The sequence below is a fragment of the Amphiura filiformis genome, chromosome 9 (genome assembly GCF_039555335.1).
Source record: "Amphiura filiformis chromosome 9, Afil_fr2py, whole genome shotgun sequence".
Classification (NCBI taxonomy): Eukaryota; Metazoa; Echinodermata; class Ophiuroidea; order Amphilepidida; family Amphiuridae; genus Amphiura; species Amphiura filiformis.
Window position 1 is genome coordinate 31,273,359 of NC_092636.1, and position 117,319 is coordinate 31,390,677.

Genomic DNA, 117,319 nt, shown 5'->3' on the forward strand with positions numbered 1-117,319 from the left:
CAGTAAAAGCGTGAAATTACAAAAATTGTCAACCTTTTGCGGTAATTTTACGCAAAATTTGTTGTTTCCCCGAAATTCACTTTTCCCCTCAATCCCCACCCGAAAAAATTCCTGGCGCCAACACTGCTGAACTGACAAGTGGCGAGCTCGTCGCCAGTTGAAAATCCCTGATTTAGAGCTGTTTAGATGATGAAATATCTAATCTCAAAAATTATGCATAATTTAAACTAGGCAGGCCCATCATAGCCAGGATTTATTTCGGAGGGGTGCGAGGGCCTTTTTTTGAATTTCCCTTACAAAAAAGGATTGATTTCAAAGTTTTTACAGACAAAAGCGGACCTTTTGTGAATATTTCCTCTCCATCTTTTTTGTCGCACAGTATGAGAATCAGACTTGATTCAATATTATTTTGATTCTCACTCGATCTTTGCTGTATAATTAAACATAAAAAGTGTATGAATTAAATTCACCTAAATTTATATACAAGAATCTTGATGAGAATTGATGTGGATTCTTGCCCTGATCACTCTTTTGGCTTTTCCACAGATATTAAAGCCATTGTAACATTTCTATAAAATAGATTAGTATTTCTTTTCCATAAAATTTTAGCGTTGTGATATGTCCCCTTTTAATTTTGAGCCGAACAACTGAGGTAAAGCAAAAAAAAATTGGAATTTACTACCAGCACCGATGACGCCAATGTGTGTCACTCTGTCGGTTGTGCTATACAGTACGGACCTTTGATGTGCGTATGACCCTCCCACTCGCCATTTACGTACTGTGTTATGAACATTGTGTATGTGCGTTTGACTAATATTTCCATCATAATAATAAACTAGTCAAACTCTTTAGATTTTGACAAAACTGCAGCACCAAAAATCTGCATTTTTGCTGGGTATATTGGTTTACTATTTATAAAGTAGGCCCTATACCGTATATTACAATGGTGTAAAACGCAGAATTTTTACAAATATTGAGAAAATCATTAGAAATATGGCAAAATGTAAAATTATGTTCTTATTCAAGGGCATTAAAAATGTGTTTTTCTTCAATTTTATATATTTGCAATTAAGAATGTGGACAACTTGGCAAGCCTACAACAGTAGGAGTGAGAGGATAAGAAACAAATTAAGTTTTATTCATGTACCGGTATTCAAGGTGTATTTTTAAGCTTCAAGCTTCAAAAATCAAATATTATCAGTGGGTACCTTTGGAGAATAAATACCAAAGGCCTGCCAAAAATATGTGAGTTTGGAGGCAAAATACAGAAAAATTGTAATTTCTACTAAAACAATGCAATAATTATGAGCTCTGGGGAGGGTAAAATTTGAGAGCAAAGATATTTTGGCAGGCCGAAGGGGGGGAAGCATTTTTGGCAGGCTTAAGGGGTACTACACCCTGGCCAATTTTGTGCCTATATATGCATTTTTCTCAAAAGTTATAGCACACGGGTGACAAGTAAGATATGTATATTATAGGGGCAAGGACTACAACTACTGTACTGAAAATTCAGCAACTCAAAGCAAGTAGTTATTGATTTATTGATCAAATATTGGTTTTCCCTCATTTTTGACTCTAACTCCACAACTGTTGTCTGTTTTGAAATAAAATTTCCAGTGCAGTAGTTGTAATCCCACTTGTCCCCAATGCACTATAATTTTTGAGAAAAATGCAAAAATAGGCACAAAATTGGGCAGGGGTGTAGTACCCCTTAAGTGACAGAGGCATAGCATGGGTCATCATTGGGGGCACCGACCATGATTGGGAAGCCACTGGGTCTGATTGGGGGGGCCTAAATTTTCCCTTACTAGGGTGCATTTCCTCAGACTGTTTGCACCCCCTGACTGACTGACAAAAGTGCAAGGTGCCCCCCCCCCCCTCCTTTGCATACACCACTGTGGATATTTTCAAAATAGTGGGAAATGATGCTCTCTTTTGGGGAAATAATTGTTCAAATACAGGATGAAATCAAAACTTGCATCAGCGTTTCCGTCCATGTTTCCAATTCCATTGTTTAGAAAATAATAGAAACCATACGGAACAGGTTTGATTTCATCTTAACCCATTGCCCATGCTTGTATTCAACTATTTATGTTTGAAATTAAGCATAATGTGTTTGGAGTGTGATTGGTAAAGGGTTGTTCTAATGAATGTGACAATTCCCTCAAAAGATTGGCCTCTAAAGAAGCACTACAGGTTCAATTGACATAACTGGAATTTTAGGCACAAACCTAAAAGTGCTCTCCCATAAAAATCCCACCGGCAAATAAGTGCACAGACCCTTAATTCTTGTTGGGATTGTCAGGGAAGGGAGCTCTCTATTTGTACATGAAATTTACCCCAAGGCAAAGGAGCCCATGTGCGCCACTAGGCAAATCTTTACGGTATGTATATTTTGTAAATGTGTGGCAATTCAGTTTTTACTGCAAGTGTGCGTAATTTAAATAAACCATTTATCTATCGAACTATCTATCTATCTCTCTACAAAACTCACCATGCATATACATCCCATTATTACCAAACTCCTTAATTTAAGTGCAATCCCATATTTAAGGGAAACATTTAATTTTATGCCAACAAGTGCATGCTCCATCAGCAGAGATTACCCTGGCCTCTGAACTCATTATCATTATTCTATACACAACACCATTACTTTTTCTTCAAATGTGCTCATTATTCACACGTTGTTGTGCACGCCCATTGCACCCTGCGTAAAGGGTCTATAAAAACATGCTTCTGTTGGTTAGCTTTTGAATAAGAATGCAGTGTCTGGTCTGCGGGCTAGTGGCTTGGCTCTGAGTACGGTATCCCCAACAAATATGCTTTGTTTGGTGGGTTGTCTAGATTGTGTGTTCACTGTGGTGTGTGTGAAGGTTTTCAAAGTGTGTGTGTTTTTTTAAATCAATAAAAAGATTATTAAATTTCAGTGATCATTTTTTCAATTTTAAAATCGATTAAAAAACATAAATTTTTGCACAATCATTTGAAAATGTAACAAACTTATGAAAAAATCTTGTTGACATACATGTGCAGGAAACACCATTGTACCATAATGATGATAAAATAGCAATCTCCACTGTTGTGACAGCTATAGATAGCAAACGTAACTGAATTTAATAATGGCCACTAAGCAGATATTTTCAATAATGACGTCGCGTTCTAAGAGTAGGCAAGTGAGTCACTCTTCGCTAAGTGTCATTTCTACCGAATATATAGTGGCCGATGTCTTGCAGTGTGCGACACACATGTTATAGAAGGGAGTTCCCACTACCTCTGTGTATTGCATTTGGTTTATCGGTGGAATATTATTTATCTGATCGGACCATTACAGTCTGGTGTATTCGTAAGTAGATGGGTACAAGGGAGGGATATATTATATGTATGTATTTGGGAAATGAGGTTTGAAGAAGAAATAGCAATTTTATTAGTTTTTGTGCGAATTTTTATATATTTTTTTCTTGTAGCTTGGGCTTACAGCTGCTTGCATGGAAGTAGAGAGTAGCATGTGTCATGATAGTAAACAATGGTGAGCATTTATTGTGATATCACAGTAGCCCTAAATCATGCCCTAATTGATAAAATTTTCTTGTATTTATAGTATGAAACAGATTGTATCCGGGATTGTATCTTGACTGTTTGATCAAAAAGCGTGTCACAGATCACAAAGTTCAGTAGTGTGTTCATATTTCATTAAATTACTTATAAAAGCCAAATATGGAAATCCTAATAAAGTTGATTCTCTTACTTGATTCTCTTGTTTTGATAGCATAAACCAGCAATCAGTGTGTGAGGCTTTCTATTTAGAGTTCAGATGATATGCCATGACTGCCTTGTGCTGATGATATTGAAGAAATATCACAAAATATCACCCATATAAAAATGAATATACACAAAGTTAATTAATTAAAATAAAATATCCCTGCAAAAAAAACCCAATCTGTTCAGGGTTTTTTTTTCACCAAAAAAGAACTAGTGCACAAAAATATTCATATCAAAAGAAATTAGTTGCAATATTTGTTACAGAACTAACATGTAGCAGCCATTGGATATCACTTTTGCTTCTTCAATTATTTACTCCTCAGACAAAGTATCTCTATGCTGACCATGAGTGAAATAATCATGAATGATAACCATAATTTATAAACCCTTAATAATTCCCTTCTCATAAGAAACAGGGATTGGTTATTTGTATTCAGTGCATATTTATTAACTTTTCCTGATCCATCATTGTTATTAATAATAAAGCAATGTGAATAAATAATGAAGCTTTGATACCGAATTGAAATAACCTTGCTTATGATGTGTTGGGATTGTCAGCCTCATCCCCACCTAAAATAACCTTGTAGGGTATGTTTTGTGTGTACAAAACATGCTAGTAGTGTGTCATTTTGTTTCTTGTGTATGGGGTATAGCGGTCATTTTTAAAGGTATTGAGAAAGGCACACAAGAAAAAAAAAGATATACAAGATGTCTGTCATATTGTCCATCATACTTAAAAGACACACAAGAAAAGTCACACAAGTCTCACAGACACACAAGTAGGGGTGCGCCTGAAAACGCTTACTTCCGGGGGCAGTTGTGTGCTTTTAATAGGTTGGAGAAACTCTACCCCGGCCCCTGCATCCCCTAGGCTTTAAAGGCTTAAAAATTCAGTAAAAAACCGAGGACATATATACACATGGGTAGGGTCATGTCCAGGCCCGTACGCAGGGGGTGCACCCCTCCCCCAATTTGGAAGAGTTACAAAAAGTCCCAAAATTTCAGAATTTGCTAGCGTATCGAGAAAAAAAATCAGGTTTTTACGCTTTTTTGGACAAAAAATGTCCAAATTTTCACAAAAGGTCCACTTTTCACAAAATCCCCCCAGGAAAAAAGTCCACTTTTTCCAAATTGGCACCCCCCAAATGAAAGACAGGTGACATTCAGTGGTGGATCTAGAGCAGTCAGGGGGCCCAATTTTTGAAAAAAAATATTAAAGTATAGTAAGATATGGCCATGGAGCCTGAGGGGAATGTGCCCCTGAGAAGAAGTAAGAAACTTTTGCAAAATGAAGACCTAATTGAAGCGATTTGGTGGACCATTTTCAGCACTATCAGTGTGTAAAATTTTAGTTTGAAAAAGCTGAAAATTTTGTGAAATGAGCGGTCCAGGAAGCCTTTCGTGGACAAGTTATTAAATGTATATTTAGCACATATTTTTCAATTTAGCTTTCAACATGAGTAGTATGTCATTGGTGGTATTTACCAATAAATACCAATATTTCCCACCCAGTTAGTTGTGCCACACACACACAAAATTACTAGCATAAAATCCTAGTACTTTAATATGAACCATGATCTTCATCCATGGCATTGTCTTTTTTAAAGACAGTTCTTGTTTCAAATGATCAGACTTTAGTACCAAAGTGTATTTGTTATGATGAGGCATTGAAATGATAATGCATTGAATATCACCTAGCTCTCATGGTGCCATGGAGCCAAGTGGTAATTTCACACTCTGTCCGCCATTGTGTGACTTGAGGTGGCTCTGTGATCATATTGTGTGTGCTTGTCAAGTACAATGTGTCAAACACACATGCAAGCGATACAGGTACTAAAAGACTGTCCCAATATTCAGATTGATTTGAAAAATTAGAAAATCCCCAAAGGAAAATTGCCAAAAATTGCTTGTGTCCCCCTCCCCAGTGAGGCCCGGTGCTCCCCAATCATGGTCTGTGCCCCTCCCCCAGTGAGGCCCGTGCTCCCCAATCATGGTCTGTGTCACCCCCCAGTGAGGCCCTGTGCTCCCCACTTACAGGGATTGAGTTTTAAAGGCGTGCGAGTCACGATTCACACGCCACGCACGCCTGAAAATACTTCGAGGTGCGATTTTCGCACACCTAAAAAAAATATAAAAAAATAATAATAATTTTTTTTTTTCAATTTTTATTTAGAATGTCCCTGGAACTTAAAAATGTCCCTGGAAATATTTTTAATTTTTTTTAAACTTGAAAAAAAATTACAAAAGATTTAAAAATTATAAATTCATGTTCAAAATAGGCAAATTTATAATTGATGTTCACATTACAACCTATTTATGAAGTAAAGAAGCATACAAAACAAATGCATTTTAAAATCATTCATAGATTATTATGTGAACATAATTTACAAATTTGCCTATTTTAAACAAGAATTTATAATTTTTAAATCTTTTGTAATTTTTTTTTTAAATTAAAAAATATTCCAGGGACATTCTAAAGTTCCAGGGACATTCTAGGGACATTCTAAATCCAAAAAAAAACTAATTAAAAAAAAAAAATTACAAATGACACTAGCAATAAGTCCAAAGTCCAGGGACATCTATGCAGTATACACCATTCATTACCCCAGAGCTTTTACCATGGCCATTTAAAAAAAGTACATGTATGTTGTCACAATTGCTAAGTTTTAGCTGAAAATGAAATCATAGTCATACACCAGTTTTGAAAAAAGCACACCTTGGTTTATTTAGGTGTGCGATTTGCAGCACACCTCGGGTTATCCAGGCGTGCGATTTACAGCACACCTGTCACATTGCAAAACTCAATGCCTGCACTTATGCCCCCTCCCCCAGTGAGGCCCGGTGCTCCCCATCATGGTCTGTGCCCCTCCCCCAGTGAGGCCCGGTGCTCCCCAATCATGGTCGGTGCCCCTTCCCCAGTGAGGCCCGGTGCTCCCCAATCATGGTCTGTGCCCACTCCCCCAGGGAGGCCCCGTGCTCCCCAATCATGGTCTGTGCCCACTCCCCAGTGAGGCCCGGTGCTCCCCAATCATGGTCTGTGCCCCCTCCCAGTGAGGCCCAGTGCTCCCCAATCATGGTCTTGGCCCCTCCCCCAGTGAGGTCCGGTGCTCCCCAATCATGGTCGGTGCCCCCTCCCCCATTGAGGCCCGGTGCTCCCCAATCATGGTCTGTGCCCCCTCCCCAGTGAGGCCCAGTGCTCCCCAATCATGGTCTTGGCCCCCTCCCCCAGTGAGGTCCGGTGCTCCCCAATCATGGTCGGTGCCCCCTCCCCCAGTGAGGCCCGGTGCTCCCCAATCATGGTCTGTGCCCACTCCCCCAGTGAGGCCCGGTGCTCCCCAATCATGGTCTGTGCCCCCTCCCCAGTGAGGCCCAGTGCTCCCCAATCATGGTCTTGGCCCCCTCCCCCAGTGAGGTCCGGTGCTCCCCAATCATGGTCGGTGCCCCTCCCCCACTGAGGCCCGGTGCTCCCCCATCATGGTCGGTGCCCCCTCCCCCAGTGAGGCCCGGTGCTCCCCAATCATGGTCGGTGCCCCTCCCCATTGAGGCCCGGTGCTCCCCAATCATGGTTGGTGCCCCCTCCCCCAGTGAGGCCTGGTGCTCCCCAATCATGGTCGGTAGGATGATTCACACTACACCACTGTTTTTACAGTCATCAAGCACTATAAGGTAACAGTTAGCTCTTTTGTTTTATGGCATGTTTTGTGATTCTCCCATGCATGAGTGCAACAGTAAGTGTCCCCTTCATGTCAGAGGGTGTGAGATGGAGAACCAAATCCAGGCAAAAACAACCAATGCGACAAATGTCATGCTGACTGACTAAATACAAAAGTTTTTTTCTTTCTTTTTCACTTCTTACACTTTACAGACACCAACTACTAGTTAATTATAGTGCAAAACACATTGCAAAACTCAATGCCTGCACTTATGCCCCCTCCCCCAGTGAGGCCCGGTGCTCCCCATCATGGTCTGTGCCCCCTCCCCAGTGAGGCCTGGTGCTCCCCAATCATGGTCGGTGCCCCTTCCCCAGTGAGGCCCGTGCTCCCCAATCATGGTCTGTGCCCACTCCCTCAGTGAGGCCCGGTGCTCCCCAGTCATGGTCGGTGCCCCCTCCCCCAGTGAGGCCCGGTGCTCCCCAATCATGGTCTGTGCCCCCTCCCAGTGAGGCCCAGTGCTCCCCAATCATGGTCTTGGCCCCCTCCCCCAGTGAGGTCCGGTGCTCCCCCAATCATGGTCGGTGCCCCTCCCCCATTGAGGCCTGGTGCTCCCCAATCATGGTCTGTGCCCCCCCCAGTGAGGCCCAGTGCTCCCCAATCATGGTTTTGGCCCCCTCCCCAGTGAGGTCCGGTGCTCCCCAATCATGGTCGGTGCCCCTCCCCCAGTGAGGCCGGGTGCTCCCCAATCATGGTCTGTGCCCCCTCCCCCAGTGAGGCCCGGTGCTCCCCAATCATGGTCTGTGCCCCCTCCCAGTGAGGCCCAGTGCTCCCCAATCATGGTCTTGGCCCCTCCCCAGTGAGGTCCGTGCTCCCCAATCATGGTCGGTGCCCCTCCCCATTGAGGCCCGTGCTCCCCAATCATGGTCGGTGCCCCTCCCCAGTGAGGCCCGGTGCTCCCCAATCATGGTCGGTGCCCCTCCCCCATTGAGGCCCGGTGCTCCCCAATCATGGTCGGTGCCCCGTCCCCCAGTGAGGCCTGGTGCTCCCCAATCATGGTCGGTAGGATGATTCACACTACACCACTGTTTTTACAGTCATCAAGCACTATACATGTAAGGTAACAGTTAGCTCTTTTGTTTTATGGCATGTTTTGTGATTCTCCCATGCATGAGTGCAACAGTAAGTGTCCCCTTCATGTCAGAGGGTGTGAGATGGAGAACCAAATCCAGGCAAAAACAACCAATGCGACAAATGTCATGCTGACTGACTAAATACAAAAGTTTTTTTCTTTCTTTTTCACTTCTTACACTTTACAGACACCAACTACTAGTTAATTATAGTGATACCAAAGAAAGGCTAGAAAACAGCCTTTGACATGTCCGACCTGGCTTTATCATTGGCGAACTGGAACATTTCCTCCCGCCAGAAGACCGTCGGAGATATTTACGCAATGGCATCCCAAGCCCTGCTCATAGTGCTCATGGCATTCTCATCCGCACATCGTTACAGAGGCGTACATAGAGCAGAGGAGCACAAAAGAGTACGATTTTATCGAAATGGTGATCGTTTCTTCAATGGAATCGCTCGCAGTGTCTGCAGAACGATTTCGCGACGCTTGAAGCTCTCCTTGCAGATCTGACTAGAACTCTTACGGATAAATCGCATCTTCCACAGGGCGTGCGTCAGATCTTGTCAATAGATGGTGCACGTAAAATTACAGGTTTAGACCAATTAGAAGCGGGAGAGAGCTATGTCTGTGCCTCCATAGAAGTATTCAAAAGAATCAACTACACACAAAATTCAGATCCTGCCTGGAAATGCGGTTCTGTCAAACGAGGGAAAGATGGGAGAGGGAGCGCCACCCGATCAAGGACCGGGATTTTGCTGATGGCATGATGGAGGAGAATAGAGACTATATTAAGCCTAGATTGGTAACTGTTATCAAAAGTGGAGCTAAACCTCGTAAGGCTGTGCGCATTCTACTCAACAAGAAAACAGCGCACTCGTTTGACCAGGTGCTGACGGATATTACTGATGCAATTAAGTTAGACTCCGGTGCAGTCAGGAGGTTATATACATTAGATGGCAGACAGGTAAGAGAAGACTCATTTTTCACGCTTCACTAATTTTGAACTTCTTTACTTTATTTCTTAATTTGTAAGTGCAGATTCTCTATTTTGATTTAGCAAAATTTGTAAAAATTAACAAATTTACCAGAATTTTGAACAGAAATTTGGTGTATTTTTTTGGGTATGTTTTCTATAAAATTAGTATTTTCTGGAAACTTAACATTTCCTAAAAAATTAGCATTTCCCAGGCCTGCTAAACCCAGATAGTTTGACAACATTGAATGCAAATACACTATCATATGCATCGTGTCTGCACCATGATCACAAAGTTTCATACCATGGTTTTATGGCCGATGTATAGATATTATTGCTAGCAACAAAGAAACCGGTGTCAAGATGGAAAGGCAATGCAAACAAACCAGGCAAATAAAGCATGTTATCTATCTATTCACAAGCAGTACAAACTCAACTCAACATAGGTTTAAACAAGGTTCAGATTTCATGACACATACCTATCTTAATTAAAACACCACATTTACCTGGTACCATCTTCATATTGTTTAATATTTACCTATAAACTGCGGGCTGAGAGTATTTAGCAAACCTAGTCCTGGCTCTGGGTGAGAGTTTACATTTCTTGTGGATTCAGGCATCTCATTTAATCATATCAACAGAAAATGGCTAAATTATGACTTGTACAATTTATTTTGGAAGCAACTTCAGAAGAGTGGTAACAGCCCCTATCTATAATCCTAAGCCTATAGCCATAATATCTTAACCCTCACCTAATACCCCTAACCTAACCCTGTTCTAAACCCTCACCCTAATCCTAATATCTTGGGCTGGGGGCAGAATAAATCTTGCAAAGTTGGTACGGTATGAGATGTAGATTCTCCTTCACCTGATAACCCCCCCTTTGAAAGATCACAGTCAAATCAGGTAATGTGTATAGGCTATAGCCTCATCCACCACTTTTCTCAAAAAAGATTGAGATTTATACCAGTGGAAACCTCTACCTACATAATGTTTGGGTGGGCAAAAAATGCCTTGCAGATTCATTAGAGTGGCAAAAATATCAGAATCAACTCAAATTTTGGGAATGAATTTTTTTCATGGCTACTCAAACATACTATAAAAAGAGGATGCTAGAATCACAAAACACTCCTTTCACTAGCATAATAAAAAGAAGCTTTTTGCAGAGTTTCTCAGGAAACGTTCAGTACACAAATGTATGTCATAATTCTCAATAAAAAATTGTATTCTGTTGTACATCAGGAAAACTTATTTTCAGATTTTCAAAATTAGGGTTGTTTGGGCAAGGTTAAGCAAACATGTTTTGTATTTAAATGAAGAGATTTCATACTTCTAGTCCAATAAAATAGTACTCACTGTGGACGTTTCGAAGTCTTGCAGACTTCTTTTTCAACACTGATGTTGTTGTGATGATCTTCTGTTTACCGCTGATGATACAGGTTGCTTAGCAACGCTGTTGCCAGTTGGTTTTCCAAAAAGGTCGTCAAATGCGTAAGAAAGATTGTATTGCCCCTCGTCCCTGTTCATGATGTTGTCTTGCTTCCTGAAACGTCCACAGTGAGTACTGTTTTATTGGACTAGAAGTATGAAATCTCTTCATTTATTTATCAACAACAGTCCTGAGGAAAATGTTCAGTAATGTTTTGTATTGTTGTCATAATTAGGCAAAGTAAAATATATAAATTGTCCCTGCCCTCACCGATTTTTGGAGATTTTCAAATATTTTTGTAATTTTTCCAATTTGCTTCCTTGGGGTCTTTTTATCTTTTCAGTTTCCGTAAGTCTTTTGTTCAGATACGAAAACGCAAGGGATTCAGTAAGTTACTGTAATCTGATTTCATTGTTAACTCTGAAGTACCAATCAGCTTATTTCAATAGAGGTGATTGCTTATGTCAATAAAATCGGGAGAGAAAAAATTATGTTAACACCAGTGTTTTAATGGCCTAGCGCCTCTTGGTAAATTGATCTACATTGATTTGACAAAATGCATGCCAATCCGAATGACAAAGTCCACTTTTTTCTGTAAAAACGTTGCAAATAAGCCCTAAAATCACAAAAGGCCCGCTTATGAGCATATCGCACCCCAATGCACTTGTGCAGGGCCACCGTGTCGCCCTTCCCTCGTATCAATGTCTATCTCCCTATTTTGCTTCCTCCTGCCCCCCCCACCCCCCCGATGTTCAGTCTCCCCACTTCCTTCGTCCCCCGGTCCCTACTCTCTCCTCTCGAGTTCTTCTCTTTCTAGTATTTCCGCCTCTCCCTCTCCTCTCTTTCTTCCTCACCCCTCCCACTCTCGCTTGTTCAGTCTCAACTTAAGTATCTCCTCCCTCCCTCCCTCCCCTCATGAAATTTATCAGTATGATCCATGACTGAAAATAAGCTCTGCAAAAATAAACATTTAAAATAAACCCGAGTCTTGCATATAGGCCCAACCAATTATCAGATTAGCTTGCCATGAATAGAATGCATTATCTTTGCTCCAATGCAAATTCTTTTGTATTGCATTTCAATATAAAACATGATTACCAAATCACCACTTGTACGCGCCTCATTGGGATATTTTAGACGCGCGTTTCATCGCCAATGTGAAAGACTTTTGCTTATAACTTGGCAACATGGTTAGTATATATTTCAATTCAAGACTTTTTTTACGAGGCACTTACGCCTAGGCGTAAGTACATATACACCAAACACAAGTCACTTGAAGCCGTACAATTTACCGCGAATTTAGGACCGTAAAATTTAGACTCTTCTTTTGTCTAGATTGGCACCCAACCGCACATCTCAAGGTTTTATGTAAAAAATCAATATAACTTACCAAAACGAAAACTGAAATTCACGAGCTTCAAATTTTCAGTAACTAACAAAAGGCTAGAATAAAAGATTGGTCATACCTGGGAGACTACCACTTCAGAATAACAATGACTTACAAAAACTATTACGGATACGGAAACAGAAACTGAAAAGATAAAACGACGGTTACTTTATTTCTAAAATTGTTGTGATGAAAAGACATGTTTTTAAAGAAGTTCTTGGTTATCATTTATAAACACATTGCAAACACTTTTTTCAAGCTAGGGGTAGGGCTTTGGGGAAATAACAAAAATATCAGGGGGCGTCCCAAATTTTATGATGTGTTGACAAACACTTTGCAATTACAATTTTACACAGAAATGAATGGTAAAATAACACAATAACAAATGATAAGGACCTCCCTCACTGATTTTTGAAAAGGTCTGGCCAGACGATATATACATGTTATTTTAGTTACTTCAATTTTTTAATTTTTTTAAATAAAAATAGTAAAATTCAATTTTTTTTCAGATTTGGAGTATCTCTGGACCTAGCTAGAGCTAAATACTAAGATCTTCCATGGTTGAAAATTAAAAAAGCCCCCCAAAAACATTTTGTGTCTTCAATATGCAAAGTTGAAACTTGTGTTCATGTCATAGGCTATTATTTTTAGTGACTTCAAAATACATTGGATTTGAAATCATTAAAAGACTATGACATGAACACTAATTATAACTTGAACTGCATATTAAAGAAACAAAATGTTGGTTTTTTAAGTCACCATGAATGATTGTAGCATTTAGCTCTAGCTAGGTCCAGGAATGCGCCAAATCCGAAAAAAAATAAATAAATAAAAAAAAAAAATCCGCCCGCCCGCACATCCTCTTTCAAAGCTGTGGAGGACAAACAAACAATTATTTTTTTTGGGCCTTATTGAACATTTATACCCAAAATAATACAGGAGGAATGTTTCATTTCAAATGTTGTGCATCCTTTTGAGATTCTTGCTGCTAGTATACTGCAGCTTTGTGAGATCATGAACTTTAGACTATTTCTTAAGTTTAAAAATGTCAGGTTTCCTTTCCTGATTCACATACGGCTACGCCCACATTGAATGTATGTTTTTGATATCCTGTTAACATAGCAATAAGGGAACAACCCAAAAGTTTGATGAAGCCCTATAAACAAAAGTCCTTTCGTTAGGGAGGGAGGGGTCGAATTTAAAACATCGGTCAAAGTTGATCTTTTTTTAAGGATTTAATATATCATTTTCAAATTTTAGTATTTTCCGAAGAAGTACGATATTGACATGTTACAATGTACAATTGTACATTTCAAATCAATATAGAGTGCAGTACTCGCAACCTGCAACTTCATGTAAGTTCATTTTTAAAGCACACTTTGATTCTTTTTTATTTGAAAATCCTGCAAGTCCTAATTATTTTTGTGCAAAAAAAGGTATGAAGAAAAATATTTTAAAATAAAATACAATATTTATTTCTTCCATAAACATGATCAATATCCTAGCATTGTTGCACCCCTTCCACAACCCCATAGCGACGGCCCCTGTATCCAATGAATGCGGGTTGGAATTTTCGATATTGTCACTTACGTTAGAGGGAGGGGAATGGGGTTAGCCTTCTAACGAAAGGACTTTCATTTATAGGACTTCATCGATCTTTTGGGTTGTTCCCTAAAATGATTAGTCTACATGTACATACAAATATGTACGTATGCATACCGTTAGTGTTGATTTTCAATAGCTTAATTTTGCCATCCAAGAATATGACAAATGGAAATACATATTCATGAAATTGTAATCTTTAGGAGAAGGCTTATTGGTTGATTCTTGGAAGCATTTTGTAGTTCTTTTAGGGGCTGTGCAATAATTATGAGCTCCGGGGTAAAATTTTCGAATGGCCTCTTTCCCCCCTCTCGGCCTGCCTAAAATCACTTGCCCTCCCTCTCGGCCTGCCAAAACATCTTTGCCCCCCCTACACATGCCAAATTGTTAGGATCCCAATTTGCAAACCTTAAATGGTATAGATATATGTTGCAAGTACAGCGAGCAGGAAAATTTGCACATTAAAGTGTTTCTGTACTGTTTTCCTAAGCCTCTTTAGAGCGTTTTATTTAAAATGCGCCCCATGGTCTGGTCAAATCACTGAAAAGTCACCCAATTTTTCTTTTCTAACCATTGGGTTCTATCTGACACTAATATAATCTTAGGTTTCTATGATACAGGAAGCAACCAATAAACAGGGTAGTCACTGTCAAATAGTCACCCATTTTTCCCTAATCACTATGTAAATCTGCCAAAAGTTGCAGTGAAAGCTTCAAAGGTCACCCAGTTGGGCTAATAAAGCAAGATTTGGCAACAATGAATACAGTTTTAGTTGTAGTTGTTCCTCATGGCCCGGCCTAATGGGCCAACTACTGAGAAAATAGAATGGTCATTGATTATGCCAAGCCCCATGGGTGCTTCAATTTGTCAATAAAATCAAGTACAGTGTCTACCCTATGTTGCTGTCAGGTTTACAGTTATATCTTGTTTCTGTTTTATATTTGCACATCTTTTTAGAATACTGTCTCCTGTATGCTGAGTGATAGTATATGTACACATGCATGACTAATTTTGTAATTCCCTTAAAATAAGAAACAAATTCGCAAACTTTTGCTTCCTAAGTAAGGTTTTGCCCAAAAACTGTACACTTTTGTACTCAGTGTTCAAAATATTTCAAACAGTATAATTACATATATCTCTTTGTAACCCCTTTTAACACTTTCAGGATCTGTGACTAAATACATGACCAGCATTTGCCTGGTCACTTTACCCTAGTACATAGTGTAACCCTTACTCTTGAGGTGGTAGCAGTTATTCTGAAGTCTTGCCACTTGCCACACATAGACATTGATTTACATCACTTTCTGGAATTATTTCTCCCAATTTCAGAATTTAATCATCAAGAACCATATGTTCTTTTGTACTTTTTTGAGTATTTCTCGTAATGAAAATTGTGATTATTTTTCCTATTTGTAAGTTCTTGGGTAAGGTGAAAGTGTAGACAATGATGTTTTAGGTCTTTTTAAAATGCAGTGGATAACAATTTTGATTTTTGTCAATATTCAAGTTCAGGTTTATAATTTTAGGAAGTTCCAGATGAAACCATAGTCTTTGACATTTTCACTTGTGACAGCAGCATCCTGAAGTATGGTCTGTTTTGCTTACGTGGAGTCTTGAGGCCTACCATTATAACAAATGTATCATGGGCGTAAATTTAATGGAGGTTTAAATGAGAATAATATGAGCTTTCTGGTGATACAAAATCTCAGTTTTAAAAAGAATATAGGGGATGAGGCTGTTTATCGGGCTGTTAATTAAACGTCATCAGGAAACTTGTACAATTTGAAAATCAGAAATTATTATTTGTATTGAAAAAAGAAAGAAATGAAATGCAGTCATACTCTCTTGTGGTGATCAAGTTAAGTTATCAATTTTTGCTGTTAAAAGTGAATAATTATTTGTGCATTATGATATGTAGCAAGTTTGATTTTGTATTTGGAAAAGCTTGTTTTTATAAATATATAAAACAGCCAGATTTTGTTCACAAATTTAATCATCTCCCCACTTTTTGTTACAATAAATTTACTTTCACAAACTAAAAACCTAGTGAAATTCACACACAGAAAAAAATAATGCCTGTAATATTAAAATTTTCCTGCAATAACCCCAAGGTCTTAAGCAGTATGCAGACTTTTAATTAGATGTACAATATTGTATGTAACATATCTACGTTATTTAATCTATTGCCATTCTATTTCCAGTAATGTTTAAGTTCTAACAAATGTTTTTGACGTAAAATCGATAATATATTTCTACCAGATATTATACGTAACATATTATCGATTTTACGTCATCAAACATTAGTTAGAACTTAAACATTACTGGAAATAGAATGGCATTAGATTAAATAACATAGATATGTTACATACAATATTGTACGTCTAATACTCGGAGTCTGCATACTGCTTTAGAGTGCAAACAAAGGCTTAGCATGGATAGCTTGCCATGACTGAGGGTAAACGTGTGGAAATTGCTGTCAAACACAGTGAATAGAGACCCACATTGTTATTCTAATTGCATGCTTTAGGGTTTGGGTGCCCAAATTGATGCAGGGTTCCTGTAGAAATGACAATTTTAGTTACCATATATGGTAGTGATCAGGAAATCTGAGATGTTTTAGTTGGTATGGAAGGATGGAAGCCTGATGAATTATGCACCCATAGATATAAGCAGTATTTTTGATAATAAGCATGATCCCACCTCGGGCAAAGAAGAAGAAAAAACGCTTCAGATGCATATGAAGTTGTGTGATTATTATTTACAACTTAGTGATTTTGTTTGTTTGTGATTTGTAAATAATATTATAGATTTTGTTTGATATCTGTATAGAATGTTTTTTAATTATACTGTAACACAGATGAATAAATTTGGTATTATGGTATACTTGGGATTTTTAAACACAATTTGACAATATATAATTTCATGACTGTCATGGAAATTGAGTAAATACATAGACTGAAGAAATTGCATTTGACAATATATAATTTCATGACTGTCATGGAAATTGAGTAAATACATAGACTGAAGAAATTGCATTTTAAAAATGCAGTCATGTTTTATTTAGAAATTAATATGTAGTATAAATCGTAATGCACCCTTTCTAAGTTACACAAAACTCTCATTCAATTCTATTATCATTATTTGGGTCACAAGTTATAAATTTCGTCTTCATAAAATTAGTTTTGCTAAAAAGAATACGCTTGCAATGGTTAAACAGAATATGAATTATTATAAGTCTAATTTAATTTGTTTTACATTTGTTTTTGAGTTTTGTAAAATTGGTTTGTTTTTTTGCCTAGATATATTTATAAAGAGTCTTAAATTCTGTGAGCATCTATAATTGGGGTAATCTATTTGAAGTCCACACTCCCCCTGTGGAAGATTTAGGAAATTTCTTCCACATGGGGAGGGGAGTATGAATTTCAAATGGAATTAGCACATTAACCAACTCTATTTGCAACACACCCTCTGAGGAAGATTCAAGTTCAATCTTTCACAGAGGGTATACAATTCAAGTTCTAATGATATGGCTAATCATTCATTATTCATTGCATTCAACATCCTGATTTGATATTTGTTAACGTTGTTTTGCATTATTCAATTCAATAAATTTAATTTCATAAAAATTTAACCATTCTACATTAGTTCATGTAATATTCATTTGAAATGTATGACACATAGGTTAAAATGAACGCATATTACTTGTTGGGAGAGAAATTAGACAAAATAATGCATGCGCGCGGATGTTGATGCGTCTAATGCACGAGCCCCGAGCCTCGAGCAACAAGTAATATGCGTTCATCTATTTCATACTCGAGAAGAAAAACAAACACATGATTTTTCTATTTTTATAACAAATTATCACTAAAAATGTTGGAAAATAGCAACAAATGTAAATACATCAACCTGCCCGAAAAATGATTCAATCCTACGCGACGCGAACACATGCGAAACACTGCGCATAGTACGCGGATTGCACGATACACACAATCAATGCATGTTTTGGATTTTTCTAACGCTTGCTCTGATTGGTACTTGCTATCAAAGAGTGTATGAATGTTCTATACTCGCATATGATAATGTAGAACTATTTTTGGCCTGGATTTCGGACTATCATTTTAGATGTCATAACCTGTTGAATAGAATATGTTTTACCATTTTCAATGCTATTAACAAGCAATTAAGACCCTGGCAAATAAAGGCATAGCAATCTAAAAACAGTTCATAATATCATAGGTCCGTATGCACAAAAGAGTTAGACAGGGTCTAAAGTTAGACCTGGTCTAATTAGAATTAAGTTCCATCAGGAATGGTCCTTTACTCTTATTTCCTTCCTAGAGTATAGCTAGCACATTCTATTTTAAAAGTGCATTTCGTGATCCACAGCATCATCCCCCCACTTTTCTCAAAAAAAGTTGAGATTTTTATATCACTGGAAACCTCTGGTTACATAATATTTATGTCCAAAAAATATCTTGCAGATTAATTCGTTTAGCAAAGATATCGTGACATTTGAATTTCGTTCTGGTGCACCAGAACGAAATTACCACACATTGTCTATGGAGCAGTCTAATGCACATAATCATGCGTAACTCGCAAACGCAAAATCGGAATCAACTGAAATTTTGGGAATAAGCTTTTTTCGTGGATATCTATACTGAAAAATGTCATAAAAAGAGGATGCTAGGATCACGAAATACTCCTTTAATGCAACGTTCAAAAATAATACAAAATAACTTAAGCAAATGTAAAGGAAAATGTCCTTTCTCCTGGTACTAAATTCCACTTAGACCAGGTCTAACTTTAGACCCTGTCTAACTCTTTTGTGCATACGGACCTTAGAGTTTACAACAGGGTTCAGTAAAATTGGGTCAAGTTTGTGAGTGGGAGCATGGTCCTTGCAATAAAAAATGGGGCCAATTTTCTGAAGCACTCATCATTGCCCAAACCAAACTGCAAGTTTGGGACATTCCCATCCAGAGAATGTCCATTTAGAGAACTGCTTTAATTCCAGATTCAGTCAAAGCCACACCACCCTTCTCAATTCTGTTAAATTTGAGTCAACTCAAAAGCCTGGTCATAACACAAATTACCTAATAACTTGATGACAGGGCAAATGCCCAATATTTACAATATAAATATGACACAACAGGTTCTGTCACCAGGGTTCATCAAAGAGCAACGGTGCATGACTGGCTGCATGTATATCTTGCATCAAACTGGTTTCCCATGAGACATGGCTTTCTGTTTTCAAAATTGATATTATTTTAAAATGTTATGAAATGCTAATGAGTGGTGCAACATTATGTGTATCCTTTAGAGAAGACATTGTTGGATCTTGACATTTTGATCGATATCAATTTGGATACATTTTCGCTATCGCATAAAACCCAAAACATGGCTTCTTCCTCTACATCACTGAGCATGTTATGGTTGTAAGATTGGATAAATACAGCAAGATCTGTGAGACAGGAAAATCGATGTGAATTATTGATTTTGTGGTTATTTTGCAGCTCTCTGCTATTTTGATTTTATGAAAAGGTCACTGAACTTAAAGTTTCATATAATTTTCAATTTGTAGGCTAAATATTAAACATTACCAGATTTTGATGGGTTTCAGTTCAGAATCAAATCTCTCATGACCTATTTATGAAACATGTTATATTTTGAAGACAGTGGATTTAAGCAGGGATATGAGATTTAAGCAGTTCCAATTTATCAAAATCTTTAAGCCATATACAGATGCATTACCGGTACCTACATGTATGACCACAACATGCTCATCTAAATACACAGTTCTTAAACCCCAATATATTTATGCACTCATAGAATGACCTTTGCATATTTTGGGTACAAAACCTCATCCTCCACCACATGAGGTTAAACTTAGAGCTGTTACATTGAAAGGAGGTTATTGAACTTGTCATTGACAGTGAGAGTATCATGTGACTCATAAGGCATCCTCATCTTCCTTGGTGACTATTTGGCTCAGGCATTGTGTCATCTTCATCATACTAGCTATATTATTTATGTACAGGCAAGTGGTTTTCATTAGGTTGTGAAGTCAGGCATCTTGCAAGGTTTATTGGAAGCGTCTGACCAGTGGTGTCCGTTTACACTGCACATTGTTTATTTATTATAGCCTATATAGTGGGAGTCCAGTCAATTGGAAAACAGATTTTAACAGTTTGTAAGTCAACCAAGCAAACAGGAGTGTATTGACTTGGGATATTTTCTCCTGCATATAGATTTCATTGTTATGAATTTGACTCATACATATTACTGGTGACATTACAATGAATTGGGAAAAACATTAATATTATCTAAAAAATATATTTTTCCTCAAAAATATTTAAATTTCAAATTTGCTATCTACTGAAGATAGCTGAGGTACTAAACTATTTGTGCATGGATTTTGACATGGACTTTGACATCTATATAGGACATCTAGGTGTAGATTTCTTTGGTGGATATCATTTTACTATTTTTTAGTAAATAGCATTTTGTTACCTCCAGTAGTCCCTAGATGCATTTTGCTATCTCCAGTAGATAGCAAAATTCTATAAGTATCTTCAGTGGATATCACTTTGTTGAATAGCATTTTGTTAGTCTACAGCAGACAGCAGTTTTCTATAACACACAATTCAGGTGGAGGTTTAGGTTTCAGTATTACCTATACACATCTCTCTGATAGCCATAGCATTTAACTTTAAAAGTTTTGAGATATTTTCTCAAAATATCAAGAGCTAATTCAAGAACCACTGAACCAATACTTTGTACTAATTTTTATTCAATTTTCATGCGGTTTCCAAATATGGTCTTGAAAACATACTATTCTGAAATTTAAAAAAAAAACTGGAACTTCTCATCTACATGTACTGTCAACACCCGTGAGGAGAGGGTTAAGGTAGGTAAACAACCAGGCAAATCATTGGCCAAAAATAGTATCAACAATGACACATGGTATATTTGTCATTAATTATGAATCATGTAATTAATTAATTAATATGGGTCATCAGACAAGGGTGATAAGTTGTTATGCATAATAGGCCTACACTTGTGAGTCAGCATAGTGACTCATACATATACATAATCTATCAAATCCTATTTGTTCAATCTAGAGCATTCAACATAAAATAGCACATTGAATTTTTAGTAATCCCATACCAGTAAGAGGAGTATGTTGTGGATCGATATGATATAGAGTCACAATGCATTACTTTGAATTGCTAAAGATACAATTTCAAACTTTTTTTTCATTGTCTTTCTGAATCTACAGTAGATATCACAAATCTACAGCACATTCTGATTTATTTAGTAGAAAGCAGCTTGCCATCTTCATTAGCAAGCATTTTGCTCTCTTCAGGGGAAGCCATTTTGCTATCTTCAGTAGACAGCATTTGCTATCTCCAGTAGATAACATTTTGTTGTATTCAATAGAGAGCATTTTGTTATCTTCAGTAGACAACACTGACTGTTTTATCTTTAGTAGACAGTATTTTGTCTTTCTTTATTGGATACAATTAAAGTATGATTTGTCTTGCAGTGCAACACTTGTCAAATACTTGTTAATGCAGATATATGATTTATAGGTAATTCAAGAATAAATTAAACATTTAATATTTGATGTGTGAGTTCAAGTGACTTTGTCTTGAATAAAATATGCTTTGATCTGAAAATGGGACTGTCCATGAAATGTTAATGCTTACATGTGGGTTTCTAGTTTTAAAGCTTAAAAATATTATATCTGATAATATTAACTATTTAAGAAAAGGTCAATATTGAATTTTGATTAGTTGTATTCTTTTTTGTTTCTTTCAATTGTTACAAGCATGCAATATTAGACATATTTCTATTTGCTTTGTAATTTATTGGAAATTCTGTGAGGGAAATGACAGATGTTATCATAAAGCTAAAATCACAGGATGTTAATACTACCAACAGCATGTAGTTTCAGTTACATAGTTTCAGTTACATAGTTTCAGTTTATAAATGGAAGATATCAAAAATTATTAAAAGTAAAATTTATTGGAGACGACTTACCGTAATTGTTATCCACTGAAAATAGCTGGAATTCTATCTACTACATATAGCTAAAATGCTATCTAATGAAGATAGCTGAAATGATATCTACTGCAGATAGCTAAATTACTATCTACTGAAGATAAATGGAAATACCACATATAGGTAAAATGCTATCTACTGAAGATTGCTGGAAATTATGGCACTGAATATAGCTGGAGTGCTATCTACTGGAGATAGCTAAATTGTTATCTACTGAAGAAAGCTGGAATTCTACCTACTGGAGATAGCTAAATTGCTATCTGCTGAGGATAGCTAGAAATGTGGCACTGAATATAGCTGTAATCAGGCCTCGAAATAAGAACAAAAATCCAAGGGTCCTCCGGACCCTTGCCTTTGAAATTTCAAGGGTCCTCACCAATTTTCAAGGGTCCGACCCGGACCCTTGCCTTTAATTTCAAGAATGAGAATTAGCTACGGCGATCCGGGTTGAAAACTAAAATGAAAGTCTACTCAGGGAGCTGTACGTATTATGTGAATCGGAATTTTCAGTGGAACAACAAAACTAGGATTTTGTGCTCTCTGCTTGGTTTAATTTTTACGGGTCACGCGGACCCGTACCGTCGGAAATTTGTGGGGCCGCGCTACTTTCACGGGTATTTGACGCAAGGACGCGCCTTATTTCGAGCGCTGGCTGTAATGCTATCTAGTGAAGATGCAGAACAACTTCTGAGTCTTTGATTTCCAGGACATGGATGAACCCCGGGGATGAACTGTTATATTTCTAAATTGTTTTTCATTAAGCTTATTTGCCGATTAAAAGCATACAGTATGAAATAGCACTTTTACCAATAGAAAGAAATCTAGTACCGTACCAATTTAGCAACACAACTTAGTCACTGACTTGACAGTTGCCTAGAGATGCAAATGTCTCATTTGGAGATTGCTTAGTTAATTTGTACATCACATTACAGCATCAGTGTCATTGACCTCCATTCAGACCAAGCCTGTGTACATTGTCGTATAGTACAAGATGAATGGGGGAATTAAAAATTGACAAGATCCTTATCATGATTGAAATCTGGGTACATCAATTCACTAAGGGGATATCGTATGCATATCAGGTGGTTTAAGTGATTTTTAAAGCTTGCTAATAATTCTTGAAGTAATTGGTTTAAGGCTCAATACTAAGTGCTACTTAAGTATTATAACACTCTGATATAAATTAAGTGTACTATTAGGTTCAATAGTTTAATGTTGCATCACAAATTAGTACTTTTGATTCCAGAAAAATACAGCACTATCTTTGTTATTAAAATTTTAACCTGTTTTACCAATTAAAAAACACTAATCCTAAGTAGTTATACTTGGCACAAAATTTCATACAATCACAGTCCCAAATTCAAGACACAAGCAAATGTGTTTACAGCTTTCCAACATATTATGTAGAAATTGTGAGATTTTAAGAAGCTCCCGGTACCCCATATTATGATAATCACCTTGATCCCAGTACAGCTGCTTTAACATACAATATGCAGGCTGTTGGGATGTACCTAAAGCGATAGTCTTAATTGTCACCATACATATCTAGAACCCACCGCATATGCAATAACATATTCTGACACCTTCCTATAAGCCATAAAAATCTGCTCTCTTTTCCCTTTGAATGGAAACTCTACCTGCTTGTAGGCATCACCATGCACTATGAGGTATCACACATTACATGCACCAGATAATGTCAGTAGCAAGCCAGGGAGCTTGTTGGCAGTTATTGGCATGTCGGATGTTAATGGATTGGTGGCAGTGTCAATTGCATTGATCTCATGAATGATTGAAGAAATGCAAACTTCAGAAATTGGAACGAAAATACAGAGATCAAATCTAATACGGCATTACTTTCAATGATGGTTGGAATTGCTGATAAGCTTCTCAGAATTGGTTTTTATGATTCTGATAATTTGGGAATTTGATTCAGATTTATTTTGATTTTTCTTTGTACTTAGTTGCCCACTTTTACCACTTTTAAGAAATCAGCTCAGAATCAAAGTGTTATTTCCTTAAACTCTCAAAGACTACACTTGCCAATATTTGTACTCAAATATTTATTGTCACTTAATGGGTTTGATTGCATTTAATGCTAATATTCTTAATTTGTAGTCATAGTATTGAGTGGTGATTCAATATTGCTTGTGTTAACAAATTATCAACCATCTGCTATTATTTGAAGAGTTCACATGCTGCCTTGAGCTCAGGGGGACCACTCATATATACATAGGTTGTAAGCATTCTAGTGTTTATAAGGATATCAAATCTTTTTTTACTTGAATTCGTAAGGGTAGTTAAAAATTATTAGCCTAAAGAAGCAAAAATAACTACGATAAATGAATAAATATCACATTTATCCTAGGGTACAGTAAGCATGGTAAGTGTAGCCACCACCTTCTGTCTTGGAAATTTACCTGACTGGCGCCCTCTATTTTGGATTACCAGCTGGAGATGCACTATTAAAATCATAAGATAAAAGTCACAGAATTGTTTGACCATCTCGGAGTAGATTTACCTTTTCTACCGTAAAGATTACGTAAAGATTACGTATTATTGCATAAGTGGATGGATATTATGTTGTGCCAGGAAATAAATCACTTGTAGTCTGAGATCCAACAAGAACGGATAAGTACTATTGTGTTTCCTAGCTGTTATATTATATGCAAATCTTGCGTGTATTGGGAAAATGGTCATTCGAGTCATGTCAGACCAAATTTGTGATGTCAAGAATAGAACAAAAAGGGTTCGCTAAAGAACAGCGATAGACTCAAGAACGAGTCAGAAATTAGACCCTACATTAGTAGAAAAGGTGTATTTGATCGTTATCTCATACATAAGAGGAACTTCGATAAAGAATACGAAGTTCACAAAAGTTTATTGTGCATGTACGTACATTATGTATTGCATTGCTATGCACACGTACACACAGTGTGTGGAATATTGTATAAATCTGTGCTTGTCTCAGCGCTGAGAAAAGTCCAGCGCACATGTTTACAAACCACGTTGGGCGCTAGACTTGATCAAGACTTGCGTTCATGCTGATAGTGGACCTAAATAGGCTAGGTCTAACTTGCATGGGTTTGGACTTAGATAAGTCTAATCTTTGTTATGACTGGATTTCATCCTTGCCCTTGACAAAAGTTGAAATAAGTTTCTGAATTTAATTCAGGGACCATCTCAGATTTAGTGAGATAGTAAACAAGCCAGTTTATTGTAAAATAGACTCAATATGGCTGCAAAATATCCAGGTGATATTGAACAGATTGAAAATGCTAGTATTGCTAAAAGCAAAGTTAGCAGAAGATCAAAGAGTAGTATTAGCAGTGCTATTGCCAAGGCTGCTCTGAATAAAGCAAAATTAATGAGAAAAAAACAATAGTGCAAAAAAAAAAAAGAATTGAGAAAAAAAGAGCTTGAATTGCAACAGCAAAAGGAGTCTTTAGAGATAGATGCAGAATTGGAATTAGAAAAACCAAATTAGAAATTTATGAAAATCTCAGTACATCTGAAGGTAGTCAGGAAGGTTCGCCTCTACCATCTACAATAGACAGCCGAAAAAAAGCGTACAAAGTTGGCTTGATAATCAAAATGATAGTCCTGGAAAGGTTGAAATTCAGGAACCAGTTGTGCAAAAATCTGATGTCAGAATGCAAAGGCCTACATCAGATGTACATGTGAACAGGTCTATGGCAGCTGGTCAAGACATATCTCCTGAACCACAGGGAGAAACTGTACATGTTGAATTGGCTTCTAATATAAAGCAGTGTGATGATAGGAATATAGTACCTCATCATCAGGAGTCAGACCAGAAAGTACAGGTGAACTTGGAAGTACCAGTGCTACCAAATATACTTCCTGCTTCGTTGAAACCTAGAAATATAGACCCAGTAGTCAGGCGAAAGTTAGACAGCCAAAGTTCAAGACCACAGATCTGAGCGTGATGTGAACCGCCACGGCTTGATTACAATAGTTATCCAGAGGAATATACATTCCGACCAAGACATGTGCATGATGATGCACCTCCTATGAAACCATATAGACACATGCAGGGACCAGCACCTGCAGATCAGTATGATCAGTTTATGCCATATTACATGGACTATAGACCACAGCAACAGCCATATTTTGGCCCACCATATAGTGTACCCACACAGCCTGTTGGACCCCCACATGTTCCAATAGCTAGTGTACCCACACAGCCTGTTGGCCCCCCACATGTTCCAACAACTAGTGTACCAACAGAGCCTCAACAGCAAAGACAGGCAGATCATTCTGCAGACCAAGCTGAACAGCTTAGTGAATTAACCAGATTGCTGATAAAACAGCAGTTCGCGAGCTTTATTGCCAGAGGCGAAGATCCAGACTTTCGATGGAGATCCGTTAAAGTATACATCATTTATGAGAGCCTTCGCATTTGGTGTCGAGGACAAGACAGATGATGAGAAAGAAAGACTGGAGTTCTTATGTCAGCATACAGATGGAGATGCCAAGAAATATGTAGAGAGCTATCTTCATTACGAGGATCCAAAGGAAGGCTTCGAGAAAGCTAAAGAAACTTTAGCCAAGAAGTTTGGAAGTGGCCATAAAATTGCACAAGCAATGCTGAAGAAGGCCAAATCCTGGCAAGAAGTTAAAGATGAAGATAAAAGCTTAAATGCCTTTTAAGCTATTTCTTACGGAGTGTAAGAACATGATGCAGACAGTGGATGCCTTAAGTGAGTTAGATCATTCTAACACCCTGAAGATTCTTGTTGCGAAACTGCCATACCGACACAGGAATCTATGGAGAAATAAAGTGTATGCTATTGAAGAAGAACAAGGAAATACAGTAAAGTTCAGCGATCTTGTTCAGTTTGTCGACAGACAGGCGAGAATAATTGCGAATCCAGTGTTTGGTAGAATAGGGAACTCAGAATCCTTCAGTAGCAACAAGAAGAAAGCCTTCACTACAACTGCTCAAGAGGTAACAGAGAAGAAAGCTTCAAACAAGTCATGCACCTACTGTGGAGATGGCACCAAGCACAAGATCATGGAATGCAGAAAATTCTCCAAGTTGCAACCTAAGGAGAAATCAGCCTTCTGTTTTGACAAAAATTGTGCTTTGGTTGTTTGGAAGCAGGACATCCTAAGAAGCAGTGTAAGGATCTGTTGAAGTGCAGTAAATGTCAGAAAACACATCCAACTGCGATGCACAGAGACAAACGAGAGCAAGAATCTCAATCACCTAAACAAAACAAGTCTCAAGAAGACTCGGCAACTGCTCGTGGCAGTAATGTAGTGACTGGTTGCACCAAGACTCTAGCTTCAGCAGCTACAAGTAGTGATACCTCACCATTAATGACCATAATACCAGTATTGGTGAAGCATGAACTTAGCGATAGTTTCATAGCCACATATGCTTTCTTGGACAACGGTTGTGATGCGGTTTTCGCCTCTTCACTACTACAACAGCGAATGAACCTGAGGACTCAAAAAAGAAAACTGCTAATAGGAACTTTGACTTCGAAGAAAACCGTGAACTCAAAGGTGGTGTTGGATAAGTTGCTAGTGGGTGATTTAAATCAGAAGAATTTCATCCCGTTACCACAGGTGTATATCGAAGACAAGATTCCAGTCTCCGCAAAGGGCGCCCGACTCAAGAAGATCTGAGAAGATGGGCACACCTTTGCGATATACAGTTACCAGTAATACCAGCGAGTACCCATGTATTCCAGAGGTAACAATGATGATTGGAAGCAACACTCCGGCAGCCAGCATGCCGCTGGAATTAGCCACAGGAGAAATTGGTGAGCCATACGCTATACTCACACCCCTGGGATGGGCAGTGTCCGGTCTTCCAGGAAGATCCAGCCAGCAAGTTCAAACCTACTTCTGCAGTGTAACAGAAGGTAGCCTGGAAACCATGGAGACCCAGTTCCAGTCTTATGTGACCCCTGAGTTCAACAAGCGTATGAGTGATAGAGGCCTGCCAGTCAAGCAGCTGGTAGAAAGACCAGACTGGATACAGGGGCGGCGTTCTTGTTAGAACCAGAGGAAGAGTGGCCGGGTGTAGAACCGGCAGTATCAGAAGAATCTCCAGAGTCCACAGGCGTGGAAGTCCACGCTGTTACAGCTGAAGACCAGAGTCAAGATAATGCTATAGACCAGCTGATAGAGCACTACTCCAGCTGGACAAGGCTCAGAAGAGCAGCGGCCTGGTGGCTGAGACTTAAGAAGATTCTTAGAATCAAACAGAGACAGAGTCACAACTTCACAGACGCACTTACTGTGCAGGAGTTGGAAGAGGCAGAGTGTGCAATCATAAAACATGCACAGAAATCTCTGCAAGTAGACTCAAAGCTTACCAATTTGGACCCACAGGTGATGGATGGGATGGTAAGAGTAGGCGGTAGACTGAAAAAGCGCCAAGATACCGCAGAATCACGAAGCATCAACTTATCATTCGAAAGATCATCACATAGCGACTCTCATAGTCCGTCATATTCATGGAGAGATTCATCACCAGGGTAGTAACCACGTTCTCGCCGTATTACGACAGAAATACTGGATTGTGAAGGCTCGAGCTAAGGTGAAGTCAGTCTTAGGGAAGTGCATAATCTGCAGAAAACACAGAATGCCAGTTAGCAAACAGAAGATGGCTGATCTTCCCGCCTCCCGAGTAAAGAGTGATGATCCAGCCTTTACAGTCACTGGATTAGATTACTTCGGTCCCTTCCATATAAAGCAGGGCAGAGTAACTAGGAAGAGATACGGTATGCTGTTCACGTGCATGAATAGCAGAGCAGTCCACATTGAAGTCGCTCACACCCTGGACACTAGTTCCTGTATTGATGGGATTAGGCGATTTATAGCAAGGCGTGGACCAGTCAAAGTAATTCACTCTGACAACGGAACCAACTTGGTCGGTCGCGGACAATGAGTTACAGCGCTCTGCAAGAACTAGACCAAGACCAAATACAGAACTTCTCAACATCCCACACATTTGAATGGCGATACAATCCACCAGCAGCCTCCCACCACGGTGGAGTATGGGAAAGGCAAATTCGTACTGTAAGGAAGTTAATGTGTGCCATCCTCAATGAACAACACCTGAAGACATGCAGGTCGGATGAGCAACTTCATACCTTCATATGTGAGATAGAATCGACATTGAACAGCAGGCCACTCACAAGAGTGTCGGATGATCCGGATGACTTGGATGTCATCGCGCCCGGGACCTCTTGTTGCTGAGACCGAGGCGGACATGCCACCAGGGTGCTTTGTCGAGAAGGACATCTACGCCCGTAGACGTTGGCGTCAGATCCAATACTTGGCCGATCTGTTTTGGCAAAGATGGCTGAAGGAATATTTACCTGAACTTCAGCGTAGACAGCGCTGGCTGCAGCCACAGAGGAATCTGAAGACAGGAGACGTTGTTCTCATAGTAGATGAGTCAGCTCCTAGGAATTCCTGGTTGATGGGAAAGATCGTCACAACTCTGCCAGACAAGAATGGTCGAGTCGACAGGTTGATGTCGAACCAAGTCATCCACCCTACGGAGGCCCATCAGCAAGCTGTGCCTGTTGTTGGAGGCAGAAGAATAAGCTGTCTGTTTCCATGGTTTCTGGAGACTTGAAGTCCAGAGCCTATGTCTTTTATGTTTGTTAGATTGACTTTGTCTTGATGTATCCGGTAGGGAATGTCTCAGGTGTCTTGTTGTTAAAAATCAAAATTATGGCCTATTGATAACAGTAGATTTCACTAGGTGACACTTGCGCGAGTGCGTGGGTCTTGATGCAAAAGACATCTCGCGCAGGCAATACAAATTTATTCATTAGGAGACACTTGCGCAGTGCGTAGGTACGCGATGCAGCACTCGCGCAGAATGCGAACACGGTAACACAAATCAAAGGGGTTTATCGGAATAAGATCCTTTAGGATTTGGTGAAGAGCTTTATGGAACGTTTTGAATTTGTCTAATTTCAATGGTGCACAACCTTGTCTGTGTATTCTGGCCAGGACATGGACAATTGTTGTGCAATTTGTTTGTGGAATGTTTTGAAAGGCATTGGATTGATAAGAGAGGATATGTTTTGTAATGGAAATGTATGATTCAAAGGTTTGATTCTTTGATGGAAGTCATCTGTGAGCATTTGATTGCCTAACTTGGAAATAGAGCATTCCTTGTATTTGTACTGACTTGTAATTGGCAACCATGTTGTTTTCGAGTTGCCATGTCGTTGTTCGGTTTGATTCAAGAAAAGAAAAATCATACTGACACGAAACACCCATAAACACCAACAAAAAAACAAATATTATTGTATGAAAGAAAAATTGAATAAAAAGAAATCAAAAATATATAAATATTTTTGAGTATAGTAATAAGCGTCGGTGTCGTTTGTGCCACCTATGGCTGTATGGAGCCATTTGCTTGAACTACCGACCATAATTTGAGGATCAGCAAGCGTTTGTACCACTCATGTTGGAGCATGAGCTTGAATTGCTGATCAATGGATCCAGCGAGTTTGTAATTCATCAAGTTCATCATGGACCGTCGGATTCCAGGGAACCCCGCAGTAAGGAGCAGCGTTGGAGCAGTAAGCCAGCAGCGCATGATCTTCTTCCAATGTTTCATCTGGAGTGCCGAACCGATGTGAATTATGTTATTTGGACAATGGACATTTGTGATTAGGACACGAACACTATTGATTAGGATTCAAGATAACTCATGGAACCAGTGATTCTTAGTGAAATTTGCTAAATTGTTTGATACCACAGTCAAAGAACTATAAAGCATCATTTGAACAATATTATGACTGTGAAATGTGACTATAAGCGCTGCTACAGTGTGAACTCTTACATTATACTTAGTTATATTAGTGGAGAAATCATTATAGACAGTATATAATCTCCATAAAGCGCCATTGTTGAATCAATAAGTGTTATGTTCAGCTTTCAACAGGATCAGTAAAGTTGGAGATAAAAGATTATTGTTAAATTTTGGCAATGTTTTGGCCCAAATTTAGTTTGCCATTTTTGGATCAAAATTTATTGTTTGTTAATTAAAAAGAAGTGCTTAGTAATTGCATGTTTGTCACATGGCAATTAAGGGGCCGGTATGTAGCCACCACCTTCTGTCTTGGAAATTTACCTGACTGGCGCCCTCTATTTTGGATTACCAGCTGGAGATGCACTATTAAAATCATAAGATAAAAGTCACAGAATTGTTTGACCATCTCGGAGTAGATTTACCTTTTCTACCGTAAAGATTACGTAAAGATTACGTATTATTGCATAAGTGGATGGATATTATGTTGTGCCAGGAAATAAATCACTTGTAGTCTGAGATCCAACAAGAACGGATAAGTACTATTGTGTTTCCTAGCTGTTATATTATATGCAAATCTTGCGTGTATTGGGAAAATGGTCATTCGAGTCATGTCAGACCAAATTTGTGATGTCAAGAATAGAACAAAAAGGGTTCGCTAAAGAACAGCGATAGACTCAAGAACGAGTCAGAAATTAGACCCTACAGTAAGGGTGTTTATTTTCAAGAATTCCTTGTAAAGGTCTGATTTACCAAACAAAATCCTTGTTAAGGGTCACATTTTCATCCTTTTGGAAATCCTAGCTATGGGTTGTTCTTGTGAGTGCATTCACAAGCATGCTTACAACCTTTGTATTGGAGTGGTTTGTCAGTGCCTTGAGTTAATTCAATTATAAATATTGCAATTAATTTCTTTTTGTGTTAATAATTTAGTATGCTACTGTGCTTTAGTTTCTTTTTAAAGGGGTAATTGTGATTTTAGAGTAGATGGATAAAGCCATGCCAAAACCATATTTCCAAAATATCAGTTGATTCGGGACATTGAATTTGGGAGGAACGTATATATAATTACAGCCCATAGCCAACTGTGTTGTACTTTCAAATTGGAAAACATCTTTGTCAAACAACTGAATCAGCAAGAAAGCTTAAGCACACAGTCAAGATGTAGCCCCAGCTTTCAGACAGTATATCAAATATTTTTGGAGTAAGTTGGGGGTTAGGTTGTGGATCACAAAGTGGCCCTTTTATGGATGTTAATTCTGTTTGAATGAATAAACTATTTCTGTTTATTTGGGAAGTCTTTTATTATAAATATTATGATATTTCTTTGTAAATGTATTAAATTATAATATTAATAAAAACAACATAAGGCAGCTTAGGCACAAAAAAAAAACATGTTTGTTTCCTGTAGCAGGTCAAAAAAGGCAAATGCGAAATGTGTTTTATTATTTTTATTTGTTTTTTAAATCCATGTCTTCAAATGAAAAAAAAAACACCTTTTTTGCTGCAAATTGGAATGGGAATTTACAGTGGGACTCTCTGACACACACACACACACACACAAAATCATATTTCTTCATATTCAAGTATATTTATGATCCCCTTTCAACCTGCAGATTTAAAAAGTATTAAAAAAAATGTATGATAGTTTTTCACTACGCTCGTTTGTTGTGTAATGTGTAAATGTTTACTCCAGTAGTGTTTTATAGTATTTTTTCGAGATTTTTCCGTTTTTTTTGTGTGTTTTTTCTTAGTATAAGTGAAAAAAAAAATCTTAATGCGCAAAATAAGCCATCAAAAATGTAATGCGAGCGCGTTACAGGAAACAAACTTGGTTTTTTTTGCCTTATTGCGTCTAAACTCTTCATACCTAAATAAATAAATGTCATCATAGATGGACTTATGATTCAATAAATAGAATGAAATAAGATTTTTCTTTGTACTATTCTAGTATCAATTAGAAATTACCATACCACACTAAAAGCTTTCTAAGTACCACATATAATATGATTTAGTAATCTGAGCTTCTGGCTAGTGGTGTGCGACCCACGGGTTAATTAATATGCGTGGTCTATTGTTCTGGATGCGTCAGAGTCGCTTTGTTGCAAGAAAAATTGACCGGTTTGTGTCTGGAAGCTATATATAAATTTGGCTGCTTTAGTTATTGACCATTGGTGCATGATTTGAATTATTCAGAATTTTATGTTAAATATTTCCTGTTGTTTTAGGGATATTGGATTACATAAAACAGGGTTTTTTGGGGTGTTTTTTTTCACAGTGTAATAATGCTGTACATTGTAACACAAAGGATTACAATTTTTTTTTTCAAATATAGTCAATGATAGTTTTAATTTTTTAGTTTGTCATATCAAGTGTATAAATTAAGGATGCAAGATATACTTATGTCAACAACAGGACAAATTTATATGATAGGCCTATGCACATTTATGGATGAACACAAGCCCAAATTATGAGAAGTACATCATGTCATAAGTATTTGATCTTTTGAGTGTGTATGAGTACTGGTAACTCCAAAGGTTTGTAACTACTATATGCAGTCATTTAAATAGACACATACGAGGGAGTATCAAAATGTTTTAGAAATCACCCAGAAGTGAAGGAGCTATATCAATGAAATTTTGTGTAATCACTGGTCCTTATGTACATTATGGTGCAAAAATGGTCTCATAAGTATATTTACTTTATTACAGTGGCGCTAAATGTCAGTACCTGCCTCGGTGACCGATGAGACCATTTTTGCACTGTGGCCACATCGTCCGTAAGTGATGGACGTCCACTTCGTGGCTGAGCCACAGATGGGAGCCACGGTGGCTCATCTGTGAGGGACATGTGCCCAGTTTGGAAATTCCTTTTCCAAAAAGCAACAGTGCCATATGACAATCACCACCATAGACAGCTTTCATTTCATTTTCTGGGCACTGTAACCCTTCAAAAGCAGAATCTTAAACACGTTACTGGCATCTACGTGCCACCTGTAAAGAAAGTAAACATACTTATGAGCAGTGTCCGAAATAAGGAAAATATGGAGGTTGTCCTGAGGACAACTAAAGCAAACAGCGCGTGTTTATACTGAGCGTACGGCTTTTTGACCCGCTATTTTCCGGGCACAAAATACCGATCATAATCCGGCCACCGTTACCCAGCTTGTTTCTACTGAGACCAGAAAGCCGTGTCTCGCATACGATGCACGGCATTTTTTCCTGTAAACCGAATACGGAAAACAGATTTGACGGTTGTATCCTAAATTTAAATGCCCACGCATGGCAGCTCATGGCATATAACCTATCACAATAGTGTTTTCGTAAAATCCAAATTGCATTAATTTACCAGTGGATCTAGTAATTGGCTATTATGATAATTAATTTACAGCCAGAATATAACCAACTCATTAACTATAAAGAAGTAGGCCTAGACTATATCCACGGCACGGCATGGCACGGAATTTGGCCCTCAGTAGAAACACGCAGATAAATTCTGCTTGTCCTCAAAACATTTTGGTTGTCCCCAAAATGTGTCATAATATTTGTGAGTGCAAATAATATAAATCATGCTTTTAGAGGTAAAATATAGTGGTTGTCCAGGGGATAAGTACATAGCTCAATATGGTTGTCCCCAGTGATTTTTGGACAAGAGGATAAGTGCTTATTTCGAACACTGCTTATGAGCCCATTTTTGCACCATAATGTACATAAGGACCAGTGATTACACTGACAAAATTTCATTGATGTAGTGTCTTTCTGGGTGATTTCAAAAACTTTTGGATACCCCATCGTATATTTATTTCATAATGATGCCTTTGCATCCAAGAATTGACTCAATCATCAAAGCTGCAGCCAGGGGGTTGCAGGGGGTGTAACATATCCTCCTCCACCTCCCCCCCCCCCCAAAAAAAAATACCAATCTGAATAAAAAGGTCCATATTTTTCTGTAAAATTTTGAAAATCATCCTTTTTTTGAAGGAAAAATTCACAATAGGCAACTTTTTCAGAGAAAAAATTTGAAATTTGTGTACATGCCTGGCCTGCTCACTCATTATGTTGTAGAAATTGGAGTGATTGATGCAACATAGTGATATACTAGTCATCATGTGGATTCTTAATGGTGCATTCTGGCTATAGTTGATTGAAGACATTCTGCAATTAACATGTTTTAAGTCCAATCTTACTTCATGTTCATTATGTTTGTTGAGTGAGTGACCCAGTTTTGTGTGTTAAAAAGAACATGGTCAGCCCATACCATACATTTTCACAACTAGAGCTTCAGTGCCAGTAATAAGTTGTTGGAAGATGAATAGCCCAGTTGATTATTTTCCCTGCTTTCTTGTTACAAACAAGTCTATTTGATTTATTTCTTATATTTTTATTATTGGAACAAATGTTTTATCGTAAAATGTTTTATCTCTAATTTGAGTAGCTCAAGAAATGATATTGAATTTCCCTATACCTCAGGGGTATGTTGATAGTGAAGTATCTTGATTGCATTTTATCACTCTGTTTACTTCAGTCATTTTGTGGGCATTGGCATGGCCTGCATATATTTTGCGATTAGATCTCAAATCTCAAATCTAGTTACAAACAATGAGTGTTTAGTTATATTGTATATGTGACACGATCTGGTCCATGGGGGCCAAAGGCGGCAAACATGAAATTGAGATAAAGGCAAACATATGGAGTAAAAAACAATAAAACACATAAGAAAATGTACATCACAATACCTCATAACTTTAGAACCAAGTATGCTAGACCTTTGGTGTTTTCGGTATATGACAGCATAATGTTACTACAAGGTAATATATAATTATAGTAACTCAATTTTCAAAAATGCCTCCTTTGGCCCCCATGGAGCAGATTGTGTCACATATAAGGAGTGCACCATCTGTAATAGCTGCTCTTCAGACATTTGGCACCTGGCAGCTATAACCCTCAATGCAGTTTCTGATCAAGAACAGGGTTGCCAAACCCATGATCTGGTAGCCGACTGACTGGTAGTGACTTTTAAAGATTTCCACGCAAGTATTTTACAATTTTTTGTCACATAGGAATCAGTGGTTCAGAAAACAATTGGGCGACTTATCAACATTGGCACAAAGTAACATCTGGTCGTATCCTGTCCAATAGAAGCCAGTGGTTATTTGACCCATGATTCAGGCTGGTATTATTTGGCAACACTGATCAAGAGCACTGAATCCTTGTTTACCCGCAGTAACAGACAGCATCATGCCGCCTGAGGCTCATCATGTAAAGCCATATGACTTTCAATTTGCCGTTCCTTCGTCTGTCTACTTTGATAAATACATATTTATGATGAGGCTCGAGATAGGAAAAGTACAGTTCCTGTAAACACATATAAACTCACCCTGGAAAACTTGCCCCCATATAACATGTGGGACTTGGAGGAAACATTTTGTTTTGAAGTAGTACTGGAAAATTGTATGTCAAATTTACTTTAAAGCACCAAAAATATGAGTTAAAACCTACATTGAAGGTGTCAAGAATCACAAATGTATGGAATCATGGCAGCATTTACCATATTTTAGCCATACCACTTTTCAAACCCTTTTACTACATGTAGCACTGAAAAATACATTCCAAGTAGGGGTAGGTTAAACAGCCTTTTAAAAAGGGTGATGTTTCACATTTCTTAGGGACCCAGCTTATTTGATGCGGCATGATCTCCTGAGCAATTTGACACCTTTTTCATCCAAATCGGCCAAAAAATGAGAAGGTGCCGGTCAAAACGAGTTTTGGCCGGCACCTTCTCATTTTTTGGCCGATTTGGATGCAAAAGGTGTCAAAATGCTCAGGAGATCATACTGCATCAAATAAGCTGGTTCCCTAAGAAATTTGAAGCATCCTCATTCTATAACCCACCACTATTCCAAGTATCACCCCCCCCCCTCCCCCATCCATCCTGCAGTACATTTCAAATTTCACACTGCATAGCTCAGGAAGTGTGTGAGAAAGCTTGAGAAGTGCACAGAATGAATAATAAATGTAGCATGGAAATACCACTTGTGCTGTATATTGCAGGAATTTGGTATGCATAATATTGCCAAGATATATGCCTTGACTTGATATGTCTGGATTGTATTGTATGGTTTTATTTCTGTGGTCTTTTTGCCAATGATGTTGAGTGCAATTCATTTGATATTTGTGTTGACAAAAGTTAGAATTCTTATATTAGTTCAAGTAAGCTGTGCAGATTAGTTGTTGTTTTTTAAGGTGGCTTTTTGGATTTTTGTTATGTAAAATTTCCAATATTTTTGACTGATTAGGCCAAAAAAAAAAAGGTTTTTCTCAAAACTCACGAGAAAAACAAATGCGAAATGCGATTTTTTATTTTTTATTCCCGACTTTTTCATGGTATTTTGAGAAAAAGTCTGATTTTCGCCGATTTTTTGAAATAAAAAAGATTTCCGCATTTCTTTTTTGTCAAATCGTGCGATTTTACAAACGCGCGCGCAAGGGTACTTATAGCATCAACTCTATTATTTTTTGTTCGAAAGTGATTATTTCTTGTATAGTTTGACCCGTTTACACAGAGCCTGAAATATCATGAAAATATAGTTCTGCTTATTCCTGGATGGATTTAAATCTATGATGACTTTATTTTAATTTGCCAATGTATGTAACAGTTGAAAATAAGTTCATTAGGCCCTTGAAAATTGATTTCCTGCTGTTTGCACACATCACTTTAAAAAAAAAAGTTGAAGCCATATAGAAGAATATTAATTAAATGAATCAACTGGCTGGAGCTTGCAAGAGGTTCCCAAGTATCCCTGTAGAGGAGGTCCCTAAAGATAAGTTGTCTATATTCAAAAGATATTAAGTATAAAGAATCAATACAATTATGTAGAAAATAAAACATTTTTAATTTACTAGTTTTTCATCTTATATTACATATTATTATACAGCTATTTTTAATATAAATTTATACATCATGTAACCCTCCAAACGAGATCTTTCATGTAATTCTTCGACTCCATCAAGTAGACCATATTTACATTTCTTTTGTTTCTTGCCACTGCTTGGAGCTTGTGAGAGATTCCCAAGCATCCTCGTAGGTGACGTATACCTAAAGATAAAGCCTACTATAAAATATTCTGTTAAATTTGAAAAAAGATTAAACCTTTTATGGTCTTGATGCCAAGTGATATTTAACATACAATAATGTAAAATTTTACAAACATGTGCCTCCTTTAGAGGCTACATGTATTTGAATATAATTCCTTACTCTATACTGTTTCACAATGTATGCAAAATTTCTTCAAACAAAAACAACCACCGTTGACACTTTTGCTCCCGACTTTCAAAAATTGAAAACTCAAGACCAGAGCTTAAACTTGCCCCAAATTTTTTTGGAGTGGCGGGTGGGAAAATAAAAATATTCTGATCCGTCTTGGATGAAGGCTGAATGCGTTGTGATATGAATGTGATAACAAAAGCCAACCTTTCTTAAAAGGCCTGCCCGATTGGTCCATGCAAACACTCGATCAAACCTGTTCCGCTATTAGACCAAATCACTCATTGCCACACCAAATCACTCGTTGAAATCTTATTCTTACATGTAAATGGGGCATGCCGAAGAGATTAGACCCCAATGAGTACTGACTCTGCTATGTTTGTGTGTCGCTCATAGAGGCTAAAATAGTGTACCTCACGTTATGTCATCATGCACCTGGCAAGCTTCAGTTTAAAGTACATGCTTGTTCTGTGTGCGGTGTCAATAGCATGCACAAAGTGGTACCATGCAAACCTTTGTAATGCTTATCAAGCAAAAAGACATAAATTGTTGTTTGATTCAGGAGGTAGACTATTTTGGTCTCCATGCATATGCCACACCAATGTGACAGATTTACCACAGCATTACACATGGAGTAATTTTCAGTTTGGACTCTTTGAGTCTTAATTTCTTTGTGCAAATAATTACATTCAGTTCAAAATATGGACCATCTCAATACACACCTAAAAAGGCCAATTCATTTGGATGGCATTATTGGGAGAGTGCATGAGGGGAGGGGATATACATTCACTGTCTCTCCTGATTACATCACAGGATTGAAAGGTGTTTTTTCTCATCTTTATTTTCATGCATTAGCTGCCTTTCTAAATGCCATGCTCACTGACATCCATCTATATAAAGACACAGAAATAGCCTATTTCCCCTTGACACTGATACAATACAAAACTCAAGGCTTATTGCACAAAGCACCTCTGTAACTGCTGTCAAGCCTAGCCAAGTCCTCACCATTCCTAAATAGCTACAATTACATCATGCAACTACTGAATGTAATGCTGAGTGTTTGCCATAGGGTATTCGGATGAGTTCATTTGCATAATGAAGAAACTATGTATGACAGATGTGATGTGAGCTCACAGTGAGCATGCATAAATTATCCAACAGTGTAAGGATGTCATTTGTCAGGTAAAACGCTAAAGTGCATCTTTATTTATCTTTACACCTAAAAGGTGATTTTCTGTGATATTTTGATACCACAGATATTTGATATTTTACAAATGGGCATTGATTTTTTGTGTTTAAAATTAGAAATATATGACATTAACACAAGGCAGGTAAAACTATCCCATAGAGAAATTTGCACTGTTGGTGAAATTGTTATGCATTCTTTTTTTAATGTAAGCTTGAATTATATTAGCTTTGCAAGACTTGTGGGCAAGATGTCACATCACATACAGTGTAATTGAATGACCAATTGCAGCCAATTTCAAATTGTCTCAAATGTCAATGGAAAGCATGGCGCTAGTTCTCTTGTTCGCGAACACTTTGTGTACAAATCAATAGGGCATGCAATGGAGCAAGCTGCAATTTTTGAATTGGCATCTTCCTTGAATTTTTGGATTGTCCTGTCTTTATTTCTTGAACGATTTCAACAAATGAGGTCTTGAATTCAAGCTAAATGATGCAGCTACTGGCTGCTCAGGTTCCAATTATGACATATCTGTTTTTGTTCAGGATGTACAGGGGTGAACATAACTGATACCTTAATTCTTTTGCACACTGTATGATAAGGGTGTGGAAGCAAATTGGTGATGAAGCAATTTAAATTTTAAAAGGATTATTTTGATGATAATTGATAGATGCATAGACGCAGGATGTTGCAATAATTGCCTGCAAATAATAATACTGGTAACTGCAGAAACCCTTCAGGGTTCAACCCACAATGTTAATGTCTTTCAATTGCATATTTTGGTTTTAAATAATATAGGAATTTGTATTGACTTGTATTAACAAAAGTTTGTTTCCCATCATTTTAAAGAACAGTGATCTTAAGGTGGTATTGGATGCATTTTCTAGAAATTAGGAAATGCTTTGAGCATGTTTTAAACAGATTAATTGAGTGGGTAAAGTACACGATCAATATGCCTTTTGTTTGAGACAAATCGGACATACGGTTTTCATAATACATCAATTTATATGTTCTTTGTATCCTATTGTTTTTGTCAATAATCAATATAGTTAATGAGCTAAAAGGACTGCAAAGGCTCATTAATATGTAATTTTTGCCAATATTTTGCTAAAAATCAATGCATAAATGTTCAGGGTACTTTTATTTTGCATACTTTTGCCCCGAAACTTGGTCAAAGTGTTTCTAATATGTTCTAATGTATTATATAGTGAAGCCGCCCTCTAATTTGCATATTTGCATAATTAATGAGCTAATTTGCATAAATGCTAATTAATTATGCAAATATGCAACTTAGGGGGCCGCTTCATTATATAATACATTAGAACACATTAGGAACACTTTGACCAAGTTTCAAGGCAAAAGTATGCAAAATAAAAGTACCCTGAACATTTATGCATGGATTTTTAGCAAAATATTGGCAAAAATTATATGTTAATGAGTGAGCTTCTCCAGTCATTTTAGCTCATTAACTATATTGATTATAGATAAAAACAATAAGATATAAAGAAAATATAAATTGATATATTTGGAAAACCGTATGTCCGATCTGTTTCAAACAAAAGGCATATGGATACATGTGCTTTGCTCTACTCAATTAATCTGTTTAAAACATGTTTAGAGCACTTTTATAATGCCTCCAATACCACCTTAAGTGAAATTTGCCTTGTTTGTTTTTTCATTTTCTTCCAAAACTGAAAACATGGAGCTATGCAGATTTTGCATTTGCAGAGTATATAATTTAAAGAGTCTTGTTTTACATACACTGTATGTCAAGCCAATAGATATGTTGTGTCATTTCGAAAAATAAACTTTGTAATATTGTAATTTAAAGCATTGCTTTATATTTTTTTATTTCAGGTATCTGTGCTGCAAGATTTCTTCAAAGAAGATGATGTTTTTATTGCATATGGCCAAGAACGATACTCCCATGATGACTTTGATTTAGCTGAAGAAGGTAAGATCAATCAATCAATCAAGCAATCAATCAACCAATCAAGCAATCAATTAATCAAGCAATTATTCAATTAATCAAGATCAGTAAATAAATCAATCAAACAAACAAACAAACAAACAAACAAACAATCAATCAATCAATCAATCAATCCAGTCAATCCAGTCAGTCAATCAATCAATTGAGCAGATCAATTATTCTTGCAAGATGGCAGGTAATCATTTTAGACTTTGTGATAACTTGATTTTGAAGAGAACCCAAGATCAATCAATCAGCTAAGTAATAAGTCTTATGATAACAAATTGTTATCTATCATTGCCCTTACCCAATAACCATCTATGCACATGGGCAGCGTTCAAAATTTTGGTTGTCCGGTTGCCCGGGACAACTAAAAAAGTCGCCGGACAACCAAAAATACTGATTCGGTTGTCCGCCGGACAACCATAAATCTAGCCAAAAGTCACATTTGTAGGCCTACGGACAACCAAAAACTTAGACGGACAACCAGAAATTGTAATCTGGTTGTCCGTGGGACAACCATTTATTTTTCCTAAATTCGAACACTGCACATGGGTGTCATCTGCAGACGACAAGTTTCAAATTTTCTTTCCAAAATTTCAGAATTGAAAATATTTAGAATCAGAATGAAAAAATGCATTCATCAATGTATGTAGAACACAGGAAACAAATTATGCACCCCATAATGCATTGCTGTGTATTTAGAACAGAGGAAGAAGAACATTGTAATTCCATGGTGCATTGTTCTGTATGTAGACTATAGGAAATTGAATGCAATCACATCATCCTGTTGTTCTGTATGTAGAAAACATGACAAATTATTTTGGATTTTGCTGCATTAGAATCATATTGTATATGCCTGTAAATGCGCAAATGTCCTAGTTAAATCCATCTTATAGTAGGCCCTCTATTTGTAAACCAAAACTTGGCCATTTGAGTGCACATTCCTTCCTAACGGTGAGTTTGGAACCTCTAAATTTTGGTCTGGCCCAGGGGCCCCAAAAGGTAAATCCGGCTCTGCCTGGCAGATATTTGTAACTGTACAATTTGTATTGATATCATCATTTCATTATGATGATATCAATACACAATTCTGCAAGCCAGTACAACTGCACTTTGGTGTATGTTGCACATCTGAAAGAAGGAAGTCAGTCACATGTATTTGTGTGCTTTCTCTCAGTATGCTGCATGATAGCATTTGAATGAGTATTGCTATCTTCAGTGGACATATACATGTATTTGCCATTTATAATAGGTCATGTAGATGATACTAATAATATGCACTCTCTTTTATAGATTTTTTTTTTAAATATGCAATTTTGGCTATAAAACAAAATAGTTTGGTAAATATAATAAATGATTCCTTGACAAGAGTATCATAGAATCATAGACCATAGGTCTATGCATATGGAAAACTTTGGCCCTGATTTGTGCATTAGCTATTTGTAAACTTGCAACACTCAGTGCGTGTGTGACCTTTAGATAAGTGGACCATTCCATTTTACCAAATGGGTAAACATTCGCGTAACATAGAGAAGAACACACACAGTTGTACATAGGGGTCGAATAAAAATATTACAAGTAATCGTACTGACCTGCATTAATAATGCATTGTAGACTACATGTTGAAAGAAACTGCTACAAAACACAAGCTATGCTATCCGACTATACGTGCAGGACACATAGCAACGACAAGCACACCCCTGTGTCGTAAAGTTTTCTGACCTCTCGCTTCCGGGAAACTGGTTGGAAAAATACACGGTCCTCGTGATTGGACGAGTTTTGCCCACCTCTTCCCATGAACCAATCACGAAGTGTGTTATATCATTGGCAAGACAATATTCTGTAGATTTTGATTCCGTCCGACGACGTGACATTTAACAGACAGTTTAATTTTCCTGTTGAATTTAGCGCTGGCAACCCGGTGAAAATCGCCAAAAACAGGCACTGTCCTCATTGAAGCTTGATGAAAATGTCCAAACGAAATCAAAATTGCCCACCGGTTCCCCGGGCATTGGATATCATCGAATTTAGGCTTATTTGAAAGAGGAAGTGTTATATTTTATGAAACCGTCCGACGATTAAAAGAAAGTTTTAAAAGCCACCAACAGCAAAAGCTTTGTCAAAAACGAAAAATACGCCGACGGAATCCTGTGCTTAAAGGCCCGGTCACACTATGACGGACGATAACCAACGAAAGGTGACGAACATGAAAATCACAAAATGTTGACGGCAAAGCGACGACAAAAAGAAGAAAAACAAGATTCGCTGACGAGTGGGAACGACCTTCAGCGACAACACGACGGCAAGGGACGAAAGGCTACTGCAGGAAACGGAGACTAGCGACCAAAACCGGACGTTGTCTGGGCGGCGAGTGACGATCGATGTCTCGACGAGCCTGACAACAAGCAAGGAGGTCAGACGGCTGGCAGCAGATTTGCTTGCAGCAAGGAACGGCAGCTGACAGTGGATTGCGGCGATGATGCGGGCACGGTGGCGAAGCGGTACATGCTCTACCTCGCAATCGGAGTGTTGCGAGTATGAGCCCTGGCGGTGCCATCGTGTTATGCACTTGGGCAAGGCACTTAACCTCACTTGCCTCTCTCTACCCAGGGTGAAATGGGGAGCTGTTAGGAATATTGTCCATTAAGCGCCGCCCAAAGGTATGAGCATGCCTTAGGCATTGTATGGCAGCTGACATGTTCTAATGACAATGAATAAATGTAAAGCGCTTTGATACATGTGAAAGGTGCTGTATAAATATCAACATTTATTTATTTTATTTTATGACGTGACTCAGCGGCCGACATCAAAACATGCGGGTGTATAGTCCACTTTGGTGTTCCCACTCTTCACAACGTTCTGGTCATCCACTCAAAAATATTAATATCAATAATAATCAAAAAAATTAATGTTAACATCAATATCAACAATAATCAAAAATATTAAAATCAATAACAATCCAAACTATTAATATCTATATCAATAATAATCAAAAATATTAACATCAATATCAATAATAATCAAAAATATTACACATATCAATAATGATTTAAAAAAATTAACATAAATATCAGTAATAGATCCCGTGTCATATACTAGGGTACCCAAAAAGGTGGTTTTGTTACATTTTGATGTGCAGCTTGGATTTCAAAACACTGTCTCTTGACTATTCCTTCACTTAGAAGATTCAATCAGGTCGTAAATAGTTAAATTGAGGCTAATTTATTCTATATTACTAATGTTTTTAACCCGTTTTAAAATAATTTTTAATATTTTCTTATGATGTTTGGCATGAAATGTGCCAAGGGTGGTTGAGGATTAGGAGGAGGATTAGGAGGAGGGATTCGTATCGTAAATTTGATCTAAAACCCCCGTTAAAAATTTGAATCTAGTAAAAAAATGTCTAAATGAACTCCCAGACATCTATACCAAGTAAATAAATACAGAAGGTCATTTAGAAGACTAATACTTGCTCAGAATGATTGTAAATGTGGAAAAAAGAGGTGGGGTTAAATCCCATCTACTTTGTGATTGTTTTTGCCCGCACTCTCTCATTTTTTAACCAATTTCCATAAAAACGGTGTGAAAATGCTCAGGAGGATGACCCACTTCAAATGAGACGTGTAGGTAAAATGTTTGAAACATTTCATTTTTTTACTATGTAACCAATAATCAAAAATAGTAAAATCAATCAAAAATATCAAAAATATTACACATATCAATAATAATCAAAAAATTAGTATAAATATCAATAATAATCAAAATAATAATCCAAACTATTATATCAATATCAATAATAATCAAATATATTAACATCAATATATCAATAATGATCAAAATATTATCATCAATATCAATAATAATCAAAATATTAATATCAGTATCAATAATAATCAAAAATATTAACATCAATATCAATAATAATAACATATCAATATCAATAATAATCAAAAATATTATATTTTTGATTAATATTGATATTTCTTTCTACATGAACTTCAAAATTGCATTGTGCCGGACAGTCTTTTGAAATCGAACTGACGTCAAAAAATGTCAAAAATCGCACAAAAAGTTTAAAATCGTGGACCATCATTTAAAAATCGTAACCCATCGCAGACCACCGTTTCCATGGCGCAGGTACTCGCAAACGACCCGCCATCAACAGTCAACATCCGTCACCCTCCGCACAAAATTCGCAAGTCACTGTCGCACCAAGATCGTTAAAATTTCGTCATTTGCCGCAATGTGTCGTCAGGGTTCGAGATGTGACGTCACTTGCCGTTGTTTTTTCGTCAATGGTCGTTGACAACGACTACCAACGAACTTGTGACGACCTCAAAACGACTAAAGACGGCTTCACACGGTATGGAAACGTCAAAGAAATGAGGGTTGCGGTCTCCAACGAAATCTGAACGGAATCACTACTTATTTTGCTGTCACAAAATTTTCAACATGTTGAAAATTTGCCGACGAACGCGACGAATAATTTCGGCCGTCTGCGGTCGCTAACGAATTCGTCAGCGACAGCTAACGCAATTCGCAGCTTAATGTCGCTTGCCATTCACCCCTATTCGTCACAGTGTGACCGGGCCTTAATGAACCAATTAGGCCTTTGTCGAGCAGATGTGCGCAAGTTTTGCATATGATAGAATACACCACCATTGGTCTTCTTCAGTTAGCTGCAGCCATCAAAACACAAACCTATATACCAGCATATTAATTTGCAGGTGTATATGTGACCTTTGTAACCATTTAAAGCAAATCTTACAACTACCATTCACTTCATGGTACTGTCACCATTTATAATGTCTAAATTATTAATAATTTACAGAGGTTAACAGTACTGCTTAATTCACAAGTACATTTTTGTATTGTAACCATTTTAAAATTCTGAGTATACCGTATGTCTCCATTATTTGTTACAATCAAAATATCCTCAAAGATTCAAATGCCTGATTTAAAAAGAAATTGTTAAAACTGAGTGGCATGCCTGTTGTAACACATGGGGTTCTCTACCTCACATTGAGGCCTAACACCCAAAATGGCCATATCTCTGTAACCATAAGTTTAATTATAATGGGGTTTTCAACAAAGTAAAGCTCTGAGAATGGTGCATGTAGTGCGATTGAAAACTGAATTTTGATTTTATCAACATCAAACTCGCTTAGCTTGATTGCGTCACTAATGCTCCTTGATTAATTGCTTTTATTTAAAAAATCAAGGCAAACATCTGCACTAACACCTGCAGAGGGAATATGTGGACAAATCCAATATGGTCAGTTTACTAAAATCGTAAGTCCCGTAATGTGTGACATACTAAAGGGCTAATCTCTTTGTTCACAGTGCCATATGTGACCATCCACCACGAAGTGGTAGTAAAGTCGGCTCTAGATCATTTTCTGTTTATTGCAGATTTTGAAAGAATTCACTTTCAGCTTCAAAATGACACCTCAACCAGCTTCATCGGACATCTGGAAGTGAAGTTGTAGTTCATCAAAGGTTAAATTCCTAGTATATTTAACATTGAAATCGAATTACTGTTTTTGATTGTATCTCAAAATGGAAAATGCCGACTTTACGACCAGTTTGTGGTGGACCGGATGGGCACATATATTCAAGATTCAGTAGCAAATCACTGATAGAGCTTGGAAGGCAAGTGTCAGGTGGCAGGAGCCATGTTATTCCAGTTTAGCCATTTAACTCATACATGCATTGATCTTTTAGGAAATGAGTCGAGGAGGCCAATAATCGCATTTATATTTTCATACATCTTGCGGTTCTTAAGATGAGGCCAATATTAAATATATCAAAACAAAAGCTGTGAGCGTTTTCCATCTCCCGATAAAAATAATTGCGGAGATGACACCCCTTATTTATATCAAACCTTATTTATATCAAGTCTTTTATAGAACTCATACCATTCCTCTTGTGTGTTAGCTTTATTTGTCTCAATATTTGAGTGCAAATCTCCCAATTCACCAGCTATGGGACCGCAACCCAGTGAGCAGCTACCACCTGGAGCTGATTCCATGTGGCCTGAGTGGCGGTGTCTCAACAGACTAAGATCAGGGGTAGGAAGGTGCAAGGTCGCTTTGCAGAAATGGGGCTACCTACCAGAAGGACAAAATACTACCTGTGAGTGTGGAACGGTTCCACAGACTATGGAACACCTGCTGGTCTGTCCACAGATGGGGCAACACTGCACATATGAGGACTTAGCTGAATTCATCGATTCTGCTCGTCACTGCGTCAGTTATTGGCTCTGGCGCATTTGACTCTGCGCTTGGACATGCTAATAAGAAGAAGTGCAAACACTGCTAAGTCATGCCCCCCTCTGACCCACCTTTACATATGTGCACTATGATTACAATAAGGGAACCAAGGCGCATATTTTAGTATTTTTGCTTTGAAATGTTTATGCGACTAAGATTTACTATTAAGATTTCAATGCTAATTTCACAAAGATTGAGTTTCAATAGTACTGCATGGTAGAACTAGCCCCGTTCCACAAACCGCGACGCCTCTCGAATAGCGACCGAAGGGAGCACCGAGCGTAGCGAACTATCAGCTACTATCCTACAGTTGGAAAATCATCATACAGGTCAGAGTACAGCACAGAAGCCAGTGCTACTGCATGGTACTTGTATGAAACTGGTCATGTATGTACATTAGGAAATATAAGAGAGTGAAATTTGAGCATTTGTGATGGAACCTGAAATTGTGATTTTGGGGGGTTCATGGGAGTTTTGGTCAGCTGGCAATTGCACAGCCGCCATCGGCGCTGTGCATTCTTTTTACCGCGTTCTTCTTCTTTCTTCTTTCTTCTGTCAACATCATGTTAATCAGCCATCGAGCTACATGCGTCAGCCATGTTGATCAAAGTTGGTCACTAGGACCATTGAGTGGTGCCACAACTGTCACATGATCATTTCCGGTCAAAGGTTATTCACTTCGGTCAGTGGCCAAAACGTGATTTTCACTAAAATGCTTCTTCTTCCACATTTTACATAGCACCATGACGTCACTTGCACACATGCATCGCCTATCACCAGTGTCTAAAAGTCCTTCACAGAATTGGGATCAAAGGTCATTAAGGGGTCACTTCCGGTAAAAGTATGAAAAATTTGTAAAAAATATTCAAAAAATCACTGTCTTTACAAATTACATAGCAGAGAGTCGCCATTAGCACATATGCATCGCTACTAGCCAGGGTCTTTAGGATGCCTACAGTTTTGGGCTCAAATGTCATTAAGGGGTTACTTCCGGTCAAAAACCAAAATTATCAAAAAAGTTTTAAAAAATTTTTATCTCAAAATGTAAACAGACCAGAGTAATATAATCATCATACATGAATCAGTTTTACCTGATGTGTGCATGGTATTTTTATTTTTGGGGTCAAAGGTCATTAAGGGGTCACTTCCTGTTTTTAGTTAAATATTTTCAAGAATTTTTATCTCAACAACTAAACATAGTAGAATTTTTTAATTAAAATTGGAACAATGCATTTTGTCAGTGTACATAAGGTTTTTTTTCATTGAAAAGGTCATTAAGGGGGTCAAAAGGTCAATCATAAATTTAAAAAAAATCAAAATCCATGTATAAGTTCCGATTAAGCTGAAATTTGCCAGGAATATTCCTTATGACATCCTAAGCACTATGTAATATTTTATGGGGTCAAAGGTAATTAAGGGATCACTTCCGGTTCTCACAGATTCGGGGTCGTAACTCATTTGTCACTGCTGGCTGTGCATCCTCGCGGTCGCAGGCGAACGCAATCAGATCTCGTTTTTATTTCTTTTCGCCGCTGATTTTTTTTTCAATTTTAATGTATACCTCTGTACAGAGTTGGGTGGGGGAAATTTTGTACTCATCAGTGAGGCAAAATTTTGTTTTTTTGTCTCACTAGTGGGCAAAGTTTTTATTTTTTCAAAAAACTCCCATGCCCCTCCCCTTCCGGTAAATCAAATGGTGCACCCCTTCATATTCATATGAGCTTAGAAGGAGAAGTAGCTTTAAATTTTAATCAAAAGGTATTTGACAAAAATATGTAAATGTACTTGAAATCACTCATTCATATCAGTTTTGTAGCTCACAAAATTGAGGGTGAGGACCAAAAGGTGACATGACCCTTCACCCTATCTATTTCTACTGGGGCCATTATTGCCTTGCATCATCTCGCATTACATCACATCACCCATCACCCCTTTGCTTAGAAAAACATACTGTATGTGGACAAAAACATTGTTGTTTCATTCTGAAACCTTCAGATTGCAGAACATCACCATGATGAGCCTTTCCATGGATATATGTGGAAGAGTTTCTGCCTGTAAGCTTCCTATCACACTGCACCCCTTCATATCCCAGCTACGTGCCTGGTGCTACTTCTACTTCTCCCTGTTGGCCATTTCAGTCAATATTTCACCATACAAAAAGACTATATTTAGTCTTGACCTAGCTAACAAGTATGTACTTTAACAACCTTGATACGCATTGCATATTAACTCTGAATTAGAAAGATTGAGGTACGGTAGTTCTGACTGATTTACTTTATCCCCCCAAAAAAAAAAAAATCAAATATTAGCTTGCTGCTTTATCAGAATTCACTGTTAAATTTACATTACTTCCAACTTCAAATAATTATGTTGAGAATTCTATGAATATTATTGTTCTACCTATTACAAAATTTGATTGAGAATATTGTAAAAAGACACAGAAATGCGGGCAATGAATTACAATTGTACCATATGGAAGCTAAAGCTGTATGAAAAGTACAGTCAGTAAAGTGTCATTTTGATTTGTTTCATTCTACAAGGCACCAACAAAAAGCCAGCAGACCATATATTGTATATTGACTCAATATAACCTAAGTTGTAGTTATTGAAGTGACATCTTTATTTTCCAGGGTAGCATAATATCATCTTAGATCGCAGGTAGATGTATGTAATTAGTTGTATGGCGTAGTCCATTTAGCATCAATATATTACAGACCCGGTGCAAGGAAAACAGATAAAGTCTAACAGATATACAATTACTGACAGGAAAATTGTAACTTAATCAAAGGCAAAACAATACCCTGTAAATGTTAATTTTAAAGTTTTAATTTTTTGAAGTATTCTTGACTTTTTATGATGACATTTCAATATGTAGATGTCTCTGAATTCAAGCTAGCAATATTCTGTTCAAAATTGGTGTGATGAATTTGAGATTAACAGTTGAAAGACCTCAAGAAACAAGAAAATGCTGTCAGCACTTGCATGAACATCCCTACTGCTTAGTTATGAGTGGGAGAGAGATGAGACATGGGCTATGTGAATATAATGAGACATCTACTAAACACTAACTCATCACCTGGCTTGGGAAAAAACCCATCTTGTATCATTAATGCACCTTAAAAAGATAGAATATTAGGCTAAAAATAACAGGTTTAGGTGTTCAAATAATAAAAATTTGAGATGTTATGAATTTGATCTTTCTAGCATTAGCTCTCATAGATTATAATTATAACAATTCTAGCTTGCTATCTTCAGTAGATAGTAATTTTGTGTGTGTATATATGGGGAGGGAATGTTAGGTGGGATGTACATGTGGTGTTGGTTACTGTTGTTTTGAATAACACTGACATTTGAGAATGTGTAGAAACATTGTTTGGAGAAAAACTTTATATTTTAGCTTTTCTTAGCTAATTGCTAAGTGTTTCACTCAGAGATTAAAATATGTCGCATCTCAAGTTGAGAGTAACGCTATGTTGGATTTTGCAGTGGCAGATTCAAATCTGTGCATTTACACATGCGTTGCCAGTGTAGGGACAAACTGTCCTTCTCCATGTGTGTATGCCCCATGTTAGTGAGCGTGATTCGAATATGTCACTGCAAAATCCAACATGGCATTACTCTCAACTCAACCTGAAAGAGAACTGACTCTGCCACATTTGCATGTCGCTGGGTCATGGGCGGCAAAATAGTGTACCTCCAGCGTGTTTCACTATGCACCCACATTCATTTATGAGTGTGGGATATTTGCACAATCCTTTGTAATTATCATTCAATAAATGTTCACTATTTTATATAACAACCCAATATGGAGGATTACCCATAGTATTTAATACGCACATGCAATTCTGAGCCACTACTCTTCTGTTAATCTCTATATCATTTCAATGTGTTATACTAACTCTACAGAATGGATGTAACTTAACTGGATATTCACCATATAATGATATAAATCAGTTGCAACTTTCAGTAGTAAATTCACTTACAAATTCCTTTGATACATTTTGCAAGTAGCAACATGAATGGGTGAATTTCAATATTTGGAAGTTCAGAATTGAGAATTGATTTCAAGTCTCTGTTGAAATGCCATAGCGTCTTTTAGTCTCAGCTCTACTTGGCACATAAATATGTATGTGTCAAGCACAAGGATTGAGTCCTACTTTAAATGTCTGAAAGGTTTATGGAACTGCTGCTTTCCCCCCCTTTTTTTGGGGGGGCTTTTTTATGAAGCATTTGCAAAACATTGATTTTATGGATTTCTGCATTAACAAAGATTGACTCATGTTTGGATTTTTGTTCACTTAGGCACTGAATAGAGTGTATGCAATAAACCAACCGGAATGGTATAACAATTGAAATGGCAGCCATGCTGGAGGACAGTTCTAAGATAACTTAAGATGACAGAGGGACAGGTCTCTAGATCGATTCCACAACCATTCATACCTAGCACATGTTTTATTGTATTATCATGTGAATTTCTCAGTGGTACCTTATGGAGGACAAAATTTTATTTAAATGAGGATGATTCTGTTATGAGTGATTCCGTATTGCATACCCTATATTCCCAGTGTTTGGCACCTTTCTATGATTAAAATGATGTGTAGTCAAATACAGAGTCAGTATAGAGTTTAAATGCAGAACCTGTGACAAAAAAATTATATGTTGACAAGTCTAAGTTTGTGCCACAACTATTTATGATGTGTCTCATGGCTTTTTGTAATATAATGGGTGACAACACACTGGAGCGAGAACCGCATACATCAATGTGCACTCCCAGAATCAGCATCAATACTGTCTACATGCAACTCACATCTTCATCTGATGTGTGTTTCTTGTATTGGGGTGCGTACGTGTTTGCCGACAAACGAGGACACACACAAGATTTTTCACCCTAAACTGTGGACCTACTGTGGACCCTGGGCCTCAAGGAAGAACAGATGATTAATTGTGTTTTCAACTGATTGAGTGTCCCAGGTTAAAGAAGAAATAAAACAAAACAAAACAAAACCTACTTCCAACCGAGGACTGTCCTCGGTCTCAAACTGCTGCAAAAGACCTCAAATGCATGCTAGATGCTTTAAACGCTATTTGCCTGAAACCGAGGACCACACGTGTAAAAAACTACCATCCGCAGGGTGATGGCTAAAATTCCGCTTTCAGATTATACACAAAAAAACACAGGTTAGGCGATGAAAACATCATACACACGCCCTCGGTTAGATAGCAAAACACAATGTCCACGTTTGGAGGCAAACACAGACAGGGGTGTGTGTGTTTAAGCATAGTGCCCACGTCGATGCGCATCAATGTACATCTAGGAGTTCACTGGGATCTCGCCTCCCATGTGTGGTCCCCCAATATGATGGGTTTGTTTATGAATGATGGATACAGGGGAAATCCCTTTAATAAACAAAACGGCATGTACATTTTTTGTAAAGTGTTGATGCATGTTTACAAATATTCCAACATAATTATTTGATGCTTAGTTTTAACCTTTAACATGTGGAAGTGTGATTTGTGGTTCACAACTAGAATTCCACAGGTTTATTAGTGATTTTTTTAAATTTCAGCATTCCAGATTATAATATACTTATTTAGAATTTAGTCAATTTATACAGGAAAATTATTTTTGAATTGACTTCTTCTTAGAGCTTGTTTAAAAGGGCATTTTGTGATCCACAGCATCATCCCCCCACACTTTTCTCATGGCTACATAATGTTTATGTACAAAAAAATTTCTTGCAGATTAATTCATTTAGCAAAGATATCGTGAAATTTGAATTTTGTTCTGGTATACCAGAACGACATTACAACACATTGTCTATGGAGCATCCGTGTATACACATAATCATGCATAACTCGCAAATGCAAAATTGGAATCAAGTGAAATTTTGGGATAAGCCTTTTTCGTGGATATCTATTAAAAAATAGAAAGAGGATGCTAGGATCACGAAATGCTCCTTTAAGTTGATGTTGATACAGACTTACAGAATGTCAAATTTGGCACCCTATACATACATGGTTGTAGGGTAGTGTGTGCATATGCTTTTGCCCATATAAAAGTCTTGTTTCTTCACTCACTAGATTCACAGCAATTGCTTTGGGCTAAAAAGTGTTCTATTTCATACAGCCATCCTTATCATGCTTATGTGTATTTGCTGTGCATGTGTAAATTTCACATGTTTGAAGGAAATTTCTCAATTTCCTTTAGGTTCTTAACCATCTATATGCTGATATTGAATACATTCTCACATTTTCAGTTTATATAAGTTGAATATACCATATTTGGTGTGCATGGGAATTGATTTCAAAACAGATGAACATCCAACACAATTAACATTCAGAAGTAAGCTTATTTCAACGGTGAGAGTGTTTGTTTGAAATTGCCCATGTGACAATACACATATAAGAAATAAAATTCAATCTTTTAATATTTTTCAGTAGATGATGTCTTAATTCATGAAGGTCTGTCTCATGAAATTACCAAACCAATTTTAAGCATTTGAATATGGACCCAATACTATAGTTTGATCACCTCGTAACCGGCAGGCCTTATATCATTGCGGATTAATATCATTTTATTTTGAGATCTGTCTTGTGACATAACGCCAGAAACATTACACAATTTTAATTTAAGTCCTACACTTTCGTCTACTTTATTTAACACGCATAGACCAGAGAGATCAACTATATCACTCTTAATGTGGGTCTACTTTTTGGCGTAGTGGTAAAAAGCCTAACAATTCCACACCGATTACAACTCGCTGTCAAAGTATAGACATATTTGTACTCTTTTAAATGTACTGTTTGATTAGATTCAAACATGGACATTCAATTTCCATATTTTAATCTACTTGATAATTTTCTTAAAATTGTTCCTGCCATTAACAGAACATGTGGCACTAAGATGTAGTGCATGTAACCTGAGAAGAGAGGCAGTTAATTGGCATGGCTGCAGGCCATAGTGTGATCAATCATTCCTATCTTGCATGTATATAATGTGCATCGTACAGGTGATAATATAGGGTCAGTCCATGTCAAAACAGATTGAGTGTACACCCATCCTCTTGGATTTTGCTCTCCTTTGGCTCAGGGGTACCTTTCATGGATCCCTAGGTGAGGTCACAAGAAAAAATTCAAATTCCATTTCGTTTGCGAATGGCGGGCAATCAAAGTTTGGCGACCTCGACCAAAATTGGGAATTTAAGGGTCCAAATGACAAAGTGCTCTCTTTGAGGGGCACTTTCTTCTTAATTGAATCAGTTGTGATCCTCTTTTTGAATGTGGTCACTCACTGGCTGTGTCTGAAATACCTAATGCCAAAAAGATAGATTTCGAATTTCGTTGGGATTTCAGAGGGGGTCAAAATCAGCACTGCGTACTGTTCAATCAAATTATCTTGATTTTGAAGGACCCATGATAATGTCACAGTGCACTTATAGGTCCTAATTATGTTCAGAATGGATTAACCATATGCCAATGTCTATGAGCAATTCAAAAAAGAGAAATTTCTAGACCCCTACAGAATTTTAGGCCACCCCTAAAGTGGTTCAGCCACAAATGGCGCTTAAAATCGGCAAATTTTGACCCCTAATAACTTTAGGTGTACACCAGATATGAATTTCTAGTCTTTTGCATCTGAAAGAATGTAGTTTAATGTTACTAGGAACATAAGATTTGTTTTGTATTTTTTGTGTTTTAGTATTAAGTTGACGCTTTCAAAAATAGTCATTTAGCTATGCATACAGGATACGGTACAAAATGCCAATTTTAGTATGATATTTTTTTATATTTTTGATCACTTTATAGCCATTTGTATTATTTATCCTGATATTTCAAGTTGCTCTTGAGTCAAGTAATAAGAAAAAACTACTTACTAATCCTCTGTATGGATTTTTAAGGGGGATTTGGCAACGATGCACATGCAAAGTACAGGTTATGGGGGTCACATTTTCAGAGTGCTCCCAATTATGTCAAGTAATATATCAAATTACTCGTATGGTCATGAGGATTCCAAAAATGTATAGTTTGTTATGTGTCAGACCTTTCAGGAGGGCGCTATGACGAAAAATGTTCATAGGTCAATGTCAACCTTTTTGAATTCTGACCATAGTTAACAACGTCTGATTTTGGTAATTTTGGTGTCTAATTATATATTTTTTCTTGCATGAGAAATACAACTAAGCAAATTAAAAAAACTATACAAGGAACCGATGACCCTCTTTTGCAACATGGCTGCCAAAAGCATCCATATTGTAATAAGGAGGTCATTGGTTCCTTGTACAGTTTTTTAAGTTGAGTAGTTGTATTTCTCATGCAAGAAAACATAATTTAGACACCAAAATTACCAAAATCAGACGTTGTTAACTATGTAATAACAGGATAAATAAGACAATTTGCTATAAAGTGATCAAAAATAGAAAAAAGGGTATGTTGAAATTGACATTTTGTACCCATAACCTGTACATTATTAGTCAAAAATTGGGATTTTTGGGACCATCAACTTACAAATCTCTTATGTTCCTAGTAACATTAGACTACATTCTTTCAGATGCAAAAGACTAGAAATTCATATCTGGTGTACACCTAAAGTTATTAGGTGTCAAAATTTGCCGATTTTAAGCGCCATTTGTGGCTGAACCACTTTAGGGGGGCCTAAAATTCTGTAGGGGGTCTAGAAATTTCTCTTTTTTGAATTGCTCATAGACATTGGCACATGGTTAATCCATTCTGAACATAATTAGGACCTATAAATGCACTGTGACATTATCATGGGTCCTTCAAAATCAAAGATAATTTGATTGAACAGTACGAAGTGCTGATTTTGACCCCCCCTGAAATCCCAACGAAATTCCGAAATCAATCTTTTTTGGCATTAGGCATTTCAGACACAGCCAGTGAGTGACCACATTCAAAAAGAGGGTCACAACTGATTTAATTAGGAAGAAAATGCCTCTCAAAGAGGGCGCTTTGTCATTTGGACACCTTAAATTCCCAATTTTGGTCAAGGTTGCCAAACTTAAATGGCCCGCCATTCGAAACGAAATTGAATTTGAATTTTTTCTTGTGACCTCACCTAGGGGTCCATGAAAGGTACCCCTGAGCCAAAGGAGAGCAAAATCCAAGAGGGTGGGTGTACACTCAGTCTGTTTTGACATGGACTGACCCTATATGAATAATATTACCTGGCAGTATCTTAAAGGTACATTTAGGGATTCAATCATGTTTCACTGTTATTTATTACCGATTAACAACAATACGTCCGTGTCGTCCGAGTGGTTTACGTCGCGAGCGCAGTAGCTGCTCGAGCAAAGTAAACCACTCAGACGATGCGGACGCATCGTTGTCAATCGTGATGAGCAACAGTGAACATGATTGAATCCCTTTCAACAACGAAACAAGCTAAAGATGTCTAATTCACACAATAGAGGTTATCCACTTTACTCATGCGTGACTTCTAACAAAAGGCACTGGTTCCCGTAGTATTCCTCATTCAAACTAATTCAATGCACGACCTCGGAGTTACCTGCATGACTTTGGCGGGCTATTTTGAAATAGTCATGGTTGCACATGCAGGTACTTCTTTTGAAAGTCCTAAACAAGGTATAGGAGTCGCTGGTAGGATATGCAGCTTATAGAACACGGATAACCTCTATTCTTTAATTTGGAATGTCTGTTTGTCATTGATAAATTTGAATTACTTCGGATTATAAAATGTACTTTTTTATATTATGTATAATCATGATTTTATGATGAAGGTGCAAATGATGAAGTACTTTCCAGGGTGAGAACTCACACAGATCCGGTCTAACCCCATAATATGTGCCCCGATCAGTAAATTTTGACATTTTTTCAATCTGATCTGCTTTCGGTCGGAGTCGCTACAGATCGGTCTGGGGTATTTCTGATTTTCTGGTTGCCTCGCAGGGTGTTACTTTCAATCTGTTTCATCTCATTCCGATTTTGCATTTTTCCAAATTTAATATTTTCTACTTCACCCAACAAAAGGTAACACCTGCACCTTTAAGACTACCTATAGGTTCAATATTCTTTCTCTTTTTCCATTCAGTGTATCACATAAGAATCCAATTTCAAAATGAATCCAGGCAGGCTGTTTGTGTAACATCATTAATGCTCTGCGTGCTAGCCATGCGCTTCAATGGAAAAAGTTCCAAGTTTTGAATTATTTTCTCAAAATATAAAGAGCTCTCTTAAAAACTACTGAAATAATACTAGGCTTGTTTGTACTCATTTTAATGCATTTTTCATGCTGATTCCAAATATGGTCATGAAAATTTACATTTCTGAAATTTTTGAATTTTGAATTTTTTTTTTCAAACTTGTCGTCTGCAGTCGACACCCGCGTGAAGAGAGTTAATATACAGGTATATGTTGGGAACATACACCTTCAAGTATGCACATAGAAGTTAATCATGTGTCTGCATGTCACATTTATATATTAAAAGAGTTGTGTGTTCATGGTGTGAGTTTTAATTATGGAGGAGTTAAAAAATACATCAAAACCCAAATACTCTTAACTGCAACAGATAGCTGAAACTTGCTCTTTATTATGACAAATAAAACTATTATGTGGGAAAACGATGCTTTAACTCACATTTCCCCTGAGGCATTTATCTTCAATTCACAATGTTTGGCCTCACTTTTAAATTAATGATTGCTGTCACAAAAATATAAAATTGTATGAACTGAAAAAGTACTGAATTTCTTAACAGCAGCAAGGGGTTACCATGTAATTGGAAATAGTTCACTTTTTGAAGTGGTTCAAATGTTTGCAAAACCATATGACATTGCACAAATGAATAAGCATAATGATTCTATTTCAGTTCATGTCGTTAATAACGTTGCCCAACTTTAATATGATAATGTTTACAGTGAGTATTTATAGGAATATTGATATAGTCTTCTGTTCCTCAACATCAATTTCAAAGTGGACATTTTTTTAGTGTTGTCTTCACTATAGTGTGTCGCGACTCAAGTCATATTTGTGCATTTTGAAATTGACTTGAATTCAGCAAAATATCCAAAGGTGAACACAGTTGGATGGCAGTGTCAATGGAATATGAGAGATGGGTCAAGTGGAGTGAGTGTTTATTCAGCCTCAGAGTAGCATCACTTCAGTCAGCAATAAACAACTTTAAAATAACGCTTTGCCAGGTATAGGTATAGGAGTCGCTGGTAGGATATGCAGCTTATAGAACACGGATAACCTCTATTCTTTAATTTGGAATGTCTGTTTGTCATTGATAAATTTGAATTACTTGGATTATAAAATGTACTTTTTTATATTATGTATAATCATGATTTTATGATGAAGGTGCAAATGATGAAGTACTTTCCAGGGTGAGAACTCACACAGATCCGGTCTAACCCCATAATATGTGCCCCGATCAGTAAATTTTGACATTTTTCAATCTGATCTGCTTTCGGTCGGAGTCGCTACAGATCGGTCTGGGGTATTTCTGATTTTCTGGTTGCCTCAGGGTGTTACTTTCAATCTGTTTCATCTCATTCCGATTTTGCATTTTTCCAAATTTAATATTTTCTACTTCACCCAACAAAAGGTAACACCTGCACCTTTAAGACTACCTATAGGTTCAATATTCTTTCTCTTTTTCCATTCAGTGTATCACATAAGAATCCAATTTCAAAATGAATCCAGGCAGGCTGTTTGTGTAACATCATTAATGCTCTGCGTGCTAGCTATGCAATTAAAAAAAAAAAGTTCCAAGTTTTGAATTATTTTCTCAAAATATAAAGAGCTCTCTTAAAAACTACTGAAATAATACTAGGCTTGTTTGTACTCATTTTAATGCATTTTTCATGCTGATTCCAAATATGGTCATGAAAATTTACATTTCTGAAATTTTTGAATTTTGAATTTTTTTTTCAAACTTGTCGCTGCAGTCGACACCAAGTGAAGAGAGTTAATATACAGGTATATGTTGGGAACATACACCTTCAAGTATGCACATAGAAGTTAATCATGTGTCTGCATGTCACATTTATATATTAAAAGAATTGTGTGTTCATGGTGTGAGTTTTAATTATGGAGGAGTTAAAAAATACATCAAAACCCAAATACTCTTAACTGCAACAGATAGCTGAAACTTGCTCTTTATTATGACAAATAAAACTATTATGTGGGAAAACGATGCTTTAACTCACATTTCCCCTGAGGCATTTATCTTCAATTCACAATGTTTGGCCTCACTTTTAAATTAATGATTGCTGTCACAAAAATATAAAATTGTATGAACTGAAAAAGTACTGAATTTCTTAACAGCAGCAAGGGGTTACCATGTAATTGGAAATAGTTCACTTTTTGAAGTGGTTCAAATGTTTGCAAAACCATATGACATTGCACAAATGAATAAGCATAATGATTCTATTTCAGTTCATGTCGTTAATAATGTTGCCCAACTTTAATATGATAATGTTTACAGTGAGTATTTATAGGAATATTAATATAGTCTTCTGTTCCTCAACATCAATTTCAAAGTGGACATTTTTTAGTGTTGTCTTCACTATAGTGTGTCGCGACTCAAGTCATATTTGTGCATTTTGAAATTGACTTGAATTCAGCAAAATATCCAAAGGTGAACACAGTTGGATGGCAGTGTCAATGGAATATGAGAGATGGGTCAAGTGGAGTGAGTGTTTATTCAGCCTCAGAGTAGCATCACTTCAGTCAGCAATAAACAACTTTAAAATAACGCTTTGCCAGATTAGCTTCTTTCCCTCTTGTAACAGGATAGTGTTTTATTTACTTGGTGAAACAAAATTAAGACATGCGCCTCAAATGAGACAACTTAAACAATAATTTAGTATTGCAAATTAAGCTTATTGCAATAGCTACAGAATTTATTAGCAGCCAAATGGTGTGATATATGGTAGTGCAGTGGAATAAATGTTAAGTGATTTGATATATATAAATGCTTATATAATCCAGTGTACCATCTATTGAAACTAACCAAATTCTTTCTACTATCTACTCAAAATTACCAAATGGATTGCTGTACTTTACCGCTGTGTGATCTACTGACGATAGCAATATGTCTTGATTGTTAATAAACAAATCTACTGAAGATAGTAATATGTCTTGATTGTTAACAAACATGCCATCTACTGCATTGTTCATGGCTTCATATATCTTGGTACTGAAGATAGTCAATGTGTACTATATCCATATTATAAACACATACTGAAGATAGCATTGTTCATGGGTCTATACATTTCTTCATCTACTGAAGATCACAACATTCATGCTAGTCTGCTATCTACTGAATATGGCAACATTCATGCAAGTTTGCTATCTACTGAAGATAGCAACATTCATGTAAGTGTGCTGTCTACTGAAGATAGCAACATTCATGCAAGTGTGCTATCTACTGAAGATGGCAATATTCATACAAGTGTGCTATGCAAATGTGGTATCTACTGACGGTATGGACATACATGCAAGAGTGGTATCTACTGAAGATAGCAACATTCATGCAAGTGTGCTATCTACTGAAGATAGTAACAGTCTACTGAAGATAGCAACATACATGAAAGTGTGCTGTCTACTGAAGATAGCAACATGCATGTAAGTGTGCTATCTACTGAAGATAGCAACATGCATGTAAGTGTGCTGTCTACTGAAGATAGCAACATACATGTAAGAGTGCTGTCTACTGAAGATAGCAACATACATGTAAGTGTGCTGTCTACTGAAGATAGCAACATACATGTAAGTGTGCTGACTACTGAAGATAGCAACATACATGCAAGTGTGCTATCTACTAAAGATGGTTACATGCATGCAAGTGTGCTGTCTACTGAAGATAGCAACATTCATGCAAGTGTGCTATCTACTAAAGATGCAACATGCTTGTAAGTGTGCTCTCTACTGAAGATAGAAATATTCATGTAAGTGTACTATCTACTGAAAATAGCAACATGCATGTAAGTGTGCTATCTACTGAAGATAGCAACATACATACAAGTGTGCAATCTACTGAAGATAGCAATATGCATGTAAGTGTGCTGTCTACTGAAGATAGCAATATACATGTAAGTGTGCTGTCTACTGAAGATAGCAGGATACATGTAAGTGTGCTGTCTACTGAAGATAGCAACATACATACAAGCGTGCTACTGATAGCAATATGGACATAGAGGAATTTTACTGGAATAAGAAAATATATAATAACTGTTGACTAATTATTGAAAGCTTGATTATGCATGTGCTTGTTGTGAATTAATCTGGTCATACTTAAATTCCATCATCTTACCAAGAATCTCTTTTATGTTTTTATTTCAGAATGCAAGATGGTTCCGCCATATCGACAAACACCTCCTAGGAACAGAGTGATGCTACAGAGTCCCCACTCAAGGAGAAGAGGCTCTTCTGGATCTAGAAGTAAGACTCAATATGTGATATGATCAAGAGGAATGAGTCACCTGTCCACCCTGGTCAAAAATCAGTTTTACATGTTTTTAAAGAGGACATTTAGAGCTTTCAGAAACTGAAAACCCCATGTTTCTTTGCGAAGTTATGTCAATTTATTAATCGTTGAAAACAATATAAAACAAAAGAATTTGAACACTTCTTTGCCAATATAGCGCCATCATTTCCTTTGATCATGTCACATAACCACTGTTACCTTGACCCTCTCCACATGGGTGACGACTGACGACAAGCCCAAAATTTTATTTAAATTTCAAAAATGTCATAAATCTTCATTTTCATGACTACATCTAGAAAAATGCACTCAGATGAGTGCGATATTGGTTCATTGTTTCTTGGCATAGCTCTTATTATTTTGAGAAAATATCTCCAAACTTGACTTCTTATGTTGAACCCTTTGCATGCGCGTATTTTGGGGGGGGCTTTGGGGCGCCAGCCCTCGGGTCAAAGCAGGCGGCCAAAATGAAGGGCGGCGGGAAGAAGAAGGGCGGCAAAAAAGGGGCGGCGGAAGAAGAAGGGCGGCAAAAAAGAATTAGTAAAGGAAAAAGGGGAAATGCCTATAAATCCTTTTTTTTTTTTTTTTTTTTTTTGCTCTTCACTTTTTCAAACGACCGTAAAAAAAAAAAATTGGGGCAACCTTTTCGGGCTGTTGAGGAAGGGGTGGCAAAATTGGATTTTCTTAAGCCCCCCGGGGAAGGGGCGGCAACGGTACGCAACTGCTTTGGCCAGCATGCATAGCATTAACAGTGAAAACGAGGAAAGCCATAATGTAGGATCTTTTAAAATAAATTTTGTTAATTTTTATTTTTGCATATTTGTAACATGCTCCAACTTACACCCAAATGGAATCAACCAAATTTGTTGCCTTTGTAGGAAAATGTGGAATTTTGAATACTATCGCAATATAATACAATTTATTACACCTCATACTTATTCATGAGAGAATTACCCCAATTCAGTGGTCAATCGCAACTTGACACAACCCAAGTAGACTGACCTATCCACAGTATGACCTTTCTTACCGGTTGATAGTTTTTCCCTGTATCACGATATCATCATCCCTGGAGACAAAAGTTTGTACTCCCTTTTATAAGCAAGTTTTTGATCTGCTAAGGTAGGACTTAGCATTAAGATTGTATCATGGTTCTCTGTATGAGAAAACAGGAATTCAAAATTTATTATACAGTGGAAACTCAATATAACGAAGTTGTCAGGGGCAGAGAAATTAGTTCTTTATATCCAAATTTCGTTATATCAGGGTTGTAAAAACAATAAATAACAAAAAATTTTGTATCTTGGTTCTGGAAAAATACTTCTTTATAACAGGGTTTTTCTTGTATCAGATTTCGTTATAATGAGGTTTTACTGTAGCAACAACAAAAATGGCAGCGTCCACAAACAGAAGCAGATATTCCAGAAAAGGACAAAACTCCCAATTTATGATTTGTAAAGCTGTGAAGTTGTTCAAGATGAATTAGGAGAAGGAAATCGTGTGTGCAGAGCATAAACTTCCTGTCAGTGGATCTAGTATTTGTATACTGCCATATAGCCTATTAAACGGTCCAAGATAGTAATTGTTTATTCTCTTTTGGGGGGACTACCAAATCACAGGTTTGATAATCCTGGATTTCAGATGTGTAGTTCCTACAAGAATGGCTAACTTACTTTTAACTTTCCCTGTTACTATTTTTTGCTTCCATAGGTGGTTCTCCTGTCCAATCGCCACGTCTGCAAAGACATAAGCCCCCACCATTACCACCGCCAAGGAGAGACGCCCCTACCCCTAGGACCAATGGTGTTCATGGTGGTTTACCCCCTCTCCCAACCAGTCAGCCCCCACCAATAGCTATCAAGCCACACAGGAATCCACCACCAATCGCAGCTAAACCAAAGGTAAGCTTACTATACAGCTATAATGTACAATCTTATTATATGAAATTTATTTTATTTTTCAAACCTGATTTTTTGGCATATTAGTAATGTTTACACATGTCTTGACTTACATCTAAATGGAATCAGCCCAATTATTTGTGTTTATCAAGTAAACAGAGCAATTTTGACATAATGTCATAATTCAAACATTAGCTCCCCTATAGAACTCCATGTTAAATGGCCAAAATAGCTAATGGGTTGTTTTTTCACTTTACCTTGTTATTTTGGCTAAAAATGGACAAAAGCCTTTGATGACAGTTACTACTAATATTATTTCAGCATTTTGAGTACAGAATAACAGAATTAGAATTTCTTGGAAATCAACATTGTAGCTTGAACAAATATTGCATTTTTTTAAGAGGAAGGCATTTGTTCTTAAATGGTTTGGTATTACTTTTCTAAGCATGTTGTGTCTTCATCTGTGATAAGAATGTGAAATATCTGAATACATTTGAAAGACAATGATGTGAACAATTAAACAAAATTGAGGGCATCATCAATAAAAAGTCAAATATGAGATTTTGAATGAATCTGAAATGATTAAAATGCAACATAACGATTCATTATAAGATATTGTTGACTTAATTAATTATACAGTAAGAAGTAAAATGATTTAAAGTAAATCTGCCAATAACTTGCAAACAAACATTGACATCAAAGTCCATTGTTCCTTGACATTGTACCCAAATTATAATATGTGACGTGATCAAGGGGAATGAGTCACATGTCGACCCTGGTCGAAAATGAGTTGTACATGCATTTCTAAAGAGGACGTTTAGAGCTTTCAGAAATTGAAAACCCCATGTTGATACGAGTTTTGTTTGCGAAGTTACATCAATTTATCAATCACTGAAAACAATATAAAACAAAAGAATTTTAACACTTTCTTTGCCAATATCTCAAACTTTAACATTTGGAATATTGTGAGCATATGTGATGCGATCAAGCAAAATCAGTCGGAACTCGGCCATAATAATTTTCAGTTTCCTATAGGATAGTAAAAGCATTTACAAAGCTGGATTTTGCAGAAAACCCCATTGAAATTGAACAAGCAGTTCCAAAGATATGAGCAATTTAAGAGTTTCAAAAACAGTAGGAAACAAAAGGAAAACCTTTCTTTGTTTGGCTATATCTCAAAATCAATATTGCCGAGTTCCGACTGATTTGGCTTGATCGCATCACATATTGAAATAGACACAAAATTTAATGAAAATTGCATTAAAATTGTAAATACGCAAAATAAAGTTAAATTTAAGTGACTTAATGTAAGTGATTCAGTGATTACACATCATTAAATGAGAAACTGTTTTTCTTTACTCTAGCCTACATTGATTCTAGGAAAGTGAGCGTACTGTGAGTCATGTTGTCAACCTGTATATAGTCACCATATCTTCCTATGCTTAATGCTATAAGGCATTACTGTAGCATATTACATTAGTATGACTAGTTGTGTAATACTAGCTATGCTTAACCAACTCCTAAACTTCCCACACAGTGTACAGCTTAAGGATACAGAAAAAGATATTATATAGTAATAAATTCATTGTTTGCATTTCAAGGGCTGACTTTTTCAGACAATGTTCTGATTGTCAGTGCTATCTACTGGAGATAGCACATCTTGGGTATGTATGGCTAAAGATAAAAGACTAGTTTTTTAACAGTTTGACCATTTTGAGTGCTATCTACTGAAGATAGCACATGATATTATTTCAAATGAATGTGATTTGAATCATTTCATTCTGGCATAAGTCTACTTACTCTGCTAATTGTCTACTTTAATAGAAGGGATGTGTTCTCAACCATAGTAGGTAATTTGATGTGAATCATTTGAATATCCCCCTGGCCCCTATGGAAGACATGAGCTTAATCTCTGACATGGGGGGCTTCATATACAAAGGTTGCAAGCATTCTTATGAATGCACTCTCAACAACTACCCTTAGCTAGGATTTTCAAAGGGATGAAAAAGTGACCCTTAACAGGGATTTTGTTTGGTAAATCACACCCTTTACACCCCTTAAAATATGTACCCTTAGCAAGGACAGAGTTTGATATGTACATGTACCCTTGACAAGGACACAATAATGCAAATGGTGGAAAAGGGTGTTAATTCATCCTTCCTGTAAGTTTCTGATTTTGTTGGATAAATGCAATATTTATTCATTTATCGTAGTTATTTTTTTTGCCTTTTTAGCTAAGAATTTGAAACTGCCCTTAGCACAGATTCAAGTAGATAAAGATACACTTATTTAGCAAAATCTGTCACAAAAACAACCATTATTGTGTTTTTATTTGCCTTTGTATACAATGTATGCTGACACAAGGGGTGTAGATTTCAAATGGAGTCACCCATTCAGGTATTCTCATTTCAAATTAACACTTCCTGATGTGTAGGAGATATAAGGTCACATCTTCCAAAGGGGGTGTATGGATTTTAACTGTAACAGCATATTTCATCCTGGCATAAGTTCCATCTCCTCACTCTGCTAATTGCCAGTAGACCAGAAAGAGAGGGATGTGTCCCATCATTTTATGATGCTGTTTTGTAACATGCAATGAACCATCCATTCATTTACTAAACTTCCTGATGCTGCGCCTGTTAACATCTTTTGTTGTATAATATGTTGTAAACAGGTAAATTTGACACTATGAAAGTTTAAGTATACCTACTGATGAATTACTTCTACAAGCTATTATACACCCATTAACACGTTCTATGTGCAATTTGCATAAAAATACACTCCCAGTGCAAGTCGCAATATTGCAAGTTGCACGTAGGATTATGGATGCCATCTTGTATATGCAAGTAAGGAAAACATGCTACATTTATTTCACAAACATTTCAGTATGATTATTTCTGATGAGCAGTTGTGAAATCACCTCCCTGCACATCCAATATGGCCGCCATTGTGTGCATTGAATGGGATTCGCAAAAATATGACTTGTCTGTTGGAAGGGTTAATATGTTTTGCACAAAACCAATACTTATAAGCAGAATGGTCATACATAACTTATTGATCATATAAAGCTGAAGAGGACACCCACAATGCTTTTCAAAAATCTGATTTTTACTCAACTGTAATTTATGTACTTTAATAAACTAACATAGCCGTCAAATTGAAGGCTTTAGGTACTAAATTTGTGTGTCAAATACCAAGATTTTGAATAAAATGACAGAGTATGTTGTTTCATGATCAAAATATTAGTCGCACACAAACATAATGTTTATAACACTGTACGTACATCAGTCAACATTAATGTGTATATTTTCAAGGGAAAATTTTCTGGACATGTGACCAATGGGTATCAATGTAAGTGTGACCTCGAGCCTGATCTCTGACCCCCGGTGGTGACCTTGCTATTCAAGTCTTAGTAAATTTGAATTGGAATAGTATTCTTGGCTGCAATTTCGATAGAAATTTGTGTCTTGCAAATTTATTAAATATCATGCAATCTTAATTTCTTCACAATATCATTCAAACGTAATTTCAAAAATATCTACCTACGGAAAAAAATATTTATCTGCGGAAACTCTTACCATAATATTATTAACTTGCGACAAGTTACTTATTTTGCAAAAAGGCAGGAATTCTTCCTATTCAAATACATTGGTAGACCACACGCTGTGCTCGGGGTCACATTCCATAATGCTAATATGTCTGCGCCATGGATGTCACGTGTCCAGAAAAATTTCCCGTGAAAATTTACCTATTAATTCTGACTGTACATGGCATACGGGATGGTCATACGGGATGGTCATACCACATCAACCTTAACATGTGTAGCATTGGCGACAACAGTGCAGCTCAAATTAAATAACAATTTGCATTGCTTTACCTGATTTATGAAAAGGGCACATATCTGACAATGAATTTGTGGAAAAAAAATAATACAAAATTTATTTTTGATGGAAATGTAACGATATTGCTTTAAGCAACTGCATGATAATTGTGAACTATTTTCATTAGACATCAAGCACCGGATTTAGCAGTACATGAATTACTATGAGAAAGAGACAAGTCATGCTAAGTCCCAGGGTTCAGTCAAGAGATATCTGTCTCCATGCATATCCCCAAATCAACTATCTGTCCCTCCCCAAATTCTACGTTAATTTCCATCTACTCATGAGAGAGCAGCTGTATTCAGGATGTCTCAAGAAGAATTTGCTGAAAATGTAATGACAAATCAAGAAAAACTATTAAGATATGGTGTGTTGTCATTAGTGTGTACATGAAGAGTTTATGCAAAATTATGAGTTATTTTGGTAATTATTAAATATGGATGGATGCTATACATTGGTAATTCATTTCAAGTTCGGCAGTAAAGTCAATGCATTTTCGCAACAAACTGCACTTGTAAAATATGCATGTACATCACTTAAATGTGAGGTGAACCAAATAATAACTAGAGTGAATGTGGTACCACAAGCTCATGTTTGTTGAAAAAAGATATTTATATAAAAATATACAATAACACTATCAATACAAAATATTGGCAAAAGAAATATATGGCAGCACATGGTTTATATCCTATTTTGCATCTGAACTTTTCTGAAAATTGAGAGGAGAAACAGCTTTCACCTAAAAGCATTTAAAAATCTGGTAGAAACCTTATTGTGTTTCAATAAAAGCTTTTAAAACCCTTGTCTATATCTTGACCTTGGTTGGCTATAATGGGCTATGTGTATATTGCACCCAAAGAGGCAGTGACATAGATTTCTTTTTGACATGGGGGGGGGGTGGTTGGAAATAAGTTTATGGTACAAATGCGCGAACATTTTTGCCATTTTAAAGCTAAACTGTTGAAATATGGTGCAAAAGTGGAATAAATTTGTGCAAAGCGCACACAAATTTGCACTTTTGGATCTAAAATGGCCAAATATGAGGTAAATTTTATTAGAAACCCACATAGAGGAGCCGTAAACATTTGGGGGTGGTGTGATTGTATGGACCATCACCCCCTGGCAAAATATTGGGGGGATTTATTTTTTTGTAGTTTTTAATTTGGGAAAGGCTTTGAGATGAACTCTTAAATTAAGATTTTGATTTTAAATTTGATTTTCTTGACTTGAAAAAACCCTGCATGTGAACATATGGAGATTTTCCTAATATGCCCCATTTTGATGCTAGCACTTAAGCTTTAATAGAACCAACTTCAAAACATTGTTGAAGTGGATTTTATATTCCCTAATGGTTCCAACAGTGGATCTAGGACATCACCATCTCTTACACAGACAAGGATACAACACTCCGTTATAATATAATTTACTTTAAGGTTTATTTTGTATCAGAATTCAAGATTGTAGACATGCTGGATAACCTTGCCATTAAAGAAATAATAAAATAAGTCTATCTTGATTAATGTGGGTATCCTTTCATATTTTATATAATACACAAGATTCCTATTGGTGCTGTCTACATCGCCAAGGTACTTGGCATGTATCGTGCAATACCAGGGGAGTATCACTGCTGGTGGGTCCTGTATAGCAGCATTGGTACTATGACGTAGGTACTTTGTGTGCATCAGATACCTTGGCGACGGTATACCTGTGCCACAATAAGAATCTTGTAGTGTATGTGTCTTTTGTTTAATATGCTGCTCTCTTGTGCCTTCAGTTCCAGATAAATGGGTGCCGGATCCTCGGGCAGGGTGCATCCTCGGGCAGGGTGCTTGACCTTACTCCTCCACCTTACCTTACACCATCGCACACAATTTATTTTCAGTGTGTATTTTCATGATTTATTTGATGTCTGTTTTGAGCTTATTGAAGATATTTTTGTCTTATTTTGTGTTCAATTTTTTCTTTACAGATGAATCTTGATGGTTCCCCTCGAAAGTCAGCATCATCAAGAAATGGATCTGGTAGGTATATATTATCATCAAAAAACTTCATAACTTTTGAACCAAGTATATACCATTGGTATTTTCAGTAAATGATAGCCTATTGTAATTGTCTCTCTTCTCACTGTCTGTCTCACCACCAACAAATGAGGACCTTTAGCTTGAACCTATCCAACAAATGAGGACCTTTAGCTTGAACCTATCCAACAAATGAGGACCTTTAGCTTGAACCTATCCAACAAATGAGGACCTTTAGCTTAAACCTATCCAACAAATGAGGACCTTTAGCTTGAACCTATCCAACAAATGAGGACCTTTAGCTTGAACCTATCCAACAAATGAGGACCTTTAGCTTGAATCTATCCAACAAATGAGGACCTTTAGCTTGAATCTATCCAACAAATGAGGACCTTTAGCTTGAACCTATCCAACAAATGAGGACCTTTAGCTTGAACCTATCCAACAAATGAGGACCTTTAGCTTGAACCTATCCAACAAATGAGGACCTTTAGCTTGAACCTATCCAACAAATGAGGACCTTTAGCTTGAATCTCTCCAACAAATGAGGACCTTTAGCTTGAACCTATCCAACAAATGAGGACCTTTAGCTTGAACCTATCCAACAAATGAGGACCTTTAGCTTGAACCTATCCAACAAATGAGGACCTTTTATAGCTTGAACCTATCCAACAAATGAGGACCTTTAGCTTGAACCTATCCAACAAATAAGGACCTTTAGCTTGAACCTATCCAACAAATGAGGACCTTTAGCTTGAACCTATCCAACAAATGAGGACCTTTAGCCTGAACCTATCCAACAAATGAGGACCTTTAGCCTGAACCTATCCAACAAATGAGGACCTTTAGCTTGAATCTATCCAACAAATGAGGACCTTTAGCTTGAACCTATCCAACAAATGAGGACCTTTAGCTTGAACCTATCTGGAATCTCCGGTTTCCTCCTGCTTTCTAAAAAAATAATCGGTGATTAGTTGTTTTGTTATCAAAAACTTCCTTCACCCAATGGAATTTGGGGTGCTGCACAGATAATTGGTAGATGTTACAATCTAAGTGCGGATAGGTCTGGGCCAGGTTCTGATGATTCACCATGGCAGGGAAATTACAGTGTTTTGAATCCTTCAAGATCTTGAAAAAGGTACTATATAAATTCGAAATTTAATTATTTATTTATTCTTAGTTCCCAAAAATTGATGCTCTACGCCGCACACCTCTACCAAAATTTCAGTTGAGTGTTCTCCCAGGCCCTAATGTACTTGGTTGAGCAGCCTGTATGTGTGTACAGTCACACTTGAATGGAAGATATCTTAGTTTGCATAATATGTTTTAACAACCAAGAGTACAGGGTATAAGAAAAGGATACAGTCATGTTGCAATTTGCAAACTTGATTGAGGAAATATTGCAGTAGGATCGATATGAGGTTAGGGTGCCCCTAATAATAGATAAATCAAGCCAGCAGTGGCTTAGAGAAAATACAGGTTTCTAAAATAATGCATAAATATTTTAACTTCCATTCCCCAAGATAATCACCCAAGACACTCATCTTATTCCAAAACAAACCCGCGCAACACAAGTAGATGTCATGTCAAAGGTTACATGTATATGACATCATCACATATGACATCCGCCCAAAAGGGGGCGCTAGTCTGTGGTAACTACTTTCTCTATACAAACCATGCAATGTTAGGTGATCTACTTGTTGGAATTTATTCAGGGTGTTGATCATTTGACATATGTTCACACACCCCACCCTCCCCACTCTCTCTCTCTCTCTCACACACACCCGACCCACCCCTACCCACCCCTACACACCCCCACTCTGTCTGTCTGTCGGGGTGTCTGTATGTGTGTAGGGGTGTCTGTCTCATCCCTCCCAAGATACTCACATACTAGTATCTACCGCATTACTCATGCAGAGATAGATGAGGGACTGACATCAGCTCTAGTTAATCATATAGGTTAAAGTTCCTTTGAATTTCAAGCACAGTATAGCCTAAGTTAAGATGTGCTCAGAATCAAAGACGTGCTTGTGCATTTTAAGACTTGAAATCTGACATATGGCTCATTCAACCTGCTCAAAATCTTTTTAAGGAAAGTGTGATGCAGTTTTCTGCCATTTATAGAATATGCATGATGTGACAGTCTTATCGATAAATAATCTTTGTATTTGGTAACTGAATAAGTTCCAAGACCAGAGACTGGGGCTGTTAGTGCATACATCATAACAATTGCAATGGGCTATTCCATTTAAAGTCCATACACTCCCTTCAAATGGAGTTGGCCATTCAGGTAACCCCATTTGAAATCTACCCCTCCTGTGTGGGAGATTAAGGCCATGTTTTCCATAGGGGTGTATGGATTTTAACTGGAATATCCCAGTGGTGCCACCATGGATATCAGATGTGCCCTTTATCCAGTAAACAATATCAGAATAATAAGTAGTTCCTTTCTTACAAGTCCCTAGCTAGTTCTAGCAGGGCATCACATCCCTGGTTCTAGTTAGAACAATTTCCCATCAATTTAATGTATTTGGCTTTCTGCTGGCTCATGTGCCAAAAGCATGATTCTTTTTAAAGGGCTATACTTTTTTCTTTTTCATTTTTTGTTGATGTTGATGTGCACATTCAATATTATACAGGTGTGTAAGTGTAATATTATACAGGTGTGCAATATTGTTGTAAATGTAATTGGCATTTATTAAATGTGACACAATCTGGTCCATGGGGGGCCAAAGGAGGTGTTTTTGAAAATTAAGTTACTATAATTAAGTTACTATAATTATATACCGTATTTCGTCAAATAAACGCCCCGGGGCGTTACATTTTCCCAAGGGGGTGCGTTTATTAGAGGTCATTTTTAGCACGACAATTCCCGTTAAAATCATTAGGTAAGCTTAAAAGTCACGCTAAAATGACGAACTATGAACTTTTGACACTGACTTTTGGTTCACTTCCGGGTTGCCGATGCAGATTTTCGCCATTTATTGCTGCTATTATCAACCATTTGAGCAACTTGGTAAGCTTACCCTACAAGACGCTCTTCCAATGTGTACCGTATTTCGTCAAATAAACATTTTCCAAAAAAGTGGTGTGGGCGTTTATTTGAGGGGGGGGCGACTATTTGACGAAATACGGTACCTTATTTTATAAGTTATACAAACATTAGACTATCATATAGTCCTACTGAAAACACCAAAGGTCTAGCATACTTGGTTCTAAAGTTATGTGATGTCTATTTTCTTATGTGTTTCATTGTTTTTTACTCCATATTTTTGCCTTTATCTCAATTTCACATTTGCTGCTTTTGGCGCCCATAGACCAGATTGTGTCACAAATGTTGATATTTAATACACCATCAAGCAAAGCTTGTTTGCTGGACCTTAATTAATTAATCCCAGAACCTCACTGGGTCTATGCTAAAATATGTGGTTTATAAAATGTCTGAAATTATTCAGTTCTTGACTTAATTCTGAAAAGGTAACATGATCACTGATCAGACAGTACAATTTTTTTTAACAAACACCCAAAGACCATGTCAGTGTAATGACTGTTCCACACATGGGATACAGTGGCTCCTGAAGGACGGCAATAATTTTGATGGCCATAGGCAAGTACCATAGGGCCCCACAGGGTTACCTCGGGGTCACTCACTCCCTGTACACCATCCGCCATAATCAACTTTTGAAAAGCACCATAAACAAGGATTTAACCCTTGGCTAAAACGATACCCTAAACAGGTAACACGCACCTGTTTTGACACCCTAAAAAGGGATTTCATTTCCGCGTATTATCAATTGCAATTTTGCTACCCTTTTTTCCAATTTTTCATGTTTTGACACCCTAAACACGATACACGCGAAAAATACCCTTTTTCCGCGTTTTTATTATCGCGGATGGTGTACAGGCTACAATGGGAGTGAACCCCCCGGGGGCTCCCTATAACTTAGAATAGGTCCTATTTGTCCCCAATATTTTAAATAGCCTTTAAATCTTCCAGAGCCTATATGGGATATTGACACTATATTAAACAGTGAGTTTATTTTTGGTTTTGTTTCAATGAAATCTTCTATAATATAATATATTAAACCCTTTTAAAAATGTATGACATTTATTGAAGAAGTTTCATCACACACAGTTTCCATAATGTTATTTCCAGCACATCCACCAGACCATATGAATGGAATGCCAGATGACCTGTATAACACATATGAGATTGGCCGTGTCATCGGAGATGGCAACTTTGCAGTCGTCAAAGAATGCACCAACAGGTGAATAGACTAACAACAATTGTCTTTAAAAGGGGCATGCAGAGGGCATGCCTGGCATAGAATTGTTCATTATGATGAAGTGAATCAAATGTACATGTCTTGGTTTTGACCATTAACCACTCATCAATTCTACCTTTTCTATCATTTTGAGGTGGCATCTACACAGTCTCGCAAGCCAACTTCCAACTGTGAAGAGACTAGCCAAAATTGTGTAGGCCTATAGTGCAGGCAGGAGAAAGCCTTTATATGACTCTATTAAGCATGACTTTTGGTCTTCAATTCATTCAGTATTTGATTTGTGGGTAAATATTTCTTCAGATTAACTTCTTCAAAATGCATGGATGCTTTCCATATCATGAGTGAAATGTATCAGAAAACTGCCCTCCTCATGCCCTGAATTAATTGTAGTAGTTGCTAGAGAAGTTATTTCAAATGCTATAAGATTCCAAAAGCTAGGAGCTGCAAATATTGTGTTCATTACAACAAAGATTGATTTGACAGACAGAAATTTCATATAAAAATGTTGTTGTAAATTGAACTTTTTGATAACTATTATAAAAAGTATCATTTTGTGCAAGAAAAAGGGGGGAAATTGTTTATGCATAAATGAAAAGATATGCCTCAGAGAAAGTTAGTTACAGATACAAAATGTCAATTTTCTGCAAATGTGCATTATGATGTGCAAATGTAATAATAACAACCAAATAATCATGCTAACATAATAATATTTTGTGCTGTAGTTAAATACATAAGTTAAAAAATGCATCATGTTATAATGCCTTATTAATTCCATACAGTAAAAGTGCAATTCCCACTTACATTCATACATTTTTGAAGTGTTTACACCAGTCTCTTTCAAAACCTTTACATCCATACATATTTTTAAGGCGTGTCTACATTTTTGTCTGAAAATTTGCCATTTATTTATTTTTCCTACAGTATATTTATTTTCTACTTATTTATTTTTTGATGTGTTTATATACCATGATATCACCAAGAGTTACAAAAGTTTTGAATTTATTCATGTTATTTTATACACTGCTATTAGAGTAGCTTTATTTTTTGACTTCTTTGACACACCATAGATTTACACTAGATGTTTAGTTGATCACAAGTAGCACATCCAGCTTTAGGGTTGCCTACACCTTACACTACTGGATACCAATATCCTTATAACAAACATTAAACAACAGAATTGGTGACAGAGGCATGGTCAAGTACACTGATTCCAGTCATGCTAAATCATAGCTGGTAAAAATAAAATCGCAAAAAAAGGTTCATATTATACTGAAGCAACCATACAAACTGATTTGGCTCTTGCTAGCGATTGTGGTGTTTGAGAAATAAAAAATTGATTTGCCCATGTGCATTACACTACAAATTCTAGAACCTCTAAAGGGGATATGAATAATTGGATACTTGGATACTTTAAGTCATATAGCATTTGGTTTTCTGAATATCCCATGAATGAAGTAACAAGAAAAGTGTGATTGACCGTATAGTGTTGATTGTGTATACTCAGATCACATGCCAATTTATCTTCCTTTTCTGTGTTACCCTGTGTGCATGGCTTCTTGTATCAATTTAGTCATTATGGACCTCTGAAAAGTTACTGACTATGCTGCTGATATATCAAGCATATTCATATTGGCATGCTAATTGGAATATTTAGTATCAAATGCGGATGTTCCCTTTGCATGCACACCCGTTTGTTTTCACATCAAACCCAATCAATGTTTTGCATGCATGTGCTTCATCATCATTCTGCTTTTCTCTTTTTGTTCATTTTGCAAGTCTTTGATTATCAGACAATATATTGAGGGTATCCTTTGAGGTAAGCTTTGCCGTGACAGGATTTCTTTTTTTGCTCAGCAACTCTTACCTGTTTGACATCTCTTAATAAACAAAGGCATTTATTGTTAGTAGATGAGATGTAGAGGGAACTTCATGATATTGTGGTTGAGGTGGCTGTACACCATGGGCATATTGTCATTGAATGAAGTATGACAATGGCTGCCATTTACAACATAAATATTTAATCATATTTTCAATAGTTTGTGTGTTTGTTTGTTTGTTCATTGGTGGTTCAGTGTGAGGATCAACATGAAATGACTCATGAAATCACAACATTGACAACATTTTTTGGATATGTTATGTAGGCTACTCTATGTGAAATATTTTAATGGCAGCCATTGTTGGTACTTGTTCCATTCAGTATATTTGTACATGATAAGTTGAGATACAAAACATGATATCCACTGGCTGCCTTGTGTATGTTTCATAGTGTTGTCTTATGAGAGAGAAGGGACAAATGCAGTGAACGTAACATTGAAAGCTAATGCAAGTATGTCCATTCAAACAGAACAGATTATACACTCAAATCTGAAATAAAACATCAATAACAAATGACACAAAGCAGCACATTGGTGTATCATGCGCATATTTTTTTTTGGGTGGGGGGGGCTTTGGTGGCGCTGAGCCCCGGGGTCAAAGTAGGGCTCGGCCAAAACAAAGGGGCGGAGGAAGAAGAAGGGGCGGCAAAAAGAAGGGTGGTGGAAGAAGAAGGGGCGGTAAAAAGAATTCGTAAAGAAAAGAGGGCGGAAAAATAAAAAGTATAAAAAACTGAAAAATGGTACTATACATTGCTTTTAGGGCGCTAGCGCCTAAAACCTTTTTTTTTTTTGCTCTTCACTTTTTCAAACCAAAAAAATTGGGTCAACCTTTTCGGGCTGTTGAGGAAGGGACTGCAAAATTTAATTTTCTTCAGCCCCCCCCCCCGGGTAGGAGCGGTCACGGTACGCCACTGTGTATATTATACATGTATGAACTCTTCACATCATTGGGCTATTCCTGTTGAAATCCATACACCCCCTATGGAAGATATGACCTTAATCTCCCCTAACTGTGTGACTCCATTGAAATCTACACCACCAGTGTGAAAGGTCATGTCTTCCATAGGGTGTATGGATTATAACTGAGATAGCTCAGTATACCTGATAGGATATCTATGTTGAAAGTCAACTTCATAAAATATGAATGAAAAGTATTGTAATCAGGAAGATGTCATTTGTTGTTAAGATTCAAGGGGGAACATTTGATTTCTGAAAAGGATAATTCTGCTTTTTCAAGATTATGAATTTGATTAAAGAGAACAATGGATGATTGCAAATGGCATTGACATATCTGGAGTGTGAGATGTCTTCTTGAAGTAGATATCCTCCCTAGTATGTCTCACAATTGTTGGTGGTTACCAAGCTCATACATAAAGGTGCTCAGTGGTGTAATGGTGTAACTAAACTAAGGTTGGTAGCGCCCGGGACAAATAAAAAAATTGGCATCCCTACCCCCACCCGAGAATATCTTAGATGCAGGGGTGTGGGAATGGCATCGGTTCAATATTTTTGAAGTGAGGCCGATTTGGCGCCCCCTAATGGTAGCGCACGGGACACGTCCCCTAGTTACGCCACTGAAGGTGCTGGTCACTCTAAGTGTATTAAAATGTTACAAATGTTATCAAATTTGCTACTTTTTGTAATGATAGTCGCAGAAAGGGTATAAAACAAATTAAAATTCTTGCAATCGGACTAGGAGCATATAGTAAAGTATAGAACTACTACAACTACTGCTACTGGTACAGCCCAAATCAGAAGATGTAAATATAGTGTGTGTATGACCAGGTATTTATTTGTTAGGAAATAGGCCTATAAGAATGAATTTGTTCCTGTTAAAACAATCAACTCACTTAAAATATACCTTCAACTTATCAATGAAATGAGGTGGCACTGATAAATTTATATTATTCTTTTTATTTCATGAGCTCTCATAGTTCTTGGGCAATCAACCCAGATGTATCAATTAGCGCTAACATATATTTGAGAAGTTCTTTTGTATTTTTACAAACACCAAGAATTTGTGGTACAAAAGGGCTTATTTAGCTTGATGACTTTAGGTCATGCCAACATTTGAAATAGTATTGTTTTTTGGTGACAGAACCCATAAATGCTTTAAAACAATTCTTGCTTCCTTGAAGAATCCAATGTAACTTCCAGTATTCATTCAAATATTATTGTTTTTGACGACAAAGGGCTGAACTAGGCATTGCCACCTCGTGTAATATTGATATAAAATTGGATCGGTTGAGCCCATATTTATTGAATCGAAGCTATGAGTTTTAAAATATTGGGCGAGACGTGAGTCGAGTCCAATATTTTACAACTCATAGCGAGACCAATAAATATTGGGCGTAAAGCATCCAATTTTATCATTATTATGTTTTGGATCCAATATTATCACAACTTGGATCCTTCAAAACATAATAATGTGTAATATAGGTTCAGGAGTATAATTATGTTGTTATGTAAATATGTCAGAAAATTGCACATTAAATTATGTATATTTGTCAAATTTTGGTTTTACCATAGCTTGCCGTACTACACATATTGTTCATAGCTGTGCAAAATAATATATTCCCAATATTTATTAAGTTTGAATCTTGCCGTGCTGCATTAATACTACATTTGTATATTACTGTGCAAAATAAAATAACATTCCTTGTATGGTGTGTTTTTGTGTGCAATAATTGTCACACTTGTTGTATTGTAGATAGCGACAGGCCAGAAAATTAGCAACAAGTTTAATATGACTAACATCCATTGTTTTGAGTAACATGTTGGAGTGCATATGAGCATAATCTAAGGATTTCTAAAATTATGGAATTGGATCAAAGTGAGGAAAGCCAATACTTTCTTGCCTGGCTTTTCAAGTCTTGCCCTAGAATTGCTTGTCCACATCACTCCTTCCAGCTTGAGGTATTTAAAAGCTTTTAAAAACAATGGCTTATTCCAGTTGAAATCCATACACCCCTATTGAAGACATGACATTAATCTTTCACACAGGTGGTGTATAGATTTCAAAAGGAGTTACCCATTCAGGTAACTCTCTTTGAAATTCATACTCCCTGTGTGAGAAATTAAGGCCATGTCTTCCATAGGGGGAGTATGGATTTCAACTGGAATAGTCCTGGGAGACAAAAGTCACATTAAAGTGTATGACATGCCTTCTCACATGCTAAAAATTGGGGGTTTTCATCAAAGGAAACAGACATTTTCCTGTCTTTGCTTGTCAGGCATTTGTATAAAATTCTATTCTTCATAGTTTCCCAAGAGCACTCAATATTTCACGTACACATTGTACACTGCACCATATGATGTAATAAAGACTTGATCACTGCGATGGATTACTTCAAATCGGTTGTTCAGGAATGCAACTAAAGTCAAAACACTGCCCAATATCTAAGGGCCATTTTTACTCAAAAACACTGGTAAAATGTTTTGCTCATTTAGGGCAGATTTTCTAAAAATAGACTAATGTCTTTTTGGTAAAAACCTACCTAATTGTTGCCATCTGTGGATGATTGGGGCTACAGGTCCCCTCTGCTTCCCAAGATGTTGTAGCCTGTGAATATTACCCAACAGTCACAAGGGTCTACAGATTATAAAGAGCTTGTCTTATTTGCATTTCTGACAATGTAGAGTTACAATAATATGTAACAATATGTATGTTTGTATTTATCCTTACAACTTTCATTGTCATTATACAGTAATGAAGTTATTTAATTGTGTAATATGTAATTAGTGAATCTGATGAAGGCCCTGTACATATTAAAACAATGTATATCAAGGGGGTTGATTCAGGGGGGTACTCAAGCTTGGTTTCGGTAGGGGTGCGTGTGCTACTGAGAGCTTGAAAGCGCACCCATCAATATACCAAAATTCCTGCCAAATTTAACACAAATTGTCTTAATTTTTACAACATTTCCCCAAAAGTTTTGGGGAAACTTCAACAATTTTGGCTACAGTATAAGGCAAAATTTGGCTATTTTCTAAAAAAATTTGAAAAAAGGACCAATCCAAAATTGGCCTAGTAAAAAGGGGTCATTGATATACCAAAAAGCTGAAAATGCTACGCATGTTTGCAGCACATCCCGTATGGTCATACATTGTATGTACCGAGTCCCCCCATGGTTGATTCTGACCTGAAACTTATCATAATTGTCCTTTGGTTTTTGACTTATCTTCGCAGCTGGTAAGCGACTTTAAACCAGTGCAGACCTTGTTAGGACACTATTATGTGCACTCGTCCCGGCAGTATACCCAGAAACCTTAGACCATGTGGTGTGCAGCAAAAAGAATAATTTTAGAATATAGCCCCAAAATGCTTCCAAATAAGCTGATTTCACATTATAAACCCGGGTTTGCACACACACACTCTCAACCCCCCTGGATACAGCCCGGCTTCTTTTTGAAAGGTTCAAAAATGTGTGATGTTTGACAGGAAATGTACAGTGCAGCTGTTGATTGTAACCAATATTATGTAATATCCTAAATGTAAAACAAGGATTTATAAATCTGTTTTGAAAAATATTATATTTTCTTGCTATTTATACAGTGCAATTGTATGAACCTTACCAAATATTTGTAATTTTGTAAAAATGTTGTTCTTGTCAGAAACAAAAATGAGATACATTTAATCTTGCCTGTAAAGTTTGTTCAACTTATAATTGGCAAAAAAATAAGACTGGATCATAAACATGAGTGTATTGATATAGAATGGCTTGCACGCATGTGGGCGTAGCACTTACACAGGAGATGAATAATGCATGACTGGCTTATGCGGATTTACGCAAGCATGAGCTGGGACTGTATTGATGCGCGCACAGTAACAAAAACCAAATTATTTTCACCAATTATAAGCCGGAGAAATTTTAGTAGAGTCCACACCACTAAATGTAGAAATCTAGAGGATGATGCAAGAGCAATCATTCCTCTTGAAATTACAGTAGTGGCACTCTCTTAATTGAGGATGTAGCAATTATATGAATATTGGGTTTGGCAAAATTTGTTATCAAAATCATAATAAGGGCCTATTGGAGTGGATTTATTTTGGTTATTTCGGAAAAGCAACCAGTCACTTCATAGCTGAGAAAATTACATTTGAATAGCTGTCATGTTGAACACAGTATAGGCCTAAAGTATAGGAAACTTTTTTTGTGGTGTGGACCTAGAATAGATGAAAAAAGACTTACTGTACTTAGAAAATTCAATATTAGTTACATAACCAATAACTGTTTTTGTTGTTTTTTGTTACAAAGAACTCCTGCCAATAAAAGAAAAAAGGTTAGTTTCAGTTGAGTTTACCAAAGACAATTGTCTAGTGCTAGAGGAAAAGAAAAGTATTGAATTAAAAAAATATCAGGTAAATTTATATTTTTTGTAAACCTGTTTGCTTTTATCGTGACAATTTTGTAAAATGATGTCAAATTACATGGATCCAAATATTTTGTACTTAAACAAGAATAAATGATTACATTCATAAAGTAGACTTATGGATCCAATATGTGGCTTGACTACCATGAAGAACCCACCAGGAGGATATTCCAGTTGAAATGTGTTCACCCTAAGGATGACATAGACCCTGTTCACATTAGGAAATTTCTTCATTCGACGAAGATAAGTTAATCTTGATTAACTAATTAAGCATGCGTACACATTATGCTGAACGAAGCCGAAGGTATTAACGCCTGGCTATTATTAAAGCCGGCGAAGGTCACTTGTCACATGATCACTTTCCTTCATTGAACGAAGCGAGCGTACACATTACAAAATTAGCTTCGTCAAATGAAGTATTCCTTCGTGGAAACAACCTTTTTAGCTTCGTTGAACGAAGCAATTTTAATCCTCGTCGAAGGAAGAAAAGTGCGTACACATTAGGAAAAACGATTTTTAATCTTCGTTCGAGGTTCGTCGAAAGAAGAAAATTCCCTAATGTGAACAGGGTCATAGTCATCATCTCCCACTCAGGGTGTACATTTCAAATGGAGTCACCATTCAGGTAACCCCATTTGAAATGCACATGCCCTGTGTGGGTAGATTAAGACCATGTCTTCCAGGGGGGGATGTATTCAACTGGAATGGCCCATTAGCAAATCACATTCATGTGATATATGTCCTATTTTCAGGAATAGCTCACATTTCAAACACAATTTTTATCATGCAATTGATGCTACTTTTAATAGGTTTGAAAATTGAAATTTGTATCAAATTAAAGATTTGAAATTTATATGTGATTTTTCCAATTATGTCAAAGTAACTTAATATGAATGTGTTAAAAATCATATGTCTGTATAATAGTTCCTATGTAGAATGTTCAAAGTTGGAATAAGTATATTAGTATTACCAAAGCTTTTTAGACTGTGTTAAAGCCTACATCATAATGCTATCAACATTGGTTATAGATTATGCAATATAAATCAAAATGATTACTCTGATTCCAAATCACAGGTTTATATAAATTAATTTATTCTTTTGAAGTAGTATCTTTTTTTTGTCACAATATTCAATAATTGATGGTTTTAACTGGGCCAGAGAATTGACAAAGATTTACACAATGTATTTGAATTAACTAATCAGGTCCTTAATCCCCATCAAAATCAGCAAAATTGTCAGTTTCATGCATATGATTTTAATTAGAATAAGAATTTTATCTCTTTTGACATAGTCAGAGTAAAATAATTGATTGGTTTTGGAATATCTTTTTCTTCAATCCTCTCCAAATATATTTTTACCATTGAAACCAACTTGCCTATTACAGCCTTTTAGGCTTGGCTGGAAGGATTTGCTTGAGGCCTTTCCTATCAGAATACATTGTAAATATTTGCAAGATTCATGGCTTCAGATTACTCTTATATGACGCATCCTTTTTCATTATTTATTACTGTATTATCGCTGTTATGTTGTGTGCTATATATATCTGTATCATGTATTGTAGTCAAATAAAAGCTGAAATGCTAGCATATAATGCACAATATGACACAGGCTTGTATAGACTAGTTCTTAACTGTGTCTAGCATTATTCAAAATACTGTATTTTAAGGGTTATACACGGCAAGATTCCTATTGAGGCCGCCTGCACAGGTACACCAAGGTACCTGACTGATATACACACAGCGTATACTACACAGGAAGACAAATTCACATGGATATCTGCAGGTGCCAATTCTCATTATCTTGTCGCATGATAATAAATTACCACTTTCAAAGAGATAGTGTAATATGTTTATGACATAAGGGCACTGTACACGGGCACTTAGTAAATCCAGGCTAAATCTGTATCAATATATATTCAACTCAATTCATTTGATTGACTTTCACCAATGTACTTGGTATAGTTCTGCAGCATGGACTTATGAGCAGTACATGCGTACCTTGCGCATATTGCATTACAAGATGCACTACACAGTCCTCTCTATGCACTGCAGTTCAATATGCTATGTGTAATGAGGGCCAGATCCACATTGATGCAGAATAGGTCCACTGTGTGGAGTGCCTCATTGAGTTATCCCTCAAAAGTATGCCAAATTGCCTTAAAAGACAGTATCTGATCATTTGTTACACTGTGAAACACTGGCACTTAAGACGGTACCTGATCATTTGTTAGGGATGAAATCAAAACTCGACTGGCGGTTGACCGGCGGTTCTGTCCGGTTGCTATTGCTCTATACAATGGCAACCGGACGGAACCGCCTGTCAACCGCCGGTCGAGTTTTGATTTCATCCCTTACACTGAGAAACACTTATAATAGACGGTACCTGATCATTTGCTACACTGTCAAACACTTTTTTTTACAATATACAATATCGGGGAATATGACAAAACATGGGAGCGTAACAAGGTTTCAATTTCAAGGAAGTTGAAGAATTGAACCAAAGTGCAGAAGAATTATTTTGGAAAACTGATTCTGAGAATACAAAGCTTGCTATATTGCTGAATTTGATTTTAAGAAGTGTTTCACAGATTTGAGGTGAAGACAAGGATATGTATGATGAGACACTGATGGAGGGACCAGCATCCAGTGTATTCCAAGCCAAGAATTTACAGCAGATGTATGATGAGACTAATCAGAATCCCTTGCTGTTGCTGTCATCCGTCAGAATTTCTGCATTATTCAGATATAGGTCAGTTGAAGGGTGGACAGATAGAACATCACTCCTAGGCACTACACCTCATTTAATCCTATAGTACCATCGGTGCCCACTAAGGTACTGATTTGTGACTCTTTCTATCGTATCCCGATGATGTATTAAAATAACATGTATAAAGGATTTGCAAGGTGTTATCATTTTTCATTTAAATTGAAAATCAAAGCACTATGCAAATGGTCAGGGTATGATAGAAAGAGCCATCAGGACCTATCGGGGCAACGATATATAACCCTTGTGCCTTAATCAGCAAACACAAAATGTTTTTTGTAACTTTGTCGAAAGATCAATTAATGGTCAGCAGAAAACGTCTATATGTTGAGTTATTAAAGCATTGTAATAATAGATTTAAAGGTTGCTACAAAACTCACTAACATGTTATTTCACGATTCGCAAAAGGTTGTTTTGAACATTTGCAAAAAAAAAATTTACAATAATATTTCATTTTTTAAATATTTTTGGGAGAGAATGTTTTAAAACATTGTCCTAATCTTTGAGTAATTCAACATTCAAGTTATTTATATGTTTTATAGCTTTTTGAAATATTGTTTTATAAGATATTTTGTGCTTGCTGGGTGCACATTAAACTTGTGACATTTAGCATGTTTCTACTATGATGTTGGACTCAAGGCAACCTGTCAATAGAAACTGCCCATACTGTTATTTCCATTCAACAGAATATGTCAAAATCAAACCTAGTATAAACATTTGACCAAGTTGCATACCAAGTGGATAGTGGACGTATAATGCTGGTATAGACAACAAAAAAGAAAACCCTGTTCTATGGGCCCTACCTGTACAAATGAATGCCAAAACAATTTCAGGAACATATTTACAGATATTTTGGGGGCACTTGCACAAAAAAAAGGCCTAATGCCAGACCTACTTGAAAGGTCAGTCGCCCATAGAACAGGGGTTTTTTCCCCCGTCACCTAAAAAGGTATTTTGGTAATGGTGCAGAGAAACATATGTTTTAGTAAAAACATGCTCATTGTCATATATAGGAAATGCTTTACTCTTTTACCAGTATGTGACCTGATGCTAAGTGTTTAAACTTAGCATCAGAAAGTATTAAAATACTTTCATATGGATATATTTAAAACTAAAAGGTATTTTGATAACCTGTTTATCAGGATTTATTTTTCAAACCATTATTTTGATATTTGAAAACTATGTATCTATCCAATTGGGCCATTCCAGTTAAAATCAATTCACGCTTATGGATGACATCCATACAGGGAGCTACAGGGAGTGTGGATTTCAAATTGGATTTCCTGAATGGGTGATTCCATTTGAAATTTACACCCCTGCCCTGTGTCTCCCTGTGTGGAAGATTAAGCTCATGTCTTCCATAGGGGTGTCTGAATTTCAACTGGAATAACCCAGCCCAGTTTATCTATACTTTCTACTTTATTCATTGTCTTGCAAGCTGCTTTGATATCCTGTGCTATAGCTGTCTCACTCCAATGCTCTTCTACTCTCTCCTTGCATATTCCATTTATTTTTCAAGTAAACTACAATGTTAAGGGGGTACTACACCCCTCGATAAATTTGTGCCTATTTTTACATTTTTCTCAAAAACTAATAACACAGTGGTAACAAAAGTTATGTATATTATAGGGGCAAGGAATCCAATTACACTGGAATTTCAGTGACCCAAGACAAGCGGTTCGTTATTTATGATAAGAAATAAGGTACCGCTAGGATGTACCTCATTTTTTATCATATATACGGGACCGCTTGTCTTGAGGCACTGAAATTTCAGTGTAGTAATTGGAATCTTTGCCCCAATAATATACATAACTTTTGTTATCAGTGTGTTATTAGTTTTTGAGAAAAATGCAAAAATAGTCACAAATTTTCTTCTTGTTTGTAGTACCCCTTAAACTATTCGCCTATCAGTCAATCTGGCAGGATGTTTGTCATGCTGTCTGTCTTGTATTGTCCTGTATAGTTATTATATGCTGTACCATACCTGGCTTAGGTCCTAGTTCTCCCACCCATCCTGCCATACTTGAATTGCTTCATATTGCAGATGGATTAAAATGGAATTTCAAGGAATTTATAGGTTTTTTTATACCATATATTAATGTCCGAAATAAGAAAATAAAAGGGGTTGTCCATAAGCTGCCACAATCTGAAACAACTACATGTGACCAATAAAGTGGAGTGAGTGTAGTCAATTTATGAACAATTACTCTTAAATATTTAACAATTCATCGGTTGTGTCAGGTTTGAGCAAACATAAATGCTGAAAAAGTGACTTTTGGCTGTAGATCTTTGGTTGTCCACCGGACAACTAAAGCATTATTTCCGGTTGTCCGGTGCATGTTTTGGTTGTCCCGGGCGAACGGACAACCAAAATTTCGAACACTGCTAATGAGGTAAATAAGGACAGCACCCTCTGCTTGCTGAACCAATGAAGTCTTTCGCTCCAGGTTGCTTGCTTGTTACCGGTTTGTTATAAATCATACCCTAAATTTCCAGCAATGAGATGAAACACTGTACAAAAAACAGCACCAAATTTTACTAAATTAGCTAAGAAATCTACTCTTTCCTGTATCAATAGATGGAGTTGAATAAATTATGTACTTAAATACATTTAGTGTATCCTCATTTTATGTAAATATAGCACATAGGTTTCAACAGTGTTGCCAAAGAAAAGACACCACTTTTGTGACACAGCTGTCGGCTTCATTCGGCATTGTCGTGTCTTTTCTATTGCAACAGGATGATTTAAGAATGTGCTTGGCTTTCAGCATTACTATGCTAGAGTACAGTGAGTGTGATTATTCCATACATGCTAAATACACACATAAAACAAGATGTTCAAAACAGAAACAATTTAAGAAAAACAAAAATATGAACTTAAAGAAAACATTTTAGTAGCATTTGGTGCTGTTATTGCTAGGTCCCTTCATTTCATAACAGGATGTAAAGTGTGTGATTTTCAATAAAATGGCAAAATTCTAGCGATCAACATTTATCTATGTCATTGATAGAAACACAGGTTCTACATGCAATTTACTTGAATTGCCACAGTACAGGCTCTAATGGTGACTACCAAATTACCTGGCCAAATTATTCCAAATCAATACTAATGACCAATCAAACTGACTGGTCAGATAATTCAATCTATAGTACACACATTTGCATTTCTGGTTCTTGGTAATTGGTGAATCATTCCCTAGAATTGCTGACCAACTATGCTTCAAGACAATTTCATAGATTGGTTCTCAAGACCAATAGGCATCAAAGCATGCTCAACTAGCTTTGGCTTAACTAGCTAGCTTAACAGTGGCGGATCTAGAGCAGTCAGCAGTGGGGGGCAAATTTGAGAAGAAAAAAAAAATGTAAAAACACGTGGCCATCACATTGATGGCCACATCGTGCATGCAAGATACAAGGGGTGTCTGAGGGGGATGTTTTAATTGTCAATTGACATGGATAGAGAATTTACCATAAAGCAAATTTAGACAGTATTTTGCATTGAAAATGCTGTAAACCCTGGAGCTTTCGTGTGATTCTCCCAGACACCCACCAGGGGGCTTCACCCCAGCCTGGACCCCACCAGGGCCATTAAGCGGGCCCCTGGACCCCACAGAATGCACGTATAGCAAATCAGCTGAAAAGCATTTGCATTTTTTTTCAGATACGCAAGCTTATGAACTTCAGATGATTTTTACCTTGTAATCTAAATCTAATTCTTTTCAGAAGAATATGTTAAAATAAAGCAAATTGAGATAATTATGAACTTCAGATGATTTTTACCTTGTAATCTAAATCTAATTCTTTTCAGAAGAATATGTTAAAATAAAGCAAATTGAGACAGTATTTTGCATTGAAAATGATGTAAACCCCTGGAGCTTCGGGGGGGGGCCCAGCCCCCCTGCCCCCCACCAGGGGCTTCCCCCCCCCCCCCCCCCGGACCCAACACCATGACACTCATGGGCATACGCGTGCTTCGATTTCAAACTTTTATCCAAGCGCTTCTTTTCAATACATACCCCCGATTCTCACAAAATTTTCCATCATTACACCCCCCTTGAAATTTCCTGCATATGCCACTGTCCCTATGATCATGTGTTTTTGATGTGTAGCTAGAACAGGACTGAAGAAGAAGCAGTCGTGTCATGGTCGGGATAAACTGCTATTGGAAAGCTTAGACCAAAGTTCCTAATCAGGCACTCTGGCTTATCTATTCAAAATATGTTAAAAAGTTAAAAATTAAGAAGCTGCTACATTTACACAATAAACGTTTGGCTCAGTAACATAGCGAAGGGGGGCACATGCACTGGGCGCAACATTTAGGGGGGTGCCAAAACATTTAGGGGGCGCCGAAATGATGGTGGATAAAAATAATCAATTCGGCGCCCCATACAAGCTGTGAAAGTCAAGGTGTGCGCTCCGCGCGCAAAATTTCAGCACAAATAGTCATTTGAAAAATCAATTTAAGACCAAAATTCAACTTCATTATAACCAAATTTAATGGTGTTTGTGCAAATTTTCATGTGCTGGGCGCAATTGTTTCAACGATGGGGTGCATCGGTGGGGGTGGGCACCATTATGCATCTTTGCCCCAGGTGCCACAACCCCTAGCTACGCAACTGGTTTGGCTAAATTATATACAGAAAGCCAAGGAATTAAGGTACCAGTTATGTTCAGCCCCTGTATATCCTAGACAAAGACAGATATGTCATAATTGGAACCAGCAGCCAATAGCTGCATCTTTTAGATCGAATTTAAGACCTCATTTGTTGATATTGTTCAAGAAATAAAGACACGGCAATCTAAAAACCCAAGGAATATTCAAAGTTAAAAGTTGCAGTTTGCTCCAGTGCAGGTCACAATACTATTAAAGTTTCCTATACTTTGTGTACAAAATGGGCTCTATTCAAATGGCTCTACCTACCTTACGAAGCGACTCAATTTTTCGAAGTAATATTTTCCTGAAAGACAAACAAATATGCAAGTAAACAAACAAAAAGAAATATATTGGTGACCACCCAATTTTCAGAATAGCGCCACTTGTAATATTACCTAGAAACTGGCGTCTTGAGAAATCCGAATAAAAGTACAGACTCAGAGTCTTGTTAAATCTTGGCAGATGTTTGGATTCAAGCCTAATACCTGGCACAAATTTTTAACAAAATCTGCCAATTTTCTTTTGATTTTTGATATTGATTTATGGTTGGTTAACTTTTATCGAAATGTAAAAACACTGCATCGGGACAGAAGGTGTTTAGAGACATTATTTGGTGATGTGAAATCTGCATGCCCTATTGATTTGTACACAAAGCATTCCCAAACAAGAGAACTAAGTGTCGTGCTTCCATTGATTAGCACATTAAAACTGGCGTTGTGTTTTCATTGATCAGAACACAAAAGTGTATCTTTTGATTTCGCTTTTTCCTTAGATTTTAGTTCACCGTTATCAACCATTTTCAACAAATAAGGTCTTAAATCAGAGCTAAAGAGTACAGGTATTGGCTGCTTGTTTTAATTTGGACATATTGGTCTTTGTTTAGGATATACAGCGATGAAAACAACTGGTACCTTAATTCTTTGGCTTACTCTACATTTATGTATCCAAATTATATGATAATTTGAATGTTTTTAAGAATGTGACTAAAAACAAAAGTGACATTTTACAGGATATGTTTTTAAGGTATGATGCTAACACTTCTAAATCAAACTATAAATCTTGACCAATTTAGTTGCAAATCTGCATACTAAACTCTATATTACTTGGTTTTAGATATCATATCAACTTACATTTCCTAAATACACCGACAAATTGTGCCTTGTTTCCACGAAAACATAAACATGCCAAAAATGTTACTTTTCACAATTTTGAAATGACACCGAAGTTGTGTTTGTACCATGTGTACTTTTGAAGGAATGGTACAATTTGTGTCAATGCAATTTTGAGGGTGTGCCAAAAAAAATTACATGTAGATTTTTAAAAATAATCTTAGTTAATGTTAACAGATATAAATGTCCTTTTCATGATATAATCTACCCTCTACTAGTAACCCTGTGAATGTCAAGTTCACAATGTGCATGTTTAGCCCACATTCCATGCATTCCTGAGCTAGCTGTTTACCATGTTTACATGACATAATGCAACACAAGATTCATTGCCCGTACATTGTATTTGGCAGGTCATTTGAGTAGATCCAGCAATAGCATGGCAGATGCAGTATATTATTCTGTTGAACAGAGAATTAAATTTGTTCAGTTTTATTTTGAGACTTCAGTCAGAAAATGGACGATATTCTTTAAGTATATAACACAGCAGTTATTTCAACTCAACAAACTCCAATACAAATATTATTGTTATTAATTTCATTAAGTTGATGGTAGGAAATACAGCATGCAGAAATGCCTTGACCAAAAAAGCGTTCCTCTCTAATGACCATCTTTCTCTTCCTTTATTTTTTATGACGAAGAGTCAATTAAGGGCTGGGGTATGAACTTTTGGACAGTATTTATTTTGGGACATTAGAGCACATCAGACATATCGAATTGCATTCTGAATACGAAGAATGTCATTCTGATATCAAATAATTTTGATTTTTGAAATTAGCAATTTAATACACATTTTATGGCAAATCATTAAAATTGATATTTTTGATATTTAACAGTACTTGAAGTAAACTTTATAAATCTGATGATTTATACTTAAAGTGTATGTAGGTGGGATGAAAAGCCGACGATCAATTGAAAATTTTGACCATTCGTACTGAAGATATGGATTTTTTTTTCCAAAAACACCAAAAAAATTAGGTCTTTTTGGGAAAAAAATCCATATCTTCAGTATGAAAGGTCAAAATTTTCAATTGACCGTCGGCTTTTCCTCCCTTATACACTTTAAGAATATATCATTAGATTTATATAATTTACTTCGAGGACTGTTATATATAAAAATTTGAAAAATATCAAATTTTTATAATTTGTCATAAAATTTGTATTATATTGTGATTTTCAAAAATGAAAATTATTTGATATCAGAAAGACATGCTTCAGTATTCAGAATGCAATTCTGATAGGTCTGAGGTGCTCTCATGTCCCACAAAAAATACTGTCGAAACGCATAATAAACGCTCATTTTAGATCCCTTAAGAAGATGAGTAATATTGAATTTGTCAATATGGTTCTTTAGTGCAATAAATAAGAGACAAATCAAAGTAATAAGAAAAAATACGAAAAAATTGTGCTTGTGTTCAAACTTTCGTTGTACAATATTTGATGATTGGTAACTCTTGACACTCTTGTCACTGTGTGCTCATAAGTTGCTTTTAAGATATGGAGTTGAAACTTAATAGAAGACAATTACAAGAAGGATGAATAAATAATTTCTGAAAAAATGACAGTGTTGCAAAATGTGGTTCATTTTCTACATGTAACCTTTTTATGGGACACCTTGTATGTTACAGTTTTTGTGAGAACACTCATGTATACTTCAACCAAATCAGATACATAGAAGCCAGTGGCAGTGTACTAGTATCTATAACTTAAGATTTATTATCATAATCAAACAAAAATGCAGATCTATTTATGTGCATTTTTATAACTCTTTTGTTTTAGATTCACTAAGAAGGAATATGCCTTGAAGATCATCAACAAGAAAAAATGCAAAGGGAAGGTAAGATAACCTAGCTCAGTGATTATATAAAACTTTAAAATCAGAATTAAAATAAGATATTTCTCACTGAACCATGCTATAGAGGCCTTGCATGTGACGTATCATCCCGTAAATATGGCGGACTACTCAAATGCATTCAACAAAAGCATGATTGCAATCTACCGTGACGTCAGTTCGTCTCACTCACATAACCCTGCACTACGATCAAATAGGTTGATGACAACATTTGATTGAATGGACTGTACTCCGCCATAACTACGATGAAGGACACCGGCTCAAATCCTTTGTTTGGAGCCAATCGATAATTTCATGCAGGGCCTCTATAAAGATTGATATTAATGTGAGGATAATTGATGACATAGCTTTTTAAAGTAAGTTTTGTAAGTCATCAATAGATATTTCATAAAATCTGATATTATAAGGGAGCAAACCTTGACAAAGCCCTATAAATGTAACTAGTTTCATAGCTACCCTCTTCACAACTTTGGTTTGTGTGCGAATGTGTGGCTGGGATGGACTCCAAAAAACTATCAGAAAATTATACCAATTTTTTGAACATTTTTGCAATTTTGCTCAAAAACTGTGAAAAATTGGCACTTTTTCGAGAAAATTTTGAAAAAACACCCTTTCTTGAACCAAACTTTCATGAAATTGAGGGCCATCAATAAAGTAATAACCAAAATGGCTGAAAATGCACCTGAGTCAAAACTAAATGGTTGAAAATGCACCAAAATCCAAATCTGCTGCACATCCCCGTACCCTCATTTCTTCTAAGACCACTATAACCGAGTGAAAAATAACATTTATGTTTTAAGAGCATAAGAGAAACATAGTCAACAATTTAAACCACCTCTGAGCAAGGGCATGAGATAAAATTATTTTCATTATTTTGTATTCCATTATGTTAATAATCATCAGATCTTGTATTCTTTCTACATTTTCAGGAGAAAATGATAGAGAATGAGGTGTCCATCTTACGTCGTATGAAACATCCTAATATCATCCTTCTCATAGGAGATTATGACAGCCCCAAAGAGCTTTACCTGGTCATGGAACTTGTCAAGGTAAATTGATACATTCTATCAAAATCAGGTGAAATATACTTGGATGTGAACTTATGATGGTCAAAATTCAATAGCATTTAGTTTACAGTTTATCATGTAAAAGCAAGAAAGTTATGGTTGTAGACTACATGTAATCAAAGTAAGTAAAAATCTGTCAAAAGTTTATGTTGAAAGTTCTTTGTTGACAATAGCAAGCCTCTCAAGCTTGAAAAAAACCCACCAATTAGCTAGCAGTTGACAAATTCCCATCATTTTTTACCAAAAATGCCTGTCCAAAATTCACAGAACTTATTCATTATTTTTATAATTTAGCATATGTCACAGCCATTTAAGTGTGTCTGTCCCAGGAACAAACTGCCGATCCAAGACGGGTGACGGTGGCTAGCTAAGACCCTGCAAACAATAACAATTACTTGCCATCCTTAATTTTATATTATTTCAAAATCAAGTCTCAAAGAACACTTTTCCTTGCTTTTATAAATCATCACAGGAACATGACACAATTTGTATGCACAAACACACCAGAAATTGCCTTAATTATGCAAATAAAGCTGTGAATTTCCCTTGGTTACAGCATTTCTACATGAGTCAAATAATAGCAAAATTGAGGTTTTACTCCGGCCCCTAAAATATGAACTGGAATTTCTGGTACTGTTGTGTATAATATTTGCATAATGACATTCAAGAAGAGTGGATAATCTTGTGTAAGCAAAATAAATAAGTGAATAAAACAGAATTTTCATAACAATTACATACTCATCTGTATCAGTGAAGAATTTCAACAAGAATATTTGGTGTCTGTAATTTTAGGGAGGAGATTTATTTGATGCAATCACAACTGCCACAAAATACACTGAACGTGATGCCAGCTGCATGGTCCATAACTTATTCAGCGCCTCAAGTATCTTCATTCCATGAATATTGTACATCGCGACATCAAGCCAGAAAACCTTCTTGTCTGTGAACATGAAGATGGAACCAAGTCTCTTAAGCTGGGTGATTTTGGCCTAGCAACTGTGGTAAAGGGGCCATTGTATACAGTGTGTGGCACACCAACTTATGTAGCACCTGAGATTATCTTGGAAACAGGGTAAGAAGTTATAAATGAGATTCATGAGGATTGTTTATAAAAGTCAATTAAATACATGGTAATAGACCCAAAAAGAATAAGGTACTCATTCAATCTATTTCAGTTCCTATCAGGAACCTTGTTCACTCTATGACTGTGGCGTTTCTAGCTGTCGGCAGTTCTAAGTGGCTGTGATGACATCACACTTTTAAAGGTTGCTGTTTTGAAATGATCTGGTCATAAACTCTGTCCAATTTGTATTCCTCAATGAGCAGATCATTTCAAATTGAAATTGAAATAGGGTTTGTCCATGCAATTGCCCAATCATGACGACAGTTTTAAGCTTACCATAGACCTACTTACATTGCATGTTCTTTTCCCTGTAAATTTGTCAGGGTGTTTATTTCAGGGTTCTTTTCATTGCAAACACCATATTAAAAGGGCATTTATTAGAGGGGGACATTAACTTGGAGAATATACAGTAATATATTTAACTGGCACATACTTGGTTGAGCAAGCTGCCAGTATCACACAACTGCTGTGTCCTGGTGCTTTCTACATTCCATAAACAGATGCATGCACATTATATGTATTAAAAGTGTACCTAAATTATTATTGCAATAATGTGAAATATTTTGTATTCACTTACAGATATGGTCTCAAAGTTGACATCTGGGCTGCTGGTACTATCACATACATTCTACTTTGTGGGTTTCCTCCATTCAGAAGGTAAACACTAAGATGCAGACCACAATTTTAGTAGACTTTATCCCACTATTTTCAGCCATGGGAATCTCCTTCCCAGGCCTGTAGCCAGAAATTGTGTGGATTTTCCAAATGCAGACATCTTCATTCAGTTCAAAAGCAGGCCTTTGCCCCCTCTACAATTGATTTTTGAAATTTATATTTTAGACATATTTCACAGAAAGTTCATGATTTGAGGTAAATTTATTTATCAAAATGTTTAAAATTGGTGCTGTCAATAACTGATCATATATGTGTGGGAGGAAGTAGTTGCCACAGTCCCTGTTGAGTGTATTAGCCTGTCCCCTTTTTCTTATCCATATTGATTCCTTTATGTGTCTTCTTTTTCTGTTGGATTCAATGTCTCTTATTTTGGCTTTGTCCCAGCCTATCACATGATTGTCCTCAGCGACATGGTCCGTGAGAGCCGATTTCTTAGGGGCGCTTTCAACTGATGATTTTCTTTGGGCCCTGGTATATGGTGAATCCGATGCCAAGTCAGATTCAGTTTTATGTTCTTTCATTCTAAATTATGTCAAAAAGTCTGTGTGGAAGTTTCACTGATATATGATTTTTCATACACTTCATTAACTACTTCCTTCTGCACACATATGATCAGTTATTGACAGCGTCAGCTACCAACAAAAAAGGTCAAAACTGATCATTCAATTTGAGAAAACATCATTGAGGTATGTCAACATCACCATTATTTGCATTTGTGTAAGAACATTTTATATAATTTGAATGGGCAATCCTGATGAATCTATTTGTGTCACTATATTCTGTTCTCATGGAAAAGTTGAGCTGGCGTGAAATGTCCCTGGGTCACAAGAAACTTACTGCTAATTGTCTATCCTGTGTAACCGTACTCAAGGACTTCATCCTGGCTGTGATGGTTTATATGTTGTTTGATTATGGTTCTGCACCTGTGTAGTATACAAGTTCAAAATTCTCCTGGAGCACTGAGGTTAGGGTTAGGCTTTGTGCTCCAGGAGCATTGTGTGTTGCCAATATCTCAGTGTTGCTGTATCCAATGATTCATAAGGTGTGTCTGTTACATCACAGTTTTTCTTCTTTTTCCCAGTGAAACCAGTGACCAAGATGAGTTATTTGACAAGATAGTGACCGGTGATTACACTTTTATCTCTCCTTTCTGGGATGATATCTCAACTTTAGCAAAGCAGCTAATATCACGTATGCTGGAGACAAATGTCAAGAAACGTATATCAGCTGCTGAAGTACTGGACCATCCATGGGTAGCTGTAAGTACAGGCACAAATCACTGAAGCCAGTATATGCTGGATTCATATCAAAACGTTAGGGTACCCTAAGCATCATTACTCATTTTCTTATTTCATTCCATTAACAACCGGCAGCGTGCAGTCCACTGACATCAACAAAAATCAAACATTTTCTCAAAACATTTGTATTACTAAAATCACAACTTTGAAATTATTAGTCATATATCACAGTCGATATACCAAAACAAACATGAGAATGTCCTGCAATTTATGATCGCATCGAAAATAATGTAGATGATATTGTTTACTCGCCAATAATTTTTATTCACCTCCACCTTTGTATTAAAAATGTTTCGTTTTCTGCCTGAAATCCACGTTTTCAACTTTTCTATGATTTTCTACGCATTTTGACCATTGATCTCAAAGCGTTATAATGACATGGAACCATTGTATACCTGGTCGAGGTATCCAATTGAAGCTTGGGATGTTTCCAAGCTTATCATCTAAGAAAGAATCTGATTTGTCAAGTATCTCACTCGCCGGATCGCGTAGAGCGAAAAATCTGAAAAAAATTGGTACGAGTAAAAACCCCAAATCACCTCTGCTTGAACTAGGTACTGGTCTTTGCCGCATTCTGTACACAGTCCGTGCAGTGAGCCGGTTCGTATGTTGAGGTTTCACAAATGTTAAAGATGGTAATCTGAGACTGCATTGAACTACACACAGAGATTGCGTTTGACCTTGTGATCCCTATAAGCAGTGTTGGAAAGAAGTTATATGTCGCAGTTTGTAATGGGTCTCTCACAGCTAAAACGTTTTGATATGATAGAGTCTGTGATTATAAATGCATGTCTGAGGGCGCTATAAATGTGTAACATGACTATAAAAGGTCACCTGACTGAACATGATTGTGTACATGCACATTATACTCAACAAATTTGTATTTCAAATGGCTGCCTCCACCCTTGTGTATGATTATACACTTTTTCCTGGTGAGGCAGTGATGTCAACATTGAGAGGCAGCTGTTTCACACATGCATCTATTCGGCATCTTTAAATGCGAGTATGTGTATGCCAGCTCTTTCAGCAAACACTCGTGATTTGAAACTGCGCCCAGTGAAAGGTGCACTGATGACAATTCATACACTCCTAGATAGTGAGAACCAATCAGATCAAACATTAGGAAATTGCTAGCCGTGCATAAATATTGTATAATTGCATGGGCGCGCACCCCACGTAGTACGCGCTGTACTTTTGGACACGTTCAATGCCTCATGTTTTTGGACCAGTAACATAAAAATCTGCTTAAAAGTTGATAGTGAGAAGGGTCATTATTCCGAAAACCCAATAACTTAGTTATTATTATAACCTCAATCCTTATCCAAACCCTAAACTTCACCCTAACCTATATAACCTAAGGCTTTATACTAGGATCAGCTCTCAATAGGCGGGAAATATTTGGTTTTTGTTAATGGGCGAGTCAATAATGTTCCAACTTACGCACGCTTAAATTCATAAAAGTGCGCGTCATTCACGCAAAACGCAAAGCGCAGTTCGCGTAGATGCTGCGCCTAGCTGTGTGTACGCCATTCTGTATCAATCCACGATGTTATGAGTCCCGCCTATTACGAGCTGATCAGAGTATAGTATAAGAATGTTTGGGTGGCCTCAATGTGAAGTAGAAAACACCACATGTTACAATGGGACCACCCACTGTGTTTGTGTTCAGTATAAACTGTCACTGAATAGTGAACCATAATGACGACTTTCAATATGATGGAGTAATAGACCGCAATATAAAAGTGGCAACACATACCTTGGATGCTATATATTAAGCAGCAGCATTAGGAAATGAAAAAAACCCTATTCTACAAGTGGACAGACCTTTCAAGAGGATCGGTCAAGCCTTATTTTTGTGCAAATAATGTTAAAAATCACCAAAATATGAAAATATTTTGCAATATTTTGAAATACAAAAAATATAATTTTGGGTCATCATTCATTGGTACAGGAATTCCCCCCACCAATTCCTTAAAATCTGGTTCGGTCGGGAAGCAGAACAAGGTTTTGATTTTGTTGCCTTAGGGCTGTATACTTTGGTTCAAATAAATCTCCATCAAGTACCAGGCAGCCAAATTGGTTTGTTGCCTAAGCATTGGGATCAAACTCTTTCAGCTTAACTCATCTTCTGAAAAAAAAAACTTTGCAAGATGTATAATTTCTGGCTTTAGACATACTTTTAAAGTATGTGTACTTAAAACTTACCAGATGAGTGGAGAATGTGATCCATAATGGTAGTGATGGTAGTGAGTTATCCATGCTACCTGCATGACCATCTATGGTTGGTAATCCTGGGTATTGTCGCAGGACATGGATGGCAAACCCGACACTTTTTCTACCTCTTCATGATTAAACACCAGCATAAATGACCATGACCAACTCTGCGCCTCTTCACTGTGTAAGGAATTATCGGCTGAGATTCCTGGAGCACATCCTCGAATTGGAAGAGCCTGGACATCCATGCTCCTCCTATGTAACCTATATCAATGTGTGCTAGGCAGGAGGCAAAAAACCCAAAATTACCTAAATTTCCACTTTTTGCGGCAATTTTGCGCAAAATTTGTCGATTTTTCCCCCCCCCCTGAAATTCACTTCGCCCCAATGCCCCTCAAAAAATTCCTGGTGCTATGGTATGATGAATGCATGTTTCAAGCAGAACAAACAGTATCTGCACTTGCCAAAGATCGCTGTGTGTGGAGAAATCTTGTTGTCACTTGTTCTGCAGCCAAATGGGGCACCAAGGCCAAAACTGATAAATGGCAGGTAATGGTCTCGGTGGCCTCCCTGAAATTCAAGCCCTGATGATGATGATGCATGCAATCATATGAAACTCCCAGTTCTGTATCATGCAATATCAAAATAGTTTTATCTTTTGTCTTTATTCTACAGAGTGATGACTCCACGCCAGATCGTGATCTACCTATAGATGTCTGCAGTAAACTCAACATGAATTTCCACATCAAACCAAAAACATCTATGAAATCTGCTGGAATCGCTCTTATTGCTGTAAGTATGGTGTTCATGTGAATTTAACGCCCCTCTATAAAATCTAACTGCATGAACTTAGTCTACAATTTGTGCATGAAATCAAAGACTTCATTTAAAGCTGGTTTTGAATCATTTACTTGGCCTGTAATTAATTTTCACTTCAAATAGTATGAAACATCATTTTTGCGTGCAAGTATCCCAGCAAATCAGGCCGGAATAATACTCACTGGCCAAAGTGCCAAAGCCCTCGCCCCCTAAAAAGCCCGGCTAAAAAGTAATCGGCAAGCCACTGGAAATGAACTGCAAAATTTCAATTGAGCCTTCATATTGAACATTTTTCAAGTTTTTCCAACTATCATTTTTAATGCCTTCATCTGGCACTCATTTGGTACAATTTTCCAATGCCACTTCACAGTCATATTTACAAAACATTGTGTCCCCCACGATCAACTTCGGATTGACACCCTTGCCCCAGTGTATGGACAAGTTGCTCTTCTATTTGTATGTTATATTAATGTGTATATGCCCCCGAGGGATTAAGTTACTGTTGTGTTGAAAAAGTTCTCGAGCATGCCAGTTCGTATTTAGCTGTGTTGCTCGTTGGTGACTTTAATATTGATAGAGGGTAACACATAATTTGAGTCTGCCACTGCAAAATTCAACATTGATGATATGGGTAGAAGCGATGATATGTTATTTTTATGGTATTTGATGACAATCTGCTTGGCCACTCCTAAGAAATAACCTACTCTTAATTTATTCAGCATTTAACAAATTGTACCATGTCAATGAAGTCACCAAAATTTCACACTGAGTTATTTGGCCTGTTTTAAGCTTGAATTATTTAATACTTTGAGCTATTTGAGTCATAAAAAATGCAATTGGCTCCCTAGCAAACACAAAACATTTCACATTATATAAAAGGTATAAAATGTTTTGATAACGTTCAGAAAACAGTTTTGTAACTTGATGCAAAACATTTGTTTTACAATAACATTTTGACAGCATTTTAAAATAATGTTGATGGGTTTTCATGTTTTCAAAAAAATGAAATTTTGGAATTCTTAATTTCATGCTATTTGACTGTGGGACTAAGTGAACTTTCAAATCCTTGAAAGTACTTATTAAAAAGAGGTTTATTTAATCAATAAATAACAGTTGAACTATGATAATCCCTATTCAATCCTGTGTTAAGGTAGGAAACTAATTGGCCCATTACTCAGAATAGCAATTTGGCAAAAATATCTAGGTACCATTTACAAAATTATCCATATCTTGAAAAGTATTGAATGATATTTATATAATTTTAGTATCATTTTAAAGCTTATTGTCTAGTGCTTACATTTGTATTCAAATCATAAAATGTCAAAAATGCGACTTGTTCATGGTTTTGTCAGAACGGGTCACATATGTGACACGATCAAGGGTAATGAGTTGGATGTCGCTAATATTGATTTTGATATATTGGTAATGAAAGTGTTAAAATTCTTTTGTTTTATATTGTTTTCACCGCTTGATAAATTGACGTAACTTTGCAAAGAAAAGTTGTATCAACATGGGGTTTTCAGTTTCTGAAAGATCTAATTATCCTCTTTAGAAACATATCGTTATGAACAGGGCAGAGTGCCGAAAATCTAGGTACCATTCCATTGGTCCTTATTACTGGTCTATGTAGACTTAACTTGCTATATAAGTTATAAATAGTCATATCCCTGTAATATTTAGCAAAAACTTAAGGATTTTAAAGCAAAAATAACAATATTGGCCTATATATTGTGTATGATTTTCCGGGATTTTCCAATTTCACGGGCGCGCACTCACATTATTAAACCATAACAATATCATGTGGGGAATGTTTGTACTTATTTTGGTATCACTGGATATGAGGATACCTACAGCTATATCGCTCATTCTACAAAATGCGTGCCAATAGCCTTTTTTCCATTCTTTGGTTTGTCAAGCATTTAGGGCATCAAAGATGTTGTTTTTCTGGTAGAACTCAACGAGATCTACACGGACATATATAGTTTTCCATACTTTAAATGCTTTCTTCAGCCTGATTAACCCTTGCAAAGGCTCAAAAATCGCTAAAAATGCTTTTCCACTGCTCAAGTGTCACATCTAACCCTGAATATTTTTTTTGAATAAATGCGATTTCTTTACATATTTGTTGTTTTTTAATTAGATAACGCACCATCATTATATTGTTTATCAACATTATTTTTTAGTGATTAAAACGTCTTTGTGTAATTCTAAAATAAATTGCACTTTCCACCAAAACGCTGTGAGCTATGTTACCCCCTTTTAACACACGTTATTGGAAAGAAGTAAAACAGAGGTATCAATGTATTAATTTTTTACATCTGAAAGTAGTGATACATTTACTCTTAAAAAACACAAAAAGCAGGTCTTTTTGAACAACTTTTATTTTTTCAATTTTTATAGTGGATTGGCACCGGATTTTGTAGAATGAGCGATATGTTGGTATCAAATATATTAGTATAGCACATGTAATATAGAAAATTCGGGGCTTCCCGCTATACAATACTATAGGTCAACCTGATTTGTACAGCTAAGTATACGATTCGTCTCTCTGCCAAATTAATTTATCGCACTTAGGTGCGATTCGTCCAAATCAAAATTTCAATAACTACTGAAACCTGAAACATAATCATAAGCATACAAAAACTCAATTTGCTCAAAATTCTCGATTCGTCACTCTGCCGAATTCATAACGATATGTAAACCTCATTTTTGACCAGGGTCGACCTGTGACTCATTCCCCTTGATCACGTCACATTTTGTGTTTGCTGGGTAGAGTCATCAAAAACATTTGAGTCATAAAACCTCTTTTCACATGTTTTTCATTTCATTTATTCATTTCCACAATTCACATAAAAATACAAAATGTACGCACTAAAATATCATTACATCAAAATACCATCAAGGAGGATGGCCGAAAGGCCAGAGGTATAGCCATCCCCTTTAACAGAAAAGTTTTCAAACACAAAACACAACAGCAAAAAATTAAAATTAAAAACAACAAACAAACAAACAAGAACCAAAAAATCTACAATGCTTGGCAATTAATCATATTTTGAAATTAAGTGTCTTTTGTTCATGTTCCCGAAATGTTTCACTGAACAAGGCGCTCTTAAAGATTTTTGCAATGAGTTCCATAATATAGGACCAGCTGTACGGACAGCGTGATCGGTGAATACCCTGCTATTTTTAGTTAAGTTATAGTTATTAGCGTTTCTTGTTTAGTAATCATGAATATTAGATCGTAGGGTAAATAAACTGTTAAATAAGCTTGGTAGTTCATTAATACTGTACTTATACATAAAAACTCCCAATTCTAATTTATAGGTGTCATTGTTTGCTAAAATGTTATAGTTGGCAAACAAGGGGGCTGTATGACTTCTATAATGACTATTGGCTACTGTCCATATCGCCCATTTTTGGAGTTTCACAATTTTATCCAAATATGTTTTGCACATGTTTCCCCAAATGTTTCAAAACAGCTGCAAAGGTTTAACAATAATTGTGAGAAAAAAAATATCGATGTACTTACATATATAGCTTTGTTTATTTATTTTCAGGCGACTGCACTGGACCATGATGACAGGTTCTTCCAAGGTCGGCGTCTTCGAGAAGGAGCCGATGGTGCCGAGCAAGTGGATCAAGAAGTTGAAATGTGAAAACTGAAATCTCAGGTCATAGATCCATGATGGATCTAGGCTCAGGTGAACACACTGAGGCCTTGTAATCGTAATATCGATCATCTTGTGGTGAACACAATATTCATCACATCAAGCCAAAATCTAATCAGCAGTAGGTTGCAGTGGTGTAGCCAGGACTTTCAAAGGGGGAGGCAACTTTCAAGGGGGTGAGAACTTTTGACAAAAATGGGCTAAAAAGCACAAAAAAGGCCTAAAACATTTACAATATCAGAGCACCCACCATCACACATGGGAAAGAGGAAGGAGGGCGGTGGACTTCTCATGGGGAAGCCTCCCATCCACTTTGGATATTGGATACATATGATGCATTAGCATGCCCACACCTATGGGGTTGGAGATTTAAGGGCAAAAACAGCTTTGCACAGCAAAAACAAACAAAAACAAAACAGATAATGCCGCCATCCATATTCATTGAAATATGACTTGTTTGTAGTGATGGATTTGTCAGTATGTGTGATTTCAGCAATATCACCATACATTTACATATTCAATAGACCTCTTCAAATCAAGATCGGAAAACTGCAGCATTTATTCAGTAAGCTAGGGGTCAAATTGGTGCAATCAATCAAGCGGAATCATGTACCTTTCATTGAGTGAAAATACAACATATTTAGCCAAAGTCAACATGAGTCATCACAGAGAAATATTTTCTAAAGGTATTAAACTAACACTTCCACTATTTGGCACTTCACAATGTGACAGAAAAAGAAAGAAAAATGCAAGTGTTTGTCATCTGCGGCACATTTGATTTGGTCTTCGTGTGGTCTTCGCAATATAAATATCAATCTCTTGCACATGCCATACCCAACGCTTGATTGCGTCTTTCATGTAGATTTGCGTTCAGACGTAATAGTTGCCTTTGCGTTAGCATCAATGACCAGGAATTGTAAACGGGGTCATCCATAACAAACTTCGGAAAACTTCGATTTGAAAAGGTCTATATAAATGCAATGTTCAGTAAAATGTCTGTCTGTCTGTCTGCCTGCTACAATTGAATATTGTCAACATTTGTCATGATTGAATCGCAACTATAGAAGGGATGAATTGATCATCTAAATCTTCCAAAATGTCCTGAATAATTCTGCAAACCACCTTCCATCAATTGTATAATCATGTAAATTTGTTTTTTTTTGTATGTTGTAAAGTAATTTCTAAGCAATGTTGCAATCAAATCATACAGGTAGAGATAATAAAGTAATGAAAGTGTGCAATGTAATTTATGTGCAGCTCTTATATTCAAAGGATGCAGTTATGCCAGTATACACATACAAAGTTATATTGGAGCCAGTCAAAATGATATATCAATGAACTCTGTAATAAAAATGGGAGTACTATAATATTTATGCCTTTTTTATTTGGCACAAAGATGAGAGTAAATTTAATCCTATATCGAGTGAAATATTTACTCAGTACAATGAGCACTTCACATATGATTTATAGTGATCTCTGGTTGCAACGGGCTATTCCAGTTGAATTCCGTAGGGAAGATGGAAGACATATGCTGGTTTCATACTTTCCTGCCGCTTGCCGCTTTGCTGCTCTGAAGATGATTTTACTTCACTGCGCAGTCTCACCAAAAACACTAGCGGTGACTAGCTGCAAGCCGATATACCGATCACTCCACCGCTTTGCCGCAGCGGCAGCACCGCTGGTGCCGCTCTGACGTATGAGAACAAAATACAATTTTGGAACAGTGCTGAGCGGCAAGATTGGCTTTCAGAGTCATGCCGCTGCCGCTCAGCGGTGTGTCGCTCCGCTTGCAGACAAGTGCAAGCAGCATGAGGAAGCGTCACGCCGCTCAGCGGTAAGCGGCAGAAAGTATGAAACCAGCATAAATCTTCCACACATGGAGTGTGAATTTCAAATGGGGTTACCTGACTGGGTGACTCCATTTGCAATCTACACCCCCTGTGTGAGAGATTAAGGTCATAGGGGTATATAGCCCAATGTGGCCCTCATGTCCAGAGTTTGGACAATTGCTTAGTACAAAATATATGCATAATATTTATGAAAGTCTAAATCAAACAGAAATACTGAAATCAGTTTTGTTTAGAGACATTTCTGAGGTTTATAAATCCCATAGCGGTGTCTTTCTTTGCAATTCAATGTTATTTCATGCAGAGTTCCTATAATTATTATTTAATTATTTATTACAAGAAAATGTTTATTATTGATTTTACAGTAATTTTGTTAAAAACATACCTGTATGTCAGTGTGTATTTTTGTTTTAAAACAAGACAATCAGACCAAAGATGTCTTACAATAGTGATGAGAACAATGTTGCCAAAGTTGATTGAGTTATGAGTTATTTATTGTTTAAATACCAAATGTTTTCATTAAGAATTTTGCTTTCTCTTGTCATATGTGATACGATCTGGTCAATGGAGGCCAAAGGCGGCAAATTTGAAATTGAGATATAAAGGTAAAAATTTGGAGTAAAAACACAATAAAATACATAAGAAAATAAACATCACAACACTTCATAACTTTAAAGTATGCTAGAACTTTGGTGTTCTAGTGCAAAATCAGTTCTAGTGCAACATGCAAAAAATTGCAAAAAAAAGTGGGGTGCCCATAGGCTTGCAACATGCTTGCAGTAAAAATGCCTCATCTGGCCTTCATGGACCAGATCGTATCATGTATTTTGATGTCATTTGCATCAAATAAAAGCTGATTAACATGATACAACAAACTAGAAATTTATTTATCACTATATGTCCTCATTTTTGAAAATTAGTTTTCTTTTGAGGCACATGTTTCTTGTTTTGGTAGAAGACAATCAAGCCAAAGATGTCTTCATTTTATTTAATTTTTTGCGTACCCTTATTTGAGGAAACCATTATGATATTTTTTGAGGCACACATTTCTTTTGTTTTGGTCGAGTCAAGCCAAAGATGTCTTCATTTTGCATGTGGTTTATTCAGTATTCATATTGTGCATTGCCATTTAAAAACAAAACAGTTACCGTACATTTTGTAATATATGCAATGCAAGTTTTTATTTGAGGCAAAAGTTTCTTGAGGTTTTTTTCTTGCAATTGTTTCAATTTATATTTTAAAACAATTGGCTTTATTTGGACTAATTTTACTTGGTAAGATACCATATTGGGCCTAACCTATAAAGCGCCTACAAGGTTTTCACACTTGAAAAAGGTAGTTCATAATTCCCCCCATTTATACATATATCTAGCCTGAAAATGTGAACAAATATTAAAGCCCCAGATTGAAACACCAGATGTAAAAAGTTGTAGCCTATTAAAGGGCATATTGGGTGGCCTTGGGGGGGATGACACTAATTGCAAGACTATCCCTGTCTCAAGGTGAAATTTACACCACTGACTCATGTTACTCTCTTGCAATTGGGAAACAATAGCAATCTGTGGCTTTAACAATATCCTGTATGAGGCCGGGTCAAATTTTCCACATCAACCTGATTGTCCGTTCAATGTCAGAGCGTAAAAATCACTTGTATAGGCAGAACAACTGCGCCTCCACAAACTCACAAAATGAGTGTCTTAATAAGCACCCCCTTAAAATGATTGACTTGTAAGGTCACTTGTAAGGTCAAATACAGTACTTTATTTGTCAACTTTCCATTGTGTTACTTTTGATTATGATTAAAATGATTTGTATCTTCTATATTACCATGCCTGTTGAACAAAGTGTTTGAAATCAAAACAGTGCTGCTGATCATTTTTGTTTTCTAAGGTACAGTAAGCTTTATAATAATGCAGTTTCTTCTTGTTGAAAATGTGACTTCTTCAATCAGTACCGTAAATTTAAGTGAATTAACTTTTTTTTATAACAAATGCTTTGTTTATTTTTATTATTTTGTATTTGCAGTATTGCAACAATTTAAAAATGCAAATCCCCTGATCAAACATGACAACAATTTGATATTTCATATGTATATCTTCTGACATAATCAGTAATCTGTATAATTGTATGTACAATTGTGTTAAGTGTTTTCCGTCTCATGTGTGTTAATAATTGTTTGCAAAACTGGCCTATGTCAAATTGTTGAATACAACACTAGGTGACATGTTAATATTGATGATACCCTTTGTCATCAGCCAGACATTGATGTGACAGATTAATTTTAAAGCCATATCGTAACATTTTCTCACCAGCCCACCCTCAATAGAAATCTAGACTTTTACACTAATCTAATGTACTTCGATGAATTAAGATACCCTACAAAAATCTTAAGCCTAATATGCTGCATTTCTGACAAAATCTGAGATTTAATAATAAACAAACTTTTCATATGTTTTATTATTGTTATCGAAAAACAAACCCCGGGAGTCAAACGCATACGCGATGCCCATATAACACGTACATACACGGTTTGCGGGAAGGTTATAACACATCAAAAGAACCGGCCGCAGTCACATTCAATGCATAAGCGACATATGCCTTGCTATTATAATATATAGCCATTTTCTTTGTATTGCCTCATCTGTTTGAGCCAAAATTAAAAGAGGACAATATCTGACAGTGAAAACTAACATTTTGTGGGGGAAAATACAATTCTATTTCTTATGGAAATGCTACAATATGGCTTTAAGACTAGATGAGTGCAAACTCCATATTAGGCTGGCTGCCATCCGGCTTGCCTCATTTTGACATCTTGATGTTGTCTTTTGATGGATTTTGCTTCTCAACATTTGAAAGAGTTGGCAATTACTGGCAGTACTGACAGAATTGAGCTCAAAATTGCTCATATTTCTCAAGTCATGAGAATTCAGAAAAGGTCTATTTGTGACATATCCTTCAGAAAGATCAAATATAACATTTGAGTCTCCACAAGGGCTGAAACAATTCTCACATTTTCACCAAAATGGTCTGAATTTGTTCACCGCAATTCTGCATATAATAATAAAGAATAGTTTGTCACAGCCAAGAAGTTTTGTTACCTTGTGAAAAAAGGCCAATCCACATTGAAATCCTATATAAGTTTGCCATTACATCATTATTTATTTGAATTTGTTTTGCATGAACAATTTGAGATTTGAGATCAAATTCACAGAGTGTCTGGCTGTGCATGTACTCCCATATGTGATGCGATTAAGGCTGGCATTTTTGGGCGGGCTAGCGGGTACCCGCCCGAGATTACATTACCCGGGCAGGAAATACCCTGCCCGGGTACCCGAAATTCAAAAAAAAAAAAAAAAAATTAGGTTTTTTATTTTTTCGTGGACCTAGACCTAATAGTAGGGATGCCCACTCTCAATACAGTTTCCACTAGAACGATTTTTCATTTACTGTGTGCGTGCACTCACACACGTATTGTCTATGGAGAAACTGATCGATACAAGAAATCCCAGGCATGTTAAATGGCGTACATACTTGTTTTGATCCAAATGTAGGCCTATATCAGGGTGTTTCAAGAAATTCCTGATTCCACCAGAAAACATTCACCAAACTTTTTCCTGTTTGGTCAGTAAATAGAGAGGACCTTCCTGCATGAAGAGATCAACTTTTTTAATGAAAAATTTAATGAGATGAGAACTACAACAGGTTGAAGTGACACCATTCCGTGCATCAGGTGTTCAAACGCAATTATCTCCGAATTTGGAGTGAATCAGACAAGCAAACTTACATACTCATAAAATTTAACTATTTATGAAGACAAAATGTGTAGGATGTTAAGAAATTTAAGAATGTTTAAGCCTACATGCCCATCTCAAATCATGCACTTCCCGTGCACTTCTCACTACCATGTCCATTTCATAGGGAGTATAAAAACCGGGGACCATCATGGCTTCCATGCACACAGTGTATTGCTCAATGTAGTAAAGATAACCTTTGAGTTGGAGCAAATTTCTCAAAATTGGTAGTGATTAATGTTACCAAACTTATGCCATGATGAAATATAATAATTTTTGAAGATAAAATGTGCTGACCGTAAAAGATTGAACAATGTTTAAGACTACCGCCATTCATTTGAAATAATGCACTTATTGTTCATCTCCTCTATGGAGATATTTTCCATGGCGGCCATCTATGATCATGCTTGCGGTTTCACCAAACAAACCATGGGTTTTGAGGTCTTATATTTTTTGTTGTATTTTAACAAAATCGATTAAATTTTCAGGATGATCTTATTTTCATGTTGTTATAAGCAAATATTATGTTCCAGATAACGCTAGTTAATAAATACATTAAGAAAAAGTACCTTAAAATTACACTTTCTGTTAGTAATCCTTTTGGACTTTAACTTTTTAACATGTTCTAGCAGCCCTATATAAAACCGTAACACTCAAAAGGCCATATCTCTGGAATGAAACGTCCGATTAAGATTATTTAAACGCCAAAATGTTTCTTTCATCAATTCCCAGCCAATAAGTTAGGTCTGAATCAATTTAAAAGTACTTCAATTTTTAGTGGACATGCCTACTAATAGGATCATTCATGGTTGACCTAAAAAAAAAAAAAAAATTCAAGATGTTTTGTATTTTTAATATGAAAATTGAAAATTTGTATTCATGTCATAGTCTATTAATGATTTCAAAATGCATTGAATTTGAATGCCGACTTGCCTAAAATGTGCATATAAATGGTAAAAAAAGGATGCTTTTATAGCACTTAGGAGAAAGCCATATTTTTCATATGTTGACAACATGGCTTGGTCCAACATTGAATTGGGGGAGCGGGGGCAGAGATATACCAAAAGACAGGCAAACTGTGCCAACCTTTTTTTCGTTGATTGTAGGTCCAGGGACACTACAAAACCGAAAAAATAAAAAAATTTAAAAAATTTTTGCGCTGGTACATAGCCGCTTTACCAAACGATTGACAAACATTTAGCGATCAAAACGTTTGCCAACGTTTACAGGCGTTCTGAAAATGTTTGACAAACATTTATGCTCGGCAATTGTTTGACAAACGTTTGGCGAAAACGGCTGTGTACCCAGGTACAAAATTACCCGAAAATGCCAGGCCTAGATGCGATCAAGCAAAATCAGTCGGAACTCGGAAATATCATATTTTCAGTTATAGGATAGTAAAAAGCATTTACAAAGCTGGATTGTGCAGAAACCCCCAGAAACAACCAGTTCCATCGATATGAGCAATTAAAGGGTTTCCAAAACAAAAGCAAACAAAAGGAAATATTTCCATTGTTTGGCTATATCTCGACGTCAATATTTCCGAGTTCTGACTGATTTTGCTTGATCGCATCACATATGTGAATGTGTTAATAAAAGTACCAAAAAATGTCACAGTAGACAACATTGACCCAAATTTGTGACCCAATCAGTTGTATAGAATTGAATTGTGTGGATAATTGTTAACTTGTGTTGTGGTCATGCTGAGCTAAGTGTTATACAGTCTTGCCTATTTTGTAACCGACTTGCCTAAAATGAAGAATGTCTACCGGGTAAATTGTGAGGAAATCAATTCATTTATTCTGTCTTTCTCCAAACAAGCATTTATTTCATAACTAGATGCAAGTAGGAAAATTGTAAACTTTTTTATTTTTCATTTTGTTCTCCATATTTCATTTTTGTTACTAATGATTTCTTTCTTCATACAAAGAATATTTTGAGATTAAACAATGGGCTATTCCTGTTGAAATCTATACACCTCAATTGGAAGAAGTGACCTTAATCTTGCACACAGGGAGTGTGAATTTCAAATGGGGTTATCAGAATGGGTGACTCCATCCACATTCATCTTCCACTAGCCTTTTGGAAGCATGCAATAAGAGGACAGTATTCAATATGGGTTCAAAAGACTGCTACATGCAGCGCCATTGTGTCCCCATACCTCTAAAACGCTAATGGGGGTGTATGGGGTGAATTCAACTGGGATAGCCCAATTTCTGTGTTTAGCCTAAAGTACTTGCTAGAAAATCAATGTATGTTCACAGTAAATGCATAGATTATCTCTGTATGTGGTGTTATGTTTCAATATTAATAGTGCAATAAAACACACACTAAATGCAAATTTACAAAAATCTCCTTGTATGAGTTGAGTTTTATTTCTTACAAGTCTAATCATCATTTATAGTTTACATGTAACCAAGTATTGATTATTTTCAAATGCAATAAACTCAAATGGGTCTTGTAACAAATTTGAAATCTTGTGCCACCCATGATGTCATCAAGAGAAGCTTACAGTTTTACTCAGTGACTTGCTTGTATAACATAAATCCATACACCCCCTATGGAAGACATGACACACAAGTTTGAAGTCATATCTTCCATTGAAATGTGTGGAATAGCTCAATGCCAACAAACTAACAGTAGATCAAAATAACCACCCAATTTCATTTCAAAAATTGTGCCAGACAGCTTGAATCGTTTGTACAAACTGTAAATGTTATTTACACAGAATTTATACCTTCAATAACTGCTGCCACCACAAGAGACTGGGGATAGGATTGTATGGTTGGCAACCACTATTCCATAGTTGCTAAGCAAATTCATCTTTTGAAAACGTATTCATTTAACTCCGATATTGCATGAAATACAGCACAAATTGTTTGGTATTAAAATATATCCTGTGTTGCCAAAGTCCTAATCCTTTAGTTAGTTCTAACTGGCAATAAAAGTCAAATTTTTGCAATTTGAGGGAAAATGGGTCAAAAATATGGAATTTTGCACAATGATGTTTTCTTAAAAATGCAGTCACAAAATTCAAAGTCTAAAATTTGAGTATAGGCAGTCATAATTTTAAAATTTTATGTAAATTTTGATACTTAGTTACAAAAGAAGTTAGGAAATGTTTTCCAAAAATTAGAATGCATAACTGAAATAAGTCTCAGTACAAGTCTTTGGGCTTGATTGTCACAGCATAGGAAAAACACCCTAAAAACACAAGTTTTGACCCTTTTTTCCAAAAAGCTCAGCTACTTCTTTCCAGGAGATATTCAGACTCTTTATGAAATCAGATGCTGGCTTGCCTGTCTGATGACTCAACTTGAATCTAACACTATATGTATATTAAGCCATTCTTGGCCAAGTTGGAATACTTGGCACGCCAGGCAACTTATGACTATTGGGAAATGCCTGTTACTGAAAGTCACGCAACCGTAAAGTGGTATATCATGTCTATGATCTGAATTGACATAAGTCGGTCTTTCCCGCCATAGGTGCATTTTGTTTTCAACATAATATTATTCCCATGTTGTAATACTTAAATATAAAAAAACATTTGTCAACATATTTACCATTTAAAATTATAAAAAGATTATGTAATATATTCTATGATAAATTGGTGGGATATGACGGCGATTGTTGAGATATATGCTTGATAGAATCAGACCCCCGCACAGAGCGTGATCAACAGATCTTGAAGATATAGACATAGTTACAAAATATTTCACTAATGTTCTATATAACTGTTGTGCTGTACCACTATAAATCATTACAATCATGTTCATGTACCTCAGTTTTGCATCGTGGGTTGAACATAAAAATACGTCTGAATGGAGAAACATGGCCGTGGCCACAGAGGTGGTATCATCTCTGCTCAATTCATGTGACCTTCCACATTACTCTTATGAACTCTCATAAACACACAAGCTTATAACAGTCCACAGTCAAGAAGATTGCATGCACGCGCCTTTCTGCATACCCTAGTACATGGACGCAATTGGTACATTCAAGCTTGACCAAGAATATTACCTAATTTACCTATAATAGTACCCATCCCAATATGGATTGACTTATATACTTATACTTGCCTTAAGCCTGATGGGTATCAATCATTTTGATACAGCCTGTACATTACCATCATGTACCATTACCATCCCATGTCTGCCCTGCCCCGAGTGCATCAGTTTGGATGGATGCAGGTCCTCTTCAGTGTTCTCTCTGATTAGTATCAATTCTGGATAATTAAGATCTTGAATAGATCTTTTTTATTTTCAGGCTTGAATGATATTGCACATTTTGCACAAGCCCACTTGGAAGGTAATTGCAACACAAAATGTATGCCAGTAATTATTACTACATTTGATTTGTACAGCAAAACATTCAGTACAAAATATTTCCAATTACATCCATTATTAAATGCACATGATATCATCAAAATGATCAATCTATTCTCAAACAGTCAAAATATATTTACAATTTTTCAACTGAATAGCAGTATCGCTCAACACATAAAAAAAAAAAAAAAGACCACAAATCGAACAAAAAATTATTTGAATTTACATAATTAGCAACAGGTTCCTTACATCTTGTGCTAATTTTACAAATATAAAATGCAATCATCAAGAAAGTATTGCATATAGGATTTATAAATGAAATAGAGTAGTAAACATAAAAAGTTAATTTGGAACAGAAAAATCAAACCAGATTCTTTTTAGCTAAAAAATTAATTCAGCAAAACCAGTCTTTGTTGATATTGATAAATTTGTGTTAAGTTGTGTGCTAGTACTAGTAGTACGCAATAGAGAGCATTTCACAGGTAATTGATTCATTGATTCCACCTAGTTTGTATTCATTGCAATTATTGAATAATTGTTTAACCAGCAACCAACACCATGTTCACATTAGAAAATACTTTCATATTCATAACGACATGTAACATCATTATATGTGGAGGTTAATAACTGCGCATCGGTTATTTGGAGGGCATTGTGAAAAATCTAAACATTTTGCCTTTGGATCCGAGGAATATCGGAGGTCCAAAGCAAAATGTTTAGATATTTCACATGCCTGACATATTACTGATGCAAAGTTATCACTTTTATCTCTTCACTTTACAAAATAATACAAAATTTTCCTCAAAAGTTTGTAAAAATATACAATTTTTACATTTTCCCATTTCCATAAATCGAACAGGCTAAAACATGACGAACATTAACAAAAGTGCCTATTACAATTTGTGCAAATATGGTAGCGCGCAATCCAAATACGGTGGCCAGCATACGCGCAGTTTGGTCAAGGCACAACACAGTGCGCGCGGAGGTTACTACCCAGCAAACACAAAATGTTTTAAATATATTCTAAACAGGTTACATTTGGGGTTTTTGGTTTTGGTAAAAACATTTTAAAACGTTTTGTCAAAATGTTATTGTAAAATATTTATGGCAAACATTTATGCCACATATTTTGTCAACACTTAAATAACATTATGTTAGAATATTTGCAGTAAGTTATCAAAAAATGTTTTTGAATGTTATGAAAATGTTTTAAACCCTTTATATAACCCGACATTTAAATGTTTTCTGGCAACTTTTTCTAACCTTTTGCGAATGATGTTCAAAACATTTTGTGTTTGCTAGGTAATATTTACGCTGGAACAATTACGCAGTACCTCGATTTGCATTCACATTTATACAAATAATAAAACATGATTGGATCACACGCATCGCATATATTCATGAGGTTATGAATGACATTTAAACACACAATGACATATGTTCCTGTGTTGTATTCGTATAACACAGGTTTTGGATGTTGCCATTTTCCCATGATGCACTGCAGTGTTCGATTTACCACCTGCATACCTGCACCAGTGCATGTAACATTCCCTCTGTGCATGCAGCTTTTCACTACCTGCCTGCACGCGTGCATGTACGATTTTAGCGCTAGCGAGTAGCGATATGACAAGGCAATATACAAAAGTAAACAAGCAGTCAGTCCGATTTGGATTTTGGAAAAACCCAATCTATTTTTAGCGCAACATCCTGACTTCATTAGGGGCTGGGGCAAATCGCGCAATTGACAATTCCCGATACCCCTATCACATGAGAACTGTCACTTTTTTCATTGACTTCCCTAGTCTCCTACACAGGCCAGTTTAGCGTCGGTCTGATACTTGTCGATCCTAACGAACATTCGAGATAGCCACATACAGTCTGGTCCGAGACTATGACTTCCCTTAGAGGGGCTAGCGTAATGTGATGTCATCCACCAATTCCCGATACCCTCGCACATGTAGAAGCTGTCATTTTCATTTCATTGAAAAAAAAGAACCGGAATTTAAACCGTGTAATTAATGTCCAGCAAAAAAGGAAATAGCTCAAAAAACACTTGCATCATTCTGGAAATCGTGCACCTCGTCGGCGACTAGTTCTAGAACAGATGAAGCCACAGCATCCAGTGTTTTGGCTAAGAAATCGGCGAGTGATCGGCATAAAAATGACAATGACAGTGGAGCCGAGAATATTATTACAAGCTTAACTGACAATGATTGTGATTCAATGTGATTTTATGTTTGCTTTAATTTTGGTGCATGCACACTTTTTGCTGTGCATGTAGAAATTTTGGGCTACATGCACCAGTGCAGGTAGGAAAAAATGTGTAAATCGGACACTGATGCACTGCATATTGACCTCTCCCCAGCAACCGCTGGAGGCGCATCATATTGTGAATCGACTGAATTAAGAGTGTTGATCACATTATGGTTGATGATTAAATGAAAATACCATTATGTTCATTAAAATAACTATACATCTGTGCTTGTATAGCAACAAAGTACACCACCTGAAAACAACAGTGTGCTTCACATTACAAAATCACTTTTTAATCTTGCAACTCAATTTTAATCTTCATCGAATGAAGACATTTTTCTGGTGTAAAAGGGGTCCTAGAAAGACTCACCACACAAACTGCAGCACAAGTTCCAACTATCCGAATACTTTTGGAATGTTATTGCTCTCACCCAGGAACTGTCGATATCTATTGCTGCTATTGTTTTTGATATAACAAATAATATTTACAATTTACATTGTATAATCAGTAAACTGAGTATAGCAAAGAAGTATTCAGCTACTTACAGTTCATGCCATTATGCACTATGTGCGGGAGAGCCTCGAACTGGCAGCATACATGAATGGGAATTGAACTAGTCATAACGTTCTGTGTAAGGTTACATAATTCTTCCTTTCATGTATGCTGCCAGTTCGAGGCTCTCCCGCACATAGTGCATAATGGCGGAACCGTGCAAGTAGCTTAATAGTCCAGTTTCCCTACTGAAAAGGAATAAATCCAAAACCACTAATCACTCCAATTATACTCTGCTATTGATAAAGCTGTCAACAAGGTGTGAAAAGTGTGGCAACAGGCTTTATCATCCACTGTGGCCAGCTGGGAATGAACTTGGCTAAAGAGGGCTTGGTTTTATATCCTTTTTATAGCAAAATTCAACTATATACAGTGTTGCACAATATAAATATTTGTTTTTCTTCCACAAAATTAAGGGTAGGTAGGGTTACACCCATATGTTTTCTGTATATTTATGGTACTAGCTATTACAGTGCAAGGAAGATTTTCCCCCTATTTTGTACAATAGACTGGACCAATGTCCTTTTAGCTTATCCAAAACCTTACAATCAACTAGAATCTATCATCTTAGACACATTATTTTATTTGTTCTTATTTCCTGGTATATAAAATAAAAAATAATAAAGCTTGGAAAGAAACCATTCAAAAAGATTATATATTCTATACAATTGTCTTGAGATCATTTTGAATATCTTAAAATAGAAAATGTAATTTTGAATCAAGTATGAAAAAAATGAATTGAAAATATTTATTACCTTTAATTGATATAATATATAAATTGCATTCAAATGAATTAATAGCTTATCCGAAAAAATCTGAATGACTTGAATAATTTATACATCAATAATACTGGTATATGTTTAAACCTTGAGATGTTGTTGAATGCTATACAAAATTCAAACATGCTATATTCATATTTCTTATAATATCACTCACACATAAATTCTAGACAGTTCATTGGTTGATTGCCATATATCATTTTTACCATCAGCCTCTCCGTGTGATAGTTTTTACCATCGCAGTGCTGCGCCAGTAGTGCGCATCACGACAGGCCGTCTTGCGCTGACTCTTAGACACGCCGATTTAGTTATGGGGTCGACACCAAAATTTGAAGTATGTCATGGCAAAACATGGTGTTGTGTCGATGACAAAATGTACTCCCTATCTTTACTAGTATTTTTAATTAATAGAATTTATGTATGAGTGATATAAAACAAATATTAACTGTCTTAAATTTGTGTAATGGTCGAAATAATCACTCGCTGAAAGATATATTGTTCCATTCCACTCGCCGGAATCCATCTTTCACCTTGTGATTATATTTCGACCATCACACTCACAGACAGTTAATATTTGTATACCATACAATACAAAACTTGTATTGCTAAATATCAAATGTGAGCATATCAATTTTATAAGAATATAATCATTGTTAAGTTGAATTGGTAAAGACTGTGCATGGCAAGTTTGAATGTCCTTTGAGAAAGTTACTAAACATTAGTTAACACAAACATAAGAGCACTATTAGAAGCTACCAAATGCATAGACTAATGAAGTACAGATGATTCACTACTTAGCATCATCTGTTAAAGAGGGCCAATCGTTCCATTATGTAGGTGCGCATCACGTCACTTGTGATATCTTTGTAATGGACTATTCCATTTGTAACATACACTCCCCCCTGGGTTTCAAATAGAATAGACAATAATATTGTATAACTTCCATTTGAAATAGGCTACATACTCCAGTTGTGGAAGATATAGGTAAAGCCATATACAGCAGGGATATGGGTTTCAAAATAATTAACATTTTAGCCAATTCCTTTGAAAAACACACTCCTACTGTGGAAGGAAGACTTGATTTAAATCTTCTTCATGGGTTTAGCAGATTTGAAATGGAATTGCCCAATATGTGAGCTAAATCTATCCATGCATACACATGTATTCTATACCATCCTAATA

At 36.5% G+C, this 117,319-nt stretch overlaps 1 protein-coding gene across 1 annotated transcript; it reads left to right on the forward strand.

Annotated features, from left to right (window-relative positions):
* Nucleotides 1-8,740: 8,740 nt before the first annotated feature.
* Nucleotides 8,741-107,787, forward strand: LOC140160862 (serine/threonine-protein kinase DCLK1-like). The gene is given in 18 exon segments (XM_072184185.1): nt 8,741-8,809; nt 8,812-8,945; nt 8,947-9,004; nt 9,007-9,291; nt 9,294-9,505; nt 41,112-41,208; nt 61,819-61,917; nt 63,668-63,858; nt 69,706-69,757; nt 73,911-74,022; nt 91,650-91,707; nt 92,652-92,771; nt 93,582-93,666; nt 93,669-93,861; nt 94,492-94,569; nt 95,669-95,846; nt 98,775-98,891; nt 102,476-107,787. Coding segments are annotated over 18 exon segments (2,190 nt in total). The 5' UTR covers nt 8,741-8,787; the 3' UTR covers nt 102,575-107,787.
* The last annotated feature ends 9,532 nt before the right edge of the window (nt 107,788-117,319 follow it).